This window comes from Salvelinus namaycush, unplaced genomic scaffold (genome assembly GCF_016432855.1).
Source record: "Salvelinus namaycush isolate Seneca unplaced genomic scaffold, SaNama_1.0 Scaffold823, whole genome shotgun sequence".
NCBI classification, from domain to species: domain Eukaryota; kingdom Metazoa; phylum Chordata; class Actinopteri; order Salmoniformes; family Salmonidae; genus Salvelinus; species Salvelinus namaycush.
In genome coordinates, this window is record NW_024061557.1 from 1 (window position 1) to 114,393 (window position 114,393).

The 114,393-nt window shown below is 45.4% G+C and overlaps 2 protein-coding genes across 2 annotated transcripts; both read left to right on the forward strand.

Annotated features, from left to right (window-relative positions):
- Window positions 1-20,044: 20,044 nt before the first annotated feature.
- LOC120042986 (receptor-type tyrosine-protein phosphatase N2-like) lies at window positions 20,045-89,200 on the forward strand (the record flags this gene model as incomplete). Its single annotated transcript, XM_038987709.1, has 19 exons — window positions 20,045-20,155; window positions 27,317-27,389; window positions 28,903-29,080; window positions 36,358-36,691; window positions 47,558-47,689; window positions 49,049-49,071; window positions 49,456-49,754; window positions 51,092-51,178; window positions 51,350-51,429; window positions 54,730-54,840; window positions 62,002-62,074; window positions 63,588-63,765; window positions 71,087-71,420; window positions 82,308-82,439; window positions 83,799-83,821; window positions 84,206-84,504; window positions 85,774-85,860; window positions 86,046-86,125; window positions 89,127-89,200. Coding segments are annotated over 19 exons (2,708 nt in total), but the record flags the coding sequence as incomplete, so codon positions are not given.
- An 18,172-nt stretch (window positions 89,201-107,372) lies between these two features.
- LOC120042987 (extensin-like) lies at window positions 107,373-108,613 on the forward strand. Its single transcript, XM_038987710.1, has 2 exons — window positions 107,373-107,397; window positions 107,637-108,613. The coding sequence occupies exons 1-2, from the start codon at window positions 107,373-107,375 to the stop codon at window positions 108,611-108,613; spliced, it is 1,002 nt and encodes a 333-aa protein (XP_038843638.1).
- The last annotated feature ends 5,780 nt before the right edge of the window (window positions 108,614-114,393 follow it).

Below are 114,393 nucleotides of genomic sequence, written 5' to 3' on the forward strand. Positions count from 1 at the left end.
GAACAGGGAACAAACACCCTGAATGCTGGGTACATGATGGAGAACAGGAGGTTTTAACTGGGTACATGATGGAGACCAGGAGGTTTTAACTGGGTACATGATGGAGGAGACCAGGAGGTTTTAGCTGGGTACATGATGGAGACCAGGAGGTTTTAACTGGGTACATGATGGAGGAGACCAGGAGGTTTTAACTGGGTACATGATGGAGGAGACCAGGAGGTTTTAACTGGGTACATGATGGAGGAGACCAGGAGGTTTTAGCTGGGTACATGATGGAGGAGACCAGGAGGTTTTAACTGGGTACATGATGGAGGAGACCAGGAGGTTTTAACTGGGTACATGATGGAGAACAGGAGGTTTTAACTGGGTACATGATGGAGAACAGGAGGTTTTAGCTGGGTACATGATGGAGACCAGGAGGTTTTAACTGGGTACACGATGGAGACCAGGAGGTTTTAGCTGGGTACATGATGGAGACCAGGAGGTTTTAGCTGGGTACATGATGGAGGAGACCAGGAGGTTTTAACTGGGTACATGATGGAGGAGACCAGGAGGTTTTAACTGGGTACATGATGGAGGAGACCAGGAGGTTTTAACTGGGTACATGATGGAGACCAGGAGGTTTTAACTGGGTACATGATGGAGGAGACCAGGAGGTTTTAACTGGGTACATGATGGAGACCAGGAGGTTTTAACTGGGTACATGATGGAGGAGACCAGGAGGTTTTAACTGGGTACATGATGGAGACCAGGAGGTTTTAGCTGGGTACATGATGGAGACCAGGAGGTTTTAACTGGGTACATGATGGAGACCAGGAGGTTTTAACTGGGTACATGATGGAGGAGACCAGGAGGTTTTAGCTGGGTACATGATGGAGACCAGGAGGTTTTAACTGGGTACATGATGGAGACCAGGAGGTTTTAACTGGGTACATGATGGAGGAGACCAGGAGGTTTTAACTGGGTACATGATGGAGGAGACCAGGAGGTTTTAGCTGGGTACATGATGGAGACCAGGAGGTTTTAACTGGGTACATGATGGAGGAGACCAGGAGGTTTTAACTGGGTACATGATGGAGGAGACCAGGAGGTTTTAGCTGGGTACATGATGGAGACCAGGAGGTTTTAACTGGGTACATGATGGAGGAGACCAGGAGGTTTTAACTGGGTACATGATGGAGACCAGGAGGTTTTAACTGGGTACATGATGGAGGACACCAGGAGGTTTTAACTGGGTACATGATGGAGGAGACCAGGAGGTTTTAACTGGGTACATGATGGAGGAGACCAGGAGGTTTTAGCTGGGAACATGATGGAGGAGACCAGGAGGTTTTAGCTGGGTACATGATGGAGGAGAACAGGAGGTTTTAACTGGGTACATGATGGAGACCAGGAGGTTTTAACTGGGTACATGATGGAGGAGACCAGGAGGTTTTAACTGGGTACATGATGGAGGAGACCAGGAGGTTTTAACTGGGAACATGATGGAGGAGACCAGGAGGTTTTAACTGGGTACATGATGGAGGAGACCAGGAGGTTTTAACTGGGTACATGATGGAGACCAGTAGGTTTTAACTGGGTACATGATGGAGGAGACCAGGAGGTTTTAACTGGGAACATGATGGAGGAGACCAGGAGGTTTTAACTGGGTACATGATGGAGGAGACCAGGAGGTTTTAACTGGGTACATGATGGAGGAGAACAGGAGGTTTTAACTGGGTACATGATGGAGGAGACCAGGAGGTTTTAACTGGGTACATGATGGAGGAGACCAGGAGGTTTTAGCTGGGTACATGATGGAGACCAGGAGGTTTTAACTGGGTACATGATGGAGACCAGGAGGTTTTAACTGGGTACATGATGGAGGAGACCAGGAGGTTTTAACTGGGTACATGATGGAGACCAGGAGGTTTTAACTGGGTACATGATGGAGACCAGGAGGTTTTAACTGGGTACATGATGGAGGAGACCAGGAGGTTTTAACTGGGAACATGATGGAGACCAGGAGGTTTTAACTGGGTACATGATGGAGGAGACCAGGAGGTTTTAACTGGGTACATGATGGAGACCAGGAGGTTTTAACTGGGTACATGATGGAGACCAGGAGGTTTTAACTGGGTACATGATGGAGGAGACCAGGAGGTTTTAACTGGGAACATGATGGAGACCAGGAGGTTTTAACTGGGTACATGATGGAGGAGACCAGGAGGTTTTAACTGGGTACATGATGGAGACCAGGAGGTTTTAACTGGGTACATGATGGAGACCAGGAGGTTTTAACTGGGTACATGATGGAGACCAGGAGGTTTTAGCTGGGTACATGATGGAGGAGACCAGGAGGTTTTAACTGGGTACATGATGGAGGAGACCAGGAGGTTTTAACTGGGTACATGATGGAGGAGACCAGGAGGTTTTAACTGGGTACATGATGGAGGAGACCAGGAGGTTTTAACTGGGTACATGATGGAGGAGACCAGGAGGTTTTAACTGGGTACATGATGGAGGAGACCAGGAGGTTTTAACTGGATACATGATGGAGGAGACCAGGAGGTTTTAGCTGGGTACATGGAGGAGACCAGGAGGTTTTAACTGGGTACATGATGGAGACCAGGAGGTTTTAACTGGGTACATGATGGAGACCAGGAGGTTTTAACTGGGTACATGATGGAGACCAGGAGGTTTTAACTGGGTACATGATGGAGGAGACCAGGAGGTTTTAGCTGGGTACATGATGGAGACCAGGAGGTTTTAACTGGGTACATGATGGAGGAGACCAGGAGGTTTTAACTGGGTACATGATGGAGGAGACCAGGAGGTTTTAACTGGGTACATGATGGAGGAGACCAGGAGGTTTTAGCTGGGTACATGATGGAGACCAGGAGGTTTTAACTGGGTACATGATGGAGGAGACCAGGAGGTTTTAACTGGGTACATGATGGAGGAGACCAGGAGGTTTTAACTGGGTACATGATGGAGGAGACCAGGAGGTTTTAACTGGGTACATGATGGAGGAGACCAGGAGGTTTTAACTGGGTACATGATGGATGAGACCAGGAGGTTTTAACTGGGTACATGATGGAGGAGACCAGGAGGTTTTAACTGGGTACATGATGGAGGAGACCAGGAGGTTTTAACTGGGTACATGATGGAGACCAGGAGGTTTTAACTGGGAACATGATGGAGACCAGGAGGTTTTAACTGGGTACATGATGGAGGAGACCAGGAGGTTTTAACTGGGTACATGATGGAGGAGACCAGGAGGTTTTAACTGGGTACATGATGGAGACCAGGAGGTTTTAACTGGGTACATGATGGAGGAGACCAGGAGGTTTTAACTGGGTACATGATGGAGACCAGGAGGTTTTAACTGGGTACATGATGGAGGAGACCAGGAGGTTTTAACTGGGTACATGATGGAGGAGACCAGGAGGTTTTAACTGGGTACATGATGGAGGAGACCAGGAGGTTTTAACTGGGTACATGATGGAGGAGACCAGGAGGTTTTAACTGGGTACATGATGGAGGAGACCAGGAGGTTTTAACTGGGTACATGATGGAGACCAGGAGGTTTTAACTGGGTACATGATGCATGCGGACACACTGAACTCTTTGGTTCCACTCTAGGCAAAATAAGGACAATTCTAGTTGTACATTTTGTTACCAAAGACCGGGTTATACTCTGAACCTGCACTCCAGACACGTTCAATCAAATCGCTCAAAGTATTTGAAAGATGTCTGGTCTTCTGGGAGGATTCATGTGTTTGTGTGTCTGACATTGTGGATGTGTTTGTTCTGTGCTATCTGTGTGTGTATACTAGCTAAAGGCTATTAGCCATGGAAGAGATCAGTCCTGTCCAGGCAGCTGTCTGAAGCTGTCAAAACTGAGGTCTGTGAGAGCATTATCTCTCTCCTCCACTGGTTTCAGGTCTTAATCAATACTGAGGTCTGTGAGAGCATTATCTCTCTCCTCCACTGGTTTCAGGTCTTAATCAATACTGAGGTCTGTGAGAGCATTATCTCTCTCCTCCACTGGTTTCAGGTCTTAATCAATACTGAGGTCTGTGAGAGCATTATCTCTCTCCTCCACTGGTTTCAGGTCTTAATCAATACTGAGGTCTGTGAGAGCATTATCTCTCTCCTCCACTGGTTTCAGGTCTTAATCATTACTGAGGTCTATGAGAGCATTATCTCTCTCCTCCACTGGTTTCAGGTCTTAATCATTACTGAGGTCTGTGAGAGCATTATCTCTCTCCCCCACTGGTTTCAGTTCTTAATCAATCACAACAGTTCTCTATTGTCAGTTACTGCTGTTTTATTGACAAGCTGTGCTATGTTATATTCCTCATTACATTTGACACCTGAAACCAGACCTCAACAACAAGAATGACATACGACCGTTTCCCCTGCTGCTACTGTAGAAATTAGGTGGTATCCAAGCAGAATGACATACGACCGTTTCCCCTGCTGCTACTGTAGAAAGGAGGTGGTATCCAGGCAGAATGACATACGACCGTTTCCCCTGCTGCTACTGTAGAAAGGAGGTGGTATCCTGGCAGAATGACGTACGACCGTTTCCCCTGCTGCTACTGTAGAAAGGAGGTGATATCCAGGCAGAATGACATACGACCGTTTCCCCTGCTGCTACTGTAGAAAGGAGGTGGTATCCAGGCAGAATGACATACGACCGTTTCCCCTGCTGCTACTGTAGAAAGGAGGTGGTATCCAGGCAGAATGACATACGACCGTTTCCCCTGCTGCTACTGTAGAAAGGAGGTGGTATCCTGGCAGAATGACATACGACCGTTTCCCCTGCTGCTACTGTAGAAAGGAGGTGGTATCCAGGCAGAATGACATACGACCGTTTCCCCTGCTGCTACTGTAGAAAGGAGGTGGTATCCAGGCAGAATGACATACGACCGTTTCCCCTGCTGCTACTGTAGAAAGGAGGTGGTATCCAGGCAGAATGACATACGACCGTTTCCCCTGCTGCTACTGTAGAAAGGAGGTGGTATCCAGGCAGAATGACATACGACCGTTTCCCCTGCTGCTACTGTAGAAGGGAGGTGGTATCCAGGCAGAATGACATTAGACCGTTTCCCCTGCTGCTACTGTAGAAAGGAGGTGATATCCAGGCAGAATGACGTACGACCGTTTCCCCTGCTGCTACTGTAGAAAGGAGGTGGTATCCAGGCAGAATGACATACGACCGTTTCCCCTGCTGCTACTGTAGAAAGGAGGTGGTATCCAGGCAGAATGACATACGACCGTTTCCCCTGCTGCTACTGTAGAAAGGAGGTGGTATCCTGGCAGAATGACATACGATCGTTTCCCCTGCTGCTACTGTAGAAAGGAGGTGGTATCCAGGCAGAATGACATACGACCGTTTCCCCTGCTGCTACTGTAGAAAGGAGGTGGTATCCAGGCAGAATGACATACGACCGTTTCCCCTGCTGCTACTGTAGAAAGGAGGTGGTATCCAGGCAGAATGACATACGACCGTTTCCCCTGCTGCTACTGTAGAAAGGAGGTGGTATCCAGGCAGAATGACATACGACCGTTTCCCCTGCTGCTACTGTAGAAGGGAGGTGGTATCCAGGCAGAATGACATACGACCGTTTCCCCTGCTGCTACTGTAGAAAGGAGGTGGTATCCAGGCAGAATGACATACGACCGTTTCCCCTGCTGCTACTGTAGAAAGGAGGTGGTATCCAGGCAGAATGACGTACGACCGTTTCCCCTGCTGCTACTGTAGAAAGGAGGTGGTATCCAGGCAGAATGACATACGACCGTTTCCCCTGCTGCTACTGTAGACTTTACTCTGGGCTCCACCTCCATCTAGACCAGTTCAGACTTTACTCTGGGCTCCACCTCCATCTAGACCAGTTCAGACTTTACTCTGAGCCCCACCTCCATCTAGACCAGTTCAGACTTTACTCTGGGCCCCACCTCCATCTAGTCCAGTTCAGACTTTACTCTGAGCCCCACCTCACCTCACCTCCATCTAAACCAGTTCAGACTTTACTCTGGGCCCCACCTCCATCTAGACCAGTTCAGACTTTACTCTGGGCCCCACCTCCATCTAGACCAGTTCAGACTTTACTCTGGGCTCCACCTCACCCGACCGTAACCCCAAACCTTCATCATCAGTTTGTCCACGCACAAACACACACACACACACACACACACACACACACACACACACACACACACACACACACACACACACACACACACACACACACACACACACACACACACACACACACACAACCTCTATGGTCTGTTTGACCAGCTGTGGCCAACACAAAGAACTAGATCTGGGCCTCCATACTCCCTCCATACTCCCTCCATCCATACTCCATCCGCACTCCCTCCATACTCCCTCCCCCTATACTCCCACCATACTCCCTCCATACTCCCTCCCCCTATACTCCCACCATACTCCCTCCATCCACCTCCCTCCATACTCCCTCCACCTCCCTCCATCTCCCTCCATACTCTCTCTACCTCCCTCCTCCTCCCTCCATACTCTCTCTACCTCCCTCCACCTCCCTCCATACTCTCTCTACCTCCCTCCACCTCCCTCCATACTCTCTCCACCTCCCTCCACCTCCCTCCATATCTCCACCTCCCTCCACCTCCCTCCATATCTCTACCTCCCTCCACCTCCCTCCATACTCCCTCCACCTCCCTCCACCTCCCTCCACACCTTTTTTTGAAATATCATTATATTTGTTTTTTTTAGGTTAACGGTCAGAGCCCAGGTCTGACAGAACCTGTGAAGACGATCTAGGTGCTGCTGTAACCCCTCTTTAGTGTGAGACAGCAGCACCAGGTCATCTGCGTACAGCAGACACTTGATTTCAGTGTTGTGTAGGGTGATACCAGGTGCTGCCGATTCTTCTAATGTTTTTGCCAATTCATTAATGTAGATGTTAAATAGTGTTGGACTTATTGGGCAGCCCTGTTTCACTCCCCGCCCCTGAGAGAAGAAGTCTGTTGCCAATTTTAACCGCACATTTGTTTTTAGTGTACATCGATTTAATAAAATCATATGTTTTCCCTCCAATACCACTTTCTATTAGTTTATAAAAAAGACCTTCGTGCCAAATTGAATCAAATGCTTTCTTGAAATCTACAAAACACGAGTAGATTTTGCCTTTGTTTTGGTTAACTTGTTTATCAATTAGAGTGTGGGGGGTGTAAATGTGGTCTGTTGTACGATAGTTTTTTAGAAATCCAATCTGGCTTCTGCTCAGGACGTTGTGTTCGTCAAGGAAATGATGTAGTCTGCTATTTATAATACTGCAGAGAATTTTCCCCAAGTTGCTGTTAATAACGCAAATTCCTCTGTAATTATTTGGGTCAAATTTGTCTCCATTTTTATAGATTGGTGTGATCAATCCCTGGTTCCAAATATCGGGGAAAATACCTGCAGTGAGGATAATGTTGAAGAGTTTGAGTATAGCCAATTTGAATTTGTGGTCTGTATATTTGATCATTTCATTTAAAATACCATCAGCACCACAGGCCTTTTTGTGTTGGAGAGTGCATAGTTTTTCCAATAATTCTTCTTCTGTAATTGGGGTATCCACAGGATTCTGATAGTCTTTGACTGCTAATTCAAGGATTTGTAATTTTCTTGTATATTTTTTTGTTCTGGGCTCTTTGTTATATTGCTGTAGAGGTTTGCAAAGAGATTTCTCCACATATCCCCATTTTGGATAGACAATTCCTCATGATGAGGTCTGTTTAATTTATTACAATTCTCCCAGAAGTGGTTTGATTCTATGGATTCCTCAATTCCATCCAGCTGATTTCTAATGTGCTGTTCCTTTTTTGTTCTTAGGGTGTGTTTGTATTGCTTCAGTGTTTCCCCATATTGAAGGCGTATATTTTTGTTGTCTGGTTCTCTGTGTTTTTGATTAGATATATTTCTCAATGACTTTCTTAGATTTTTGCAATCATTATCAAACCATTTTTCATTATCTGTTATTTCTGGTTTGCTCTTATGCTTCTTTAGATTAGCCAAGGAGGCTAATTTGTCAAATATAAAGTTTATGTTCCAAACGGCCAAATGTACACCTTCAATGCTGAAGGAGAATGTTAAGGCTAAAAAGTTATCCAGGAGAGATTGTATTTTTTGACTGCTAATTGCTTTTTGGTAGATGTCTGTACTGTTTGCACTCCATCTATAGGCCTGTTTAGTACCATGTCACAGATACACTGTGATTTTACTGTTGTCTGAGAGAGGTGTTAGTGGGCTGACTGCGAAGGCTCTGAGAGACTCTGGGTTTAGGTCGGTGAGGAAGTAGTCTACAGTGCTGCTGACAAGGGATGAGCTGTCGGTGTACCTGCCAAAATAGTCTCCTCTCAGCCTACCATTGACTATGTACAGACCCAGTGTTCCACAGAGCTTCACGAGCTGTACTCCGTTTTTGATTTTCACTTTGTCATAGTTGTTTCTGTGGGGCTATGTTTGGAAGGGAAAGGTTGTTGCTTCCTGGTAGGTGTTTATCCCCATGACTGTTAATAGTGTCTAGTTCTTCTGCTGTTCTCTCTCTCTCTCTCTCTGAGCTGAACCACTCTCTCTCTCTCTCTCTCTCTCTCTCTCTCTCTCTCTCTCTCTCTCTCTCTCTCTCTCTCTCCTCTCTCTCTCTCTCTCCCCCCTCTCTCTCTCTCCTCTCTCTCTCCCCCCTCTCTCTGTCTCTCTAGCAAATGCAACATAACAGAAAACAGCATGCACTTCTCCGTGTGACATATTCTCATTCTCGTCCACAGTGCGAGACGGAGTGAATATAGGAACCTCATGCTGTTTGCTGTTATGTCACATGTGATTGTATGTCTGTACAGTGTGATCAGACTTGAGTGTACGTTGGGTTTGTTCCTCTGATAGCTGATCTCGTGTGGACAGTGGACAGAAGTACGTAATATAAATCTATCGAGTATCTGGCGCAGCGTTTTGGTTCTGGGTTGCTGAGATTACTTATGGCAGATGCTTGATGAGTGTGTGATGCGCGTACATCTAACATTAGTAGAGCAGGTAGTCTCTTTAGAAGTTACTCTAACAGTTTTCAATCAATTAATGCTTTTAACAGAGCTGCTATTAATCTCTCTGTCTCTCTCACCCCCTCCCTCTCTCCCCCTCCTCTCTCTCTCCCCCTCCTCTCTCTCTCACCCATCTCTCACCCATCTCTCTCTCTCTCTCTCTCTCTCTCTCTCTCTCTCTCTCTCTCTCTCCCCCCCTCACCATATCTCTCTCCCCCCCCTCACCATATCTCTCTCTCTCCCTCCCTCCCCCTCTCTCTCTCTCTCTCTCTCTCAGGTTGTGTGTTTGAGAGGAGGCTGTGCTCCAGGGAGCAGTTCTGCTCTGATGGTGAGTATCCTGTCCTGTGTGTCTAGGAGATACCGAGCGCATAGCGGGCCCCCACACACACGCATGTGTATGTGTATGTGTGTGTATGTGGAGGGGGGGGGGGGGGGGGGCGCTAAGCGCTCGGTATCTCCTAGAGAGTAACACACATTTGGTCCAGATAAGCCATGTAATACAGAGGGACACTGGCAGGCAGACACAGTTCCAGTCAGTGGTCAGTGAACCTCAGGCATATCCTGGTCCCCCAAACAACCCAATCACCCTCTTCCTGTATCTCCCTCTCTCCGCATGTAGTGTTTACTACAGTTTGCATAAACCCAAAATGTACAGGAATGGACTAAGCACACACCCCTGAGGGGGCACCCATGTTGAGGGTCAGTATGGCAGATGTGTTGTTGCCTACCCTTACCACCTGGGGGCGACCTGTCAAGACGTCCAGGATCCAGTTGTAGGTGTTGAATCTCATGGTCCGGAGCTTAGTCATTAACTTGGTCACATAGACTATGGTGGTCTGCTTGAAACATGTAGATATTACAGACTGGGTCAGGGAGAGTTTGAACATGTCAGTGAAGACACCTGCCAGCTGGTCCACGTATGCTTTTAATACGTGTCCTTGTAATCCGTCTGGCCCTGCGGCCTTGCGAATGTTAACCTGTTTAAAGGTCCTACTCACATCGCTACGGAGAGCGAGATCACACAGTCGTCCAGAACTGCTGGTGCTCTCATGCATGGTTCAGTATTGCTTTCCTCAAAGCGAGCCTAGAAGGCATTTAGCACGTCTGGTATGCTTGTGTCACTGGACACAAACAAAGAGGTAAAAAACGATTTTAGTTTCCCTGCATTACAGTCCCCGGCCACTAGGAGTGCTGCTTCTGGATGAGCATTTTCTTGTTTGCTTATGGCCATATATAGTTGGTTGAGTGGCCTTTATACAGCTCGTTGAGAGGCCTTTATACAGCTCGTTGAGTGGCCTTTATACAGCTTGTTGAGGGGCCTTTATACAGCTCGTTGAGTGGCCTTTATACAGCTCGTTGAGTGGCCTTTATACAGCTCGTTGAGTGGCCTTTATACAGCTCGTTGAGTGGCCTTTATACAGCTCGTTGAGTGGCCTTTATACAGCTCGTTGAGTGGCCTTTATACAGCTCGTTGAGTGCGGTCTTAATGACAACATCGGTTTGGGGTGATAAATAGACAGCTCCGAAAATTATTGATGAAAGCTCTCTCGGTAAATAGTATGATCTGCAGCTTATTCATGAGGAATTCTAACTCAGACGAGCAAAACACTTTAGACTTCTTTAACATTTGAGAGAGAATGAGGTGTATCTTATCCCATGTTGTTCCTGTAACGATTCTCGTTGGTGGAAGGAGAGGAGGACCAAAATGCAGCGTGGTAAGTGTTCGTCATATTTAATTAAAACTGAACACTACACAAAACAACAACGAGGGAAAATGAAACAATTCTGCCAGGTGAACATACACTAAACAAAAAACAATCACCCACAACACACAATGGAAAACAGTTGCTGTTGATAGATTTCTTCTCTAGTAAATTTCACATTCGACAGACACATAACCTTAGTCAGCTAGGTACCACAGACACATAACCTTAGCTAGCTAGGTACCACAGACACATAACCTTAGCTAGCTAGGTACCACAGACACATAACCATAGCTAGCTAGGTACCACAGACACATAACCATAGCTAGCTAGGTACCACAGACACATAACCTTAGCTATCTAGGTACCACAGACACATAACCTTAGCTATCTAGGTACCACAGACACATAACCTTAGCTATCTAGGTACCACAGACACATAACCTTAGCTATCTAGGTACCACAGACACATAACCTTAGCTATCTAGGTACCACAGACACATAACCTTAGCTATCTAGGTACCACAGACACATAACCTTAGCTATCTAGGTACCACAGACACATAACCTTAGCTATCTAGGTACCACAGACACATAACCTTAGCTATCTAGGTACCACAGACACATAACCTTAGCTATCTAGGTACCACAGACACATAACCTTAGCTATCTAGGTACCACAGACACATAACCTTAGCTATCTAGGTACCACAGACACATAACCTTAGCTATCTAGGTACCACAGACACATAACCTTAGCTATCTAGGTACCACAGACACATAACCTTAGCTATCTAGGTACCACAGACACATAACCTTAGCTAGCTAGGTACCACAGACACATAACCTTAGCTAGCTAGGTACCACAGACACATAACCTTAGCTATCTAGGTACCACAGACACATAACCTTAGCTAGCTAGGTACCACAGACACATAACCTTAGCTAGCTAGGTACCACAGACACATAACCTTAGCTAGCTAGGTACCACAGACACATACTCATACTGTCTACAGTATGTGGGATAAGGTCTGTCACCCCCTCCCTCACTCCCTCCCTCTCCTCCGTCACTCCCTCCCTCCCTCTTCTCCGTCACTCCCTCCCTCCCTCTTCTCCGTCACTCCCTCCGTCACTCCCTCTCCTCCGTCATTCCCTCCCTCTCTTCTGTCACCCCCTCCCTCCCTCCATCCCTCTCCTCCGTCATTCCCTCCCTCTCCTCTCCTCTGCCTCATCAAAGCTCCTCTTCAACACCACATATCGTCTCCCTGGCAACGGTGAAATCATCAGGCTGATAGCAGCTAGGCAGCTGGATCAACGCCCCCACAATCTCTCTCCTTCTCTCTCGCTTTCCTCTCTCTCTCTCCTTCTCTCTCGCTTTCCTCTCTCTCTCTCCTTCTCTCTTTATCTCTCTGCTCCTCAGAAAGAGGATGAATCACTAGTGCTTACACACTACTCCTCCACACATACGTACACACTCACTCTTCCTTTCTCATCCCTCTCTCTCTCCTCCTTCCTCTCTCTCTCATTCTCATCTCCTCCTTCCTCTTTCTCTCCCTCTCTCATCTCCTCCTTCCTCCCTCTCTCATCTCCTCCTTCCACTCTCTCTCATCTCCTCCTTCCTCTCTCTCATCTCCTCCTTCCTCTCACTCTCTCTCTCATCTCCTCCTCCTTCCTCTCTCTCTCTCTCTCTCTCTCTCTCATCTCCTCCTTCCTCTCTCTCATCTCCTCCTTCTTCTCACTCTCTCTCATTTCCTCCTTCCTCTCTCATCTCTTCCTTCCCCTCTCTCATCTCCTCCTTCCTCTCTCTTTCCCTCTCTCTCATCTCCTTCCTCTCTCTCTCATCTCCTCCTTCCTCTCTCTCATCTCCTCCTAATGTGGAATGCTGTTTGGGTCTTCGTCTGTCAAAAAGCCAAGCGCCACCACTACGATCAGTAGCACTGACAAAGTAAAAATACAAAATAAGACAAAAAGCCTGCCAACAAGCACACACGATGTGCACAAACACAAACACGATGTGTTTACAATACCACAATGTGTTTACAATAATACCACGATGTGTTTACAATACCACGATGTGTTTACAATACCACGATGTGTTTACAATACCACGATGTGTTTACAATACCACGATGTGTTTACAATAATACCACGATGTGTTTACAATAATACCACGATGTGTTTACAATACCACGATGTGTTTACAATACCACAATGTGTTTACAATAATACCACGATGTGTTTACAATAATACCACGATGTGTTTACAATACCATGATGTGTTTACAATACCACGATGTGGTTACAATAATACCACGATGTGTTTACAATAATACCACGATGTGTTTACAATAATACCACGATGTGTTTACAATAATACCACGATGTGTTTACAATACCACGATGTGTTTACAATACCACGATGTGTTTACAATACCACGATGTGTTTACAATACCACGATGTGTTTACAATACCACGATGTGTTTACAATAATACCACGATGTGTTTACAATAATACCACGATGTGTTTACAATACCATGATGTGTTTACAATACCACGATGTGGTTACAATAACACTCAGCCTACCTGTAGCTTAATCTGACTGTTACTGTTAGCCTACCTGGAGCTTAATCTGACTGTTACTGTTAGCCTACCTGTAGCTTAATCTGACTGTTACTGTTAGCCTACCTGGAGCTTAATCTGACTGTTACTGTTAGCCTACCTGGAGCTTAATCTGACTGTTACTGTTAGCCTACTTGTAGCTTAATCTGACTGTTACTGTTAGCCTACCTGGAGCTTAATCTGACTGTTACTGTCAGCCTACCTGTAGCTTAATCTGACTGTTACTGTTAGCTTACCTGGAGCTGGAAAACAGATTTAATAAATAGGCTATAACAAGGCAAAGAGTTCCATAACTTCCATTTCAAATTTCCACTGAACATGCGTAAAACCCTTCGCTTCATATGGTTTTCCATAAGCAAAGTCGACATTAGAATGCAGTTTAAACAACCTCTTAGCAAATGTGTATCTAATGTGCTCTAGAGCGCGTAAAGTCGTTTTCATGTGCTTTGTCGCCCGTTATTTATTAATATGTGTCTCTAATATGGTCATAGTTTTGGCAGGAGGTTAGGAAGTGCAGCTTAGTTTCCACCTCATTTTGTGGACAGTGTGCATATATCCTGTCTTCTCTTGAGAGCCAGGTCTGTCAACATGCGGCCTCTCTCAATAGCAAGGCTATTATGCTCATTGAGTCTGTACATAGTCAAAGCTTTCCTTCAGTTTGGGTCAGTCACAGTGGTCAGGTATTCTGCCACTCAGTAACAGCCTCCTCACTGCCTGACAATCAGCAGCAGCAGGTGAAACATATATTTTAAGAAAAATGGCGGCCGGGATGCAAATAAGAAGTAGGCCAAAAACCTGCAACCCTCGACCAATACATTTCCACCTGCAACCCTCGACCAATACATTTCCACCTGCAACCCTCCGACCAATACATTTCCACCTGCAACCCTCGACCAATACATTTTCACCTGCAACCCTCCGACCAATACATTTCCACCTGCAACCCTCGACCAATACATTTCCACCTGCAACCCTCCGACCAATACATTTCCACCTGCAACCCTCGACCAATACATTTCCACCTGCAACCCTCCGACCAATACATTTCCACCTGCAACCCTCCGACCAATACATTTCCACCTGCAACCCTCCGACCAATACATTTCCACCTGCAACCCTCCGACCAATACATTTTCACCTGCAACCCTCGACCAATACATTTCCACCTGCAACCCTCGACCAATACATTTTCACCTGCAACCCTCCGACCAATACATTTCCACCTGCAACCCTCGACCAATACATTTCCACCTGCAACCCTCGACCAATACATTTCCACCTGCAACCCTCCGACCAATACATTTCCACCTGCAACCCTCCGACCAATACATTTCCACCTGCAACCCTCCGACCAATACATTTTCACCTCCGACATAGTTTTCAAGTAGCCCAATTTGCGGGGAAACCACAGATATGGCAACTCTGGGACCAGATTATGTGTTGTGAAGCTAGGATTAGCCACAATAGTGGAATGTGCGGTTCGCCTTCTAAATAAAAGTCCCTCTTTGAAAGTGATGCAAATGGATACAATTAGTGGAATCATGCCATATTTAGACTAGATAATCCTAAACAATGTGGAGTAATGAAATGTGGTATCAGTCTACCCGGTGACACCCACAGAACACAACTGTGAAGAGTTAACACAAATATTATCGTGGGACTGTGACTGTGTGAAATCACCTCCCCAGTCAGCCTATTGTGTGTATTGACATTCACGTTGCACTGTACAGCTTTACCTAAGGCTTGGGGATCAATAAAATGGGGTATCAGTCTCCATCATACCCCCCTTCACTCCTTCATCCCTCTATTCCCCCATTCCCTCCATCCCCCATCCTTTCACCTCTCTATTCCCTCCATCCCCCATCCCTTCACCTCTCTATTCCCTCCATCCCCCATCCCTTCACCTCTCTATTCCCCCATTCCCTCCATCTCTCTATTCCCTCCATCCCCTCATCCCTTCACCTCTCTATTCCCTCCATCCCCCATCCCTTCATCTCTCTATTCCCCCATTTCCTCCATCCCCCATCCATTCATCCCTCTATTCCCTCCATCCCCCATCCCTTCACCTCTCTATTCCCTCCATCCCCCATCCTTTCACCTCTCTATTCCCTCCATCCCCCATCCCTTCACCTCTCTATTCCCTCCATCCCTCATCCCTTCACCTCTCTATTCCCTCCATCCCCCATCCCTTCACCTCTCTATTCCCTCCATCCCCCATCCTTTCACCTCTCTATTCCCTCCATCCCCCATCCCTTCACCTCTCTATTCCCTCCATCCCCCATCCCTTCACCTCTCTATTCCCCCATTCCCTCCATCCCCCATCCCTTCACCTCTCTATTCCCCCATTCCCTCCATCTCTCTATTCCCTCCATCCCCTCATCCCTTCACCTCTCTCTATTCCCTCCATCCCCTCATCCCTTCACCTCTCTCTATTCCCTCCATCCCCCATCCCTTCATCTCTCTATTCCCCCATTTCCTCCATCCCCCATCCATTCATCCCTCTATTCCCCCATTCTCTCTATCCTCCAGTCCTATTAATAAAAGTGACTCATGTCTTTTTCATGGAGAGAAAGAGACAGCTGAGTTTACTCTGGAGGAGAGAGAGAGGGGGGGTTGAGTTCACTATGGAGGAGAGAGAGAGAGGGCTGAGTTCACTATGGAGGAGAGAGAGAGAGGGCTGAGTTCACTATGGAGGAGAGAGAGAGGGCTGAGTTCACTATGGAGGAGAACGAGAGAGGGCTGAGTTCACTACGGAGGAGAGCGAGAGAGGGCTGAGTTCACTATGGAGGAGAGAGAGAGAGGGCTGGGTTCACTATGGAGGAGAGAGAGAGAGGGCTGGGTTCACTATGGAGGAGAGAGGAGGGAGAGGGCTGGGTTCACTATGGAAGAGAGAGGAGGGAGAGGGCTGAGTTCACTATGGAGGAGAGAGGAGGGAGAGGGCTGAGTTCACTATGGAGGAGAGAGGAGAGAGAGGGCTGGGTTCACTATGGAGGAGAGAGGAGGGAGAGGGCTGAGTTCACTATGGAGGAGAGAGGAGAGAGGGCTGGGTTCACTATGGAGGAGAGAGGAGAGAGAGGGCTGGGTTCACTATGGAGGAGAGAGGAGAGAGAGGGCTGGGTTCACTATGGAGGAGAGAGGAGAGAGAGGGCTGGGTTCACTATGGAGGAGAGAGGAGAGAGAGGGCTGGGTTCACTATGGAGGAGAGAGGAGAGAGGGCTGGGTTGACTATGGAGAGAGAGGGCTGGGTTCACTATGGAGGAGAGAGGAGAGAGAGGGCTGGGTTCACTATGGAGGAGAGAGGAGAGAGAGGGCTGGGTTCACTATGGAGGAGAGAGGAGGGAGAGGGCTGAGTTCACTATGGAGGAGAGAGGAGGGAGAGGGCTGAGTTCACTATGGAAGAGAGAGGAGAGAGAGGGCTGAGTTCACTATTGAGGAGAGAGGAGGGAGAGGGCTGAGTTCACTATGGAAGAGAGAGGTGAGGGCTGAGTTCACTATGGAGAAGAGAGAATGCATTCAACTGAAATGTGTCGTCTACATTTAACCCAACCCTTCTGAATCAGAGAGGGATAGAGAGCTGGGTTCACCGCAGTATAATTTTCATTCAGTTATGACTCAGTTATGAGTCAGAGTCCGAGTGGGTATCTCTCTCTCTCCCTTTCAAATTCAATGCAATTCAAGGGGCTTTATTGGCATGGGAAACATATGTTAACATTGCAAAAGCAAGTGAAATAGATAATATACAAAAGTGAAATAAACATAAACATTACACATACAGAAGTTCCAAAAGAATAAAGACATTACTAATGTCATATTATGTATATATACAGTGTTGTAATGATGTACAAATAGTTAAAGTACAAAAGGGAAAATAAATAAGCATAAATGTGGGTTATATTTACAATGGTGTTTGTTCTTCACTGGTTGACCTTTTCTTGTGGCAACAGGTCACAAATCTTGCTGCTGTGATGGCACACTGTGGTATTTCACCCAGTAGATACAGGAGTTTATTAAAATCGGGTTTGTTTTCAAATTCTTTGTGGATCTGTGTAATCTGAGGGAAATATGTGTCTCTAATATGGTCATAGATTGGGCAGGAGGTTAGGAAGTGCAGCTCAGTTTCCACCTCATTTTGTTTGGTAGTGTGCACTTAGCCTGTCTTCTCTTGAGAGCCAAGTCTGCCTAAGGCGGCCTTTCTCAATAGCAAGGCTATGCTCACTGAGTCTACATAGTCAAAGCTTTCCTTAAGTTTGGGTCAGTCACAGTGGTCAGGTATTCTGCCACTGTGTACTCTGTTTAGAGCCAAATAGCATTCTAGTTTGCTCTGGTTTTCTGTTAATTCTTTCCAATGTGTCAAGTAATTATCTTTTTGCTTTCTCATAATTTGGTTGGGTCTAATTGTGTTGCCTCATGGGGCTCTGTGGGGTGTGTTTGTGTTTGTGAACAGAGCACCAGGACCAGCTTGCCTAGGGGACTCTTCTCCAGGTTCATCTCTCTGTAGGTGATGGCTTTGTTATGGAAGGTTAGGGAATCGCTTCCTTTTAGGTGGTTGTAGAATATAACGTCTCTTTTCTGGATTTTGCTAATTAGCGGGTATCTGCCTAATTCTGCTCTGCGTGCATTATTTGGTGTTCTACGTTGTACACAGAGGATATTTTGGAGAACTCTGCATGCAGAGTCTCAATTTGATGCATGTCCCATGTTGTGAAATCTTGGTTGGTGAGCAGACCCCAGACCTCACAACCATGAAGGGCAATGGGTTCTATAGCTGATTCAAGTATTTTTAGCCAGATCCTAATTGGTATGTCAAATTTTATGTTCCTTTTGATGGCATAGAATGCCCTTCTTGCCTTGTCTCTCAGATCGTTCACAGCTTTGTCGAAGTTACCTGTGGTGCTGATGTTTAGCCCAAGGTATGTATAGTTTTTTTGTGTGCTCTAGGGCAACGGTGTCTAGATGGAATTTGTATTTGTCATCCTGGCAACTGGACCTTTTTTGGAACACCATTATTTTTGTCTTACTGAGATTTACCGTCAGGGCCCAGGTCTGACAGAATCTGTGCAGAAGATCTAGGTGCTGCTGTAGGCCCTCCTTGGTTGGGGACAGAAGCACCAGATCATCAGCAAACAGTAGACATTTGACTTCAGATTCTAGTAGGGTGAGGCCGGGTGCCGCAGACTGTTCTAGTGCCCTCGCCAATTCGTTGATATATATGTGGAAGAGGGTGGGGCTCAAGCTTCATCCCTGTCTCACTCCACAGCCCTGTGGAAAGAAATACGTGTGTTTTTTGCCTCGTTTAACCACACACTTGTTGTTTGTGTAGTGTACATGGATTTGATAATTTCGTATGTTTTTCCACCAACACCACTTTGCATCAATTTGTTTATCAGACCCTCATGCCAAATTGAGTCAAAGGCTTTTCTGAAATCATGAGAAGCATGAGAAGACTTTTCAAGGTAATAGGAGAATGCAGTGGGTTCTGGTAGTCTTTAATAGTTGATTCTAAGATTTGTATTTGATCATGTATATGTTTTTGCTGTTTGTTCTTTGTTCTTTGTTATAGAGCCAAAAAGATTGGAGAAGTGGTTTACCCATACATCTCCATTATGGATAGATAATTATTTGTGTTGTTGTTTGTTTAGTGTTTTACACTTTTCCCAGAAGTGGTTAGAGTCTATGGATTCTTCAATTAAATTGAGCTGGTTTCTGACATGCTGTTCCTTCTTTTTCCGTCGTGTATTTCTGTATTGTTTTAGTGATTCACCATAGTGAAGGCGTAGACTCAGGTTTTCCGGGTCTCTATGTTTTTGGTTGGACAGGTTTCTCAATTTCTTTCTTAGATTTTTTGCATTCTTCATCAAATCATTTGTCATTATTGTTCATTTTCTTCGGTTTTCTATTTGAGATTTTTAGATTTGATAGGGAAGCTGAGAGGTCAAATATACTGTTAAGATTTTCTACTGCCAAGTTTACACCTTCACTATTACAGTGGAACGTTTTTGTCTAAAAGGGATTGAATTCAAGTAGATTGTGATTTTGCTGTGATCTGATAGGGGTGTCAGTGGACTGACTGTGAACGCTCTGAGAGACTCTGGGTTGAGGTCAGTGATAAAGTAGTCTGCAGTACTACTGCCAAGAGATGAGCTATAGGTGTACCTACCGTAGGAGTCCCCTCGAAGCCTACCATTGACTATGTACATACCCAGCGAGCGACAGAGCTGCAGGAGTTGAGACCCGTTTTTGTTGGTTATGTTGTCATATTGTGCCTAGGGGGGCATCTGGGGGAGGGAATGCTGTCACCTCCAGGCAGGTGTTTGTCCCCCTGTGTGCTGAGAGTGTCAGGTTCTTGTCCGGTTCTGGCATTTAGGTCACCACAGACTAGTACATGTCCCTGGGCCTGGAAATTATTGATTTCCCCCTGGAGAAGCTGTGTGTGTGTGTGTGTGTGTGTGTGTGTGTGTGTGTGTGTGTGTGTGTGTGTGTGTGTGTGTGTGTGTGTGTGTGTGTGTGTGTGTGTGTGTGTGTGTTGTGTGTGTGTGTGTGTGTGTGTGTTGAAGACAGTGTGTGTGTTGATGTGTCCTGCTGTGTGTACATGTTGCAGACGGTCTCTTCGGGCACTGTGTCTGTCTGTGTGTGTCTAGAAACTGTGTTGATGTGTTCTGTTGTGTGTTGCAGACGGTCTCTTCGGGCAGTGCCGTACCTCTAAGCAGGACCAGGTGCAGTACCAGGTGTCAGTTCCTGTTCTGAAGAGGATGCAGGAGGTCCTCAAGCAGCTCATGCTACAGGGTGAGTCAACAGCCTAACACAACCCCTGCATGTGGTTGAAATCTAGGGGCTCTATTTTTAACAAAACCTAAAATTTAAAAAAAATGTAATCTTAGCTCTAGGTCCGGGGGTGTGCCACAAATATTTGTGTTATTTTCATAGCCATAATTATGAGCCCAGTAGCTGGCGGTGGTGCAAGAGGTTTTGATTTATTAACAAGTTGTTGGTGTGACGAGGCCTTGGCCACTCACTGGCCAATCAACACATCCATTGGCTTAATGCTGCATGTTTGTCTCCAGTTGTCACGTTCGTCATAATAAGCGGACCAAGGCGCAGCGTGAGAGACATACATCTTCCTTTTATTAGACGAAGACGTAACACGAAACACTCTTACAAAACAATAAACGACCGTGAAGCTATAAACGAAAGTGCACACACAACCTACTAACGTTCAACATAGACAATTACCCACAAACACCTAAAGCCTATGGCTGCCTTAAATATGGCTCCCAATCAGAGACAACAATAAACAGCTGTCTCTGATTGAGAACCAAACCAGGCAACCATAGACTTTCCTAAACACCTACACTGAACACAACCCCATACATACTACAAACCCCCCTAAACAATACACACACCCTAAACTAGACAAAACACACAAACATCCCCCATGTCACACCCTGACCTAACTAAACTAATAAAGAAAATCAACATAACAAAGGCCAGGGTGTGACACCAGTTCTGTAGGTTATTAATGGTCTTTGTGTTGTCAACTCCAATTCGGCTGTGTGCGCGGAATATTCTCGTCCTGGTCGACTGTGGATTGATATTACAGTTTATTAAATAGCATAGGCTACAGTAACAAGTGATAGCAACAGAAGAAGAAAAAAACATCCGGTGTTTGCTCAATAGCCAACATTGTTGTAATTGGCTTCAACGAGGCTAGCCTAGCCGAGCCAAACCTTGCCTAACCTAGCCTAGCCGAACCTAGCCTAGCTGAACCTTGCCTAACCTAGCCTAGCCGGACCTAGCCTAGCCGAACCTAGCCTAGCCGAACCTTGCCTAACCTAGCCTAGCCGAACCTAGCCTTGCCGAACCTAGCCTAGCCGAACCTTGCCTAACCTAGCCTAGCCGGACCTAGCCTAGCCGAACCTAGCCTAGCCGAACCTTGCCTAGCCGAACCTTGCCTAACCTAGCCTAGCCGGACCTAGCCTAGCCGAACCTAGCCTAGCCGAACCTTGCCTAACCTAGCCTAGCCGAACCTTGCCTAACCTAGCCTAGCCGGACCTAGCCTAGCCGAACCTAGCCTAGCCGAACCAAACACAATGTATTGCTGAACTAGCCTTCGTTATATTAGCCTTTGCCAAGAGCGCGCAGAACATTCACACGTCTATACAAAATACTGGGCTCCTGTGAAATGTACCGTTGCCTATGTGTGAGGCACATTTCTTTTAAATCTTCCGTTGATATGGCATTATAGGAGGACTGAATAGTTTGAAGCGAGTCTTTGGTAATAGGATGAGGAGCGCTTTTTGAAAATGGGGATGGATAGCCTATTTCAACAAACGAAATGAGGTATGCAGGTATGTGAATTGTGAATAATGAAAAAGCATGAGGTAAAAAAATCTAAAATATTTCTTTTCAAACAATAACCTTTATTTATAAAGCCATTTTTACATCAGTAGATGTCACAAAGTGCTTTACAGATACCCAGCTTAAAACCCCAGAGAAGAAGTGTTAAAATATTTTATCAAGGTTTAAGATAAATGATTAAATAATTCTACCCAGAAACTTAACCATTAGGATTAGAGGTTATGTAGCATGGACAAGGGGTAATTAAAAATTATAACCATTGGGGAAGAAAGGAATGTATGTGTGCCGAAAGAAAGCAAAGAGACTCCTTAAAACTTCTTATGGCTGCAATCCCGTTAACGGGATGATATGTCAACAGCCAGTGAAAGTGCAGGGCGCCAAATTCAAACAACAGAAATCTCATAATGAAAATTCCTCAAACATACATGTATCTTATACCATTTTAAAGGTAATCTTGTTGTTAATCCCACCAAAGTGTCCGATTTCAAATAGGCTGTTCAGCGAAAGCACCACAAACGATTATGTTAGGTCATCACCAACTCACAGAAAAATTCTGCCATTTTTTCCAGCCAAAGAGAGGAGTCACAAAAAACAACAAATAGAGATAAAATTAATCACTAACCTTTGATGATCTTCATCAGATGACACTCATAGGACTTCATGTTACACAATACATATATGTCTTGTTCGATTAAGTTCATATTTATATCCAAAAACCTCCGTTTACATTGGCACCATGTTCAGAAATGCCTCCAAAGTATCCGGAGAAATTGCAGAGAGCCACGTCAAATAACATAAATCCTCATCATAAACTTTGATGAAAGATACATGTTTTACATAGAATTAAAGATACACTTGTTCTTAACTTCTACTTGCACACAATCCCGGATCCGGGAGCACCCCCATCAGTAAAAAAAGCTGACTAGCATAGCCTAGCATAGCGTCACAAGTAAATACTAGCATCTCAATATCATTAAATCACAAGTCCAAGACACCAGATGAAAGATACACATCTTGTGAATCCAGCCATCATTTCTGATTTTTAAAATGTTTTACAGGGAAGACACAATATGTAAATCTATTAGCTAACCACAATAGCAAAAGACACAACTTTTTTTTCCCACCATTTTTTTCCTGCATAGGTAGCTATCACAATTTCGACCAAATAAAGATATAAATAGCCACTAACCAAGAAACAACTTCATCAGATGACAGTCTGATAACATATTTATTGTATAGCATATGTTTTGTTAGAAAAATGTGCATATTTCAGGTATAAATCATAGTTTACCATTGCAGCCACCATCACAACTCTCACCAAAGCAACTAGAATAACTACAGAGACCAACGTGAATTACCTAAATACTCATCATAAAACATTTCTGAAAAATACACAGCGTACAGCAAATGAACGACAAAGATCTTGTGAATCCAGCCAATATTTCAGATTTTTTAAGTGTTTTACAGCGAAAACACAATATAGCATTATATTAGCTTACTACAATAGCCAACCACACAACAGCATTGATTCAAGCCAACAATAGCGATAACGAATAAACCAGCAAAAGATATTAATTTTTTCACTAACCTTCTCAAACTTCTTCAGATGACAGTCCTATAACATCATATTACACAATAAATATAGAGTTTGTTCGAAAATGTGCATATTTAGCGGCACAAATCGTGGTTATACAATGAGAATAGTAGCCAAGCTGTCAACAATATGTCGGGAGAAATCTTGGGAGAGGCACCTAATCTAATCAGTAACTAAATTTAAACTTGACTAAAAAATACAGGTTGGACAGCAAATGAAAGATACATTAGTTCTTAATGCAATCGCTGTGTTAGATTTTTAAAATTAACGTTACTACGACATACAGCGTGCGTTAAAGCGAGACCGCACCGAAATTAATGGCGGAATATGAGTTTTACATTTTTCAACAGAACAACGAATTAACATCATAAATAGTTCTTACTTTTTGATGAGCTCCCATCAGAATCTTGGGCAAGTTGTCCTTTTTCCAAAAGAATCGTTGCTCGGTTGTAGATTGTCGCCTTCAACTTTGGAATTAGCAGTAAACATTAGCCATGTGGGCCAGACGTGCCCAACTCCCTAGAACGCAGCACAAATAAATACCCGAAAATCGCAATATACTGATATAAACTGATATAACTCGGTTTAAAATAACAACATTATGATGTCTTTAACACTTATATCGAATAAAATCAGAGCCGGATATATCTAAGGGCTATAACGGGAGCTTTCTAGAACGCCATCCTGAGGTCTGTCTTGCGTCATGGCGAAGGGAAGAAAGAAAGGACCCCACGTTGCCAGCCCATTTATAAGGCCTCAGATCTGCCTAGCAACTCCATTCCAATTCTCACTATTTGCTGACATCCAGAGGAAGGCGTATGCAGTGCATCTCAACCAATAGAAGACATGCAAATTAATAAACCGACCTCAGAACAGCCTGCAGATTTCAGCATTCTCACATTCTCATAGGAAAATTGCTCCAACTCCAGTTCTGTTTTACTCACAGATATAATTCAAATGGTTTTAGAAACTAGAGAGTGTTTTCTTTCCAATAGTAATAATAATATGCATATTGTACGAGCAAGAATTGAGTACGAGGCAGTTTAATTTGGGAACTAAATTATTACAAAGTGCAAACAGCACCCCCTGCAACCGCTGTGTCAGATTTCAAAAAGTTTTACGGCAAAACACAATATTCAGTCATTTGAAAACAGCGTTCAGCCAAATTGTGCAGTCAACAAAACTCATAAAAAGCATTATAAATCTTCACTTACCTTTGCTGATCTTCGTCGGAATGCACTCCCAGGACTCCCAGGAATCTTTTATGCCCAAATAGCTATTTTTGTAGCGTGTTTGGTAAACAAATCCAACGCCAGGAAGCGCGTTCACTAAAACCTGACGAAATGTCCAAAAGTTCCGTAACAGTCAGTAGAAACATGTCAAACGATGTATTGAATCAATCTTTAGAATGTTTTTAACATAAATCTTGAATAACGTTCCAACCGGGGAATTACATTGACTTCAGATGAGCGATGGAACAGAGCTCCCTCTCATGTGAACGTGCATGGTCAAAGAATGGTCAGGTCATGGCAGACCTGACTAATTCCCCTCTCATTCGGCCCCCCTTCACAGTAGGGGCATCAGATAAGGTTCTACAGACTGTTGACATCTAGTGGAAGCCGTAGGAATTGCAAACTCATCCATATCTTGCTGTGATTTCAATAGGATCTTGGTTGAAAATCGACCAGCCTCAGAATTTCCACTTACTGTTTGGATTTTTTCTCAGGTATTTGCCTGCCACATGAGTTCTGTTATACTCACAGACATAACTCAAACAGTTTTAGAAACTTCAGAGTGTTCTCTATCCAATACCAATAATAATATGCATAACTTAGCAACTATGACTGAGAAGTAGGCCGTTTACTCTGGGCACCTCTGTGCACCTTTCATCCAAGCTACTCAATACTGCCCCTGCAGCCATAACCTATGTTTGAACTGACCCAGCTATAACTCTGGGGAGATAAGATAAGACAGGGAGAGCCCCTCCAGGTTTCCCGTATCTGGGGGGGACTGGAACTGTCAGCTGATATTAGTGTGTATGTATGTGTGTAGGTTAAGAGAATAGTATAAAAGGAACGTTTTTGTATATGCACGGTAGAGCTCTCGCAAATAAAATTGTATCTGACTAATTGTGAGATGGGAATTCTGTCTGTTTCATTTAAACCAGAACTTTACAACCTCTGGGTTTCAGACCTTCAGAAAAGATAATTGCAATTTATGAACATGAATTACTAAATTACATAACAGGAAGCAATACAGATGTAGAAGCACGGTGGCGCAGCAGTCTAAGGCACTGCATCTCAGTGCTCGAGGCGTCACTACAAACCTTGGTTCGATTCTAGTCAGTATCACAACCGGCCGAGATTGGGAGTCCCATAGGGCGGCGCACAATTGGCCCAGTGTCGTCCGGTTTAGGGTTTGGCTGGGGTAGGCAGTCATTGTAAATAAGAATTTGTTCTTAACCTTTCATTGCTACCCATCCCGGATCCGGGAGCATCCTCATCAAAAAAGCTGACTAGCATAGCCTAGCCTAACGCAACAGGGATATCATATAATATAATTTTCATGAAATCACAAGTCCAATACAGCAAATGAAAGATAAACATCTTGTGAGTCCAGCCATCATTTCCGATTTTTTAAATGTTTTACAGCGAAAACACAATATGTATTTCCATTAGCTAACCACAATAGCAAAAGACTCAACCGCATATTTTCACCATTTTTCTACCGCATAGGTAGCTATCACAAAACCGACCAAATAGAGATATAATTAGTCACTAACCAAGAAACAACTTCATCAAATGACAGTCTTATAACATCAGGTTATACAATACACTTATGTTTTGTTCGAAAATGTGCATATTTAGAGCTGCAAACCGTGGTTATACATTGTGAATATGTAGCATCGATTCACCAAATTGTCCGGAGCTATTTTGGACACTCACCTAATCTGACCAAAGAACTCATCATAAACGTTACTAAAAAATACATGTTGGACAGCAAATGAAAGATACACTAGTTCTTAATGCAACCGCCGTGTTAGATTTTTTAAAATAACTTTACCATAACAAGCAGCTTACGTTATAGCGAGACAGCACCCGCAAAAAGGGCGGATAATAGGACTAAACATTTTCCACAGAAATACGAAATAACATCATAAATTGTTTTTACTTTTGCTGAGCTTCCATCAGAATCTTGTACAAGGAGTCCTTTGTCCAGAATAAATCGTTGTTTGGTTTTAGAATGTCCTTCTCTCCTGTCGAATTCGCTCCACAAGGCTATCCATGTGCCCATCTTCTCTTGACGCATAGAACAGAAAACTCCAAAAGTCCCATTAAACGTTGAATAAACTGATGAAACTCGGTTGAAAAAACCTACTTTATGATGTTTTTCTAATATGTATCAAATAAAAACAAAGCCGGAGATATTAGCCGTGTATATCGAACGCTTATCATAAGACAATATGGAGGTACTTCCCGCGCACTGGTAGACAAAGGAAATTCTGGTCACGTCATTCCAAGAACTCTTGTTCGACCTCAGATCAAGCTAGACACCCCATTCCACCTTCCACTGCCTGTTGACATCTAGTGGAAGGCGTATGCAGTGCATGTAGATCCATAGATTTCAGGCAAATTAATAGGAAGGCCCTGGAACAGAGCCTCGATTTCAGATGTTTCACTTCCTGTCGGGAAGTTTGCTGCAAAATGAGTTCTGTTTTACTCACAGATATAATTCGGTTTAGAAACTAACGGTTTTAGAAACTAGAGAGTGTTTTCTATCCAATAGTAATAATAATATGCATATTGTACGAGCAAGAATTGAGTACGAGGCAGTTTAATTTGGGCACGATTTTTTACAAAGTGAAAATAGCGCCCCCCTATTGACAAAAGGTTTAACCAAAAATCGACTCATGTTCAAATACAACATTGATTCAACGTTCCTAAAAATATTAATTACCTAAGCAAATATTCTTTATCCCAATTGTCCAATTGTAGGTCTGTCCTGGCAGGATGACATTACCCAGTACGTTGTTGCCAAAGAGCTGAGCAGAGTTCCTCACACCACACAGTCCCTAAAGGCCTCCTCCTTCTCACAGTAAGGATACGAATAGATTTGAGAGAATGTAAAGTTGACCTTTAGGCTGGTCTATAGACTATTGTCTCTGTGTAGCTGTGAATGTAAAGATGACCTTTAGACTGGTCTATAGACTATTGTCTCTGTGTAGCTGTGAATGTAAAGATGCTTTATAGGAACTGTACGTGGATTTAGACCTGTGAGCCTTTTCTCTAGACTATCCAACATTATCTTGTGTGTCTTATAGCCTCTGTGTAGTAGACGGAAGCAGCACTATGCTCAGGGGCCATATTCAAAAAAGCGTCTCAGACTAGGAACAGGTCCCCCATGTCTGTATAACATAAAGCAAAGCTGATCCTATATCAGCACTCCTATTCTGAGCTCTTTGTTGAATGACTCTCTCTGATCTGCTAATCTCTCCCCCTTGGCTTTTACTCCCTACCAGAACCAAACAGAGCTCCTACAATCAGGGAGGATACCCTAGCAGCTCCTCCAATCAGAGAGGACACCCCAGCAGCTCATCCAATCAGGGAGGATACCCCAGCAGCTCCTCCAATCAGAGAGGACACCCCAGCAGCTCATCCAATCAGGGAGGATACCCCAGCAGCTCTTCCAGTCAGGGAGGATACCCCAGCAGCTCCTCCAGTCATGGAGGATACCTCAGCAGCTCCTCCAGTCAGGGAGGATACCCTAGCAGCTCCTCCAGTCAGGGAGGATACCCCAGCAGCTCCTCCAGTCAGGGAGGATACCCTAGCAGCTCCTCCAGTCAGGGAGGATACCCCAGCAGCTCCTCCAGTCAGGGAGGATACCCCAGCAGCTCCTCCAGTCAGGGAAGATACCCCAGCAGCTCTTCCAAGCAGGGAGGATACCCCAGCAGCTCCTCCAGTCAAGGAGTATACCCCAGCAGCTCCTCCAGTCAGGGAGGATACCCCAGCAGCTCCTCCAGTCAGGGAGGATACCCCAGCAGCTCCGCCAGTCAGAGAGGATACCCCAGCAGCTCCGCCAGTCAGAGAGGATACCCCAGCAGCTCCTCCAGTCAGGGAAGATACCCCAGCAGCTCCTCCAGTCAGGGAGGATACCCCAGCAGCTCTTCCAGTCAGGGAGGATACCCCAGCAGCTCCTCCAGTCAGAGAGGATACCCCAGCAGCTCCTCCAATCAGGGAGGATACCCCAGCAGCTCCTCCAGTCAGGGAGGATACCCCAGCAGCTCCTTCAGTCAAGGAGGACACTCCAGCAGCTCCTCCAGTCAGAGAGGATACCCCAGCAGCTCCTCCAGTCAGGGAGGATACCCCAGCAGCTCCTCCAGTCAGAGAGGATACCCCAGCAGCTCCTCCAATCAGGGAGGATACCCCAGCAGCTCCTCCAGTCAGGGAGGATACCCCAGCAGCTCCTCCAGTCAGAGGGGATACCCCAGCAGCTCCTCCAATCAGGGAGGATACCCCAGCAGCTCCTCCAATCAGGGAGGATACCCCAGCAGCTCCTCCAGTCAGGGAGGATACCCCAGCAGCTCCTCCAGTCAGAGAGGATACCCCAGCAGCTCCTCCAATCAGAGAGGATACCCCATCAGCTCTTCCAAGTCAGGGGCCAGTCAGGCTGACAGCCACCAGGACTACTTGATAGTAGACCATCTCCAGTCCCCCCTTCGCATGCAGACATCTCCCATGGACCCCTTTACCTACCAACAGGTACTGTAAGCTACAGCCATGCATGTTAACACAGACACTCAGACACACAACAAACTTTATATTGTAAAGATAATTTGTTCCCTTTCAGTAAACTCTGTACAATACAGCTATTGGGAGTTTACGCGCAAGCACCCTCTACTGAAGAACAATAGAATCATGCCTGACAAGGCCAATGAACACCGTACCTCACTTGAAGCCCCGCCTTCTACAGGTGATAAACTCGAGGCATGAATTCCTCCCTTCAATTCTTCCTGCTCTTCACCTGGACCTAAACAGAACAATTCACACATTTCTTGAACAAACATTTAGAACAAAATATATTTATCAGGCTTTAAGGGAGGGCATGCTCATCCTTCTGCATGTTGTGTGTTAAAGTTTGGTAACTATACTGATCAAAAATATCAACGCAACATGTAAAGTGTTGTTTCGTGAGCTGAAATTTAAAAAATCCCAGAATTTTCCTATAGGCCAAAATATTATTATTTTGTTAAAAAAAATGTTTACATCCCTGTTAGTGAGCATTTCTCCTTTGCCAAGATAATCCATCCACCTGACAGGTGTGGCATATGATCGAAGGAATCTTGAAGCGTGGAATCCGATTGGTCAGACCAGCGTTAGATAGACCTAAGCACGGGCGCTTCCTGTTTTAGTTTCTGCCTATAAGAGGGGAGCAACAAGATGGAGTCATGGTCAGACTTGCCAAAAGGAGGGCGGGGGAGGGCCTTGTATGCATTGCGGAAGTTAGAGTAGCAATGGTCGAGCGTGTTAATCGCTCGTGTACAGCAATCGATATGCTGATAGGATTTAGGGAGCCTTGTTCTAAAAGTTGCTTTGTTATAATCCCCAGCTACAATAAATGCAGCCTCAGGATATATGGTTTCTACTTTGCATAAAGTCCAGTGAAGTTCCTTGATGGCCATCTTAGTATCCACTTGCGGGGGGAAATACACGGCTGTAACGATAACCGAGGAGAGTTGTCTTGGGATATTAAACGGTCGACATTTGATTGTGAGGAACTCTAGGTCAGGTTAACAAAGGACTTGAGTGCCTGTATGTTGTTACAATTACACCACGAGTCGTTAATCATGAAACACCCACCCTTCTTCTTACATGGAGAGATGCTTATTCCTGTTGGCGCAATGCACTGAAAATCCCGTTGGCTGTATGGACTCCGACAGCATGTCCCCAGCTAGCCATGCTTCCATGAAACAGAGTATGTTACAATCCCGGATATCTCTCTGAGTTTCAGAGATCAAATCAAATCATAGTTTGCGCCGAATACAACAGGTGAAATACAGTGGAATGCTTACTTACAGGCTCTAACCAACAGTGCAAAAAAGGTATTAGGTGAACAATAGGTAAGTAAAGAAATAAAAAACAACAGTAACAAGACAGTGAAAAATAACAGTAGCGAGGCTATAAAAGTAGCGAAGCTACATACAGACAGTCGGGCTAGTTGAGGTAGTATGTAGTATGGACATGTAGAGATGGCCAGTATATTAATGTTTTTCCGATGTTAGCAAGTTATGGATTTCATTAACCTTATTTTGAAAGCTACCTATATTAATATGGGCTATTCTTAGCCCTTTCCTGGGTAGCTTATCAGAGATCGACATGGAGAGAAAAAAACTAAGTACAATTAAAAACATTGTTGAGCTAATATTCAGTCAATCAGGTGTGTGTGTGTGTTTGGACTAAACAGCTACAAGCCCGGAACTATCCACGGTACCAGACACAAGGGCTAACCACGTCGCGGGCTGTGTTCACACTGTCAATGAAACCTGGCTAGCTTGATAGCTAGCTTTATAGCTAGCAGCTAGGCTAGCTGCTTCGCCAAGCAACAGCTCTTCAGACTTTAGGGTTTGGCAGTATCGCGGGATATACAGCAACGGTCCCAGCAACTGAGGTTAACTGCGTCACGGGATCTGAATTAAACAGGTAGGCTGGTAAACAAGTTCAGCATGTGTTGTGCTCTGATGACGTGTGACCTGTTACACACTACCCTGCTGTGGATGTAGCATGGGAATCCCTGGCTTCCGCTCATTGAGACGAGTAGCTGCACGCTTATCAGTGGAGTGGCCATCCTCCCCCAGCGGCGGAAGGAATCCAGGTTTGGTGGGAAATCGCTGCCACTGGTGCTAGCCACAGTCAAGCGCTGCTTGCCTCTCTTTCCAGACTTCATCGATTAGATGACCTGGGCCCAAGCTAATGTTGCATGGGTATTCCCATTTCATGGATGTGGAGGGCATGGAGGGTGCGGGGCTTGTCCATATGCCTCCGGTGGATGGGAAACAAGCTGGCTACCTAGTCCCATTGGTTAACAAAGCGATGGTTAACCCCAACCCGTCACTCCCGAATAAGCACTGTCATTTTTCGGGGGGCGCAGCTTGACAATGTGTACCAGGCCCAGGGGCGTGGCAGCCCGGTCCCTGAACATACAGTCGCAATGCTGCAGGTTTACCAGACTGAGTTGTTGGCTGACCTGGCAACAGTTCTGGCTGCTGGGGAGCCCCACACAAAGCTCCTAGATGAGATTTGTGCTACGGTCGATTTCATCATGTCCTGTTCACCGTCTCAGCGCTTTGGGAAAAGCATGGGCGCTACCGTGGTGGCGCAGCGGCACATTTGGTTGACTTTGTCGCAGGTGCCAGAGAGAGACTGGCAGTTGTACTTGGATGAGCTCATTTTCTCCTACGGGGTTGTTTGGTTCGGCCTGCAGTCTCATTCTGAGAAAAAAATAAGTAGGAGGCGGTGCTGCATGTCCTCTTTCCTCGGTGCTGAGCGTCTTTGTTCTTCGGTGCTGAGCATCCTCTATCCTCGGTTCCTTGTTTTTTTCCTCAGTGATGCGCGTCCTCTTTCCTCGGTGCTGCGAGTCTTCTTTCCTCAGTGCTGCCTAGTCCTCTTTCCTCGGTGCTGCGCGTCCTCTTTCCTCGGTGCTGCGAGTCTTCTTTCCTCAGTGCTGCCTAGTCCTCTTTCCTCGGTGCTGCGCGTCCTCTTTCCTCGGTGCTGCGAGTCTTCTTTCCTCAGTGCTGCCTAGTCCTCTTTCCTCGGTGCTGCGCGTCCTCTTTCCTCGGTGCTGCGCGTCCTCTTTCCTCGGTGCTGCGCGTCCTCTTTCCTCGGTGCTGTGCGTCCACTTTCCTCGGTGCTACGCATCTTCTTTCGACCGGTGCTGTGCATCTTCTTACCTTGCTACTGCTGCGGCCTCATCTTCTAGAGTGTCTGCAGACAGAGGCCCGATGGCTAAGCTGGCTTCCCAAGCTTCTGGGTCCACCCCCATGTCTGCTCCTGCTTGTCTTGTTCCACAAGAGCAAACTAGGTTGCTTGCCACAGGTGTCATTTTACTCCCAAGGGTGAAGGAAAAGCTGGTCCATCTGTGGTGGAAATTCAAAAAGGCATGAAAATAACAATTCTCCCAGTTCACAAGGTAGTGTTCCACCCCTTCAGATGGCACTTCACTGGAGACTCGCTGTGCACATGCACAGTGTCTCCCTTGATTAGGCAAACAGCAACATTGAGGTACAGGCTAAAATTCGTTGTGCATCACCTATGTTTTTACAGTATCACTGAGGCCTCAGAGACAGTTTTAGGTAGGATAATTCTCCAGAAGCAATGGTTCCTATGTTAGAGGCCCAGGACAGCTTGTACACCCGGGATCTCCTGGTTCCCAACAGGGGCCGGACTTTGCGCCCCTGTTTTGACCTGCATGCCCTAAACAAGCACCTAAGGGTCTACAAATTCAGAATGCTCATGAACAGCCGGTTGTTACAGCCCGTGCGATTGGTTCACCTCCATCGTCCTGAAGGATGCATACTTTCATGGGGCTATATATCCCCCTCCCCATAACAGAAAATTCCTGAGGTTCCATTTTGATGCTGTAGCCTACAATTTTCTGGTCCTCCCTTTTGGGCTGTCCCTCTTGCCTCGCATTTTCACCAAAGTTGTGGAGGTGGATTTGACAACTATGCCGTGTCTGGGGTATAGGATATTGGACTACCTGGACGATTGGCTGGTGGCAGCGGAGTCGAGGGAGCAGGTGATGTTACACACAGCTGGTTTCCCATGTTCAGTCTCTGGGTTTCAAAGGGAATCAAGAGAAGAGCGGTTTGACTCAATCCCAACGCATTCCGTTTCTGGGTTTAGAGTCAGTCGAGAATCGTGCGTTCTTGTCCCCGCATATAGCTTGGGTTAGGGTTAGGGTTAGGGTTAGGGTTAGGGTTAGGGTTAGGGTTACTTCAGGTGTCCCCGTCATGTCTACAGGCTCTAGCTCGGTGGACGGACCAATGCGGCTGTTGTCCCTGGGGACCCCTATGAGTCAAGTTACATCCCGCAAGGTGATCACGACAGATGCATCCCCCCCGAGGATGGGGTGCACTGTGCGAGTGCAGCTCAATTCGGGGGTTGTGGACAGTGTCGCAGACCGCACTGCACATCAATTACCTGGAGCTGTTGGCAGTTTACACTGTCGGCTGTTTTTGACCCGAGTGCTCCACTGGGAATGGATACTCTCGCGCACTATGGACCCTCTTTTACACATTTCTCCCTGTGGAACTGATTCAGCCCACACTGATGAGTCGGAAGGGCTTGTTGCTGATGCTTGTTACTCCCCGTTGGCCCAAACAACCTTGGTTCATGGAGATAATCTGCCTTTTATCACTCTGTTATTGTCACGCCCTGACCTTAGAGAGACTTTTAATGTCTCTATTTTGGTTTGGTCACGGTGTGATTTGAGGTGGGCATTCTATGTTCTGATTTCTATGTTTTTGTATTTCTATGTGTTGGCCGGGTATGGTTCTCAATCAGGGACAGCTGTCTATCGTTGTCTCTGATTGGGAATCATACTTAGGCAGCCTTTTCCTCTTTTGTCATTGTGGGAAGTTATCTTTGTTAGTGGCACTATAGCCCTCTGAAGCTTCACGGTCGTTTATTTTGTTTCTTGTTTTGTTGGCGACATTATATAATAAAAGGAAATGTACGCTCACCACGCTGCACTTTGGTCTCCTTCCGACGACGGCCGTGACAGAACTTCCCACCACCAAAGGACCAAGCAGCGTGGAGCAGGGATCCCGGGAGAAGAGAGAATGGAGGACATCTTGGACATGGGAGGAGGTTATGGCAGGGGACAAGACCCTGCCATGGAAACAGGCTGAAGTAGCGAGGGAGGAACGACTTCGCTACCATGAGTCACGGCAACGGAGCAGGCACGAGAGGTCAGGTTGGAGACCTGAGCCAACTCCCAGTGCTTACCGGAGGGAGCGTCGTACTGGTCAGGCACTGGGTTATACGGTGGAGCGCACGGTGTCTCCAGTGCGCGTTCATAGCCCGGTGCGCTACATTCCAGCTCCCCGCATTGGACGGGCTAGAGTGAGCATCCAGCCAGGACGGAAGGTGCCGGCTCAGTGCATCTGGCCTCCAGTGTGTCTCCACGGCCCAGGATATCCTGCGCCGGCTCTGCGCACTGTGTCTCCGGTGCGTCTGCACAGCCCAGTGCGTCCTGTGCCAGCGCCCCGCATCTGCTGGGAGAAAATAACCATCCAGCCAGGACGCTCGAGACCATCCAGCCAGGACGCTCGAGACCTCCAGTGCGCCTCCACGGCCCAGTGTATCCTGTGCCTGCCCCCAGAACCAGTTCTCCTGTATGTCTCCCCAGCCTGGTGAGTCCTGTGCCTGCCCCCAGACCCAGGCCTCCTGTATGTCTCCCCAGCCTGGTGAGTCCTGTGGCAGCTCCACGCACCAGGCTGCCAGTATGTCTCCTCAGTCCGTTGAGACCTGTTCCAGCTCCACGGAGGAAGCCTCCAGTGATGATCCATGGCACGAAGCCTCCAGTGATGATCCATGGCACGAAGCCTTCAGTGATGATCCATGGCACGAAGCCTTCAGTGATGATCCATGGCACGAAGCCTCCATTGATGATCCATGGCACAAAGCCTTCAGTGATGATCCATGGCACGAAGCCTCCAGTGATGATCCATGGCATGAAGCCTCCAGTGATGATCCATGGCACGAAGCCTTCAGTGATGATCCATGGCACGAAGCCTCCAGTGATGATCCATGGCAAGAAGCCTCCAGTGATGATCCATGGCACAAAGCCTCCAGTGATGATCCATGGCACGAAGCCTCCAACGACGGCCTCCAGTCCAGAGCCTCCAGCGAAGGCCTCCAGTCCGGAACCTCCAGCGACGGTCTCCAGTCCGGAGCCTCCAGCGACGGTCCCCAGTCCGGGGCCCGCTACGAGGGTCCCCAGTCCGGAGTCTCCAGCGACGGTCTCCAGTCCGGAGCCTCCAGCGACGGTCTCCAGTCCGAAGCCTCCAGCGACGGTCCCCAGTCCGGGGCCCGCAACGAGGGTCCCCAGTCCGGGGCCCGCAACGAGGGTCCCCAGTCAGGGGCCCGCAACGAAATGTACGCTCACCACGCTGCACTTTGGTCTCCTTTCGACGACGGCCGTGACAGTTATGGAAGTACAAAGAATGGCTATAAAGCATATGGCATAAATACATTTGATTGATTGGTTTATAAATACATTTGATTGATTGGTTTATAAATACATTTGATTGATTGGTTTATAAATACATTTGATTGATTGGTTTATAAGTACATTTGATTGATCCTTCCATTACATAGTTAGTTCAATCATTGAAGTTGCCATATTCAAATCACAGTGTCACCAGCAAAGCACCCCCACATCATCACACCTCCTCCTCCATGCTTCACGGTGGGAACCACACATGCGGAGATCATCCGTTCACCTACTCTGCATCTCACAAAGACAAGGAGGTTGGAACCAAAAATCTCTAATTTGGACTCATCAGACAAAAGGACAGATTTCCACTGGTCTATTGTCCATTGCTCGTGTTCTTGGCCCAAGCAAGTATTTTCTTATTATTGGTGTCCTTTAGTAGTGGTTTATTTGCAGCAATTCGACCATGAAGGCCTGATTCCCGCAGTCTCCTCTGAACAGCTGATGTTGAGATGTGTCTGTACTTATTTATTTATTTATTTATTTGGGCTAGCAGCACCATATCACCAGGGAACATTCTGAGTATGTGTAAATGTACTTGGTGAATAAAGGGGATTCTGATTCCCTCCATCAGGGAACAGGAGTTATAGTCATAACTGTACATTTGCAATGACTTACCTGGCTACAAGTAAAGGTTTAATGTATGAAATCACTCACTCACGCACACACACAAACACGCACGGCTGGATGTGCGCACACAAACACACATACACTTGTCCTCATCCGTAAACCATCTCTCTGTGTATTACAGCACAGATACCAGGAAGATATGGAGCGCTCCCTCCACCAGGGAGGAGGAGTCTACGCAGGGATTCGTCCTTCCTCCAGATACCAACAAGCCAAACAGAGAGAGAGAGACCGTCAACTGCTGCAGGACGTCATCTCCCTCTATCTGTCCTCTTCCCCTGCACAGCCCTCATTCCGCCACCGCGGGGCAGCAGCCCTGCCAGCCCCACCCTACTACGAGGAACCGGAGCTGCCTCTGGACTATGTAGAGGACTACAGTCTGACAGAGCTGGCTATGGCTAGAGCCAGACAACAGCAGCAACAGCAGCAGCTTCCACAGGGGGACTACAGCTCTCTGGCTGGGCTGGATGGTGAGTTAGTGGATCTGCTGTCTTAATGTTAGTCCACCACTGGGCTGGATGGTGAGTTAGTGGAACTGCTGTCTTAATGTTAGTCCACCACTGGGCTGGATGGTGAGTTAGTGGATCTGCTGTCTTAATGTTAGTCCACCACTGGGCTGGATGGTGAGTTAGTGGAACTGCTGTCTTAATGTAACTCCACCACTGGGCTGGATGGTGAGTTAGTGGATCTGCTGTCTTAATGTTAGTCCACCACTGGGCTGGATGGTGAGTTAGTGGATCTGCTGTCTTAATGTTAGTCCACCACTGGGCTGGATGGTGAGTTAGTGGATCTGCTGTCTTAATGTTAGTCCACCACTGGGCTGGATGGTGAGTTAGTGGATCTGCTGTCTTAATGTTAGTCCACCACTGGGCTGGATGGTGAGTTAGTGGATCTGCTGTCTTAATGTTAGTCCACCACTGGGCTGGATGGTGAGTTAGTGGAGCTGCTGTCTAAATGTAACTCCACCACTGGGCTGGATGGTGAGCTAGTGGAACTGCTGTCTTAATGTTAGTCCACCACTGGGCTGGATGGTGAGTTAGTAGAACTGCTGTCTTAATGTTAGTCCACCACTGGGCTGGATGGTGAGTTTTAGTGGAACTGCTGTCTTAATGTGACTCCACCACTGGGCTGGATGGTGAGTTAGTGGAACTGCTGTCTTAATGTGACTCCACCACTGGGCTGGATGGTGAGTTAGTGGAACTGCTGTCTTAATGTGACTCCACCACTGGGCTGGATGGTGAGTTAGTGGAGCTGCTGTCTTAATGTAACTCCACCACTGGGCTGGATGGTGAGTTAGTGGAACTGCTGTCTTAATGTTAGTCCACCACTGGGCTGGATGGTGAGTTAGTGGAACTGCTGTCTTAATGTGACTCCACCACTGGGCTGGATGGTGAGTTAGTGGAACTGCTGTCTTAATGTGACTCCACCACTGGGCTGGATGGTGAGTTAGTGGATCTGCTGTCTTAATGTTAGTCCACCACTGGGCTGGATGGTGAGTTAGTGGAACTGCTGTCTTAATGTGACTCCACCACTGGGCTGGATGGTGAGTTAGTGGAGCTGCTGTCTTAATGTAACTCCACCACTGGGCTGGATGGTGAGTTAGTGGAACTGCTGTCTTAATGTTAGTCCACCACTGGGCTGGATGGTGAGTTAGTAGAACTGCTGTCTTAATGTTAGTCCACCACTGGGCTGGATGGTGAGTTAGTGGATCTGCTGTCTTAATGTAACTCCACCACTGGGCTGGATGGTGAGTTAGTGGAACTGCTGTCTTAATGTAACTCCACCACTGGGCTGGATGGTGAGTTAGTGGATCTGCTGTCTTAATGTTAGTCCACCACTGGGCTGGATGGTGAGTTAGTGGAACTGCTGTCTTAATGTAACTCCACCACTGGGCTGGATGGTGAGTTAGTGGATCTGCTGTCTTAAATCATGCAACAATTAACTCATGAATAACATGCGGCACCTCAGAAGCATTAGTTTATATAGAGCGGCTATCTCCCAAATCCACTCTTAAAGATCTGAAGATCTTTTATATCAATAGCGGTCATGAATTATTCTTTACCTTGTTAGTCTCATTCCAAACGTCATAAAATTCTTGCTCATCTGCACGAACCCTAGTGTCCATAATGAATCAGCGATATACAAATTATTTATTTACTAACTAAATAAATAATCACAGAAATACGTAACAAACAAACAGTAGATATTGGTTACTAACAATGATAGGAAAGTCCCTAGTGGACTAAACAAAAACAGTTTGGTTATAACATGATAGATTCAGAGAGGAAAGGGGGGGCGGAGGAAGACAAAGGAACGTGGGTCTCTATCTATTCTTGCATAAATATGAATACATATGCACTTTAACAATCGCTCGTTCGGATGAAGGAATGTAATCAGTATTTACGATTGAGCTGGTGATGCGAGGCTCTGGTTTGCCCAGTCGAGGTCGCCATTGTCCCTTTGTAGATTCTGCCGGGTCGTCGTGGAGTGAGATGTTCATCTCACTTGCGGTCTTCTGCATCGGTCAATGTTTTTACTAGATTTGCTACCTTTACAGCTGCAGTCTGTTAGGCTGTAATCTAGGAATCACTTCCTCTTGAGAGATCAATAGTTCAGAGTTCATACCATTTCAAGTGTGGAGCAGGCTCTCACGTTTTCTGTTCTGTAGAGTTGAAATTAGATTTAGCCCTTTCATAAAACTGCCCCCTCCTAACAGGAGAGGGGGGTGGGGGGTTCACGTCTCTGCTAGAGGGCTAGCGTCATGACACAGTGACGGGCTGTTAAGTTAAAACCAGGACTAGAATTGAGGTGGTATGAGAGGGTATGCCATGGGCCTACCTTTTATTCAAGAAAATTGAGAAAGAAAACCACAAGGTCTACCCATTGTTAGCTTAATATTTTTCAGAATATAAAACAGATCCAATTACATAAAGTGATTTATAACAGCGCTTTAGTCCACAATGCTTTATGCTAGAAACAAAGTCATGGGAAAGACGTGACTCCGATGCATATGGGGATATCATTGTTTAGTTTCTTAGACATTCAGAGGCTGAGCTACAACCTTCTATAGCCAAGGAGACAAAACATTAACTTTGCTTGGAAAGTAATCTAATTCTGTCAATATCAATTGATTAAGCTGTTCACTTTCTGTGACAGCTTTTAAGGATACACGTGTTACTTCTCTTGTTGGGCTAAGCCACTGAAGATGAGTAGCCAGCAGTTAAAGCTTACATTTTTCTGTGTCTGTAGGCCTGGGGTGGAAAGGGAGGCCTTCTGTCTGGGGTGGAAAGGGAGGCCTACTGTCTGGGGTGGAAAGGTAGGACTACTGTCTGGGGTGGAAAGAGAGGCCTACTGTCTGGGATGGAAAGGTAGGCCTACTGTCTGGGGTGGAAAGAGAGGCCTACTGTCTGGGGTAGAAAGGTAGGCCTACTGTCTGGGGTGGAAAGGTAGACCTACTGTCTGGGGTAGAAAGAGAGACCTACTGTCTGGGGTGGAAAGATAGACCTACTCTGTCTGGGGTGGAAAGGTAGGCCTACTGTCTGGGGTGGAAAGGTAGGACTACTGTCTGGGGTGGAAAGAGAGGCCTACTGTCTGGGGTGGAAAGGTAGACCTACTGTCTGGGGTGGAAAGGTAGGCCTACTGTCTGGGGTGGAAAGGTAGACCTACTGTCTGGGGTGGAAAGGTAGACCTACTGTCTGGGGTGGAAAGGTAGACCTACTGTCTGGGGTGGAAAGGTAGGCCTACTGTCTGGGGTAGAAAGGTAGGTCTACTGTCTGGGGTGGAAAGGTAGGCCTACTGTCTGGGGTGGAAAGGGAGACCTACTGTCTGGGGTGAAAAGGTATGTCTACTGTCTGGGGTAGAAAGGTAGGCCTACTGTCTGGGGTAGAAAGGTAGGCCTACTGTCTGGGGTGGAAAGGGAGGCCTACTGTCTGGGGTGAAAAGGTATGTCTACTGTCTGGGGTAGAAAGGTAGGCCTACTGTCTGGGGTAGAAAGGTAGGCCTACTGTCTGGGGTGGAAAGGTAGGTCTACTGTCTGGGGTGGAAAGGTAGGTCTACTGTCTGGGGTGGAAAGGTAGGCCTACTGTCTGGGGTAGAAAGGTAGGTCTACTGTCTGGGGTGGAAAGGTAAGACTACTGTCTGGGGTGGAAAGGTAGGTCTACTGTCTGGGGTGGAAAGGTAGACCTAATGTCTGGGGTGGAAAGGTAGCTCTTCTGTCTGGGGTGGAAAGGTAGGCCTACTGTCTGGGGTGGAAAGGGAGGCCTAATGTCTGGGGTGGAAAGGTAGACCTAATGTCTGGGGTGGAAAGGTACCTCTTCTGTCTGGGGTGGAAAGGTAGGCCTACTGTCTGGGGTAGAAAGGGAGGCCTAATGTCTGGGGTGGAAAGGTAGTCCTACTCTCTGGGGTGGAAAGGTAGGCCTACTGTCTGGGGTGGAAAGGTAGGACTACTGTCTGGGGTGGAAAGGTAGGCCTACTGTCTGGGGTGGAAAGGTAGGACTACTGTCTGGGGTGGAAAGGTAGGCCTACTGTCTGGGGTGGAAAGGTAGGACTACTGTCTGGGGTAGAAAAGTAGGTCTACTGTCTGGGGTGGAAAAGTAGGTCTACTGTCTGGGGTGGAAAGGTAGGCCTACTGTCTGGGGTAGAAAGGTAGACCTACTGTCTGGGGTGGAAAGGTGGGTTGACTGTCTGGACAAAGAACAGTTTCTAAAACTGCATTGTCTCGTGTGTCTACTTATTAAAAGAATGTAAAACTACAGTGCAGTCTCAGGCCTACTAACAGTGGTAGTCTACACAGTTCAAAGCAAACAGCCTGGTCTCATAGACTAGATGTAACATAGTCAACTAAAATCCGGGACTCTCCACTTAGTATGATATGTTTGGTATAGTTACATAAGACAGGTAGTTACTTAAGGCAAAAATGAAAGTAGGGTGGTTGGTCAGGGTGGGTGTATAACACAAACATCTAGCATTGGTCAGGGTGGGTGGTTGGTTGGTCAGGGTGAGTGGTTGGTTGGTCAGGGTGGGTGGTTGGTTGGTCAAGGTGAGTGGTTGGTTGGTCAGGGTGAGTGGTTGGTTGGTCAGGGTGGGTATATAACGCAAACATCTAGCATTCCAAACGTTGCAAGTTTGAATCTCATCACGGATAATTTTAGCTAATTAGCAACTTTTTGACAACTTACTGCTTTTTTAGCTTTACGCAACAAGAATATAAACCCAACATGCAACAAGATTTTACTGAGTTACACTTCATATAAGGAAATCAGTCAATTTCAATAAACTCATTAGGCTCTAATCTATGGATTTCACATGACTTGGCAGGGGTGCAGCCATGGGTGGGTCTGGATCCCCAGTGGGTGGGCCTATGCCCTTCCAGACCCACCCATGGCTGCACCCCTGCCAAGTCATGTGAAATCCGTAGATATCAATGAGTGACCATAGATTTCATGTGAAATCCAGCCAATCACAATGAGTTTTTCCTTACTAAAGGGCTTTATTACAGACAGAAATACTCCTCGTGGCCAGAAAAGGTTTTCATGTCTACTCCTGCCGCCCCGCTTCGGCACTCGATGTCGCAGGTCTACTAACCACCGGTCCTGGCAACCCACATTGCGCACACCTGGCAACCCACATTGCGCACACCTGCTCCCCATCGTTAAGCACACCCGCTCCCCATCGTTAAGCACACCCGCTCCCCATCGTTAAGCACACCCGCTCCCCATCGTTAAGCACACCCGCTCCCCATCGTTAAGCACACCCGCTCCCCATCGTTAAGCACACCTGCTCCCCATCGTTAAGCACACCTGCTCCCCATCGTTAAGCACACCTGCTCCCCATCGTTAAGCACACCCGCTCCCCATCGTTAAGCACACCCGCTCCCCATCGTTAAGCACACCCGCTCCCCATCGTTAAGCACACCCGCTCCCCATCGTTAAGCACACCCGCTCCCCATCGTTAAGCACACCCGCTCCCCATCGTTAAGCACACCCGCTCCCCATCGTTAAGCACACCCGCTCCCCATCGTTAAGCACACCCGCTCCCCATCGTTAAGCACACCCGCTCCCCATCGTTAAGCACACCCGCTCCCCATCGTTAAGCACACCCGCTCCCCATCGTTAAGCACACCCGCTCCCCATCGTTAAGCACACCTGCTCCCCATCATTAAGCACACCTGCTCCCCATCATTAAACACACCTGCTCCCCATTGTTAAGCACATCTGCTCCCCATCGTTAAGCACACCTGCTCCCCATCGTTAAGCACACCTGGACTTCATCACCACCCTGATTACTCTCCTTTCATATAGCCCTCAGTAGCCTCAGTCATCAGGAAGTATTGTTTTTGGTTAGGTTCAGTACGCTGCTCCTGTTTTGTACTATCGTCATGACAACGTGTATTATGTATTGTGTTTATTCATAAAGTAATGTTTTACTGAAAACGTTTAAAATTACAGTAGGCTATTCAGATGTATTTACAGTAGCTTAAAAAATGTAAATGAGAGAGGTGAACCGTCTGTTGTAGCATTAAACTGGAACTAATTGAAATAGTTTATCTATTATATCATATGTTACAATTCGTATGATATGTTACGATTTTGTTAAACGTACAAATCGCAACGCATTTGCTAAATGTACAGTATGTTATGAATTTGCAAAACGTATGATATGTTACGAATTGTAATTTGTTGTGGGTAAAGTTAGATAGGTGGCTAATGTTAGCTGGGCTAGGGGTTAAGTTTAGGAGTTAAGTGAAAGGGTTAGGGTTAGGGGAAGGGTTATCTAACATACTAAGTACAGTAGTTTCAAAGTAGCTAAAAAAGTAGTAAGTTGTTGAAAGTTGCTTTAGCAACTGGTATACAGTACATGGTATGAAGTTGCTTTACCTTAGCTAAAATGCTAAAGTTGTTAATTAGCTAAAATGCTAAAGTTGTTAATTAACTAAAATGCTAACGTTGTTAATTAGCTAAAATGCTAAAGTTGTTAATTAGCTAAAATGCTAACGTTGTTAATTAGCTTAAATGCTAAAGTTGTTATTTAGCTAAAATGCTAAAGTTGTCCTTGATGAGATTTGAACTCACAACCTTTGGGTTACAAGATGTTTGAGGTAGACACCCATCCATTCACCTTGACCAACCAGCTGGTTATTGTTTTTTGCCTTAAATTACCATTTGTCTTATGTAACCACACCATCACAGACAGAAAAGTTGAGGAATTTATTCTGGAAGGATCATGAACATTTGAATAGGAAAGAGATGCCTAGGGCTATTTTTTATTATTTTAGATTATTATTATTATTTTAGAATGCAAAGATACAAGGAAATGGATCTCCACCCTTCTCACTAATGGCAAATAATGACATGTTGTTATTATATTTTGTTATGAGTAAGCGTGTCGTCATAGCCTCCATTAGGCTACTTTATCTGCTTGCAATGCAATACTTCAACATTTTACATTTACATTTTAATTAGTGCACTCATTTTAGCGAGGTGGGACAACCACATATCAGTCATAGTAAGTACATTTTACTACTTACTACTATTTTATTACTCAGTAAAGTAGTTATCAGTCAAGTGTTAGTTCACGAAAGGGGAGGGATTATTTAAGATACTCTTTGAAGAGGTTCCAGATGTTGAATGCGAGCTTCGACTGGAAGCCAGTGGAGTGTGTGGAGGAGCGAGGTGACATGGGTGAACTTGGGAATGTTGAACACCAGGCGGGCTGCAGCATTCTGGATAAGTTGCAGGGGTTTGATGACCCAGCCAACAGAGAGTTGCAGTAGTCCCGACGGGTGATGAAAAGTGCCTGGATTAGGACCTGCGCCACTTCCTGTGTGATGTAGGGTTGTACTCTACGGATGTTGTAGAGCATGAACCTACAGGAGTGAGTCACTACTTTGATATTTGCAGAGAACGACAGGGTATTGTCCAGGGTCATGTCAAGGTTGTTTGCACTCTAGGAGGGGGACACCGTAGAGTTGTGAACTGTGAAAGAGAGGTCTTTGAGCAGGCAGGCCTTCCCCGGGAGGAAGAGCAGCTCTGTCTTCTCGAGGTTGAGCTTGAAGTGGTGGACCCACATCCAAGTTGAGATGTCTGCCAGTCACACAGAGATGCGTGTCGCCATCTGAGTGTCAGAAGTGTGGAAGGAGAAAAGTAGTTGAGTGTCATCCTCATAGCAGTGATAGGAGAGACCATGAGAGGATATGACAGAGCTGAGTGACTTGGTCTACAGAGAGAAGAGGAGAGGTCCATCCTCATAGCAGTGATAGGAGAGACCATGTGAGGATATGACAGAGCTGAGTGACTTGGTGTATAGAGAGAAGAGGAGAGGTCCATCCTCATAGCAGTGATAGGAGAGACCATGAGAGGATATGACAGAGCTGAATGACTTGGTCTATAGAGAGAAGAGGAGAGGTCCATCCTCATAGCAGTGATAGGAGAGACCATGAGAGGATATGATGGAGCTGAGTGACCTGGTGTATAGAGAGAAGAGGAGAGGATAGGTCCATCCTCATAGCAGTGATAGGAGAGACCATGTGAGGATATGACAGAGCTGAATGACTTGGTCTATAGAGAGAAGAGGAGAGGTCCATCCTCATAGCAGTGATAGGAGAGACCATGAGAGGATATGATGGAGCTGAGTGACCTGGTGTATAGAGAGAAGAGGAGAGGATAGGTCCATCCTCATAGCAGTGATAGGAGAGACCATGTGAGGATATGACAGAGCTGAATGACTTGGTCTATAGAGAGAAGAGGAGAGGTCCATCCTCATAGCAGTGATAGGAGAGACCATGAGAGGATATGATGGAGCTGAGTGACCTGGTGTATAGAGAGAAGAGGAGAGGATAGGTCCATCCTCATAGCAGTGATAGGAGAGACCATGTGAGGATATGACAGAGCTGAATGACTTGGTCTATAGAGAGAAGAGGAGAGGTCCATCCTCATAGCAGTGATAGGAGAGACCATGAGAGGATATGATGGAGCTGAGTGACCTGGTGTATAGAGAGAAGAGGAGAGGATAGGGCCATCCTCATAGCAGTGATAGGAGACACCATGTGAGGATATGACAGAGCTGAGTGACTTGGTCTACAGAGAGAAGAGGAGAGGTCCATCCTCATAGCAGTGAGAGGAGAGGAGAGGAGAGGAGAGGAGAGGAGAGGAGAGGAGAGGAGAGGAGAGGAGAGGAGAGGAGAGGAGAGGAGAGGAGAGGCCTGTGGTACACCAGTAGTGAGAGTACGTGGTGCAGAACCAGATCCCCGCCTCTCTCACCTCAACCACTAGAAAACTTTGCTTATACTTGGTATAAAGTTTGCGGGGAGCTCAGCACGTTCTCACTTCAAAGTTCAGTTTTTTATAAATGCCAACTTTTAAATGAAAACTAGCGCACGCATTTTGGGGTATATTTAGTATGTATTCAAATGTTATAAATCCGTCCCCTGGTGGACTCATGTCTCTGTAGACTCCATCTAGCAGAGGACACCAGCTACAGTGTATATATCTATGTTAGCTCATACTGATCAGTGTTGGGGAAGCTACTCTGAAAATATAGTTTACCAAGCTACCGATTACTTCCCACTGGAAGAAGTTAAGCTATACTAAAGCTACCCGTTAGAAAAAATATAGTTTACTAAACTAAAGTTACTTTGAAACAAGTAGTTCCACTATATCCTACAAACTACTTTGTGAAAAATGATCATATCCAAATCTGAAATATCCAAGACTACAAATTGCAAGAACAGATCCCTCTGGAGTCAGATCTTAACAGAATGTGTAATTTAGTCTATTAAACACAAAGCTAAGATTCAAGTGAGAATTAGGCCGGTTTGATGCCAAAAAAAAGAAAGATAATGGTTTTCTACTTTACCCATATTTTATCTTCTTTTTGCTAAATAAGTAGTGTGTAGTTCCAGTAGTTAGCTACACCGCTACATGGTAAAACAGTAGTGTGTAGTTCCAGGAGTTAGCTACACCGCTACATGGTAAAACAGTAGTGTGTAGTTCCAGTAGTTAGCTACACCGCTACATGGTAAAACAGTAGTGTGTAGTTCCAGTAGTTAGCTACACCGCTACATGGTAAAACAGTAGTGTGTAGTTCCAGTAGTTAGCTACACCGCTACATGGTAAAACAGTAGTGTGTAGTTCCAGTAGTTAGCTACACCGCTACATGGTAAAACTGTAGTGTGTAGTTCCAGTAGTTAGCTACACCGCTACATGGTAAAACAGTAGTGTGTAGTTCCAGTAGTTAGCTACACCGCCACATGGTAAAACAGTAGTGTGTAGTTCCAGTAGTTAGCTACACCGCTACATGGTAAAACAGTAGTGTGTAGTTCCAGTAGTTAGCTACACCGCTACATGGTAAAACAGTAGTGTGTAGTTCCAGTAGTTAGCTACACCGCTACATGGTAAAACTGTAGTGTGTAGTTCCAGTAGTTAGCTACACCGCTACATGGTAAAACAGTAGTGTGTAGTTCCAGTAGTTAGCTACACCGCTACATGGTAAAACAGTAGTGTGTAGTTCCAGTAGTTAGCTACACCGCTACATGGTAAAACAGTAGTGTGTAGTTCCAGTAGTTAGCTACACCGCCACATGGTAAAACAGTAGTGTGTAGTTCCAGTAGTTAGCTACACCGCTACATGGTAAAACTGTAGTGTGTAGTTCCAGTAGTTAGCTACACCGCTACATGGTAAAACAGTAGTGTGTAGTTCCAGTAGTTAGCTACACCGCTACATGGTAAAACAGTAGTGTGTAGTTCCAGTAGTTAGCTACACCGCTACATGGTAAAACTGTAGTGTGTAGTTCCAGTAGTTAGCTACACCGCTACATGGTAAAACAGTAGTGTGTAGTTCCAGTAGTTAGCTACACCGCTACATGGTAAAACAGTAGTGTGTAGTTCCAGTAGTTAGCTACACCGCTACATGGTAAAACAGTAGTGTGTAGTTCCAGTAGTTAGCTACACCGCTACATGGTAAAACAGTAGTGTGTAGTTCCAGTAGTTAGCTACACCGCTACATGGTAAAACAGCAGTGTAGTTCCAGTAGTTAGCTACACCGCTACATGGTAAAACAGTAGTGTGTAGTTCCAGTAGTTAGCTACACCGCTAGATGGTAAAACAGTAGTGTGTAGTTCCAGTAGTTAGCTACACCGCTACACGGTAAAACAGTAGTGTGTAGTTCCAGTAGTTAGCTACACCGCTACATGGTAAAACGTAATTAACTACTGAAAACACTGCCAAGATTTGAATTGACTTAATCTACCACCCAAGCGACAACAAAATGTAACTAAATTACTATTTAAACTACATGTAGTTCACTACTCCCCAACACTGACATAGTCTCCTGTCTGTGTAGAGTCTATCCTACAGCGTATGGTGGAGACCCTGGAGAGGTACGGTATTGACCCTAGAGAGCTGACCCCCCAGCAGCTCTACAGACTGGCTGTGGTGCTGCAGCTGATGCAGGCTGAGGACCAGGACAACATAGGTACTACTTACAACACATTGTAGTCATCAAATAAATTATACAGATAACTTCATTTCTTCGCCTCCCAGTCTCTCCTTTTCATTGAATTTACAGCAACCTGGTCTCAGAGCATTTTTGTATGTAAGTCACTCCACATTTCGTATTATATGTTACGTTTAATTTGGTATGTATTCATTTGTGGATGTCCATCACACATTTCGTATGATATGTTACGTTTAATTTGGTATGTATTCATTTGTGGATGTCCATCACACATTTCGTATGATATGTTACTAATTACAATTCATATTATATGTAATGAATTTGCAAAATGTACAATATGTTACGAATTTGGTCAATGTACAATATGTTATAAATTTGCAAAAATGTTTGCTATGCTACGACTTCTAGCTAAGTGGCTAACGTTTACTAGCTTGCGAACGTTAGCTAGGCTAGGGGTTAGGGTTAGGAGTTAGAGTTAAGGTTACGATTAAGTTTAGGAGTTAGGTTAAAGGGTTATGGTTAAGGTTAGGGGAAGGGTTATCTAAAAGGGTTAAGGTAAGGGGAAGGGTTAGCTAACATGCTAAGTAGTTGCAAAGTAGCTAAAAAAAATAGTAAGTAGTTTAAAGTTGCTAATTAGCTAAAATGCTAAAGTTGTAAGTGATGAGATTCAAACTCGCAACTGTTGGGTTGTTAGACATTCACGTTACCCATCCACCCCGACCAACCTCAAGTAACCATCTGTCTTATGTAATCATACAAAAACGTAACATATTGTAATGAAACAGGCAGGGAGCAGGTCTCGAACCCTCGACCTTCTAGCCCGAAGTCCGGCGCGCTATCGACTGTGCCGCAAAAGCATGCTCGTGCGGCAGAGTCGATTTCCGCGCTTATAAACCCAGGGTCGTTACACTATCATAACAAATGGAGTGCCTTCGGATTTACATACAGAATCATACAAAATGCTCTGAGACCAGGTTGGTATACAAAATGACCTGTGAAGTGCTGTGCCCACATACCACAGCACACGGTTACCCTTTTCACCTTGTTGGACCATCCTAATCTCACGAGCTGCCAGGATGGTATATCAGGGCAGTCCTTTTCAACACAGTTCGTGTAAACTATGGTGGGCTTGCCTCACAAGGCTAGCTCAGTACATCTTGGTTTGGCACGATATGTGTGAAAAGGGGTATATCTGTCTGCACACAGGAAGGCATAAAAATAAAAATCTTGACCAAGACTTGGCATCTATAAGGTCTTATTTATGCATACATAAATTAATTTTAATACCAATGAATGAATACATTACATGAGTCATTTCCTAAACTCCATCTGCCTTGCTAAAAACTTCTTTATATTGCTCTCTCTCTTGTTTTTCAGATCCACTTGCCGATGATCCAAAGGTATGTTCAGATTAGACAGGAGTATGTACGGTACATAAAGGACATCAAATGTCATGTGACAAAAAATATGTTGTTTACTGTAACATAATGACCGTATAACCATTATCTTCATGTCTGTCCTCCTCCTCCCACTCCTCCTTCTCTATTTCCTCATCTTCCTCTTCCTCCTCCTCCATTTCCTCCTCCTCCACCTCTGCCTCCTCCTTCTCCCCCCTCGTCTTCCTCATCTTCATCTTCCTCCTCCATTTCCTCCTCCTCTGCCTCCTCCTTCTCCTCCTCATCTTCATCTTCCTTCCTCCTTCGCCTCCTCCTCCTCCTCTGCCTCTTCCTCCTCTTCCTCTTCATCTTCCCTCCACCTCCTCCTCCTCCTCCTCCTCTACACAGACGCAGCAGGTTCTTAAAAGCAGTGACACAGTGCCCAAAAAGGGAGAGAAAGCTCCCGTCCTTGTCCCCCGTCCCTCCTCTGCCCCAGGGCCCAAGGTGGTCCCTACCCTGGCCCCAGCTGCCACTAGTCCCCCCCTCACAGCACCTCTAGGGGGCAGCGTGATAGCCAAGGACTCCTCTGTCTCTGTGGAGGATGTGAAAGGGAAGGTGAAAAGCTCCAATGTCCCAGCAGGGCTACCAGCTGCTGAGGGGGGAACAGCAGCCAGGGAGGAGTACGGATACATCGTCACTAACCAGAGGTCAGTTCTTGTAACTTACTGTATGAATATCTAGTTTTACCTCTCATAGTACCTAATACAGGCTGGACTGGGTCTTCCTGTTACAAATGGATATGACTTACATTAAATGTATCTATGCCTGAGTCCCTTGTATCATTAGCTCGTCAATGCCGGATGGCAAGGTTTTATGCTATGATGTTGAGTCTAGACTCTAAGGTCATATGCTGTGATGTTGAGTCTAGACTCTAAGGTCATATGCTGTGATGTTGAGTCTAGACTCTAAGGTCATATGCTGTGATGTTGAGTCTAGACTCTAAGGTCACATGCTGTGATGTTGAGACTCTAAGGTCACATGCTGTGATGTTGAGTCTAGACTCTAAGGTCACATGCTGTAATGTTGAGTCTAGACTCTAAGGTCACATGCTGTGATGTTTAGTCTAGACTCTAAGGTCATATGCTGTGATGTTGTCTAGACTCTAAGGTCACATGCTGTGATGTTGAGTCTAGACTCTAAGGTCATATGCTGTGATGTTGAGTCTAGACTCTAAGGTCATATGCTGTGATGTTGAGTCTAGACTCTAAGGTCATATGCTGTGATGTTGAGTCTAGACTCTAAGGTCATATGCTGTGATGTTGAGTCTAGACTCTAAGGTCATATGCTGTGATGTTGAGTCTAGACTCTAAGGTCACATGCTGTGATGTTGAGTCTAGACTCTAAGGTCACATGCTGTGATGTTGAGTCTAGACTCTAAGGTCACATGCTGTGATGTTGAGTCTAGACTCTAAGGTTATATGCTGTGATGTTGAGTCTGGACTCTAAGGTCATATGCTGTGATGTTGTCTAGACTCTAAGGTCACATGCTGTGATGTTGAGTCTGGACTCTAAGGTCACATGCTGTGATGTTGAGCCTAGACTCTAAGGTCATATGCTGTGATGTTGAGCCTAGACTCTAAGGTCACATGCTGTGATGTTGAGTCTAGACTCTAAGGTCACATGCTGAGATGTTGAGTCTAGACTCTAAGGTCACATGCTGTGATGTTGAGACTCTAAGGTCACATGCTGTGATGTTGAGCCTAGACTCTAAGGTCATATGCTGTGATGTTGAGTCTAGACTCTAAGGTCACATGCTGTGATGTTGAGCCTAGACTCTATGGTCACATGCTGAGATGTTGAGCCTAGACTCTAAGGTTATATGCTGTGATGTTGAGTCTGGACTCTAAGGTCATATGCTGTGATGTTGTCTAGACTCTAAGGTCATATGCTGTGATGTTGAGCCTAGACTCTAAGGTCACATGCATGTTGATGAATGTGTTGATTGTGTGTTGTTGTTGTTGTTGATGTTGTTATTGTTCCCCAGTCCTCTCAGTCTGTATAATGGGGTGAAGCTACTGGGCGTACTGGCAGAGAGGATCCACCTGACTACCAGCAGCTTCATCAACATCAGGTAATGCACTGTGTGTGTGTGTGTGTGTGTGTGTGTGTGTGTGTGTGTGTGTGTGTGTGTGTGTGTGTGTGTGTGTGTGTGTGTGTGTGTGTGTGTGTGTGTGTGTGTGTGTGTGTGTGTGTGTGTGTGTGTGTGTGTGTGTGAGCTAATCGACTCATGTTGTTCCTCCAGTGTGGTGGGTCCTGCCCTGACGTTCAGGATCAGGCAGAACCCTCAGAACATGAGTGCAGACGATATGGCTGAGAAGGCTGGTGAGAACCTCTCTCTCTCTCTCTGTGTCTCTCTCCTCTCTGTCTCTGTCTCTGTCTCTGTCTCTGTCTCTGTCTCTCTCTCTCTTTCTGTCTCTGTCTCTCTTTCTGTCTCTTTCTCTCTCTCTCTAGTGAAATAGACAATAAACAGAAGTGAAATAAAAAATAAAAATGAACAGTAAACATTACACTCACAGAAGTTCCAAAAGAATAAAGACATTTCAAATGGCATATTATGTCAATATATAGTGTTGGAACGATGTGCAAATAGGTAAAGTACAAAAGGGAAAATAAATAAACATAAATATGGGTTGTATTTACAATGGTGTTTGTTCTTCACTGGTTGCCCTTTTCTTGTGGCAACATGTCACAAATCTTGCTGCTATGATGGCACACTGTGGTATTTCACCCAGTAGATACGCTAGTTTATCAAAATCGGGTTTGTTTTCAAATTCTTTGTAATCTGAGGGAAATATGTGTCTCTAATATGGTCATACATTTGGCAGGAGGTTAGGAAGTGCAGCTCAGTTTCCACCTCATTCTGTGGGCAGTGTTGCACATAGCCTGTCTTCTCTTGAGAGCCATGTCTGCCTACGGCGGCCTTTCTCAATAGCAAGGCTATGCTCACTGAGTGTGTACATAGTCAAATCTTTCCTTAAGTTTGGGTCAGTCACAGTGGTCAGGTATTCTGGCGCTGTGTACTCTCTGTTTAGGGCCAAATAGCATTCTAGTGTGCTATGTTTTTGTAAATTCTTTCCAATGTGCCAAGTAATTATCTTTTTGTTTTCTCATGATTTGGTTGGGTCTAATTGTGTTGCTGTCCTGGGGCTCTGTGGGGTGTGTTTGTGTTTGTGAACAGAGCCCCAGAACCAGCTTGCTTAGGGGACTCTTCTCCAGGTTCATCTCTCTGTAGGTGATGGCTTTGTTATGGAAGGTTTGGGAATCGCTTCCTTTTAGGTGGTTGTAGAATTTAACGGCTCTTTTCTGTATTTTGATAATTAGCGGGTATCGGCCTAATTCTGCTCTGCATGCATTATTTGGTGTTCTACGTTGTACACTGAGGATATTTTTGCAACATTCTGCATGCAGAGTCTCAATTTGGTGTTTGTCCCATTTTGTAAATTCTTGGTTGTTGAGCGGACCCCAGACCTCACAACCATAAAGGGCAATGGGTTCTATAACTGATTCAAGTATTTTTAGCCAGATCCTAATTGGTATGTCAAACTTTATGTTCCTTTTGATGGCGTAAAAGGCCTTGCCTTGTCTCTCAGATCGTTCACAGCTTTGTGGAAGTTACCTGTGGCGCTGATGTTTAGGTCGAGGTATGTATAGTTTTTTGTGTGCTCTAGGGCAACGGTGTCTAGATGGAATTTCTATTTGTTGTCCTGGCAACTGGACCTTTTTTGGAACACCATTATTTTTGTCTTCCTGAGATGTACTCTCAGGGCCCAGGTCTGACAGAATCTGTGCAGAAAATCTAGGTGCTGCTGTAGACCCTCCTTGGTTGGGGACAGAAGCACCAGATCATCAGCAAGCAGTAGACATTTGACTTCAGATTCTAGTAGGGTGAGGCCGGGTGCTGCAGACTGTTCTAGTGCCCTCGCCAATTCGTTGATATATATGTGGAAGAGGGTGGGGCTCAAGCTTCATCCCTGTCTCACTCTACAGCCCTGTGGAAAGAAATACGTGTGTTTTTTAACCGCACACTTGTTGTTTGTGTACATGGATTTTATGTCGTATGTTTTTCCCCCTAACACCACTTTCCATCAATTTGCAGCAGCTCAAATTGAGTCAAAATATATTATTTATTCAACAAAGCATGAGAAGATTTTGCCTTTGTTTTGGTTTGTTTATTTGTCAATTAGGGTGTGCAGGGTGTCAGCCCTGTGGTAAGAAATAGGTGTGTTTTTTGCCTCGTTTAACCACACACTTGTTGTTTGTGTAGTGTACATGGATTTGATAATTTCGTATGTTTTTCCACCAACACCACTTTGCATCAATTTGTTTATCAGACCCTCATGCCAAATTGAGTCAAAGGCTTTTCTGAAATCATGAGAAGCATGAGAAGACTTTTCAAGGTAATAGGAGAATGCAGTGGGTTCTGGTAGTCTTTAATAGTTGATTCTAAGATTTGTATTTGATCATGTATATGTTTTTGCTGTTTGTTCTTTGTTCTTTGTTATAGAGCCAAAAAGATTGGAGAAGTGGTTTACCCATACATCTCCATTATGGATAGATAATTATTTGTGTTGTTGTTTGTTTAGTGTTTTACACTTTTCCCAGAAGTGGTTAGAGTCTATGGATTCTTCAATTAAATTGAGCTGGTTTCTGACATGCTGTTCCTTCTTTTTCCGTCGTGTATTTCTGTATTGTTTTAGTGATTCACCATAGTGAAGGCGTAGACTCAGGTTTTCCGGGTCTCTATGTTTTTGGTTGGACAGGTTTCTCAATTTCTTTCTTAGATTTTTTGCATTCTTCATCAAATCATTTGTCATTATTGTTCATTTTCTTCGGTTTTCTATTTGAGATTTTTAGATTTGATAGGGAAGCTGAGAGGTCAAATATACTGTTAAGATTTTCTACTGCCAAGTTTACACCTTCACTATTACAGTGGAACGTTTTTGTCTAAAAGGGATTGAATTCAAGTAGATTGTGATTTTGCTGTGATCTGATAGGGGTGTCAGTGGACTGACTGTGAACGCTCTGAGAGACTCTGGGTTGAGGTCAGTGATAAAGTAGTCTGCAGTACTACTGCCAAGAGATGAGCTATAGGTGTACCTACCGTAGGAGTCCCCTCGAAGCCTACCATTGACTATGTACATACCCAGCGAGCGACAGAGCTGCAGGAGTTGAGACCCGTTTTTGTTGGTTATGTTGTCATATTGTGCCTAGGGGGGCATCTGGGGGAGGGAATGCTGTCACCTCCAGGCAGGTGTTTGTCCCCCTGTGTGCTGAGAGTGTCAGGTTCTTGTCCGGTTCTGGCATTTAGGTCACCACAGACTAGTACATGTCCCTGGGCCTGGAAATTATTGATTTCCCCCTGGAGAAGCTGTGTGTGTGTGTGTGTGTGTGTGTGTGTGTGTGTGTGTGTGTGTGTGTGTGTGTGTGTGTGTGTGTGTGTGTGTGTGTGTGTGTGTGTGTGTGTGTGTGTGTGTGTTGTGTGTGTGTGTGTGTGTGTGTTGAAGACAGTGTGTGTGTTGATGTGTCCTGCTGTGTGTACATGTTGCAGACGGTCTCTTCGGGCACTGTGTCTGTCTGTGTGTGTCTAGAAACTGTGTTGATGTGTTCTGTTGTGTGTTGCAGACGGTCTCTTCGGGCAGTGCCGTACCTCTAAGCAGGACCAGGTGCAGTACCAGGTGTCAGTTCCTGTTCTGAAGAGGATGCAGGAGGTCCTCAAGCAGCTCATGCTACAGGGTGAGTCAACAGCCTAACACAACCCCTGCATGTGGTTGAAATCTAGGGGCTCTATTTTTAACAAAACCTAAAATTTAAAAAAAATGTAATCTTAGCTCTAGGTCCGGGGGTGTGCCACAAATATTTGTGTTATTTTCATAGCCATAATTATGAGCCCAGTAGCTGGCGGTGGTGCAAGAGGTTTTGATTTATTAACAAGTTGTTGGTGTGACGAGGCCTTGGCCACTCACTGGCCAATCAACACATCCATTGGCTTAATGCTGCATGTTTGTCTCCAGTTGTCACGTTCGTCATAATAAGCGGACCAAGGCGCAGCGTGAGAGACATACATCTTCCTTTTATTAGACGAAGACGTAACACGAAACACTCTTACAAAACAATAAACGACCGTGAAGCTATAAACGAAAGTGCACACACAACCTACTAACGTTCAACATAGACAATTACCCACAAACACCTAAAGCCTATGGCTGCCTTAAATATGGCTCCCAATCAGAGACAACAATAAACAGCTGTCTCTGATTGAGAACCAAACCAGGCAACCATAGACTTTCCTAAACACCTACACTGAACACAACCCCATACATACTACAAACCCCCCTAAACAATACACACACCCTAAACTAGACAAAACACACAAACATCCCCCATGTCACACCCTGACCTAACTAAACTAATAAAGAAAATCAACATAACAAAGGCCAGGGTGTGACACCAGTTCTGTAGGTTATTAATGGTCTTTGTGTTGTCAACTCCAATTCGGCTGTGTGCGCGGAATATTCTCGTCCTGGTCGACTGTGGATTGATATTACAGTTTATTAAATAGCATAGGCTACAGTAACAAGTGATAGCAACAGAAGAAGAAAAAAACATCCGGTGTTTGCTCAATAGCCAACATTGTTGTAATTGGCTTCAACGAGGCTAGCCTAGCCGAGCCAAACCTTGCCTAACCTAGCCTAGCCGAACCTAGCCTAGCTGAACCTTGCCTAACCTAGCCTAGCCGGACCTAGCCTAGCCAAACCTAGCCTAGCCGAACCTTGCCTAACCTAGCCTAGCCGAACCTAGCCTTGCCGAACCTAGCCTAGCCGAACCTTGCCTAACCTAGCCTAGCCGGACCTAGCCTAGCCGAACCTAGCCTAGCCGAACCTTGCCTAGCCGAACCTTGCCTAACCTAGCCTAGCCGGACCTAGCCTAGCCGAACCTAGCCTAGCCGAACCTTGCCTAACCTAGCCTAGCCGAACCTTGCCTAACCTAGCCTAGCCGGACCTAGCCTAGCCGAACCTAGCCTAGCCGAACCAAACACAATGTATTGCTGAACTAGCCTTCGTTATATTAGCCTTTGCCAAGAGCGCGCAGAACATTCACACGTCTATACAAAATACTGGGCTCCTGTGAAATGTACCGTTGCCTATGTGTGAGGCACATTTCTTTTAAATCTTCCGTTGATATGGCATTATAGGAGGACTGAATAGTTTGAAGCGAGTCTTTGGTAATAGGATGAGGAGCGCTTTTTGAAAATGGGGATGGATAGCCTATTTCAACAAACGAAATGAGGTATGCAGGTATGTGAATTGTGAATAATGAAAAAGCATGAGGTAAAAAAATCTAAAATATTTCTTTTCAAACAATAACCTTTATTTATAAAGCCATTTTTACATCAGTAGATGTCACAAAGTGCTTTACAGATACCCAGCTTAAAACCCCAGAGAAGAAGTGTTAAAATATTTTATCAAGGTTTAAGATAAATGATTAAATAATTCTACCCAGAAACTTAACCATTAGGATTAGAGGTTATGTAGCATGGACAAGGGGTAATTAAAAATTATAACCATTGGGGAAGAAAGGAATGTATGTGTGCCGAAAGAAAGCAAAGAGACTCCTTAAAACTTCTTATGGCTGCAATCCCGTTAACGGGATGATATGTCAACAGCCAGTGAAAGTGCAGGGCGCCAAATTCAAACAACAGAAATCTCATAATGAAAATTCCTCAAACATACATGTATCTTATACCATTTTAAAGGTAATCTTGTTGTTAATCCCACCAAAGTGTCCGATTTCAAATAGGCTGTTCAGCGAAAGCACCACAAACGATTATGTTAGGTCATCACCAACTCACAGAAAAATTCTGCCATTTTTTCCAGCCAAAGAGAGGAGTCACAAAAAACAACAAATAGAGATAAAATTAATCACTAACCTTTGATGATCTTCATCAGATGACACTCATAGGACTTCATGTTACACAATACATATATGTCTTGTTCGATTAAGTTCATATTTATATCCAAAAACCTCCGTTTACATTGGCACCATGTTCAGAAATGCCTCCAAAGTATCCGGAGAAATTGCAGAGAGCCACGTCAAATAACATAAATCCTCATCATAAACTTTGATGAAAGATACATGTTTTACATAGAATTAAAGATACACTTGTTCTTAACTTCTACTTGCACACAATCCCGGATCCGGGAGCACCCCCATCAGTAAAAAAAGCTGACTAGCATAGCCTAGCATAGCGTCACAAGTAAATACTAGCATCTCAATATCATTAAATCACAAGTCCAAGACACCAGATGAAAGATACACATCTTGTGAATCCAGCCATCATTTCTGATTTTTAAAATGTTTTACAGGGAAGACACAATATGTAAATCTATTAGCTAACCACAATAGCAAAAGACACAACTTTTTTTTCCCACCATTTTTTTCCTGCATAGGTAGCTATCACAATTTCGACCAAATAAAGATATAAATAGCCACTAACCAAGAAACAACTTCATCAGATGACAGTCTGATAACATATTTATTGTATAGCATATGTTTTGTTAGAAAAATGTGCATATTTCAGGTATAAATCATAGTTTACCATTGCAGCCACCATCACAACTCTCACCAAAGCAACTAGAATAACTACAGAGACCAACGTGAATTACCTAAATACTCATCATAAAACATTTCTGAAAAATACACAGCGTACAGCAAATGAACGACAAAGATCTTGTGAATCCAGCCAATATTTCAGATTTTTTAAGTGTTTTACAGCGAAAACACAATATAGCATTATATTAGCTTACTACAATAGCCAACCACACAACAGCATTGATTCAAGCCAACAATAGCGATAACGAATAAACCAGCAAAAGATATTAATTTTTTCACTAACCTTCTCAAACTTCTTCAGATGACAGTCCTATAACATCATATTACACAATAAATATAGAGTTTGTTCGAAAATGTGCATATTTAGCGGCACAAATCGTGGTTATACAATGAGAATAGTAGCCAAGCTGTCAACAATATGTCGGGAGAAATCTTGGGAGAGGCACCTAATCTAATCAGTAACTAAATTTAAACTTGACTAAAAAATACAGGTTGGACAGCAAATGAAAGATACATTAGTTCTTAATGCAATCGCTGTGTTAGATTTTTAAAATTAACGTTACTACGACATACAGCGTGCGTTAAAGCGAGACCGCACCGAAATTAATGGCGGAATATGAGTTTTACATTTTTCAACAGAACAACGAATTAACATCATAAATAGTTCTTACTTTTTGATGAGCTCCCATCAGAATCTTGGGCAAGTTGTCCTTTTTCCAAAAGAATCGTTGCTCGGTTGTAGATTGTCGCCTTCAACTTTGGAATTAGCAGTAAACATTAGCCATGTGGGCCAGACGTGCCCAACTCCCTAGAACGCAGCACAAATAAATACCCGAAAATCGCAATATACTGATATAAACTGATATAACTCGGTTTAAAATAACAACATTATGATGTCTTTAACACTTATATCGAATAAAATCAGAGCCGGATATATCTAAGGGCTATAACGGGAGCTTTCTAGAACGCCATCCTGAGGTCTGTCTTGCGTCATGGCGAAGGGAAGAAAGAAAGGACCCCACGTTGCCAGCCCATTTATAAGGCCTCAGATCTGCCTAGCAACTCCATTCCAATTCTCACTATTTGCTGACATCCAGGGGAAGGCGTATGCAGTGCATCTCAACCAATAGAAGACATGCAAATTAATAAACCGACCTCAGAACAGCCTGCAGATTTCAGCATTCTCACATTCTCATAGGAAAATTGCTCCAACTCCAGTTCTGTTTTACTCACAGATATAATTCAAACGGTTTTAGAAACTAGAGAGTGTTTTCTTTCCAATAGTAATAATAATATGCATATTGTACGAGCAAGAATTGAGTACGAGGCAGTTTAATTTGGGAACTAAATTATTACAAAGTGCAAACAGCACCCCCTGCAACCGCTGTGTCAGATTTCAAAAAGTTTTACGGCAAAACACAATATTCAGTCATTTGAAAACAGCGTTCAGCCAAATTGTGCAGTCAACAAAACTCATAAAAAGCATTATAAATCTTCACTTACCTTTGCTGATCTTCGTCGGAATGCACTCCCAGGACTCCCAGGAATCTTTTATGCCCAAATAGCTATTTTTGTAGCGTGTTTGGTAAACAAATCCAACGCCAGGAAGCGCGTTCACTAAAACCTGACGAAATGTCCAAAAGTTCCGTAACAGTCAGTAGAAACATGTCAAACGATGTATTGAATCAATCTTTAGAATGTTTTTAACATAAATCTTGAATAACGTTCCAACCGGGGAATTACATTGACTTCAGATGAGCGATGGAACAGAGCTCCCTCTCATGTGAACGTGCATGGTCAAAGAATGGTCAGGTCATGGCAGACCTGACTAATTCCCCTCTCATTCGGCCCCCCTTCACAGTAGGGGCATCAGATAAGGTTCTACAGACTGTTGACATCTAGTGGAAGCCGTAGGAATTGCAAACTCATCCATATCTTGCTGTGATTTCAATAGGATCTTGGTTGAAAATCGACCAGCCTCAGAATTTCCACTTACTGTTTGGATTTTTTCTCAGGTATTTGCCTGCCACATGAGTTCTGTTATACTCACAGACATAACTCAAACAGTTTTAGAAACTTCAGAGTGTTCTCTATCCAATACCAATAATAATATGCATAACTTAGCAACTATGACTGAGAAGTAGGCCGTTTACTCTGGGCACCTCTGTGCACCTTTCATCCAAGCTACTCAATACTGCCCCTGCAGCCATAACCTATGTTTGAACTGACCCAGCTATAACTCTGGGGAGATAAGATAAGACAGGGAGAGCCCCTCCAGGTTTCCCGTATCTGGGGGGGACTGGAACTGTCAGCTGATATTAGTGTGTATGTATGTGTGTAGGTTAAGAGAATAGTATAAAAGGAACGTTTTTGTATATGCACGGTAGAGCTCTCGCAAATAAAATTGTATCTGACTAATTGTGAGATGGGAATTCTGTCTGTTTCATTTAAACCAGAACTTTACAACCTCTGGGTTTCAGACCTTCAGAAAAGATAATTGCAATTTATGAACATGAATTACTAAATTACATAACAGGAAGCAATACAGATGTAGAAGCACGGTGGCGCAGCAGTCTAAGGCACTGCATCTCAGTGCTCGAGGCGTCACTACAAACCTTGGTTCGATTCTAGTCAGTATCACAACCGGCCGAGATTGGGAGTCCCATAGGGCGGCGCACAATTGGCCCAGTGTCGTCCGGTTTAGGGTTTGGCTGGGGTAGGCAGTCATTGTAAATAAGAATTTGTTCTTAACCTTTCATTGCTACCCATCCCGGATCCGGGAGCATCCTCATCAAAAAAGCTGACTAGCATAGCCTAGCCTAACGCAACAGGGATATCATATAATATAATTTTCATGAAATCACAAGTCCAATACAGCAAATGAAAGATAAACATCTTGTGAGTCCAGCCATCATTTCCGATTTTTTAAATGTTTTACAGCGAAAACACAATATGTATTTCCATTAGCTAACCACAATAGCAAAAGACTCAACCGCATATTTTCACCATTTTTCTACCGCATAGGTAGCTATCACAAAACCGACCAAATAGAGATATAATTAGTCACTAACCAAGAAACAACTTCATCAGATGACAGTCTTATAACATCAGGTTATACAATACACTTATGTTTTGTTCGAAAATGTGCATATTTAGAGCTGCAAACCGTGGTTATACATTGTGAATATGTAGCATCGATTCACCAAATTGTCCGGAGCTATTTTGGACACTCACCTAATCTGACCAAAGAACTCATCATAAACGTTACTAAAAAATACATGTTGGACAGCAAATGAAAGATACACTAGTTCTTAATGCAACCGCCGTGTTAGATTTTTTTAAATAACTTTACCATAACAAGCAGCTTACGTTATAGCGAGACAGCACCCGCAAAAAGGGCGGATAATAGGACTAAACATTTTCCACAGAAATACGAAATAACATCATAAATTGTTTTTACTTTTGCTGAGCTTCCATCAGAATCTTGTACAAGGAGTCCTTTGTCCAGAATAAATCGTTGTTTGGTTTTAGAATGTCCTTCTCTCCTGTCGAATTCGCTCCACAAGGCTATCCATGTGCCCATCTTCTCTTGACGCATAGAACAGAAAACTCCAAAAGTCCCATTAAACGTTGAATAAACTGATGAAACTCGGTTGAAAAAACCTACTTTATGATGTTTTTCTAATATGTATCAAATAAAAACAAAGCCGGAGATATTAGCCGTGTATATCGAACGCTTATCATAAGACAATATGGAGGTACTTCCCGCGCACTGGTAGACAAAGGAAATTCTGGTCACGTCATTCCAAGAACTCTTGTTCGACCTCAGATCAAGCTAGACACCCCATTCCACCTTCCACTGCCTGTTGACATCTAGTGGAAGGCGTATGCAGTGCATGTAGATCCATAGATTTCAGGCAAATTAATAGGAAGGCCCTGGAACAGAGCCTCGATTTCAGATGTTTCACTTCCTGTCGGGAAGTTTGCTGCAAAATGAGTTCTGTTTTACTCACAGATATAATTCGGTTTAGAAACTAACGGTTTTAGAAACTAGAGAGTGTTTTCTATCCAATAGTAATAATAATATGCATATTGTACGAGCAAGAATTGAGTACGAGGCAGTTTAATTTGGGCACGATTTTTTACAAAGTGAAAATAGCGCCCCCCTATTGACAAAAGGTTTAACCAAAAATCGACTCATGTTCAAATACAACATTGATTCAACGTTCCTAAAAATATTAATTACCTAAGCAAATATTCTTTATCCCAATTGTCCAATTGTAGGTCTGTCCTGGCAGGATGACATTACCCAGTACGTTGTTGCCAAAGAGCTGAGCAGAGTTCCTCACACCACACAGTCCCTAAAGGCCTCCTCCTTCTCACAGTAAGGATACGAATAGATTTGAGAGAATGTAAAGTTGACCTTTAGGCTGGTCTATAGACTATTGTCTCTGTGTAGCTGTGAATGTAAAGATGACCTTTAGACTGGTCTATAGACTATTGTCTCTGTGTAGCTGTGAATGTAAAGATGCTTTATAGGAACTGTACGTGGATTTAGACCTGTGAGCCTTTTCTCTAGACTATCCAACATTATCTTGTGTGTCTTATAGCCTCTGTGTAGTAGACGGAAGCAGCACTATGCTCAGGGGCCATATTCAAAAAAGCGTCTCAGACTAGGAACAGGTCCCCCATGTCTGTATAACATAAAGCAAAGCTGATCCTATATCAGCACTCCTATTCTGAGCTCTTTGTTGAATGACTCTCTCTGATCTGCTAATCTCTCCCCCTTGGCTTTTACTCCCTACCAGAACCAAACAGAGCTCCTACAATCAGGGAGGATACCCTAGCAGCTCCTCCAATCAGAGAGGACACCCCAGCAGCTCATCCAATCAGGGAGGATACCCCAGCAGCTCCTCCAATCAGAGAGGACACCCCAGCAGCTCATCCAATCAGGGAGGATACCCCAGCAGCTCTTCCAGTCAGGGAGGATACCCCAGCAGCTCCTCCAGTCATGGAGGATACCTCAGCAGCTCCTCCAGTCAGGGAGGATACCCTAGCAGCTCCTCCAGTCAGGGAGGATACCCCAGCAGCTCCTCCAGTCAGGGAGGATACCCTAGCAGCTCCTCCAGTCAGGGAGGATACCCCAGCAGCTCCTCCAGTCAGGGAGGATACCCCAGCAGCTCCTCCAGTCAGGGAGGATACCCCAGCAGCTCTTCCAAGCAGGGAGGATACCCCAGCAGCTCCTCCAGTCAAGGAGTATACCCCAGCAGCTCCTCCAGTCAGGGAGGATACCCCAGCAGCTCCTCCAGTCAGGGAGGATACCCCAGCAGCTCCGCCAGTCAGAGAGGATACCCCAGCAGCTCCGCCAGTCAGAGAGGATACCCCAGCAGCTCCTCCAGTCAGGGAAGATACCCCAGCAGCTCCTCCAGTCAGGGAGGATACCCCAGCAGCTCTTCCAGTCAGGGAGGATACCCCAGCAGCTCCTCCAGTCAGAGAGGATACCCCAGCAGCTCCTCCAATCAGGGAGGATACCCCAGCAGCTCCTCCAGTCAGGGAGGATACCCCAGCAGCTCCTTCAGTCAAGGAGGACACTCCAGCAGCTCCTCCAGTCAGAGAGGATACCCCAGCAGCTCCTCCAGTCAGGGAGGATACCCCAGCAGCTCCTCCAGTCAGAGAGGATACCCCAGCAGCTCCTCCAATCAGGGAGGATACCCCAGCAGCTCCTCCAGTCAGGGAGGATACCCCAGCAGCTCCTCCAGTCAGAGGGGATACCCCAGCAGCTCCTCCAATCAGGGAGGATACCCCAGCAGCTCCTCCAATCAGGGAGGATACCCCAGCAGCTCCTCCAGTCAGGGAGGATACCCCAGCAGCTCCTCCAGTCAGAGAGGATACCCCAGCAGCTCCTCCAATCAGAGAGGATACCCCATCAGCTCTTCCAAGTCAGGGGCCAGTCAGGCTGACAGCCACCAGGACTACTTGATAGTAGACCATCTCCAGTCCCCCCTTCGCATGCAGACATCTCCCATGGACCCCTTTACCTACCAACAGGTACTGTAAGCTACAGCCATGCATGTTAACACAGACACTCAGACACACAACAAACTTTATATTGTAAAGATAATTTGTTCCCTTTCAGTAAACTCTGTACAATACAGCTATTGGGAGTTTACGCGCAAGCACCCTCTACTGAAGAACAATAGAATCATGCCTGACAAGGCCAATGAACACCGTACCTCACTTGAAGCCCCGCCTTCTACAGGTGATAAACTCGAGGCATGAATTCCTCCCTTCAATTCTTCCTGCTCTTCACCTGGACCTAAACAGAACAATTCACACATTTCTTGAACAAACATTTAGAACAAAATATATTTATCAGGCTTTAAGGGAGGGCATGCTCATCCTTCTGCATGTTGTGTGTTAAAGTTTGGTAACTATACTGATCAAAAATATCAACGCAACATGTAAAGTGTTGTTTCGTGAGCTGAAATTTAAAAAATCCCAGAATTTTCCTATAGGCCAAAATATTATTATTTTGTTAAAAAAAATGTTTACATCCCTGTTAGTGAGCATTTCTCCTTTGCCAAGATAATCCATCCACCTGACAGGTGTGGCATATGATCGAAGGAATCTTGAAGCGTGGAATCCGATTGGTCAGACCAGCGTTAGATAGACCTAAGCACGGGCGCTTCCTGTTTTAGTTTCTGCCTATAAGAGGGGAGCAACAAGATGGAGTCATGGTCAGACTTGCCAAAAGGAGGGCGGGGGAGGGCCTTGTATGCATTGCGGAAGTTAGAGTAGCAATGGTCGAGCGTGTTAATCGCTCGTGTACAGCAATCGATATGCTGATAGGATTTAGGGAGCCTTGTTCTAAAAGTTGCTTTGTTATAATCCCCAGCTACAATAAATGCAGCCTCAGGATATATGGTTTCTACTTTGCATAAAGTCCAGTGAAGTTCCTTGATGGCCATCTTAGTATCCACTTGCGGGGGGAAATACACGGCTGTAACGATAACCGAGGAGAGTTGTCTTGGGATATTAAACGGTCGACATTTGATTGTGAGGAACTCTAGGTCAGGTTAACAAAGGACTTGAGTGCCTGTATGTTGTTACAATTACACCACGAGTCGTTAATCATGAAACACCCACCCTTCTTCTTACATGGAGAGATGCTTATTCCTGTTGGCGCAATGCACTGAAAATCCCGTTGGCTGTATGGACTCCGACAGCATGTCCCCAGCTAGCCATGCTTCCATGAAACAGAGTATGTTACAATCCCGGATATCTCTCTGAGTTTCAGAGATCAAATCAAATCATAGTTTGCGCCGAATACAACAGGTGAAATACAGTGGAATGCTTACTTACAGGCTCTAACCAACAGTGCAAAAAAGGTATTAGGTGAACAATAGGTAAGTAAAGAAATAAAAAACAACAGTAACAAGACAGTGAAAAATAACAGTAGCGAGGCTATAAAAGTAGCGAAGCTACATACAGACAGTCGGGCTAGTTGAGGTAGTATGTAGTATGGACATGTAGAGATGGCCAGTATATTAATGTTTTTCCGATGTTAGCAAGTTATGGATTTCATTAACCTTATTTTGAAAGCTACCTATATTAATATGGGCTATTCTTAGCCCTTTCCTGGGTAGCTTATCAGAGATCGACATGGAGAGAAAAAAACTAAGTACAATTAAAAACATTGTTGAGCTAATATTCAGTCAATCAGGTGTGTGTGTGTGTTTGGACTAAACAGCTACAAGCCCGGAACTATCCACGGTACCAGACACAAGGGCTAACCACGTCGCGGGCTGTGTTCACACTGTCAATGAAACCTGGCTAGCTTGATAGCTAGCTTTATAGCTAGCAGCTAGGCTAGCTGCTTCGCCAAGCAACAGCTCTTCAGACTTTAGGGTTTGGCAGTATCGCGGGATATACAGCAACGGTCCCAGCAACTGAGGTTAACTGCGTCACGGGATCTGAATTAAACAGGTAGGCTGGTAAACAAGTTCAGCATGTGTTGTGCTCTGATGACGTGTGACCTGTTACACACTACCCTGCTGTGGATGTAGCATGGGAATCCCTGGCTTCCGCTCATTGAGACGAGTAGCTGCACGCTTATCAGTGGAGTGGCCATCCTCCCCCAGCGGCGGAAGGAATCCAGGTTTGGTGGGAAATCGCTGCCACTGGTGCTAGCCACAGTCAAGCGCTGCTTGCCTCTCTTTCCAGACTTCATCGATTAGATGACCTGGGCCCAAGCTAATGTTGCATGGGTATTCCCATTTCATGGATGTGGAGGGCATGGAGGGTGCGGGGCTTGTCCATATGCCTCCGGTGGATGGGAAACTAGCTGGCTACCTAGTCCCATTGGTTAACAAAGCGATGGTTAACCCCAACCCGTCACTCCCGAATAAGCACTGTCATTTTTCGGGGGGCGCAGCTTGACAATGTGTACCAGGCCCAGGGGCGTGGCAGCCCGGTCCCTGAACATACAGTCGCAATGCTGCAGGTTTACCAGACTGAGTTGTTGGCTGACCTGGCAACAGTTCTGGCTGCTGGGGAGCCCCACACAAAGCTCCTAGATGAGATTTGTGCTACGGTCGATTTCATCATGTCCTGTTCACCGTCTCAGCGCTTTGGGAAAAGCATGGGCGCTACCGTGGTGGCGCAGCGGCACATTTGGTTGACTTTGTCGCAGGTGCCAGAGAGAGACTGGCAGTTGTACTTGGATGAGCTCATTTTCTCCTACGGGGTTGTTTGGTTCGGCCCTGGAATCTATGCAGTCTCATTCTGAGGAAAAAATAAGTAGGAGGCGGTGCTGCATGTCCTCTTTCCTCGGTGCTGAGCGTCTTTGTTCTTCGGTGCTGAGCATCCTCTATCCTCGGTTCCTTGTTTTTTTCCTCAGTGATGCGCGTCCTCTTTCCTCGGTGCTGATCGTCTTCTTTCCTTGGTGCTGATCATCTTCTTTCCTCGGTTCCTTGTTTTTTTCCTCAGTGATGCGCGTCCTCTTTCCTCGGTGCTGCAAGTCTTCTTTCCTCAGTGCTGCCTAGTCCTCTTTCCTCGGTGCTGCGCGTCCTCTTTCCTCGGTGCTGCGCGTCCTCTTTCCTCGGTGCTGTGCGTCCTCTTTCCTCGGTGCTACGCATCTTCTTTCGACCGGTGCTGTGCATCTTCTTACCTTGCTACTGCTGCGGCCTCATCTTCTAGAGTGTCTGCAGACAGAGGCCCGATGGCTAAGCTGGCTTCCCAAGCTTCTGGGTCCACCCCCATGTCTGCTCCTGCAACTAGGTTGCTTGCCACAGGTGTCATTTTACTCCCAAGGCTGAAGGAAAAGCTGGTCCATCTGTGGTGGAAATTCAAAAAGGCATGAAAATAACAATTCTCCCAGTTCACAAGGTAGTGTTCCACCCCTTCAGATGGCACTTCACTGGAGACTCGCTGTGCACATGCACAGTGTCTCCCTTGATTAGGCAAACAGCAACATTGAGGTACAGGCTAAAATTCGTTGTGCATCACCTATGTTTTTACAGTATCACTGAGGCCTCAGAGACAGTTTTAGGTAGGATAATTCTCCAGAAGCAATGGTTCCTATGTTAGAGGCCCAGGACAGCTTGTACACCCGGGATCTCCTGGTTCCCAACAGGGGCCGGACTTTGCGCCCCTGTTTTGACCTGCATGCCCTAAACAAGCACCTAAGGGTCTACAAATTCAGAATGCTCATGAACAGCCGGTTGTTACAGCCCGTGCGATTGGTTCACCTCCATCGTCCTGAAGGATGCATACTTTCATGGGGCTATATATCCCCCTCCCCATAACAGAAAATTCCTGAGGTTCCATTTTGATGCTGTAGCCTACAATTTTCTGGTCCTCCCTTTTGGGCTGTCCCTCTTGCCTCGCATTTTCACCAAAGTTGTGGAGGTGGATTTGACAACTATGCCGTGTCTGGGGTATAGGATATTGGACTACCTGGACGATTGGCTGGTGGCAGCGGAGTCGAGGGAGCAGGTGATGTTACACACAGCTGGTTTCCCATGTTCAGTCTCTGGGTTTCAAAGGGAATCAAGAGAAGAGCGGTTTGACTCAATCCCAACGCATTCCGTTTCTGGGTTTAGAGTCAGTCGAGAATCGTGCGTTCTTGTCCCCGCATATAGCTTGGGTTAGGGTTAGGGTTAGGGTTAGGGTTAGGGTTAGGGTTACTTCAGGTGTCCCCGTCATGTCTACAGGCTCTAGCTCGGTGGACGGACCAATGCGGCTGTTGTCCCTGGGGACCCCTATGAGTCAAGTTACATCCCGCAAGGTGATCACGACAGATGCATCCCCCCCGAGGATGGGGTGCACTGTGCGAGTGCAGCTCAATTCGGGGGTTGTGGACAGTGTCGCAGACCGCACTGCACATCAATTACCTGGAGCTGTTGGCAGTTTACACTGTCGGCTGTTTTTGACCCGAGTGCTCCACTGGGAATGGATACTCTCGCGCACTATGGACCCTCTTTTACACATTTCTCCCTGTGGAACTGATTCAGCCCACACTGATGAGTCGGAAGGGCTTGTTGCTGATGCTTGTTACTCCCCGTTGGCCCAAACAACCTTGGTTCATGGAGATAATCTGCCTTTTATCACTCTGTTATTGTCACGCCCTGACCTTAGAGAGACTTTTAATGTCTCTATTTTGGTTTGGTCACGGTGTGATTTGAGGTGGGCATTCTATGTTCTGATTTCTATGTTTTTGTATTTCTATGTGTTGGCCGGGTATGGTTCTCAATCAGGGACAGCTGTCTATCGTTGTCTCTGATTGGGAATCATACTTAGGCAGCCTTTTCCTCTTTTGTCATTGTGGGAAGTTATCTTTGTTAGTGGCACTATAGCCCTCTGAAGCTTCACGGTCGTTTATTTTGTTTCTTGTTTTGTTGGCGACATTATATAATAAAAGGAAATGTACGCTCACCACGCTGCACTTTGGTCTCCTTCCGACGACGGCCGTGACAGAACTTCCCACCACCAAAGGACCAAGCAGCGTGGAGCAGGGATCCCGGGAGAAGAGAGAATGGAGGACATCTTGGACATGGGAGGAGGTTATGGCAGGGGACAAGACCCTGCCATGGAAACAGGCTGAAGTAGCGAGGGAGGAACGACTTCGCTACCATGAGTCACGGCAACGGAGCAGGCACGAGAGGTCAGGTTGGAGACCTGAGCCAACTCCCAGTGCTTACCGGAGGGAGCGTCGTACTGGTCAGGCACTGGGTTATACGGTGGAGCGCACGGTGTCTCCAGTGCGCGTTCATAGCCCGGTGCGCTACATTCCAGCTCCCCGCATTGGACGGGCTAGAGTGAGCATCCAGCCAGGACGGAAGGTGCCGGCTCAGTGCATCTGGCCTCCAGTGTGTCTCCACGGCCCAGGATATCCTGCGCCGGCTCTGCGCACTGTGTCTCCGGTGCGTCTGCACAGCCCAGTGCGTCCTGTGCCAGCGCCCCGCATCTGCTGGGAGAAAATAACCATCCAGCCAGGACGCTCGAGACCATCCAGCCAGGACGCTCGAGACCTCCAGTGCGCCTCCACGGCCCAGTGTATCCTGTGCCTGCCCCCAGAACCAGTTCTCCTGTATGTCTCCCCAGCCTGGTGAGTCCTGTGCCTGCCCCCAGACCCAGGCCTCCTGTATGTCTCCCCAGCCTGGTGAGTCCTGTGGCAGCTCCACGCACCAGGCTGCCAGTATGTCTCCTCAGTCCGTTGAGACCTGTTCCAGCTCCACGGAGGAAGCCTCCAGTGATGATCCATGGCACGAAGCCTCCAGTGATGATCCATGGCACGAAGCCTTCAGTGATGATCCATGGCACGAAGCCTTCAGTGATGATCCATGGCACGAAGCCTCCATTGATGATCCATGGCACAAAGCCTTCAGTGATGATCCATGGCACGAAGCCTCCAGTGATGATCCATGGCATGAAGCCTCCAGTGATGATCCATGGCACGAAGCCTTCAGTGATGATCCATGGCACGAAGCCTCCAGTGATGATCCATGGCAAGAAGCCTCCAGTGATGATCCATGGCACAAAGCCTCCAGTGATGATCCATGGCACGAAGCCTCCAACGACGGCCTCCAGTCCAGAGCCTCCAGCGAAGGCCTCCAGTCCGGAACCTCCAGCGACGGTCTCCAGTCCGGAGCCTCCAGCGACGGTCCCCAGTCCGGGGCCCGCTACGACGGCCTCCAGTCCAGAGCCTCCAGCGAAGGCCTCCAGTCCGGAACCTCCAGCGACGGTCTCCAGTCCGGAGCCTCCAGCGACGGTCCCCAGTCCGGGGCCCGCTACGAGGGTCCCCAGTCCGGAGTCTCCAGCGACGGTCTCCAGTCCGGAGTCTCCAGCGACGGTCTCCAGTCCGGAGCCTCCAGCGACGGTCTCCAGTCCGAAGCCTCCAGCGACGGTCCCCAGTCCGGGGCCCGCAACGAGGGTCCCCAGTCCGGGGCCCGCAACGAGGGTCCCCAGTCAGGGGCCCGCAACGAAATGTACGCTCACCACGCTGCACTTTGGTCTCCTTTCGACGACGGCCGTGACAGTTATGGAAGTACAAAGAATGGCTATAAAGCATATGGCATAAATACATTTGATTGATTGGTTTATAAATACATTTGATTGATTGGTTTATAAATACATTTGATTGATTGGTTTATAAATACATTTGATTGATTGGTTTATAAGTACATTTGATTGATCCTTCCATTACATAGTTAGTTCAATCATTGAAGTTGCCATATTCAAATCACAGTGTCACCAGCAAAGCACCCCCACATCATCACACCTCCTCCTCCATGCTTCACGGTGGGAACCACACATGCGGAGATCATCCGTTCACCTACTCTGCATCTCACAAAGACAAGGAGGTTGGAACCAAAAATCTCTAATTTGGACTCATCAGACAAAAGGACAGATTTCCACTGGTCTATTGTCCATTGCTCGTGTTCTTGGCCCAAGCAAGTATTTTCTTATTATTGGTGTCCTTTAGTAGTGGTTTATTTGCAGCAATTCGACCATGAAGGCCTGATTCCCGCAGTCTCCTCTGAACAGCTGATGTTGAGATGTGTCTGTACTTATTTATTTATTTATTTATTTGGGCTAGCAGCACCATATCACCAGGGAACATTCTGAGTATGTGTAAATGTACTTGGTGAATAAAGGGGATTCTGATTCCCTCCATCAGGGAACAGGAGTTATAGTCATAACTGTACATTTGCAATGACTTACCTGGCTACAAGTAAAGGTTTAATGTATGAAATCACTCACTCACGCACACACACAAACACGCACGGCTGGATGTGCGCACACAAACACACATACACTTGTCCTCATCCGTAAACCATCTCTCTGTGTATTACAGCACAGATACCAGGAAGATATGGAGCGCTCCCTCCACCAGGGAGGAGGAGTCTACGCAGGGATTCGTCCTTCCTCCAGATACCAACAAGCCAAACAGAGAGAGAGAGACCGTCAACTGCTGCAGGACGTCATCTCCCTCTATCTGTCCTCTTCCCCTGCACAGCCCTCATTCCGCCACCGCGGGGCAGCAGCCCTGCCAGCCCCACCCTACTACGAGGAACCGGAGCTGCCTCTGGACTATGTAGAGGACTACAGTCTGACAGAGCTGGCTATGGCTAGAGCCAGACAACAGCAGCAACAGCAGCAGCTTCCACAGGGGGACTACAGCTCTCTGGCTGGGCTGGATGGTGAGTTAGTGGATCTGCTGTCTTAATGTTAGTCCACCACTGGGCTGGATGGTGAGTTAGTGGAACTGCTGTCTTAATGTTAGTCCACCACTGGGCTGGATGGTGAGTTAGTGGATCTGCTGTCTTAATGTTAGTCCACCACTGGGCTGGATGGTGAGTTAGTGGAACTGCTGTCTTAATGTAACTCCACCACTGGGCTGGATGGTGAGTTAGTGGATCTGCTGTCTTAATGTTAGTCCACCACTGGGCTGGATGGTGAGTTAGTGGATCTGCTGTCTTAATGTTAGTCCACCACTGGGCTGGATGGTGAGTTAGTGGATCTGCTGTCTTAATGTTAGTCCACCACTGGGCTGGATGGTGAGTTAGTGGATCTGCTGTCTTAATGTTAGTCCACCACTGGGCTGGATGGTGAGTTAGTGGATCTGCTGTCTTAATGTTAGTCCACCACTGGGCTGGATGGTGAGTTAGTGGAGCTGCTGTCTAAATGTAACTCCACCACTGGGCTGGATGGTGAGCTAGTGGAACTGCTGTCTTAATGTTAGTCCACCACTGGGCTGGATGGTGAGTTAGTAGAACTGCTGTCTTAATGTTAGTCCACCACTGGGCTGGATGGTGAGTTTTAGTGGAACTGCTGTCTTAATGTGACTCCACCACTGGGCTGGATGGTGAGTTAGTGGAACTGCTGTCTTAATGTGACTCCACCACTGGGCTGGATGGTGAGTTAGTGGAACTGCTGTCTTAATGTGACTCCACCACTGGGCTGGATGGTGAGTTAGTGGAGCTGCTGTCTTAATGTAACTCCACCACTGGGCTGGATGGTGAGTTAGTGGAACTGCTGTCTTAATGTTAGTCCACCACTGGGCTGGATGGTGAGTTAGTGGAACTGCTGTCTTAATGTGACTCCACCACTGGGCTGGATGGTGAGTTAGTGGAACTGCTGTCTTAATGTGACTCCACCACTGGGCTGGATGGTGAGTTAGTGGATCTGCTGTCTTAATGTTAGTCCACCACTGGGCTGGATGGTGAGTTAGTGGAACTGCTGTCTTAATGTGACTCCACCACTGGGCTGGATGGTGAGTTAGTGGAGCTGCTGTCTTAATGTAACTCCACCACTGGGCTGGATGGTGAGTTAGTGGAACTGCTGTCTTAATGTTAGTCCACCACTGGGCTGGATGGTGAGTTAGTAGAACTGCTGTCTTAATGTTAGTCCACCACTGGGCTGGATGGTGAGTTAGTGGATCTGCTGTCTTAATGTAACTCCACCACTGGGCTGGATGGTGAGTTAGTGGAACTGCTGTCTTAATGTAACTCCACCACTGGGCTGGATGGTGAGTTAGTGGATCTGCTGTCTTAATGTTAGTCCACCACTGGGCTGGATGGTGAGTTAGTGGAACTGCTGTCTTAATGTAACTCCACCACTGGGCTGGATGGTGAGTTAGTGGATCTGCTGTCTTAAATCATGCAACAATTAACTCATGAATAACATGCGGCACCTCAGAAGCATTAGTTTATATAGAGCGGCTATCTCCCAAATCCACTCTTAAAGATCTGAAGATCTTTTATATCAATAGCGGTCATGAATTATTCTTTACCTTGTTAGTCTCATTCCAAACGTCATAAAATTCTTGCTCATCTGCACGAACCCTAGTGTCCATAATGAATCAGCGATATACAAATTATTTATTTACTAACTAAATAAATAATCACAGAAATACGTAACAAACAAACAGTAGATATTGGTTACTAACAATGATAGGAAAGTCCCTAGTGGACTAAACAAAAACAGTTTGGTTATAACATGATAGATTCAGAGAGGAAAGGGGGGGCGGAGGAAGACAAAGGAACGTGGGTCTCTATCTATTCTTGCATAAATATGAATACATATGCACTTTAACAATCGCTCGTTCGGATGAAGGAATGTAATCAGTATTTACGATTGAGCTGGTGATGCGAGGCTCTGGTTTGCCCAGTCGAGGTCGCCATTGTCCCTTTGTAGATTCTGCCGGGTCGTCGTGGAGTGAGATGTTCATCTCACTTGCGGTCTTCTGCATCGGTCAATGTTTTTACTAGATTTGCTACCTTTACAGCTGCAGTCTGTTAGGCTGTAATCTAGGAATCACTTCCTCTTGAGAGATCAATAGTTCAGAGTTCATACCATTTCAAGTGTGGAGCAGGCTCTCACGTTTTCTGTTCTGTAGAGTTGAAATTAGATTTAGCCCTTTCATAAAACTGCCCCCTCCTAACAGGAGAGGGGGGTGGGGGGTTCACGTCTCTGCTAGAGGGCTAGCGTCATGACACAGTGACGGGCTGTTAAGTTAAAACCAGGACTAGAATTGAGGTGGTATGAGAGGGTATGCCATGGGCCTACCTTTTATTCAAGAAAATTGAGAAAGAAAACCACAAGGTCTACCCATTGTTAGCTTAATATTTTTCAGAATATAAAACAGATCCAATTACATAAAGTGATTTATAACAGCGCTTTAGTCCACAATGCTTTATGCTAGAAACAAAGTCATGGGAAAGACGTGACTCCGATGCATATGGGGATATCATTGTTTAGTTTCTTAGACATTCAGAGGCTGAGCTACAACCTTCTATAGCCAAGGAGACAAAACATTAACTTTGCTTGGAAAGTAATCTAATTCTGTCAATATCAATTGATTAAGCTGTTCACTTTCTGTGACAGCTTTTAAGGATACACGTGTTACTTCTCTTGTTGGGCTAAGCCACTGAAGATGAGTAGCCAGCAGTTAAAGCTTACATTTTTCTGTGTCTGTAGGCCTGGGGTGGAAAGGGAGGCCTTCTGTCTGGGGTGGAAAGGGAGGCCTACTGTCTGGGGTGGAAAGGTAGGACTACTGTCTGGGGTGGAAAGAGAGGCCTACTGTCTGGGATGGAAAGGTAGGCCTACTGTCTGGGGTGGAAAGAGAGGCCTACTGTCTGGGGTAGAAAGGTAGGCCTACTGTCTGGGGTGGAAAGGTAGACCTACTGTCTGGGGTAGAAAGAGAGACCTACTGTCTGGGGTGGAAAGATAGACCTACTCTGTCTGGGGTGGAAAGGTAGACCTACTGTCAGGGGTGGAAAGGTAGGACTACTGTCTGGGGTGGAAAGAGAGGCCTACTGTCTGGGGTGGAAAGGTAGACCTACTGTCTGGGGTGGAAAGGTAGGCCTACTGTCTGGGGTGGAAAGGTAGACCTACTGTCTGGGGTGGAAAGGTAGACCTACTGTCTGGGGTGGAAAGGTAGATCTACTGTCTGGGGTGGAAAGGTAGGACTACTGTCTGGGGTAGAAAGGTAGGTCTACTGTCTAGGGTGGAAAGGTAGGCCTACTGTCTGGGGTGGAAAGGGAGGCCTACTGTCTGGGGTGAAAAGGTATGTCTACTGTCTGGGGTAGAAAGGTAGGCCTACTGTCTGGGGTAGAAAGGTAGGCCTACTGTCTGGGGTGGAAAGGGAGGCCTACTGTCTGGGGTGAAAAGGTATGTCTACTGTCTGGGGTAGAAAGGTAGGCCTACTGTCTGGGGTAGAAAGGTAGGCCTACTGTCTGGGGTGGAAAGGTAGGTCTACTGTCTGGGGTGGAAAGGTAGGTCTACTGTCTGGGGTGGAAAGGTAGGCCTACTGTCTGGGGTAGAAAGGTAGGTCTACTGTCTGGGGTGGAAAGGTAAGACTACTGTCTGGGGTGGAAAGGTAGGTCTACTGTCTGGGGTGGAAAGGTAGACCTAATGTCTGGGGTGGAAAGGTAGCTCTTCTGTCTGGGGTGGAAAGGTAGGCCTACTGTCTGGGGTGGAAAGGGAGGCCTAATGTCTGGGGTGGAAAGGTAGACCTAATGTCTGGGGTGGAAAGGTACCTCTTCTGTCTGGGGTGGAAAGGTAGGCCTACTGTCTGGGGTAGAAAGGGAGGCCTAATGTCTGGGGTGGAAAGGTAGTCCTACTCTCTGGGGTGGAAAGGTAGGCCTACTGTCTGGGGTGGAAAGGTAGGACTACTGTCTGGGGTGGAAAGGTAGGCCTACTGTCTGGGGTGGAAAGGTAGGACTACTGTCTGGGGTGGAAAGGTAGGCCTACTGTCTGGGGTGGAAAGGTAGGACTACTGTCTGGGGTAGAAAAGTAGGTCTACTGTCTGGGGTGGAAAAGTAGGTCTACTGTCTGGGGTGGAAAGGTAGGCCTACTGTCTGGGGTAGAAAGGTAGACCTACTGTCTGGGGTGGAAAGGTGGGTTGACTGTCTGGACAAAGAACAGTTTCTAAAACTGCATTGTCTCGTGTGTCTACTTATTAAAAGAATGTAAAACTACAGTGCAGTCTCAGGCCTACTAACAGTGGTAGTCTACACAGTTCAAAGCAAACAGCCTGGTCTCATAGACTAGATGTAACATAGTCAACTAAAATCCGGGACTCTCCACTTAGTATGATATGTTTGGTATAGTTACATAAGACAGGTAGTTACTTAAGGCAAAAATGAAAGTAGGGTGGTTGGTCAGGGTGGGTGTATAACACAAACATCTAGCATTGGTCAGGGTGGGTGGTTGGTTGGTCAGGGTGAGTGGTTGGTTGGTCAGGGTGGGTGGTTGGTTGGTCAAGGTGAGTGGTTGGTTGGTCAGGGTGAGTGGTTGGTTGGTCAGGGTGGGTATATAACGCAAACATCTAGCATTCCAAACGTTGCAAGTTTGAATCTCATCACGGATAATTTTAGCTAATTAGCAACTTTTTGACAACTTACTGCTTTTTTAGCTTTACGCAACAAGAATATAAACCCAACATGCAACAAGATTTTACTGAGTTACACTTCATATAAGGAAATCAGTCAATTTCAATAAACTCATTAGGCTCTAATCTATGGATTTCACATGACTTGGCAGGGGTGCAGCCATGGGTGGGTCTGGATCCCCAGTGGGTGGGCCTATGCCCTTCCAGACCCACCCATGGCTGCACCCCTGCCAAGTCATGTGAAATCCGTAGATATCAATGAGTGACCATAGATTTCATGTGAAATCCAGCCAATCACAATGAGTTTTTCCTTACTAAAGGGCTTTATTACAGACAGAAATACTCCTCGTGGCCAGAAAAGGTTTTCATGTCTACTCCTGCCGCCCCGCTTCGGCACTCGATGTCGCAGGTCTACTAACCACCGGTCCTGGCAACCCACATTGCGCACACCTGGCAACCCACATTGCGCACACCTGCTCCCCATCGTTAAGCACACCCGCTCCCCATCGTTAAGCACACCCGCTCCCCATCGTTAAGCACACCCGCTCCCCATCGTTAAGCACACCCGCTCCCCATCGTTAAGCACACCTGCTCCCCATCGTTAAGCACACCTGCTCCCCATCGTTAAGCACACCTGATCCCCATCGTTAAGCACACCTGCTCCCATCATTAAGCACACCTGCTCCCCATCGTTAAGCACACCTGCTCCCCATCGTTAAGCACACCCGCTCCCCATCGTTAAGCACACCCGCTCCCCATCGTTAAGCACACCCGCTCCCCATCGTTAAGCACACCCGCTCCCCATCGTTAAGCACACCCGCTCCCCATCGTTAAGCACACCCGCTCCCCATCGTTAAGCACACCCGCTCCCCATCGTTAAGCACACCCGCTCCCCATCGTTAAGCACACCTGCTCCCCATCGTTAAGCACACCTGCTCCCCATCGTTAAGCACACCTGCTCCCCATCATTAAGCACACCTGCTCCCCATCATTAAACACACCTGCTCCCCATTGTTAAGCACATCTGCTCCCCATCGTTAAGCACACCTGCTCCCCATCGTTAAGCACACCTGGACTTCATCACCACCCTGATTACTCTCCTTTCATATAGCCCTCAGTAGCCTCAGTCATCAGGAAGTATTGTTTTTGGTTAGGTTCAGTACGCTGCTCCTGTTTTGTACTATCGTCATGACAACGTGTATTATGTATTGTGTTTATTCATAAAGTAATGTTTTACTGAAAACGTTTAAAATTACAGTAGGCTATTCAGATGTATTTACAGTAGCTTAAAAAATGTAAATGAGAGAGGTGAACCGTCTGTTGTAGCATTAAACTGGAACTAATTGAAATAGTTTATCTATTATATCATATGTTACAATTCGTATGATATGTTACGATTTTGTTAAACGTACAAATCGCAACGCATTTGCTAAATGTACAGTATGTTATGAATTTGCAAAACGTATGATATGTTACGAATTGTAATTTGTTGTGGGTAAAGTTAGATAGGTGGCTAATGTTAGCTGGGCTAGGGGTTAAGTTTAGGAGTTAAGTGAAAGGGTTAGGGTTAGGGGAAGGGTTATCTAACATACTAAGTACAGTAGTTTCAAAGTAGCTAAAAAAGTAGTAAGTTGTTGAAAGTTGCTTTAGCAACTGGTATACAGTACATGGTATGAAGTTGCTTTACCTTAGCTAAAATGCTAAAGTTGTTAATTAGCTAAAATGCTAAAGTTGTTAATTAGCTAAAATGCTAACGTTGTTAATTAGCTAAAATGCTAAAGTTGTTAATTAGCTAAAATGCTAACGTTGTTAATTAGCTTAAATGCTAAAGTTGTTATTTAGCTAAAATGCTAAAGTTGTCCTTGATGAGATTTGAACTCACAACCTTTGGGTTACAAGATGTTTGAGGTAGACACCCATCCATTCACCTTGACCAACCAGCTGGTTATTGTTTTTTGCCTTAAATTACCATTTGTCTTATGTAACCACACCATCACAGACAGAAAAGTTGAGGAATTTATTCTGGAAGGATCATGAACATTTGAATAGGAAAGAGATGCCTAGGGCTATTTTTTATTATTTTAGATTATTATTATTATTTTAGAATGCAAAGATACAAGGAAATGGATCTCCACCCTTCTCACTAATGGCAAATAATGACATGTTGTTATTATATTTTGTTATGAGTAAGCGTGTCGTCATAGCCTCCATTAGGCTACTTTATCTGCTTGCAATGCAATACTTCAACATTTTACATTTACATTTTAATTAGTGCACTCATTTTAGCGAGGTGGGACAACCACATATCAGTCATAGTAAGTACATTTTACTACTTACTACTATTTTATTACTCAGTAAAGTAGTTATCAGTCAAGTGTTAGTTCACGAAAGGGGAGGGATTATTTAAGATACTCTTTGAAGAGGTTCCAGATGTTGAATGCGAGCTTCGACTGGAAGCCAGTGGAGTGTGTGGAGGAGCGAGGTGACATGGGTGAACTTGGGAATGTTGAACACCAGGCGGGCTGCAGCATTCTGGATAAGTTGCAGGGGTTTGATGACCCAGCCAACAGAGAGTTGCAGTAGTCCCGACGGGTGATGAAAAGTGCCTGGATTAGGACCTGCGCCACTTCCTGTGTGATGTAGGGTTGTACTCTACGGATGTTGTAGAGCATGAACCTACAGGAGTGAGTCACTACTTTGATATTTGCAGAGAACGACAGGGTATTGTCCAGGGTCATGTCAAGGTTGTTTGCACTCTAGGAGGGGGACACCGTAGAGTTGTGAACTGTGAAAGAGAGGTCTTTGAGCAGGCAGGCCTTCCCCGGGAGGAAGAGCAGCTCTGTCTTCTCGAGGTTGAGCTTGAAGTGGTGGACCCACATCCAAGTTGAGATGTCTGCCAGTCACACAGAGATGCGTGTCGCCATCTGAGTGTCAGAAGTGTGGAAGGAGAAAAGTAGTTGAGTGTCATCCTCATAGCAGTGATAGGAGAGACCATGAGAGGATATGACAGAGCTGAGTGACTTGGTCTACAGAGAGAAGAGGAGAGGTCCATCCTCATAGCAGTGATAGGAGAGACCATGTGAGGATATGACAGAGCTGAGTGACTTGGTGTATAGAGAGAAGAGGAGAGGTCCATCCTCATAGCAGTGATAGGAGAGACCATGAGAGGATATGACAGAGCTGAATGACTTGGTCTATAGAGAGAAGAGGAGAGGTCCATCCTCATAGCAGTGATAGGAGAGACCATGAGAGGATATGATGGAGCTGAGTGACCTGGTGTATAGAGAGAAGAGGAGAGGATAGGTCCATCCTCATAGCAGTGATAGGAGAGACCATGTGAGGATATGACAGAGCTGAATGACTTGGTCTATAGAGAGAAGAGGAGAGGTCCATCCTCATAGCAGTGATAGGAGAGACCATGAGAGGATATGATGGAGCTGAGTGACCTGGTGTATAGAGAGAAGAGGAGAGGATAGGTCCATCCTCATAGCAGTGATAGGAGAGACCATGTGAGGATATGACAGAGCTGAATGACTTGGTCTATAGAGAGAAGAGGAGAGGTCCATCCTCATAGCAGTGATAGGAGAGACCATGAGAGGATATGATGGAGCTGAGTGACCTGGTGTATAGAGAGAAGAGGAGAGGATAGGTCCATCCTCATAGCAGTGATAGGAGAGACCATGTGAGGATATGACAGAGCTGAATGACTTGGTCTATAGAGAGAAGAGGAGAGGTCCATCCTCATAGCAGTGATAGGAGAGACCATGAGAGGATATGATGGAGCTGAGTGACCTGGTGTATAGAGAGAAGAGGAGAGGATAGGGCCATCCTCATAGCAGTGATAGGAGACACCATGTGAGGATATGACAGAGCTGAGTGACTTGGTCTACAGAGAGAAGAGGAGAGGTCCATCCTCATAGCAGTGAGAGGAGAGGAGAGGAGAGGAGAGGAGAGGAGAGGAGAGGAGAGGAGAGGAGAGGAGAGGAGAGGAGAGGAGAGGAGAGGAGAGGAGAGGAGAGGAGAGGAGAGGAGAGGAGAGGAGAGGAGAGGAGAGGCCTGTGGTACACCAGTAGTGAGAGTACGTGGTGCAGAACCAGATCCCCGCCTCTCTCACCTCAACCACTAGAAAACTTTGCTTATACTTGGTATAAAGTTTGCGGGGAGCTCAGCACGTTCTCACTTCAAAGTTCAGTTTTTTATAAATGCCAACTTTTAAATGAAAACTAGCGCACGCATTTTGGGGTATATTTAGTATGTATTCAAATGTTATAAATCCGTCCCCTGGTGGACTCATGTCTCTGTAGACTCCATCTAGCAGAGGACACCAGCTACAGTGTATATATCTATGTTAGCTCATACTGATCAGTGTTGGGGAAGCTACTCTGAAAATATAGTTTACCAAGCTACCGATTACTTCCCACTGGAAGAAGTTAAGCTATACTAAAGCTACCCGTTAGAAAAAATATAGTTTACTAAACTAAAGTTACTTTGAAACAAGTAGTTCCACTATATCCTACAAACTACTTTGTGAAAAATGATCATATCCAAATCTGAAATATCCAAGACTACAAATTGCAAGAACAGATCCCTCTGGAGTCAGATCTTAACAGAATGTGTAATTTAGTCTATTAAACACAAAGCTAAGATTCAAGTGAGAATTAGGCCGGTTTGATGCCAAAAAAAAGAAAGATAATGGTTTTCTACTTTACCCATATTTTATCTTCTTTTTGCTAAATAAGTAGTGTGTAGTTCCAGTAGTTAGCTACACCGCTACATGGTAAAACAGTAGTGTGTAGTTCCAGGAGTTAGCTACACCGCTACATGGTAAAACAGTAGTGTGTAGTTCCAGTAGTTAGCTACACCGCTACATGGTAAAACAGTAGTGTGTAGTTCCAGTAGTTAGCTACACCGCTACATGGTAAAACAGTAGTGTGTAGTTCCAGTAGTTAGCTACACCGCTACATGGTAAAACAGTAGTGTGTAGTTCCAGTAGTTAGCTACACCGCTACATGGTAAAACTGTAGTGTGTAGTTCCAGTAGTTAGCTACACCGCTACATGGTAAAACAGTAGTGTGTAGTTCCAGTAGTTAGCTACACCGCCACATGGTAAAACAGTAGTGTGTAGTTCCAGTAGTTAGCTACACCGCTACATGGTAAAACAGTAGTGTGTAGTTCCAGTAGTTAGCTACACCGCTACATGGTAAAACAGTAGTGTGTAGTTCCAGTAGTTAGCTACACCGCTACATGGTAAAACTGTAGTGTGTAGTTCCAGTAGTTAGCTACACCGCTACATGGTAAAACAGTAGTGTGTAGTTCCAGTAGTTAGCTACACCGCTACATGGTAAAACAGTAGTGTGTAGTTCCAGTAGTTAGCTACACCGCTACATGGTAAAACAGTAGTGTGTAGTTCCAGTAGTTAGCTACACCGCCACATGGTAAAACAGTAGTGTGTAGTTCCAGTAGTTAGCTACACCGCTACATGGTAAAACTGTAGTGTGTAGTTCCAGTAGTTAGCTACACCGCTACATGGTAAAACAGTAGTGTGTAGTTCCAGTAGTTAGCTACACCGCTACATGGTAAAACAGTAGTGTGTAGTTCCAGTAGTTAGCTACACCGCTACATGGTAAAACTGTAGTGTGTAGTTCCAGTAGTTAGCTACACCGCTACATGGTAAAACAGTAGTGTGTAGTTCCAGTAGTTAGCTACACCGCTACATGGTAAAACAGTAGTGTGTAGTTCCAGTAGTTAGCTACACCGCTACATGGTAAAACAGTAGTGTGTAGTTCCAGTAGTTAGCTACACCGCTACATGGTAAAACAGTAGTGTGTAGTTCCAGTAGTTAGCTACACCGCTACATGGTAAAACAGCAGTGTAGTTCCAGTAGTTAGCTACACCGCTACATGGTAAAACAGTAGTGTGTAGTTCCAGTAGTTAGCTACACCGCTAGATGGTAAAACAGTAGTGTGTAGTTCCAGTAGTTAGCTACACCGCTACACGGTAAAACAGTAGTGTGTAGTTCCAGCAGTTAGCTACACCGCTACATGGTAAAACGTAATTAACTACTGAAAACACTGCCAAGATTTGAATTGACTTAATCTACCACCCAAGAGACAACAAAATGTAACTAAATTACTATTTAAACTACATGTAGTTCACTACTCCCCAACACTGACATAGTCTCCTGTCTGTGTAGAGTCTATCCTACAGCGTATGGTGGAGACCCTGGAGAGGTACGGTATTGACCCTAGAGAGCTGACCCCCCAGCAGCTCTACAGACTGGCTGTGGTGCTGCAGCTGATGCAGGCTGAGGACCAGGACAACATAGGTACTACTTACAACACATTGTAGTCATCAAATAAATTATACAGATAACTTCATTTCTTCGCCTCCCAGTCTCTCCTTTTCATTGAATTTACAGCAACCTGGTCTCAGAGCATTTTTGTATGTAAGTCACTCCACATTTCGTATTATATGTTACGTTTAATTTGGTATGTATTCATTTGTGGATGTCCATCACACATTTCGTATGATATGTTACGTTTAATTTGGTATGTATTCATTTGTGGATGTCCATCACACATTTCGTATGATATGTTACTAATTACAATTCATATTATATGTAATGAATTTGCAAAATGTACAATATGTTACGAATTTGGTCAATGTACAATATGTTATAAATTTGCAAAAATGTTTGCTATGCTACGACTTCTAGCTAAGTGGCTAACGTTTACTAGCTTGCGAACGTTAGCTAGGCTAGGGGTTAGGGTTAGGAGTTAGAGTTAAGGTTACGATTAAGTTTAGGAGTTAGGTTAAAGGGTTATGGTTAAGGTTAGGGGAAGGGTTATCTAAAAGGGTTAAGGTAAGGGGAAGGGTTAGCTAACATGCTAAGTAGTTGCAAAGTAGCTAAAAAAAATAGTAAGTAGTTTAAAGTTGCTAATTAGCTAAAATGCTAAAGTTGTAAGTGATGAGATTCAAACTCGCAACTGTTGGGTTGTTAGACATTCACGTTACCCATCCACCCCGACCAACCTCAAGTAACCATCTGTCTTATGTAATCATACAAAAACGTAACATATTGTAATGAAACAGGCAGGGAGCAGGTCTCGAACCCTCGACCTTCTAGCCCGAAGTCCGGCGCGCTATCGACTGTGCCGCAAAAGCATGCTCGTGCGGCAGAGTCGATTTCCGCGCTTATAAACCCAGGGTCGTTACACTATCATAACAAATGGAGTGCCTTCGGATTTACATACAGAATCATACAAAATGCTCTGAGACCAGGTTGGTATACAAAATGACCTGTGAAGTGCTGTGCCCACATACCACAGCACACGGTTACCCTTTTCACCTTGTTGGACCATCCTAATCTCACGAGCTGCCAGGATGGTATATCAGGGCAGTCCTTTTCAACACAGTTCGTGTAAACTATGGTGGGCTTGCCTCACAAGGCTAGCTCAGTACATCTTGGTTTGGCACGATATGTGTGAAAAGGGGTATATCTGTCTGCACACAGGAAGGCATAAAAATAAAAATCTTGACCAAGACTTGGCATCTATAAGGTCTTATTTATGCATACATAAATTAATTTTAATACCAATGAATGAATACATTACATGAGTCATTTCCTAAACTCCATCTGCCTTGCTAAAAACTTCTTTATATTGCTCTCTCTCTTGTTTTTCAGATCCACTTGCCGATGATCCAAAGGTATGTTCAGATTAGACAGGAGTATGTACGGTACATAAAGGACATCAAATGTCATGTGACAAAAAATATGTTGTTTACTGTAACATAATGACCGTATAACCATTATCTTCATGTCTGTCCTCCTCCTCCCACTCCTCCTTCTCTATTTCCTCATCTTCCTCTTCCTCCTCCTCCATTTCCTCCTCCTCCACCTCTGCCTCCTCCTTCTCCCCCCTCGTCTTCCTCATCTTCATCTTCCTCCTCCATTTCCTCCTCCTCTGCCTCCTCCTTCTCCTCCTCATCTTCATCTTCCTTCCTCCTTCGCCTCCTCCTCCTCCTCTGCCTCTTCCTCCTCTTCCTCTTCATCTTCCCTCCACCTCCTCCTCCTCCTCCTCCTCTACACAGACGCAGCAGGTTCTTAAAAGCAGTGACACAGTGCCCAAAAAGGGAGAGAAAGCTCCCGTCCTTGTCCCCCGTCCCTCCTCTGCCCCAGGGCCCAAGGTGGTCCCTACCCTGGCCCCAGCTGCCACTAGTCCCCCCCTCACAGCACCTCTAGGGGGCAGCGTGATAGCCAAGGACTCCTCTGTCTCTGTGGAGGATGTGAAAGGGAAGGTGAAAAGCTCCAATGTCCCAGCAGGGCTACCAGCTGCTGAGGGGGGAACAGCAGCCAGGGAGGAGTACGGATACATCGTCACTAACCAGAGGTCAGTTCTTGTAACTTACTGTATGAATATCTAGTTTTACCTCTCATAGTACCTAATACAGGCTGGACTGGGTCTTCCTGTTACAAATGGATATGACTTACATTAAATGTATCTATGCCTGAGTCCCTTGTATCATTAGCTCGTCAATGCCGGATGGCAAGGTTTTATGCTATGATGTTGAGTCTAGACTCTAAGGTCACATGATGTGATGTTGAGTCTAGACTCTAAGGTCACATGCTGTGATGTTGAGACTCTAAGGTCACATGCTGTGATGTTGAGTCTAGACTCTAAGGTCACATGCTGTAATGTTGAGTCTAGACTCTAAGGTCACATGCTGTGATGTTTAGTCTAGACTCTAAGGTCATATGCTGTGATGTTGTCTAGACTCTAAGGTCACATGCTGTGATGTTGAGTCTAGACTCTAAGGTCATATGCTGTGATGTTGAGTCTAGACTCTAAGGTCATATGCTGTGATGTTGAGTCTAGACTCTAAGGTCATATGCTGTGATGTTGAGTCTAGACTCTAAGGTCATATGCTGTGATGTTGAGTCTAGACTCTAAGGTCATATGCTGTGATGTTGAGTCTAGACTCTAAGGTCACATGCTGTGATGTTGAGTCTAGACTCTAAGGTCACATGCTGTGATGTTGAGTCTAGACTCTAAGGTCACATGCTGTGATGTTGAGTCTAGACTCTAAGGTTATATGCTGTGATGTTGAGTCTGGACTCTAAGGTCATATGCTGTGATGTTGTCTAGACTCTAAGGTCACATGCTGTGATGTTGAGTCTGGACTCTAAGGTCACATGCTGTGATGTTGAGCCTAGACTCTAAGGTCATATGCTGTGATGTTGAGCCTAGACTCTAAGGTCACATGCTGTGATGTTGAGTCTAGACTCTAAGGTCACATGCTGAGATGTTGAGTCTAGACTCTAAGGTCACATGCTGTGATGTTGAGACTCTAAGGTCACATGCTGTGATGTTGAGCCTAGACTCTAAGGTCATATGCTGTGATGTTGAGTCTAGACTCTAAGGTCACATGCTGTGATGTTGAGCCTAGACTCTATGGTCACATGCTGAGATGTTGAGCCTAGACTCTAAGGTTATATGCTGTGATGTTGAGTCTGGACTCTAAGGTCATATGCTGTGATGTTGTCTAGACTCTAAGGTCATATGCTGTGATGTTGAGCCTAGACTCTAAGGTCACATGCATGTTGATGAATGTGTTGATTGTGTGTTGTTGTTGTTGTTGATGTTGTTATTGTTCCCCAGTCCTCTCAGTCTGTATAATGGGGTGAAGCTACTGGGCGTACTGGCAGAGAGGATCCACCTGACTACCAGCAGCTTCATCAACATCAGGTAATGCACTGTGTGTGTGTGTGTGTGTGTGTGTGTGTGTGTGTGTGTGTGTGTGTGTGTGTGTGTGTGTGTGTGTGTGTGTGTGTGTGTGTGTGTGTGTGTGTGTGTGTGTGTGTGTGTGTGTGTGTGTGTGTGTGTGTGTGTGTGTGTGTGTGTGAGCTAATCGACTCATGTTGTTCCTCCAGTGTGGTGGGTCCTGCCCTGACGTTCAGGATCAGGCAGAACCCTCAGAACATGAGTGCAGACGATATGGCTGAGAAGGCTGGTGAGAACCTCTCTCTCTCTCTCTGTGTCTCTCTCCTCTCTGTCTCTGTCTCTGTCTCTGTCTCTGTCTCTGTCTCTCTCTCTCTTTCTGTCTCTGTCTCTCTTTCTGTCTCTTTCTCTCTCTCTCTAGTGAAATAGACAATAAACAGAAGTGAAATAAAAAATAAAAATGAACAGTAAACATTACACTCACAGAAGTTCCAAAAGAATAAAGACATTTCAAATGGCATATTATGTCAATATATAGTGTTGGAACGATGTGCAAATAGGTAAAGTACAAAAGGGAAAATAAATAAACATAAATATGGGTTGTATTTACAATGGTGTTTGTTCTTCACTGGTTGCCCTTTTCTTGTGGCAACATGTCACAAATCTTGCTGCTATGATGGCACACTGTGGTATTTCACCCAGTAGATACGCTAGTTTATCAAAATCGGGTTTGTTTTCAAATTCTTTGTAATCTGAGGGAAATATGTGTCTCTAATATGGTCATACATTTGGCAGGAGGTTAGGAAGTGCAGCTCAGTTTCCACCTCATTCTGTGGGCAGTGTTGCACATAGCCTGTCTTCTCTTGAGAGCCATGTCTGCCTACGGCGGCCTTTCTCAATAGCAAGGCTATGCTCACTGAGTGTGTACATAGTCAAATCTTTCCTTAAGTTTGGGTCAGTCACAGTGGTCAGGTATTCTGGCGCTGTGTACTCTCTGTTTAGGGCCAAATAGCATTCTAGTGTGCTATGTTTTTGTAAATTCTTTCCAATGTGCCAAGTAATTATCTTTTTGTTTTCTCATGATTTGGTTGGGTCTAATTGTGTTGCTGTCCTGGGGCTCTGTGGGGTGTGTTTGTGTTTGTGAACAGAGCCCCAGAACCAGCTTGCTTAGGGGACTCTTCTCCAGGTTCATCTCTCTGTAGGTGATGGCTTTGTTATGGAAGGTTTGGGAATCGCTTCCTTTTAGGTGGTTGTAGAATTTAACGGCTCTTTTCTGTATTTTGATAATTAGCGGGTATCGGCCTAATTCTGCTCTGCATGCATTATTTGGTGTTCTACGTTGTACACTGAGGATATTTTTGCAACATTCTGCATGCAGAGTCTCAATTTGGTGTTTGTCCCATTTTGTAAATTCTTGGTTGTTGAGCGGACCCCAGACCTCACAACCATAAAGGGCAATGGGTTCTATAACTGATTCAAGTATTTTTAGCCAGATCCTAATTGGTATGTCAAACTTTATGTTCCTTTTGATGGCGTAAAAGGCCTTGCCTTGTCTCTCAGATCGTTCACAGCTTTGTGGAAGTTACCTGTGGCGCTGATGTTTAGGTCGAGGTATGTATAGTTTTTTGTGTGCTCTAGGGCAACGGTGTCTAGATGGAATTTCTATTTGTTGTCCTGGCAACTGGACCTTTTTTGGAACACCATTATTTTTGTCTTCCTGAGATGTACTCTCAGGGCCCAGGTCTGACAGAATCTGTGCAGAAAATCTAGGTGCTGCTGTAGACCCTCCTTGGTTGGGGACAGAAGCACCAGATCATCAGCAAGCAGTAGACATTTGACTTCAGATTCTAGTAGGGTGAGGCCGGGTGCTGCAGACTGTTCTAGTGCCCTCGCCAATTCGTTGATATATATGTGGAAGAGGGTGGGGCTCAAGCTTCATCCCTGTCTCACTCCACAGCCCTGTGGAAAGAAATACGTGTGTTTTTTAACCGCACACTTGTTGTTTGTGTACATGGATTTTATGTCGTATGTTTTTCCCCCTAACACCACTTTCCATCAATTTGCAGCAGCTCAAATTGAGTCAAAATATATTATTTATTCAACAAAGCATGAGAAGATTTTGCCTTTGTTTTGGTTTGTTTATTTGTCAATTAGGGTGTGCAGGGTGAAAACGTGGTCTGTCGTATGGTAGTTTGGTAAAAAAACAATTTGACATTTGCTCAGTACATTGTTTTCACTGAGGAAATGTACGAGTCTGCTGTTAATGATAACGCAGAGGATTTTCCCAAGGTTGCTGTTGACGCATATCCTACGGTAATTATTGGGGTCAAATTTGTCTCCACTTTTGTGGATTGGGGTGATCAGTCCTTGGTTCCAAATATTGGGGAAGATGCCAGAGCTGAGGATGATGTTAAAGCGTTTAAGTTTAGCCAATTTGTGGTCTGTATATTTTATAATTTCATTTAGGATACCATCAACACCACAGGCTTTTTTGGTTTGGATGGTTTGTATTTTGTCCTGTAGTTCATTCAATGTAATTGGATAATCCAGTGGGTTCTGGATAGATATCTTTAATAGTTGATTCTAAGATGTTTATTTGAATCTCTTGCTCGATCTCTCTCTCGTTCTCTCACACTCTCGATCTGTCTGTCTTTATCTCTCTCTCTGTCTCTCTCTCTCCTTTCTCTGTCTGTCTTCATCTATCTCTCTGTCTTTCTCTCTCTGTGTCTTAATCTGTCTCTCTCTCCTTTCTCTGTCATCCATATTAACACCATGCTCTGGATCCCAGCACAGATTAAAGCTCTGTACAAGAGGGAAAGAAAGACTGAACCATTCTTCTTCTCAGCAGTCAGAAGCTGTTGTTCTCAGAGACACAGCCTAACGGTGTCCATCTATTAATTGACTCTGGTGAACTTGTAGTCCAATATACTTCTCATAGGACCAATCCTTTATCTATAAAAATGTCCCTAAGCCTACCAGAGATATTCTTATTTCGTTCCGTCGTCTGACTGTGGCTATACTCCAGCTGAATGTAAAGGTTGGGCGTCTGGCTGGGTTGAAGGATATGAGTGTCTATGTGAACATTTCCATGATTCCAGAGAAGAACTCACAATGCCTTTCACTCTGACCCTCCGTAAGGTCAGAGTTCATAGGAGCTGACATAGAGGCGCATGGTTAAAAAGTGGTGCACTAAAACAGGGAACAGTGTACCATTTGGGACTTAGACAGAATAGTGTGTTGAAAATCATGAATAACGACTGTTTTGGTTTGTGTGTGTTTTTTGTCTCTGTCAGCGTCTCAGAAGTCCTTTCTGGAGTCTGAGACAGGGTTGAAGATACTGCAGACTGGTGTGGGAGAGGTACAGTAGAACTTCCTTCAGTCCTTCATGTCACCAACCCTCTCTAGAGGGGGCACACTTAGATGAGGGTGACTCTCTCTGCCTTTATGCCTTCACAGTCTCTTTCTCTCACTCTCTTTCTTTCTCTCTCTCTCCATGGGTTGGTAACACTGCAAGGAGTTGAGTAATACAGTAGAATGAAACAGGACAACATTGATAAATGTCTATGTATTGATCTAGCTAGACCCAGAGCCATCTCCAGCTGCCTTGGAGACAAGTCTCATGACTCTTTCTCTCTATGTCTCTCTGACGCTCTGTCTCTCTCCTCTTCTCTTTTGTAGTTCCTCCTCTCTCTCTTCTATCTTCTCTCTTCCCTCACTACTCTCTCTCTTCTCTCTTCCCCCACTCCTCTCTCTCTTCTCCCTTCCGGAAAGGGTCCCTATAAACTTAGAATCAAATTAGATAAAATGTTATTTGGCACATGTGCTGAAAAGGTGTAGACCTTACAGTGAAATGCTTACATACCAACAATGGAATTTTAAGAAAAATTTTAAGATTTTTTTTTTTTTAAGAAAATAAGTAAGAAATGGGGAAAAAATATAACAAATCAATAAAAACAGCAGCAGTAAAATAACAAGTAAGGCTATATACAGGGTGTTACGGTACAGAGTCAATGTGGAGGCTATATACAGGGTGTTACGGTACAGAGTCAATGTGGAGGCTATATACAGGGTGTTACGGTACAGAGTCAATGTGGAGGCTATATACAGGGTGTTACGGTACAGAGTCAATGTGGAGGTTATATACAGGGTGTTACGGTACAGAGTCAATGTGGAGGCTATATACAGGGTGTTACGGTACAGAGTCAATGTGGAGGCTATATACAGGGTATTACGGTACTGAGTCAATGTGGAGGCTATATACAGGGGGTACCAGTACAGAGTCAATGTGGAGGCTATATACAGGGGGTACCAGTACAGAGTCAATGTGGAGGCTATATACAGGGTATTACGGTACAGAGTCAATGTGGAGGCTATATACAGGGGGTACCAGTACAGAGTCAATGTGGAGGCTATATACAGAGTATTACGGTACAGAGTCAATGTGGAGGTTATATACAGGGTATTACGGTACTGAGTCAATGTGGAGGTTATATACAGGGTGTTACGGTACAGAGTCAATGTGGAGGCTATATACAGGGTATTACGGTACAGAGTCAATGTGGAGGTTATATACAGGGTATTACGGTACTGAGTCAATGTGGAGGTTATATACAGGGTGTTACGGTACAGAGTCAATGTGGAGGCTATATACAGGGTGTTACGGTACAGAGTCAATGTGGAAGCTATATACAGGGTGTTACGGTACTGAGTCAATGTGGAGGCTATATACAGGGTATTACGGTACAGAGTCAATGTGGAGGTTATATACAGGGTGTTACGGTACAGAGTCAATGTGGAGGCTATATTCAGGGTATTACGGTACTGAGTCAATGTGGAGGTTATATACAGGGTGTTACGGTACAGAGTCAATGTGGAGGCTATATACAGGGTGTTACGGTACTGAGTCAATGTGGAGGTTATATACAGGGTGTTACGGTACTGAGTCAATGTGGAGGCTATATACAGGGTGTTACGGTACTGAGTCAATGTGGAGGCTATGTACAGGGTATTACGGTACAGAGTCAATGTGGAGGCTATATACAGGGTGTTACGGTACAGAGCCAATGTGGAGGCTATATACAGGGTGTTACGGTACAGAGTCAATGTGGAAGCTATATACAGGGTGTTACGGTACAGAGTCAATGTGGAGACTATATACAGGGTGTTACGGTACACAGTCAATGTGGAGACTATATACAGGGTGTTACGGTACAGAGTCATTGTGGAGGCTATATACAGGGGGTACCAGTACAGAGTCAATGTGGAGGCTATATACAGGGTGTTATGGTACAGAGTCATTGTGGAGGCTATATACAGGGTGTTACGGTACAGAGTCATTGTGGAGGCTATATACAGTGTGTTACGGTACAGAGTCAATGTGGAGGCTATATACAGGGTGTTACGGTACAGAGTCAATGTGGAGGCTATATACAGGGTGTTACGGTACAAAGTCATTGTGGAGGCTATATACAGGGTGTTACGGTACAGAGTCAATGTGGAGGCTATATACAGGGTGTTACGGTACAGAGTCAATGTGGAGGCTATATACAGGGGGTACCAGTACAGAGTCAATGTGGAGGCTATATACAGAGTATTACGGTACAGAGTCAATGTGGAGGTTATATACAGGGTATTACGGTACTGAGTCAATGTGGAGGTTATATACAGGGTGTTACGGTACAGAGTCAATGTGGAGGCTATATACAGGGTATTACGGTACAGAGTCAATGTGGAGGTTATATACAGGGTATTACGGTACTGAGTCAATGTGGAGGTTATATACAGGGTGTTACGGTACAGAGTCAATGTGGAGGCTATATACAGGGTGTTACGGTACAGAGTCAATGTGGAAGCTATATACAGGGTGTTACGGTACTGAGTCAATGTGGAGGCTATATACAGGGTATTACGGTACAGAGTCAATGTGGAGGTTATATACAGGGTGTTACGGTACAGAGTCAATGTGGAGGCTATATTCAGGGTATTACGGTACTGAGTCAATGTGGAGGTTATATACAGGGTGTTACGGTACAGAGTCAATGTGGAGGCTATATACAGGGTGTTACGGTACTGAGTCAATGTGGAGGTTATATACAGGGTGTTACGGTACTGAGTCAATGTGGAGGCTATATACAGGGTGTTACGGTACTGAGTCAATGTGGAGGCTATGTACAGGGTATTACGGTACAGAGTCAATGTGGAGGCTATATACAGGGTGTTACGGTACAGAGCCAATGTGGAGGCTATATACAGGGTGTTACGGTACAGAGTCAATGTGGAAGCTATATACAGGGTGTTACGGTACAGAGTCAATGTGGAGACTATATACAGGGTGTTACGGTACACAGTCAATGTGGAGACTATATACAGGGTGTTACGGTACAGAGTCATTGTGGAGGCTATATACAGGGGGTACCAGTACAGAGTCAATGTGGAGGCTATATACAGGGTGTTATGGTACAGAGTCATTGTGGAGGCTATATACAGGGTGTTACGGTACAGAGTCATTGTGGAGGCTATATACAGTGTGTTACGGTACAGAGTCAATGTGGAGGCTATATACAGGGTGTTACGGTACAGAGTCAATGTGGAGGCTATATACAGGGTGTTACGGTACAAAGTCATTGTGGAGGCTATATACAGGGTGTTACGGTACAGAGTCAATGTGGAGGCTATATACAGGGTGTTACGGTACAGAGTCAATGTGGAGACTATATACAGGGTGTTACGGTACAGAGTCAATGTGGAGGCTATATACAGGGGGTACCGGTACAGAGTCAATGTGGAGGCTTTTTAAAGGGGTACCGGTACAGAGTCAATGTGGAGGCTATATACAGGGGGTACCGGTACAGAGTCAATTTGGAGACTATATACAGGGGGTACCGGTACAGAGTCAATGTGGAGGCTATATACAGGGGGTACCGGTACAGAGTCAATGTGGAGACTATATACAGGGGGTACAGGTACAGAGCCAATGTGGAGGCTATATACAGGGTATTACGGTACAGAGTCAATGTGGAGACTATATACAGGGTATTACAGTACAGAGTCAATGTGGAGACTATATACAGGGGGTAACGGTACAGAGTCAATGTGGAGACTATATACAGGGGGTAACGGTACAGAGTCAATGTGGAGGCTATATACAGGGTGTTACGGTACAGAGTCAATGTGGAGACTATATACAGGGGGTAACGGTACAGAGTCAATGTGGAGGCTATATACAGGGTATTACGGTACAGAGTCAATGTGGAGGCTATATACAGGGGGGTACGGTACAGAGTCAATGTGGAGGCTATATACAGGGGGTACCGGTACAGAGTCAATGTGGAGACTATATACAGGGGGTACCGGTACAGAGTCAATGTGGAGACTATATGCAGGGGGTACCGGTACAGAGTCAATGTGGAGGCTATATACAGGGGGTACCGGTACAGATTCAATGTGGAGACTATATACAGGGGGTACCGGTACAGAGTCGATGTGGAGGCTATATACAGGGGGTACCGGTACAGAGTCAATGTGGAGGCTATATACAGGTTGTTACCGGTACAGAGTCAATGTGGAGGCTATATACAGGTGGTACCGGTACAGAGACAATGTGGAGGCTATATACAGGGGGTACCGGTACAGAGTCAATGTGGAGGCTATATACAGGGGGTACCAGTACAGAGTCAATGTGGAGGCTATATACAGGGTGTTACGGTACAGAGTCAATGTGGAGGCTATATACAGGGTATTACGGTACAGAGTCAATGTGGAGGCTATATACAGGGGTGTGTATATACAGGGGTGTGTAATAACAGTAGCCAGGTTATATACGGGGGGTACCGGTACAGAGTCAATGTGGAGGCTATATACAGGGTGTTACAGTACAGAGTCAATGTGGAGGCTATATACAGGGGGTACCGGTACAGAGTCAATGTGGAGGCTATATACAGGGTGTACCGGTACAGAGTCAATGTGGAGGCTATATACAGGGGGTACTGGTACAGAGTCAATGTGGAGGCTATATACAGGGAGTACCGGTACAGAGTCAATGTGGAGGCTATATACAGGGGGTACCAGTACAGAGTCAATGTGGAGACTATATACAGGGGGTACCGGTACAGAGTCAATGTGGAGGCTATATACAAGGTGTTATGGTACAGAGTCAATGTGGAGGCTATATACAGGGGGGTACGGTACAGAGTCAATGTGGAGGCTATATACAGGGGGTACCGGTACAGAGTCAATGTGGAGACTATATACAGGGGGTACCGGTACAGAGTCAATGTGGAGACTATATGCAGGGGGTACCGGTACAGAGTCAATGTGGAGGCTATATACAGGGGGTACCGGTACAGATTCAATGTGGAGACTATATACAGGGGGTACCGGTACAGAGTCGATGTGGAGGCTATATACAGGGGGTACCGGTACAGAGTCAATGTGGAGGCTATATACAGGTTGTTACCGGTACAGAGTCAATGTGGAGGCTATATACAGGTGGTACCGGTACAGAGACAATGTGGAGGCTATATACAGGGGGTACCGGTACAGAGTCAATGTGGAGGCTATATACAGGGGGTACCAGTACAGAGTCAATGTGGAGGCTATATACAGGGTGTTACGGTACAGAGTCAATGTGGAGGCTATATACAGGGTATTACGGTACAGAGTCAATGTGGAGGCTATATACAGGGGTGTGTATATACAGGGGTGTGTAATAACAGTAGCCAGGTTATATACGGGGGGTACCGGTACAGAGTCAATGTGGAGGCTATATACAGGGTGTTACGGTACAGAGTCAATGTGGAGGCTATATACAGGGGGTACCGGTACAGAGTCAATGTGGAGGCTATATACAGGGTGTACCGGTACAGAGTCAATGTGGAGGCTATATACAGGGGGTACTGGTACAGAGTCAATGTGGAGGCTATATACAGGGGGTACCGGTACAGAGTCAATGTGGAGGCTATATACAGGGGGTACCAGTACAGAGTCAATGTGGAGACTATATACAGGGGGTACCGGTACAGAGTCAATGTGGAGGCTATATACAAGGTGTTATGGTACAGAGTCAATGTGGAGGCTATATACAGGGGGTACCAGTACAGAGTCAATGTGGAGACTATATACAGGGGGTACCGGTACAGAGTCAATGTGGAGGCTATATACAAGGTGTTATGGTACAGAGTCAATGTGGAGGCTATATACAGGGTGTTACGGTACAGAGTCAATGTGGAGGCTATATACAAGGTGTTATGGTACAGAGTCAATGTGGAGGCTATATACAGGGGGTACCAGTACAGAGTCAATGTGGAGGCTATATACAGGGGGTACCGGTACAGAGTCAATGTGGAGGCTATATACAAGGTGTTATGGTACAGAGTCAATGTGGAGGCTATATACAGGGTGTACCGGTACAGAGTCAATGTGGAGGCTATATACAGGGTGTTACGGTACAGAGTCAATGTGGAGGCTATATACAGGGTGTTACGGTACAGAGTCAATGTGGAGGCTATATACAGGGTGTTACGGTACAGAGTCAATGTGGAGGCTATATACAGGGTGTTACGGTACAGAGTCAATGTGGAGGCTATATACAGGGTGTTACGGTACAGAGTCAATGTGGAGACTATATACAGGGTGTTACGGTACAGAGTCAAAGTGGAGACTATATACAGGGTATTACGGTACAGAGTCAATGTGGAGGCTATATACGGGGTGTTACGGTACAGAGTCAATGTGGAGGCTATATACAGGGTGTTACGGTACAGAGTCAATGTGGAGACTATATACAGGGTGTTACGGTACAGAGTCAATGTGCGGGGGCACAGGTTAGTCGAGGTAATTGATGTAATATGTGTCCTCACTGAGGCCTGCCCCTGTGTCCTCACTGAAGCCTGCCGCTGTGTCCTCACTGAGGCCTGCCCCTGTGTCCTCACTGAGGCCTGCCCCTGTGTCCTCACTGAGGCCTGCCCCTGTGTCCTCACTGAGGCCTGCCGCTGTGTCCTCACTGAGGCCTGCCCCTGTGTCCTCACTGAGGCCTGCCGCTGTGTCCTCACTGAGGCCTGCCCCTGTGTCCTCACTGAGGCCTGCCCCTGTGTCCTCACTGAGGCCTGCCCCTGTGTCCTCACTGAGGCCTGCTGCTGTGATGAGTGAGCCACGGTCCTCTCCCTCCATGCGCTCGAGAGAACAATTGCATTCTGATCGTATAACATTTCAAAAATGCATTTTCAGGAACTTTTCAAAATAAATGTTTTGATGAGTGCTTATTGACTTGCTGGAAGATCCACATGCTGCCAATTTTTGGCAAAATTGTCCTGGTACTGGGTAAAGTTCATGTTGCCGTTGACCTTAACAAGGGTGCCAGGAGCAGTGGAAACAAAATAGTCCCATAATACCAGGACATTTTAGCCAAAAACCTGGTTGCTTCTGCCAGGAGGCTGACACTTGGCAGCAAGTGGATCATCCCAGCAAGACAATAAGCACACATCAAAATCCACAAAGAAATGGTTAATTGACCACAAAATCAACATTTTGCAATGGCCATCTCAGTCTCCGGACTTCAACCCCATTGAAAACCTGTGGTTGGAATTGAAGAGGGCAGTCCATAATTACTGATGAAGGATATCAAGGATCTGGACAGATTATGTATGGTGGAATGGTCTAAGATCCCTCTCGTAAAATAAAAGTTGAATAAAAGTTAGAATAAAAGCAGTTAATTTAGTAAATCGATCCTAAGTCATAGACCTAATATATGCACCTTATGTAAAAAATAGTATTAGTTAGCTTGTCCCCTATAACAACAGGTTCAAGCGTAACCAGATCAACTTGCTTTGAAGATAAAACTACTTGCAATGCACACTAGCCCCGTGTCCCTGTCGCTAGAGTAGTGACTTCAACTAGCTTTGGCTGCCATCTAGTGGACCGGAATGGTAACTACACTGGACATCTCGTTGGCAGAGTCAAAGTAGACTTTAATAATATATGCCATTCAGCAGACGCCATTATCCAAAGCGAACTGGGTACATGGTAGTGGAAGCAGACCATAGAAACAGGATTACAGTGTTGATCTCATGGATGGTCAGTCCTTGCATCTATAGCTCTGTCTATTAATCTTCATTAATCTTTATTAATATTTTTACCCAAAGAGGAGCAGGGAAACACTTTGTTACTGCTGATTGACACTTTAAGAAGTTAAAATGCAGATTAAATACACCCCAAAAATATGTTACAGATACTACATAAATGTCCCTTCACTCAGACAGTTAGTGAATACACAACATCCAGCACAGCAAACAATCAATCAAATATATTTTACAAAAGCCCTTTTTGTTACATCAAAATAATAACCGCAGTGGTCATAGAAGGTGCATGTGTTTAACACCTAAGGAGAACATGTCAGTTGGCTTTTCATAGCTGAGCATTCAGAGGTTTAGAGAGAGAGAGTCAAAACAGCAGGACCGGGACAAGGTAGCACAATCGTTGAAACGGGTAAAAGAAATCTGGTGGGAAAAACAATTCTATTCCGATTCCCTTTATGGATGGGGTGTATCTTTGAATTCGCTGCTGAATGGCCTGATCCTTCTCCATGTTTTCGGGAACACCATCCCGCTCCTCCTAAAAGTGATCGATAGTATATCTTGGTTCGCACTGTGATGATTGTGGCTCTGAGCTCTCAGGTTCATACAGCGAGTTGTGGTCTTCACTGCTCTTACTCTCCGTCAGCTCCATCTGTGGCGTATTGGGGCAGGACTCGGTTGCATACTGATGGTGGTGAGCTCAATCTAGCTGGGCCCCGAGCTCTTTAGTGATGGTCCTGGTGGACCTCTTCTCTGCCGCAGCACAGGAACACTCTGGCACCCAGGGGTCAGTTTGGCATGCTGTACTAACCGTTCTTTCCTGTTGGTAGAAAACAATTAAGGCATCTATTAGGCTAAAGTTATATTCAAGAATCACTGCAGATACTTGAACTAAACTAGCCTTAGAAATAACATGGATTAGCATGTACCACCTCTGCCTCCTCCTGCACAGTCTGCCTCCTCCTGCACAGTCTGTCTCCTCCTGCACAGTCTGCCTCCTCCTGCACAGTCTGCCTCCTCCTGCACAGTCTTCCTCCTCCTGCACAGTCTGCCTCCTCCTGCACAGTCTGCCTCCTCCTGCACAGTCTGCCTCCTCCTGCACAGTCTGCCTCCTCCTGCACAGTCTGCCTCCAGGATGAAAACATTTTCAGGGATGTTTTGTCATTAAGACAACTGAACCTGCATATATCAGTTGGAGTTAACAAGCTACCTGTCTTGTGTGCTTTTTCCTCACACACACACACACACACAGAAAATACAGGGACATTTATTTTTCAGCAAACATTAGCTATGTCAACCTCAGTCTAGCTAAATGACGGTGGAGCTAACAAAACATTACAAAAACAAATCTGTCGACAAAATGTATTACAGTACTTGACTGTGAGGTGGAAGCAACAGTAACTAACGTTACCTAATAGCAGCGGTACACGGATAAACTGGGTTGCAATTTTAGTTGCAGTTGAGTTGCTTGTTAACGTTATTTGCTGGCGCAATTAGCTAGTTACCTTCAACTAGAGTTGCAACAAAGTTGTCCAGTGTCTAACGCTAGCCTAGTCAACAACAGTCATGACCGGTTAACGTTACCTCTGGGGCTCCATTGCATTGACTCGCGTCGCCTCCTCCGTTCAGTCGCTTTTAATAATTGACTCCGAAATCAGCGATGTTGATGATGGTCGGTCGGTATCCCTTTCACCATAACATCGAAAGTGCCCTTCTTCGCGAAGTCTACCTCAGCGAAATGCTGTCTGCAGATCCTGCGAGTTCGAGCTGGCACGTCCTTCCTCTTCGGGACATGGAGCCACTTCTTCAAAAGTTGTGCGTCCTTGGGCAGCCGATGGTAGTTTACCGAGGGACTTTGTTTGGAGCCAATTCATCTAGCCTGGCGCTATACAGTTCCTGTTTGAATTACTACTTGTTGTTGCCATCTTCGTTGTCCGCCCCTAACCTCACTCTCTTCGTTGTCCGACCCTAACCTCACTCTCTTCGCTGTCCGACCCTAACCTCACTCTCTTCGTTGTCCGACCCTAACCTCACTCTCTTCGTTGTCCTCCCCTAACCTCACTCTCTTCCTTGTCCTCCCCTAACCTCACTCTCTTCGTTGTCCTCCCCTAACCTCACTCTCTTCGTTGTCCTCCCCTAACCTCACTCTCTTCGTTGTCCTCCCCTAACCTCACTCTCTTCCTTGTCCTCCCCTAACCTCACTCTCTTCGTTGTCCTCCCCTAACCTCACTCTCTTCCTTGTCCTCCCCTAACCTCACTCTCTTCGTTGTCCTCCCCTAACCTCACTCTCTTCGTTGTCCTCCCCTAACCTCACTCTCTTCGTTGTCCTCCCCTAACCTCACTCTCTTCCTTGTCCTCCCCTAACCTCACTCTCTTCGTTGTCCTCCCCTAACCTCACTCTCTTCGTTGTCCTCCCCTAACCTCACTCTCTTCGTTGTCCGACCCTAACCTCACTCTCTTCGCTGTCCGACCCTAACCTCACTCTCTTCGTTGTCCTCCCCTAACCTCACTCTCTTCGTTGTCCTCCCCTAACCTCACTCTCTTCGCTGTCCGACCCTAACCTCACTCTCTTCGCTGTCCGACCCTAACCTCACTCTCTTCGCTGTCCGACCCTAACCTCACTCTCTTCGTTGTCCGACCCTAACCTCACTCTCTTCGTTGTCCGCCCCTGACCTCACTCTCTTCGTTGTCCGCCCCTGACCTCACTCTCTTCGTTGTCCGACCCTAACCTCACTCTCTTCGTTGTCCGACCCTAACCTCACTCTCTTCGTTGTCCTCCCCTAACCTCACTCTCTTCGTTGTCCTCCCCTAATCTCACTCTCTTCGTTGTCTGCCCCTAACCTCACTCTTCGTTGTCTGCCCCTAACCTCACTCTCTTCGTTGTCCTCCCCTAACCTCACTCTCTTCGTTGTCCGACCCTAACCTCACTCTCTTCGCTGTCCGACCCTAACCTCACTCTCTTCGTTGTCCTCCCCTAACCTCACTCTCTTCGTTGTCCTCCCCTAACCTCATTCTCTTCGCTGTCCGACCCTAACCTCACTCTCTTCGCTGTCCGACCCTAACCTCACTCTCTTCGTTGTCCGCCCCTAACCTCACTCTCTTCGCTGTCCGACCCTAACCTCACTCTCTTCGCTGTCCGACCCTAACCTCACTCTCTTCGCTGTCCGACCCTAACCTCACTCTCTTCGTTGTCCGACCCTAACCTCACTCTCTTCGTTGTCCGACCCTAACCTCACTCTCTTCGTTGTCCGACCCTAACCTCACTCTCTTCGTTGTCCGACCCTAACCTCACTCTCTTCGTTGTCCGACCCTAACCTCACTCTCTTCGTTGTCCGACCCTAACCTCACTCTCTTCGATAACACAGACAATTTGTTGATTCCTGCCAGTGACGCACTGGCGTCAGTCGTTACTATGGCAATTTAAAATGGAGCTGACCATAGCTCAAATAAACATTGTTGACGATCAAAATACTAAATATAGAGATGTTTTTGTGTTAAATGCACATGTTTAGTATTAGTGGATAGAATACATCTCTTTGTTTAGATTTACTTCCTGTAGTGTTTCCATTTCCCTTTAAGAGTTGATAGTGTTTCCATTCCCCTTTAAGAGTTGATAGTGTTTCCATTTCCCTTTAAGAGTTGATAGTGTTTCCATTCCCCTTTATGTTGATAGTGTTTCCATTCCCCTTTAAGAGTTGATAGTGTTTCCATTCCCCTTTAAGAGTTGATAGTGTTTCCATTCCCCTTTAAGAGTTGATAGTGTTTCCATTCCCCTTTATGTTGATAGTGTTTCCATTCCCCTTTATGTTGATAGTGTTTCCATTCCCCTTTAAGAGTATATAGTGTTTCCATTCCCCTTTAAGAGTTGATAGTGTTTCCATTCCCCTTTATGTTGATAGTGTTTCCATTCCCCTTTAAGAGTATATAGTGTTTCCATTCCCCTTTAAGAGTTGATAGTGTTTCCATTCCCCTTTATGTTGATAGTGTTTCCATTCCCCTTTAAGAGTATATAGTGTTTCCATTTCCCTTTAAGAGTTGATAGTGTTTCCATTCCCCTTTAAGAGTTGATAGTGTTTCCATTCCCCTTTAAGAGTTGACGGTGTGGCAGTGATGTGGGCTGTTGTGGATAAAATGCCAGGGCCAAATTCTTGTCCCAGTCTGCCCCTGCTGCTGCTCTGCTCGCTCCCACAGACTGCCTATCCTGTCCAAGACATCAAACCAAACCCGACCCGCCCCCACCTCCGTTACTCTCCCCATCCCAAAAGCAACATGTGGAGCTGCGCCTTTTGAAGTGACAAGTGGCGGCGTCGGTTGAAAGCGCAGAGAGAGACAGAGGGAGAAGCGCATTTTTATTTATTCCGTTCCCTTTCTCTTTTTCATTTCACAGCATTTCACTTAGTTAGGCTACCTTTCCCTCCTCTTTGCTTGAGTGTTGGCCTAGGCTACTTGCTACAAGTTTCTCGAATCCTTTATAGAAATTCCAATCCTTTTCAAATGACTTTTTTTCCGGGTATTATTAGTGATATCAGGGCTTGTCGGGAACTTAAATGTGATATTGCGTCATGCATCATGAGTGGAAGAAAGAGAAAGAGCTCCTCTAATGTTTTACGGTCCACATTAGCCGTATCTGATTCAGGAGAGATGCAGCGGTTGATCCGGGTGAAAACAGCCCCGGTGCTGAAATGTAGGATGGGAAACAGCCCCGGTGCTGAAATGTAGGATGGGAAACAGCCCCGGTGTTGAAATGTAGGAGCCCCGGTGGCTGTTTCCCATCCTACATTTCAGCCCCGGGGCTGTTTCCCATCCTACATTTCAGCACCGGGGCTGTTTCCCATCCTACATTTCAGCCCCGGGGCTGTTTTCCATCCTACATTTCAGCACCGGGGCTGTTTCCCATCCTACATTTCAGCCCCGGGGCTGTTTCCCATCCTACATTTCAGCCCCGGGGCTGTTTCCCATCCTACATTTCAGCCCCGGGGCTGTTTCCCATCCTACATTTCAGCACCGGGGCTGTTTCCCATCCTACATTTCAGCACCGGGGCTGTTTCCCATCCTACATTTCAGCACCGGGGCTGTTTCCCATCCTACATTTCAGCACCGGGGCTGTTTCCCATCCTACATTTCAGCACCGGGGCTGTTTCCCATCCTACATTTCAGCACCGGGGCTGTTTCCCATCCTACATTTCAGCCCCGGGGCTGTTTCCCATCCTACATTTCAGCACCGGGGCTGTTTCCCATCCTACATTTCAGCCCCGGGGCTGTTTTCCATCCTACATTTCAGCACCGGGGCTGTTTCCCATCCTACATTTCAGCCCCGGGGCTGTTTCCATCCTACATTTCAGCACCGGGGCTGTTTCCCATCCTACATTTCAGCCCCGGGGCTGTTTCCCATCCTACATTTCAGCACCGGGGCTGTTTTCCATCCTACATTTCAGCACCGGGGCTGTTTCCCATCCTACATTTCAGCCCCGGGGCTGTTTCCCATCCTACATTTCAGCACCGGGGCTGTTTCCCATCCTACATTTCAGCACCGGGGCTGTTTCCCATCCTACATTTCAGCCCCGGGGCTGTTTCTCATCCTACATTTCAGCACCGGGGCTGTTTCCCATCCTACATTTCAGCCCCGGGGCTGTTTCCCATCCTACATTTCAGCACCGGGGCTGTGATTGTGGTGAGTGTTATTCTCAGTCTCTAGATATATATTTTTTTGTGTGAAATGAAGTGGGCTGTATGATTCAAGCTTTAGGGTTAACAACTTAACGGAGTGTGTAATTTGGGCAAAATATTATATTGAGTAGACTACCCACTCAGAACTAGGCTTTATATCAGAAGATACAAGGTCAGCTTCTTTCAGGACTACTCTAGATCAATTAGTTTAGTAAAAACAACAAACAAACGTTTTGGGCCTCAGTGCTCGTATCATAAGGATACGATGGCAGAAACGTCATATTATTTTCCAACAAAATAAATTAATAAAAGCGCTATAGGCTGTCAACAACAAAAAAAGAGGACATTAATAACATGTCCTGAAATTAATCATATTATAACGATGATAATCATAATAATTTATTTTCCCAACATTTAAGGCCTATTCATTAATACACCTGCATAATTTCGTCCTAGGCCCGCTACAGGTAATGTCCAATTAAAATGCATAACTAAGTGCTTGTTGTATGAATGCATTAAATTGATCAAAAGGGACTTGAATTAATTGATTTTTGGTTACAGAATAACCTGAAAGGATTTATATAACAGGCCTGCTGGTGAATTAGTGATGTTTATATAACAGGCCTGCTAGTGAATTAGTGATGTTTACATAATATGCCTGCTGGTGAACACGCTAACGTATAGTACCACCAATACCACACTGACACACAGTTGAAGTTGGAAGTTTACATACACCTTAGCCAAATACATTTAAACTCAGTTTTTCACAATTCCTGACATTTAATCCTAGTCAAAATTCCCTGTCTTAAGTCAGTTAGGATCACCACTTTATTTTAAGAATGTGAAATGTCAGAATAATAGTAGAGGGAATGAATTCAATAGTAGAGGGAATTCTTTCAGCTTTTATTTCATCCTATTCCCAGTGGTTCAGAAGTTTACATACACTCAATTAGTATTTGGTAGCATTGCCTTTAAATTGTTTAACTTGGGTCAAATGTTTCTGGTAGCCTTCCACAAGCTTCCCACTATAAGTTGGGTGAATTTTGGCAAATTCCTCCTGACAGAGCTGGTGTAACTGAGTCAGGTTTGTAGGCCTCCTTGCTCGCACACTCTTTCAGTTCTGCCCACACATTTTCTATGGGATCGAGGTCAGGGCTTTGTGATGGCAACTCCAATATCTTGACTTTGTTGTCCTTAATCCATTTTGCCACAACTTTAGACGTACAGTGGGGCAAAAAAGTATTTAGTCAGCCACCAATTGTGCAAGTTCTCCCACTTAAAAAGATGAGAGAGGCCTGTAATTTTCATCATAGGTACACTTCAACTTTGACAGACAAAATGCGAGAAAAAAAATCCAGAAAATCACATTGTAGGATTTTTAATGAATTTATTTGGAAATTATGGTGGAAAATAAGTATTTGGTCAATAACAAAAGTTTATCTCAATATTTTGTTATATACCCTTTGTTGGCAATGACAGAGGTCAAACGTTTTCTGTAAGTCTTCACAACACTGTTGCTGGTATTTTGGCCCATTCCTCCATGCAGATCTCCTCTAGAGCAGTGATGTTTTGGGGCTGTTGCTGGGCAACACGGACTTTCAACTCCCTCCAAAGATTTTCTATGGGGTTGAGATCTGGAGACTGGCTAGGCCACTCCAGGACCTTGAAATGCTTCTTACGAAGCCACTCCTTCGTTGCCCGGGCGGTGTGTTTGGGATCATTGTCATGCTGAAAGACCCAGCCACGTTTCATCTTCAATGCCCTTGCTGATGGAAGGAGGTTTTCACTCAAAATCTCACGATACATGGACCCATTCATTCTTTCCTTTACACAGATCAGTCGTCCTGGTCCCTTTGCAGAAAAACAGCCCCAAAGCATGATGTTTCCACCCCCATGCTTCACAGTAGGTATGGTGTTCTTTGGATGCAACTCAGCATTCTTTGTCCTCCAAACACGACGAGTTGAGTTTTTACCAAAAAGTTCTATTTGTGTTTCATCTGACCATATGACATTCTCCCAATCTTCTTCTGGATCATCCAAGTGCTCTCTAGCAAACTTCAGACGGGCCTGGACATGTACTGGCTTAAGCAGGGGGACACGTCTGGAACTGCAGGATTTGAGTCCCTGGCGGCGTAGTGTGTTACTGATGGTAGGCTTTGTTACTTTGGTCCCAGCTCTCTGCAGGTCATTCACTAGGTCCCCCTGTGTGGTTCTGGGATTTTTGCTCACCGTTCTTGTGATCATTTTGACCCCACGGGGTGAGATCTTGCGTGGAGCCCCAGATCGAGGGAGATTATCAGTGGTCTTGTATGTCTTCCATTTCCTAATAATTGCTCCCACAGTTGATTTCTTTAAACCAAGCTGCTTACCTATTGCAGATTCAGTCTTCCCAGCCGGGTGCAGGTCTACAATTTTGTTTCTGGTGTCCTTTGACAGCTCTTTGGTCTTGGCCATAGTGGAGTTTGGAGTGTGACTGTTTGAGGTTGTGGACAGGTGTCTTTTATACTGATAACAAGTTCAAACAGGTGCCATTAATACAGGTAACGAGTGGAGGACAGAGGAGCCTCTTAAAGAAGAAGTTACAGGTCTGTGAGAGCCAGAAATCTTGCTTGTTTGTAGGTGACCAAATACTTATTTTCCACCATAATTTGCAAATAAATTCATTAAAAATCCTACAATGTGATTTTCTGGATTTTTTTTCTCATTTTGTCTGTCATTGTTGAAGTGTACCTATGATGAAAATTACAGGCCTCTCTCATTTTTAAGTGGGAGAACTTGCACAATTGGTGGCTGACTAAATACTTTTTTGCCCCACTGTATGCTTAGGGTCATTGTCCATTTGGAAGACCCATTTGCGACCAAGCTTTAACTTCCTGACTGATGTCTTGAGATGTTGCTTCAATATATCCACATACTTTTCCTACCTCATGATGCCATCTATTTTGTGAAGTGCACCAGACCCTCCTGCAGCAAAGTGCCCACACAACATGATGCTGCCGTGCTTCACGGTTGGGATGGTGTTCTTCGGCTAGCAGGCTTCCCCCTTTTTCCTCCAAACATAACGATGGTCATTATGGTCAAACAGTTCTATTTTTGTTTCATCAGACCAGAGGACATTTCTCCAAAAAGTAAGATCTTTGTCCCCATGTGCAGTTGTAAACCGTAGTCTGGCTTTTTTTATGGCGGTTTTGGAGCAGTGGCTTCTTCCTTGCTGAGCGGCCTTTCAGGTTATGTCGATATAGGACTCGTTTTACTGTGGATATAGATACTTTTGTACCTGTTTCCTCCAGCATTTTTACAAGGTCCTTTGCTGTTGTTCTGGGATTGATTTGCACTTTTCACACCAAAGTACGTTCATCTCTAGGAGACAGAACGCGTTTCCATCCTGAGCGGTATGATGGCTGCGTGGTCCCATGGTGTTTGTACTTGCGTACTATTGTTTGTACAGATGTACGTGGTACCTTCAGGCGTTTGGAAATTGCTCCCAAGGATGAACCAGACTTGTGGAGGTCTACAATTTTTTTTCTGAGGTCTTGACTGATTTATTTAGATTTTCCCATGATGTCAAGCAAAGAGGCACTGAGTTTGAAGGTAAGCCTTGAAATACATCCACAGGTATACCTCCAATTGACTCAAATGATCTCAATTAGCCTATCAGAAGCTTCTAAAGCCATGACATAATTTTCTGGAATTTTCCAAGCTGTTTAAAGGCACAGTCAACTTAGTGTATGTAAATTCTGACCCACTGGAATTGTGATACAGTGAATTATAAGTGAAATAATCTGTCTGTAAACAATAGTTGGAAAAATTACGTCCATAAAATACTATGAATACGACACTGCCATTGTAACGGCAGTCTACTTCGTCCTCCTCCTCAGACGAGGAGAGGCGAGAAGGATCAGAGGACCAATGTGCAGCGTGGTAATTAGACATAATGAATTTTAATAGACAAAACAAAAACACTATACAAACTGACAAAACACACTAACCGTCACAGTCCTTGCTGGTGCAGACAAAACACAAAGACAGGAAACAACCACCCACAATCCCCAACACAAAACAAGCCACCTATATATGATTCTCAATCAGGGACAACGATTGACAGCTGTCTCTGATTGAGAACCATATCAGGCTGAACATAGAAACAGACGAACTAGACACACAACATAGAATTCCCACCCAGCTCACGTCCTGACCAACACTAAACAAGCAAAACACATAAGAACTCTGGTCAGGACGTTACAGCCATAACATACTACCAATACATCTAATGATATTGCCTTCACATGAATTATGTTTGATGCATTATTTTAGAGTTATTTTCTTCATTTTATTGAAACAATAAAAATGAATAGCACATTGTCAGCTAGGCTGAATACAATCAAAGACAATAACACCAAAATATGGTGATTAAGGGCAAGAGATGGCTGTAGATAATGTTTAGGAGGCAACTATATCTCACTATTCTACTGTTTGCTCCTTTTTGGTAGTTTTACTTTAAAAGGTTAAACAGTGTGTAGTGTGCTCTTTGCTCTCCCTCAGCTAGAGGTGCCAGCTAGTGGGGGGGTTGCTGTGGTTACAGGGTCAGGTTGGCACTGTGATGAAAGAGGTGATGATGTAAAGTGTCTGCCTCTGTTACTGGCCCATGCAGATAACAGCTAATCATTCCTCAACAATGAGTCACTTTTACTTTCTAAGAATGTATTGATCGTAATCAATTGTTTTATTTGCCACTCCAGCATTATTGTGATCATGTTCATGTCAGTGGTTCTGCTTGCACCGGCTGCAGTAATGTAGTCAGGGATGATCTGTGGCTGGCTGAGTAAGGGTTAGAGGTCAGGGGTCAGGGGTTGAAGGGGGTTGAAGAGGTGATAGAATCTCTTTAACCCTCTCTAGAAGGGATGGCTGATTTTGTTATTTGGTGTTTTGTTCGTTGTTACTTGTGTTATACTGCTATGTTGCTGACTGTGTTTAGTGGGGTCAGACATCAGTCATGTGTTCCTTATATTCAATGATCCCTCCGAGGACCTTACCCCATCTCTACAACTCCTAACCCCTACCTCCCAGGACCTTACCCCATCTCTACAACTCCTAACCCCTACCTCCCAGGACCTTACCCCATCTCTACAACTCTTAACCCCTACCTCCCAGGACCTTACCCCATCTCTACAACTCCTAACCCCTACCTCCCAGGACCTTACCCCATCTCTACAACTCCTAACCCCTACCTCCCAGGACCTTACCCCATCTCTACAACTCCCTACCTCCCAGGAACTTACCCCATCTCTACAACTCCTAACCCCTACCTCCCAGGACCTTACCCCATCTCTACAACTCCTAACCCCTACCTCCCAGGACCTTACCCCATCTCTACAACTCTTAACCCCTACTTCCCAGGACCTTACCCCATCTCTACAACTCTTAACCCCTACCTCCCAGGACCTTACCCCATCTCTACAACTCCTAACCCCTACCTCCCAGGACCTTACCCCATCTCTACAACTCCTAACCCCTACCTCCCAGGACCTTACCCCATCTCTACAACTCCCTACCTCCCAGGACCTTACCCCATCTCTACAACTCCTAACCCCTACCTCCCAGGACCTTACCCCATCTCTACAACTCCTAACCCCTACCTCCCAGGACCTTACCCCATCTCTACAACTCTTAACCCCTACTTCCCAGGACCTTACCCCATCTCTACAACTCTTAACCCCTACCTCCCAGGACCTTACCCCATCTCTACAACTCCCTACCTCCCAGGACCTTACCCCATCTCTACAACTCCTAACCCCTACCTCCCAGGACCTTACCCCATCTCTACAACTCTTAACCCCTACCTCCCAGGACCTTACCCCATCTCTACAACTCCTAACCCCTACCTCCCAGGACCTTACCCCATCTCTACAACTCCTAACCCCTACCTCCCAGGACCTTACCCCATCTCTACAACTCTTAACTCCTACCTCACAGGACCTTACCCCATCTCTACAACTCTTAACCCCACACCTCACAGGACCTTACCCCATCTCTACAACTCTTAACCCCTACCTCCCAGGACCTTACCCCATCTCTACAACTCTTAACCCCTACCTCCCAGGACCTTACCCCATCTCTACAACTCCTAACCCCTACCTCCCAGGACCTTACCCCATCTCTACAACTCTTAACCCCTACCTCCCAGGACCTTATCCCATCTCTACAACTCCTAACCCCTACCTCCCAGGACCTTACCCCATCTCTACAACTCTTAACCCCTACCTCCCAGGACCTTATCCCATCTCTACAACTCCTAACCCCTACCTCCCAGGACCTTACCCCATCTCTACAACTCCTAACCCCTACCTCCCAGGACCTTACCCCATCTCTACAACTCTTAACCCCTACCTCCCAGGACCTTACCCCATCTCTACAACTCCCTACCTCCCAGGACCTTACCCCATCTCTACAACTCTTAACCCCTACCTCCCAGGACCTTACCTCATCTCTACAACTCTTAACCCCTACCTCCCAGGACCTTATCCCATCTCTACAACTCCTAACCCCTACCTCCCAGGACCTTACCCCATCTCTACAACTCCCTACCTCCCAGGACCTTACCCCATCTCTACAACTCTTAACCCCTACCTCCCAGGACCTTACCCCATCTCTACAACTCTTAACCCCACACCTCCCAGGACCTTATCCCATCTCTACAACTCCCTACCTCCCAGGACCTTACCCCATCTCTACAACTCTTAACCCCACACCTCCCAGGACCTTACCCCATCTCTACAACTCTTAACCCCACACCTCCCAGGACCTTATCCCATCTCTACAACTCCCTACCTCCCAGGACCTTACCCCATCTCTACAACTCTTAACCCCACACCTCCCAGGACCTTACCCCATCTCTACAACTCCTACCTCCCAGGACCTTACCCCATCTCTACAACTCTTAACCCCTACCTCACAGGACCTTACCCCATCTCTACAACTCCTAACCCCTACCTCACAGGACCTTACCCCATCTCTACAACTCTTAACCCCTACCTCCCAGGACCTTACCCCATCTCTACAACTCTTAACCCCTACCTCCCAGGACCTTACCCCATCTCTACAACTCTTAACCCCTACCTCCCAGGACCTTACCCCATCTCTACAACTCTTAACCCCTACCTCCCAGGACCTTACCCCATCTCTACAACTCTTAACCCCACACCTCCCAGGACCTTACCCCATCTCTACAACTCCTAACCCCTACCTCCCAGGACCTTACCCCATCTCTACAACTCCCTACCTCCCAGGACCTTATCCCATCTCTACAACTCCTAACCCCTACCTCCCAGGACCTTACCCCATCTCTACAACTCCCTACCTCCCAGGACCTTACCCCATCTCTACAACTCCTAACCCCTACCTCCCAGGACCTTACCCCATCTCTACAACTCTTAACCCCTACCTCCCAGGACCTTACCCCATCTCTACAACTCTTAACCCCTACCTCCCAGGACCTTACCCCATCACTACAACCCCCTACCTCCCAGGACCTTACCCCATCTCTACAACTCTTAACCCCTACCTCCCAGGACCTTACCCCATCTCTACAACTCTTAACCCCTACCTCCCAGGACCTTACCCCATCACTACAACCCCCTACCTCCCAGGACCTTACCCCATCACTACAACCCCCTACCTCCCAGGACCTTACCCCATCTCTACAACTCTTAACCTCTACCTCCCAGGACCTTACCCCATCTCTACAACTCTTAACCCCTACCTCCCAGGACCTTACCCCATCTCTACAACTCTTAACCCCTACCTCCCAGGACCTTACCCCATCACTACAACCCCCTACCTCCCAGGACCTTACCCCATCACTACAACCCCCTACCTCCCAGGACCTTACCCCATCTCTACAACTCTTAACCTCTACCTCCCAGGACCTTACCCCATCTCTACAACTCTTAACCCCTACCTCCCAGGACCTTATCCCATCTCTACAACTCCCTACCTCCCAGGACCTTACCCCATCTCTACAACTCTTAACCCCTACCTCCCAGGACCTTACCCCATCTCTACAACTCTTAACCTCTACCTCCCAGGACCGTACCCCTCATTTTTCCTGCCAGCTCCTCTGCCCCAGTCTAAAGACCTGTCCTTCTCTTTCTGCGTCCCAAATGGCAACCTATTCCCATAGGGCCCTGGTCTAAAGTAGTGCACTATATAGGGAATAGGGTTCTATAGGGCTCTGGTCTAAAGTAGTGCACTATATATAGGGAATAGGGTGCCATAGGGCTCTGGTCTAAAGTAGTGCACTATATAGGGAATAGGGTGCCATAGGGCCCTGGTCTAAAGTAGTGCACTATATAGGGAATAGGGTGCCATAGGGCTCTGGTCTAAAGTAGTGCACTATATAGGGAATAGGGTGCCATAGGGCTCTGGTCTAAAGTAGTGCACTATATATAGGGAATAGGGTGCCATAGGGCTCTGGTCTAAAGTAGTGCACTATATAGGGAATAGGGTGCCAATTGGGACACACACTCCCTTCGATGGCCCCTCTGGAGTAGCAGGTGAGGAGCCCCAGTCCGAAGCCCTGACTGCCCCCCTGTCCCCTCCCCCCTCTGTCCCACAGACCATTAATGCTCCCCCCTCCCCGGAACATTCTAAGGAGAGAGAGAGAAGAGAGACTAGGGTTGAGAGAGAGAGACTAGGGTTGAGAGAGAGAGGCTAGGGTTGAGAGAGAGAGGCTAGGGTTGAGAGAGAGAGGCTAGGGTCGAGAGAGAGAGACTAGGGTTGAGAGAGAGAGGCTAGGGTTGAGAGAGAGAGGCTAGGGTTGAGAGAGAGAGACTAGGGTTGAGAGAGAGAGGCTAGGGTTGAGAGAGAGAGGCTAGGGTTGAGAGAGAGAGGCTAGGGTTGAGAGAGAGAGGCTAGGGTTGAGAGAGAGGCTAGGGTTGAGAGAGAGAGGCAGTAGAGAGAGAGAGAGAGAGGCAGTAGAGAGAGGGAGAGAGAGAGAGAGAGAAAGGCAGTAGAGGTAGTAGAGCGAGAGAGAGGCTAGGGTTGAGAGAGAGAGGCTAGGGTTGAGAGAGAGAGGCTAGGGTTGAGAGAGAGAGGCTAGGGTTGAGAGAGAGAGGCTAGGGTTGAGAGAGAGAGGCAGTAGAGAGAGAGAGAGAGAGGCAGTAGAGAGAGAGAGAGAGGCAGTAGAGAGAGAGAGAGAGAGGCAGTAGAGGCAGTAGAGAGAGAGAGAGAGGCTAGGGTTGAGAGAGAGGGGCTAGGGTTGAGAGATAGAGGCTAGGGTTGAGAGAGAGGAGCTAGGGTTGAGAGAGAGAGGCTAGGGTTGAGAGAGAGAGGCAGTAGAGAGAGAGAGAGGTAGAGGCAGTAGAGCGAGAGCGAGAGAGAGAGAGAGGCTAGGGTTGAGAGAGAGGGGCTAGGGTTGAGAGAGAGAGGCTAGGGTTGAGAGAGAGAGAGGCAGTAGAGAGAGAGGCAGTAGAGGTAGAGAGAGAGGTAGAGAGAGAGGTAGAGAGAGAGGTAGAGAGAGAGGTAGAGGCAGTAGAGAGAGAGAGGTAGAGGCAATAGAGAGAGAGTCTGTCTCAGAAGAAGATAGGAGGAATGAGTGGAGAGGGAAGGTATTGGGTTGAATGTCCAGGGTGTTAGTTAGTGAGGTGTAGGTTGCATCACTAGAGAGTGAGCAGAGCGCTGCTTCTCCTCACGACCACACATTACACCGAGCATTTCTCTGTTGCCATGGAAGAAGACTGGTCCAGTCCTCCCCACTGAGGCTGCCAGACACCATTATATATTATATTTCTAGTTTATATTATAGTTCAGTATAGTTCTAGTTATATTATAGTTCAGTATAGTTCTAGTTATATTATAGTTCAGTATAGTTCTAGTTATATTATAGTTCAGTATAGTTCTAGTTATATTATAGTTCAGTATAGTTCTAGTTATATTATAGTTCAGTATAGTTCTAGTTTATATTATAGTTCAGTATAGTTCTAGTTTATATTATAGTTCAGTATAGTTCAGTATAGTTCTAGTTATATTATAGTTCAGTATAGTTCAGTATAGTTCTAGTTATATTATAGTTCAGTATAGTTCTAGTTTATATTATAGTTCAGTATAGTTCTAGTTTATATTATAGTTCAGTATAGTTCTAGTTATATTATAGTTCAGTATAGTTCTAGTTATATTATAGTCAGTATAGTTCTAGTATATTTAGTAGTATAGTTCAGTATAGTTCTAGTTATATTATATTCAGTATAGTTAGTAGTTCTAGTTATTATAGTTCAGTATAGTTGTAGTTTATATTATAGTTCAGTATAGTTCTAGTTATATTATAGTTCAGTATAGTTCTAGTTATATTATAGTTCAGTATAGTTCTAGTTATATTATAGTTCAGTATAGTTCAGTATAGTTCTAGTTATATTATAGTTCAGTATAGTTCTAGTTTATATTATAGTTCAGTATAGTTCTAGTTATATTATAGTTCAGTATAGTTCAGTATAGTTCTAGTTATATTATAGTTCAGTATAGTTCTAGTTATATTATAGTTCAGTATAGTTCTAGTTATATTATAGTTCAGTATAGTTCTAGTTATATTATAGTTCAGTATAGTTCTAGTTATATTATAGTTCAGTATAGTTCTAGTTATATTATAGTTCAGTATAGTTCAGTATAGTTCTAGTTATATTATAGTTCAGTATAGTTCTAGTTATATTATAGTTCAGTATAGTTCTAGTTATATTATAGTTTAGTATAGTTCTAGTTATATTATAGTTCAGTATAGTTCTAGTTATATATAAGTTCAGTATGTTCTAGTTTTATATAGTTCAGTATACCAGTAGTTCAGTATAGTTCTAGTTATATTATAGTTCAGTATAGTTCTAGTTATATTATAGTTCAGTATAGTCAGTATAGTTCTAGTTATATAAATTCAGTATAGTTGTAGTTTATATTATAGTTCAGTATAGTTCTAGTTTATATTATAGTTCAGTATAGTTCTAGTTATATTATAGTTCAGTATAGTTCTAGTTTATATTATAGTTCAGTAAAGTTCTAGTTATAGTATAGTTCAGTATAGTTCAGTATAGTGCAGTATAGTTCAGTATAGTTCTAGTTTATATTATAGTTCAGTATAGTTCAGTATAGTTCTAGTTTATATTATAGTTCAGTATAGTTCTAGTTATAGTATAGTTCAGTATAGTTCAGTATAGTTTCAGTATAGTTCAGTTATAGTTCAGTATAGTTCTTAGTTTATATATAGTTCAGTATAGTTCTAGTTATAGTATAGTCAGTATAGTTCAGTATAGTTCAGTATAGGTTAGTATATTATAGTTCAGTATAGTTCTAGTTTATATTATAGTTCAGTATAGTTCTAGTTTATATTATAGTTCAGTATAGTTCTAGTTATAGTATAGTTCAGTATAGTTCAGTATAGTTCAGTATAGTTCAGTATAGTTCAGTATAGTTCTAGTTTATATTATAGTTCAGTATAGTTCTAGTTATAGTATAGTTCAGTATAGTTCAGTATAGTTCTAGTTTATATTATAGTTCAGTATAGTTCTAGTTATATTATAGTTCAGTATAGTTCTAGTTATTAGAGTTCAGTATAGTTCAGTATAGTTATTTTAGATATTTATAGTTCAGTATAGTTCAGTATAGTTCTAGTTATATTATAGTCAGTATAGTTCAGTATAGTTCTAGTTATATTAATATTCAGTATAGTTCTAGTTATAGTATAGTTCAGTATAGTTCAGTATAGTTCTAGTTAATTATAGTTCAGTATAGTTCTAGTTATAGTTATTTCTATAAGTTAGTTCTTTATAATTATAGTTCAGTATAG

Bases quoted from the DNA above. Each gene is read 5' to 3' on its own strand.
- LOC120042987 (XM_038987710.1), top strand. From the start codon at position 107,373: ATGATCTGTGGCTGGCTGAGTAAGG. The intron at 107,398-107,636 runs GTTAGAGGTCAG...CCTACCTCCCAG, and splicing joins CTGTGGCTGGCTGAGTAAGG to GACCTTACCCCATCTCTACA.